The sequence below is a fragment of the Entelurus aequoreus genome, linkage group LG23, assembly GCF_033978785.1.
Source record: "Entelurus aequoreus isolate RoL-2023_Sb linkage group LG23, RoL_Eaeq_v1.1, whole genome shotgun sequence".
NCBI classification, from domain to species: domain Eukaryota; kingdom Metazoa; phylum Chordata; class Actinopteri; order Syngnathiformes; family Syngnathidae; genus Entelurus; species Entelurus aequoreus.
This window is the reverse complement of record NC_084753.1, coordinates 6405229-6549407: the sequence shown is the minus strand read 5'-3', so window position 1 is coordinate 6549407 and position 144179 is coordinate 6405229. Positions and strand designations below refer to the sequence as shown.

General features: G+C 38.3%; 4 protein-coding genes across 7 annotated transcripts in view; 1 reads left to right on the top strand and 3 right to left on the bottom strand.

Moving 5' to 3' along the window:
- LOC133640923 (NHS-like protein 1) overlaps window positions 1-18589 on the bottom strand; it is a 309204-nt gene extending 290615 nt beyond the window's left edge. For all 3 annotated transcript variants that reach the window (XM_062034628.1, XM_062034629.1, XM_062034632.1), the window contains exon 1: window positions 18048-18589. In XM_062034628.1, coding sequence (XP_061890612.1) covers window positions 18048-18369 — 322 coding nt within the window. In that variant the 5' untranslated portion in view covers window positions 18370-18589. The remainder of the gene's footprint in view (window positions 1-18047) is intronic.
- A 7231-nt stretch (window positions 18590-25820) lies between these two features.
- On the bottom strand, window positions 25821-64996 carry acbd3 (acyl-Coenzyme A binding domain containing 3). Of its 2 annotated transcripts, none has more exons than XM_062033792.1 (8): window positions 64682-64996; window positions 50930-51071; window positions 48603-48743; window positions 48348-48506; window positions 48097-48271; window positions 44441-44684; window positions 31869-32156; window positions 25821-26260 (listed from the first exon to the last, which is right to left on the bottom strand). In XM_062033792.1, exons 1-8 carry the CDS (start codon window positions 64944-64946, stop codon window positions 26046-26048), a joined length of 1629 nt encoding a protein of 542 aa, XP_061889776.1. In that variant the 5' UTR covers window positions 64947-64996; the 3' UTR covers window positions 25821-26045. The 2 variants fall into 2 exon arrangements, with proteins under 2 accessions (XP_061889776.1, XP_061889777.1); XM_062033793.1 differs by having other exon boundaries at window positions 31869-32153.
- Window positions 64997-95549: 30553 nt separating this feature from the next.
- On the top strand, window positions 95550-109822 carry mixl1 (Mix paired-like homeobox). The gene is made up of 4 exons (XM_062034066.1): window positions 95550-95920; window positions 102163-102383; window positions 104961-105081; window positions 109238-109822. Exons 1-4 carry the CDS (start codon window positions 95689-95691, stop codon window positions 109792-109794), a joined length of 1131 nt encoding a protein of 376 aa, XP_061890050.1. The 5' UTR covers window positions 95550-95688; the 3' UTR covers window positions 109795-109822.
- Window positions 109823-112037: 2215 nt separating this feature from the next.
- Window positions 112038-142059, bottom strand: lin9 (lin-9 DREAM MuvB core complex component). Its single transcript, XM_062034806.1, has 15 exons — window positions 141857-142059; window positions 137315-137347; window positions 133980-134071; window positions 133803-133907; window positions 133576-133706; window positions 129507-129632; window positions 129276-129433; window positions 122642-122775; window positions 121630-121758; window positions 121436-121537; window positions 120408-120488; window positions 120204-120329; window positions 119963-120145; window positions 117667-117764; window positions 112038-112643 (listed from the first exon to the last, which is right to left on the bottom strand). Exons 1-15 carry the CDS (start codon window positions 141885-141887, stop codon window positions 112538-112540), a joined length of 1635 nt encoding a protein of 544 aa, XP_061890790.1. The 5' UTR covers window positions 141888-142059; the 3' UTR covers window positions 112038-112537.
- Between the last annotated feature and the right edge of the window lie 2120 nt (window positions 142060-144179).

Genomic DNA, 144179 nt, shown 5'->3' with positions numbered 1-144179 from the left:
GGACAAAATGAGACAGAAAAAGAAGTGGCATAAAACACGTCCTAGAAAGTCGGAGAAAGTTATACATGTAAACAAACTATACGGTGAGTTCATGGACCGCCAAAATTAGTAGGACAAAACGGCGCTCGCCATATACTCGAATCAGTGAAGCATGTTTAATATAAACAGTGTGATTTATAACAATTAGGGAGGTTTGTGTCATGTTTGTCCTCATACAGAAACCATACTAAAACAAAAAAATTGATTTTTTTTCCCCCTCATCTTTTTCCATTCTTCATACATTTTTGAAAAATCTCCAGAGAGCCACTAGGGCGGCGCTAAGGCTCTAGAGCCGCGGGTTGCCGACCCCCGGACTACACAATGAAACTCGGGTTCTGCAAACCCCGTTTCCATATGAGTTGGGAAATGGTGTTAGATGTAAATATAAACGGAATACAATGATTTGCAAATCATTTCCAACTAGAGATGTCCGATAATATCGGTCTGCCGATATTATCGGCCGATAAATGCGTTAAAATGTAATATCGGAAATTATCGTTATCGGTTCTTTTATTATCAGTATCGGTGTTTTTTTTGTTTGTTTTTTATTAAATCCACATAAAAAACACAAGATACACTTACAATTAGTGCACCAACCCAAAAAACCTCCCTCCCCCATTTACACTCATTCACACAAAAGGGTTGTTATTAATATTGTGGTTCCTACATTATATATCAATATATATCAATACAGTCTGCAAGGGATACAGTCCGTAAGCACACATGATTGTGCGTGCTGCTGCTCCACTAATAGTACTAACCTTTAACAGTTCATTTTACTCATTTTCATTCATTACTAGTTTCTATGTAACTGTTTTTATATTGTTGTACATTCTTTTTTATTCAAGAAAATGTTTTTAATTGATTTATCTTATTTTATTTGATTAATTTTTAAAAAAAGGTACCTTATCTTCACCATACCTGGTTGTCCAAATTAGGCATAATAATGTGTTAATTCCACGACTGTATATATCGGTTGATATCGGTATGGGTTGATATCGGTATCTGTAATTAAAAAGTTGGACAATATCGGCATATCAGATATCGGCAAAATGCCATTATTGGACATCCCTAGGGGTTTTTTCCTTTCTGTTATTAATATTGTGGTTCCTACATTATATATCAATATATATCAATACAGTCTGCAAGGGATACAGTCCGTAAGCACACATGATTGTGCGTGCTGCTGCTCCACTAACCTTTAACAGTTAATTTTACTAATTTTCATTCATTACTAGTTTCTATGTAACTGTTTTTATATTGTTTTTCTTTCTTTTTTATTCAAGAAAATGTTTTTAATTTATTTATCTTATTTTATTTGATTCATTTTTTTAAAAAAAAGTACCTTATCTTCACCATACCTGGTTGTCCAAATTAGGCATAATAATGTGTTAATTCCACGACTGTATATATCGGTTGATATCGGTATCGGTTGATATCGGTATCGGTAATTAAAGAGTTGGACAATATCGGCATATCGGATATCGGCAAAATGCCATTATTGGACATCCCTAGGGGTTTTTTCTTTCTGTTATTAATATTGTGGTTCCTACATTATATATCAATATATATCAATACAGTCTGCAAGGGATACAGTCCGTAAGCACACATGATTGTGCGTGCTGCTGCTCCACTAATAGTACTAACCTTTAACAGTTAATTTTACTAATTTTCAATAATTACTAGTTTCTATGTAACTGTTTTTATATTGTTTTACTTTCTTTTTTATTCAAGAAAATGTTTTTAATTTATTTATCTTATTTTATTTGATTCATTTTTTAAAAAAGTACCTCATCTTCACCATACATGGTTGTCCAAATTAGGCATAATAATGTGTTAATTCCACAACTGTATATATCGGTTGATATTAAGCGACTTTGGGTACTTAGAAAAGTGCTATATAAATCCCAGGTATTATTATTATTATATCGGTATCGGTAATTAAAGAGTTGGACAATATCGGCATATCGGATATCGGCAAAAAGCCATTATTGGACATCTCTATTTTCAAGCCATATTCAGTTGAATATGCTACAAAGACAACATATTTGATGTTCAAACTGATAAACGTTTTTTTTTGTTGCAAATAATCATTAACTTTAGAATTTGATGGCAGCAACACGTGACAAAGAAGTTGGGAAAGGTGGCAATAAATACTGATAAAGTTGAGGAATGCTCATCAAACACTTATTTGGAACATCCCACAGGTGAACAGGCAAATTGGGAACAGGTGGGTGCCATGATTGGGTATAAAAGTAGATTCCATGAAATGCTCAGTCATTCACAAACAAGGATGGGGCGAGGGTCACCACTTTGTCAACAAATGCCTGAGCAAATTGTTGAACAGTTTAAGAAAAACCTTTCTCAAGCAGCTATTGCAAGGAATTTAGGGATTTCACCATCTACGCTCCGTAATATCATCAAAGGGTTCAGAGAATCTGGAGAAATCACTGCACGTAAGCAGCTAAGCCCGTGACCTTCCATCCCTCAGGCTGTACTGCATCAACAAGCCACATCAGTGTGTAAAGGATATCACCACATGGGCTCAGAAACACTTCAGAAACCCACTGTCAGTAACTACAGTTGGTCGCTACATCTGTAAGTGCAAGTTAAAACTCTCCTATGCAAGGCGAAAACCGTTTATCAACAACACCCAGAAACGCAGTCGGCTTCGCTGGGCCTGAGCTCATCTAAGGTGGCAATAAATACTGATAAAGTTGAGGAATGCTCATCAAACACTTATTTGGAACATCCCACAGGTGTGCAGGCTAGTTGCGAACAGGTGGGTGCCATGATTAGGTATAAAAACAGCTTCCCAAAAAATGATCAGTCTTTCACAAGAAAGGATGGGGCGAGGGTCACCACTTTGTCAACAACTGCGTAATTTTTCAGGATTTATGCAGATCCCAAATACAGGTCAGCAGGTACCAGAAGATAAGAAAAGTTGCTTTTGCATAATATTGCGAAACCTGTCCACGTAAGTTTTGCTTGTTTCTAGTCCATGCTAAGTGGTAGCCTTGTCTACGTAAGTTTTGCTTGTCTCCTAGCCAATGCTAAGTGGTAGCCTTGTCTACGTAAGTTTTGCTTGTTTCTAGTCCATGCTAAGTGGTAGCCTTGTCTACGTAAGTTTCGCTTGTCTCCTAGCCAATGCTAAGTGGTAGCCTTGTCAACGTAAGTTTTGCTTGTCTCCTAGCCAATGCTAAGTGGTAGCCTTGTCTATGTAAGTTTTGCTTGTCTCCTAGCCAATGCTAAGTGGTAGCCTTGTCAACGTAAGTTTTGCTTGTCTCCTAGCCAATGCTAAGTGGTAGCCTTGTCTATGTAAGTTTTGCTTGTCTCCTAGCCAATGCTAAGTGGTAGCCTTGTCTACGTAAGTTTTGCTTGTCTCCTAGCCAATGCTAAGTGGTAGCCTTGTCTACGTAAGTTTTGCTTGTCTCCTAGCCAATGCTAAGTGGTAGCCTTGTCTACGTAAGTTTTGCTTGTCTCCTAGCCAATGCTAAGTGGTAGCCTTGTCTACGTAAGTTTTGCTTGTTTCTAGTCCATGCTAAGTGGTAGCCTTGTCCACGTAAGTTTTGCTTGTCTCCTAGCTAATGCTAAGTGGTAGCCTTGTCAACGTAAGTTTTGCTTGTCTCCTAGCCAATGCTAAGTGGTAGCCTTGTCTACGTAAGTTTTGCTTGTCTCCTAGCCAATGCTAAGTGGTAGCCTTGTCAACGTAAGTTTTGCTTGTCTCCTAGCCAATGCCAAGTGGTAGCCTTGTCTACGTAAGTTTTGCTTGTCTCCTAGCCAATGCCAAGTGGTAGCCTTGTCTACGTAAGTTTTGCTTGTTTCTAGTCCATGCTAAGTGGTAGCCTTGTCTACGTAAGTTTTGCTTGTTTCTAGTCCATGCTAAGTGGTAGCCTTGTCAACGTACGTTTTGCTTGTCTCCTAGCCAATGCTAAGTGGTAGCCTTGTCTACGTAAGTTTTGCTTGTCTCCTAGCCAATGCTAAGTGGTAGCCTTGTCTACGTAAGTTTTGCTTGTCTCCTAGCCAATGCTAAGTGGTAGCCTTGTCAACGTAAGTTTTGCTTGTCTCCTAGCCAATGCCAAGTGGTAGCCTTGTCTACGTAAGTTTTGATTGTTTGTAGTCCATGCTAAGTGGTAGCCTTGTCTACGTAAGTTTTGCTTGTTTCTAGTCCATGCTAAGTGGTAGCCTTGTCTATGTAAGTTTTGCTTGTTTCTAGTCCATGCTAAGTGGTAGCCTTGTCTACGTAAGTTTTGCTTGTCTCCTAGCCAATGCTAAGTGGTAGCCTTGTCAACGTAAGTTTTGCTTGTCTCCTAGCCAATGCTAAGTGGTAGCCTTGTCTACGTAAGTTTTGCTTGTCTCCTAGCCAATGCTAAGTGGTAGCCTTGTCTACGTAAGTTTTGCTTGTTTCTAGTCCATGCTAAGTGGTAGCCTTGTCAACGTAAGTTTTGCTTGTCTCCTAGCCAATGCTAAGTGGTAGCCTTGTCTACGTAAGTTTTGCTTGTCTCCTAGCCAATGCCAAGTGGTAGCCTTGTCTACGTAAGTTTTGCTTGTCTCCTAGCCAATGCCAAGTGGTAGCCTTGTCTACGTAAGTTTTGATTGTTTGTAGTCCATGCTAAGTGGTAGCCTTGTCTACGTAAGTTTTGCTTGTTTCTAGTCCATGCTAAGTGGTAGCCTTGTCTATGTAAGTTTTGCTTGTTTCTAGTCCATGCTAAGTGGTAGCTTAGTTTCGAGTGCGATCAGCACATTATTCCTTTTGCTTGTTTTCTATTTTTGGTACTTCGCGCTATTTTTGAGAATAAATCATGTTCTTACCCGCACGCTTTGTCCGGAATGGTCCGTCTGCATCCCGGGAGAATGAAGCCCGCAGCAAGCTGCGAAAACCCCGTCGTGACACAAAACGCCAGATAATATGTCTTACCTTATACACACACCATAATAATACTGGTATGTTTAATGCACCGACAATCCATCAAGCGGTGTGGCTTCATAGCTTACCAAAGTCGTCCTAAAACATTTTGATAGATTTTTGAGCGCCGTGTGTAATGTTCTATATTTTCAATGGAACATATACAATGTTGGTGTTGTTCACTTGAGTCATATTGCCATCATATTGCAGTCTGCACGTATCTCTTACGTTTGACTGCCTTCTACTGGTCACACTTAATCATTACACCATGTACCAAATGAAATTGCTTCGAGGTCAGTAAGCAAAACCAGAATTATTCCGTACATTAGGCGCACTGTCGAGTTTTGAGGGGGAAAAAATGATTTTAAGTAGGGATGTCCGATAATGGCTTTTTGCCGATATCCGATATGCCGATATTGTCCAACTCTTTAATTACCCATACCGATATCAACCAATACCGATATCAACCGATATATACAGTCGTGGAATTAACACATTATGATGCCTAATTTGGACAACCAGGTATGGTGAAGATAAGGTACTTTAAAAAAAAAAAGAATCAAATAAAATAAGATAAATAAATTAAAAACATTTTCTTGAATAAAAAAGAAAGTAAAACAATATAAAAACAGTTACATAGAAACTAATAATGAATGAAAATTAGTAAAATTAACTGTTAAAGGTTAGTACTATTAGTGGAGCAGCAGCACGCACAATCATGTGTGCTTACGGACTGTATCCCTTGCAGACTGTATTGATATATATTGATATATAATGTAAGAACCAGAATATTAATAACAGAAAGAAAAAACCCCTAGGGATGTCCAATAATGGCATTTTGCCGATATCCGATATGCCGATATTGTCCAACTCTTTAATTACCGATACCGATATCAACCGATACCGATATCAACCGATATATACAGTCGTGGAATTAACACATTATTATGCCTAATTTGGACAACCAGGTATGGTGAAGATAAGGTACTTTTTTTTAAAAATGAATCAAATAAAATAAGATAAATGAATTAAAAACATTTTCTTGAATAAAAAAGAAAGTACAACAATATAAAAACAGTTACATAGAAACTAGTAATTAATGAAAATTTGTAAAATTAACTGTTAAAGGTTAGTACTATTAGTGGAGCAGCAGCACGCACAATCATGTGTGCTTACGGACTGTATCCCTTGCAGACTGTATTGATATATATTGATATATAATGTAGGAAGCAGAATATTAATAACAGAAAGAAACAACCCTTTTGTGTGAATGAGTGTAAATGGGGGAGGGAGGTTTTTTTGGGTTGGTGCACTAATTGCAAGTGTATCTTGTGTTTTTTATGTGGATTTAATTTTAAAAAAAAAAAAAAAACGATACTGATAATAAAAAAAACGATACCGATAATTTCCGATATTACATTTTAACGCATTTATCGGCCGATAATATCAGCAGACCGATATTATCGGACATCTCTAATTTTAAGTGCACCTTATAGTCCGGAAAATACGTTTTTTACAGCAAAACCAGCAGGAAAACACAATCACTAAGAATGTGTACGGAAAGCGACTTGCTGGTGTAGTTAATACTCACAATTCTATTGTTCATGAATGCACCGCCGAGACTATAATTGGTGCATAATGAGGAAGTGTTAAGTTGCTGTTGTGACAAATGCTGAGGTGTGATGTGTTGTTGTTTAGATGGGTACTAAAGTTTAGAAAGACTCTGTCAGGACACTGCATTATTTACAAGAAATGACCTGCCAAATATCACCTTTGGGCACTTGTTGAACCCAATTTTTGGTACCCATGTTGAGTCAGGAAGTGTATCGTGCTTAAGTACACGCAAGTCAAACCTGTTTTTTTCTAGGCAGGAATGCCCAAGCACAGCATTGCGTGTGGAGTAGAGCAGTGTTTTTCAACCTTTTTGGAGCCGAGGCACACCACCAGCAGACATCATTCAAAAACCAAACTCAGTTGACAGAAAAAAGTCGTTGTTGGATATGACTTTAAAGCATAACCAAGCATGCATCACTATAGCTCTTGTCTCAAAGTAGGTGTACTGTCACCACCTGTCACATCACACCCTGACTTATTTGGACTTTTTGGCTGTTCTCCTGTGTGTAGTGTTTTACTTCTTGTCTTGCGCTCCTATTTTGGTGGCTTTTTCTCCTTTGTTGGTATTTTCCTGTAGCAGTTTCATGGATGGATGGATAGATAGATAGATAGATAGATAGATAGATAGATAGATAGATAGATAGATAGATAGATGGATAGATGGATAGATGGATAGATGGATAGATGGATAGATGGATAGATGGATAGATGGATGGATGGATGGATGGATGGATGGATGGATGGATGGATGGATGGATGGATGGATGGATGGATGGATGGATGGATGGATGGATGGATGGATAGATAGATAGATAGATAGATAGATAGATAGATAGATAGATAGATAGATAGATAGATAGATAGATAGATAGATAGATAGATAGATAGATAGATAGATAGATAGATAGATAGATAGATAGATAGATAGTACTTTATTGATTCCTTCAGGAGAGTTCCCTCGGGAAAATTAAACATTCCAGCAGCAGTGTACAGAATTGAGATTGATTTTAAAAAGTAAAAAGTAAATAATGGGGGTAAAAATGGAAACAAAAATAGAAAAATATTACAATAACAATACAAATAAAAAGCAACAATGGGAATAAAAATATAACAGTAAAATAAGAATATAACAAGAGAAACTAGGCAGTAGTAGTATTGCACTGTTATTGTTTTGCATCCCCTGTCATCCTAGTACCCCCCCAGTCTAATGGCGTGTGGGACAAAGGAGTTGTTGAGTCTATTAGTCCTGCACTTCATGTCTTCCTTTGAGCGATATTTCCCGCATCTACTTTGTTTTAGCAATCAAGAATATTTCAGTAGTTTTTATCCTTCTTTGTGGGGACATTGTTGATTGTCATGTCATGTTCGGGTGTACGTTGTGGACGCCGTCTTTGCTCCACGGTAAGTCTTTGCTGTCCTCCAGCATTCTGTTTTTGTTTACTTTGTAGCCAGTTCAGTTTTAGTTTCGTTCTGCATAGCCTTCCCTAAGCTTTAAAGGCCTACTGAAATGATTTTTTTTTATTTAAACGGGAATAGCAGATCCATTCTATGTGTCATACTTGATCATTTCGCGATATTGCCATATTTTTGCTGAAAGGATTTAGTAGAGAAAATCGACGATAAAGTTCGCAACTTTTGCTCGCTGATAAAAAAAAGCCTTGCCTGTACTGGAAGTAGCGTGACGTCACAGGAGGTAGTATTCCTCACAATTTTCCTTTGTTTACAATGGAGCGAGAGAGATTCGGAGCGACAAAGCGACGATTACCCCATTAATTTGAGCGAGGATGAAAGATTCGTGGATGAGGAACGTGAGAGTGAAGAACTAGAGAGGCAGTGCAGGACGTATCTTTTTTCGCTCTGACCGTAACTTAGGTACAAGCTGGCTCATTGGATTCCACACTCTCTCCTTTTTCTATTGTGGATCACGGATTTGTATTTTAAACCACCTGGGATACTATATCCTCTTGAAAATGAGAGTCGAGCACGCGAAATGGACATTCACAGTGACTTTTATCTCCACGACAATACATCGGTGACACACTTAGCTACTGAGCTAACGTGATAGCATCGTTCTCAAATGCAGATAGAAACAAAATACATAAATCCCTGACTGGAAGGATAGACAGAAGATCAACAATACTATTAAACCATGTACATGTAACTACACGGTTAATAACTCTCAGCCTGGTAAAGCTTAACAATGCTGTTGCTAACGACGCTAAGGCTAAATTAGCAACTTAGCAACCGGACCTCACAGAGCTATGATAAAAACATTAGCGCTCCACCTACGCCAGCCAGCCCTCATCTGCTCATCAACACCCGTGCTCACCCGCGTTCCAGCAATCGATGGCGCGACGAAGGACTTCACCCGTGGGTTTGGCGGCTAGCATCGGCTAGGCGTCTGCTATCAGGGTAAGTAGTCCTTGTTGTGTTGCTACAGCCAGCCGCTAATACACCGATCCCACCTACAACGTTCTTCTTTGCAGCCTCCATTGTTCATTAAACAAATTGCGAAAGATTCACCAACACAGATGTCCAGAATACTGTGGAATTTTGTCGAAGAAAACAGAGCTCTGTGTATTGTGTCCAAACACTTCCGTGGACCTCGCGACGTCACGCGCATACGTCATCCTCCAGAGGCGTTATGAACCGGAAGTTTCCCGGGAAATTTAAAATGTCACTTTATAAGTTAACCCGGCCGTATTGGCATGTGTTGCAATGTTAAGATTTCATCATTGATGTATAAACTATCAGACTGCGTGGTCACTAGTAGTGGCTTTCAGTAGGCCTTTAATGCCTTTTCTTAGGGGCACTCGCCTTCTGTTTATTTTTGGTTTCAGCATTAGACACCTTTTTACCCAAATAGGTGAAATTAGATCATCTCCCACGGCACACCAGACTGTATCTCACGGCAGACTAGTGGTTGAAAAACACTGGAGTAGGTGATCACGGTTTAAGGTCTGCATTGACTCCGACAGGCCGGGCTTCACGGTCTTCAGCTGGCTGGCACATTCTCCATTGTGCCAGTCAAAGCGTGAGTTAATATGTAACCGTGGTGTGAGAGCGGAGGAGTATAAACAAGTAGCTGCAATCGCAAAAACTACAAATGTCACAGCGGCAGGAATGATCTCCAGTTTGCTTCTATGTGAGTCACTCTCGTGTTGTTGTTTTTTTAGAATCTTCAACAAAAAATGTGAGTTTCACAAGTGTTTTTAACCAGTTGAATAGCCCAAATGACGAAAAAGAGGGCACCTAAAACGGAAACCTTGAGGAAGGCCGCTAGTACAACTAAAGAACAAACGACTACTGACTGCATCTGAAGTAACCAAGCTACAGCAACACCTTAATTACATACATCACATTACCAAAAACAGGTATAACTGCCAAAAAAGAGAACACTTAAAGGGGTGCCTTGAGAAACGCCTCAGTGCAGGCCAAAGGTTTGGACACACCTTCTCATTCAATGTGTTTTCTTTATTTCCATGACTATTTACATGGTAGATTGTCACTGAAGGCATCAAAACTATGAATGAACACATGTGGAGTTATGTACTTAAAGGCCTACTGAAATGAATTTTTGTTATTTAAACGGGGATAGCAGATCCATTCTATGTGTCATACTTGATCATTTTGCGATATTGCCATATTTTTGCTGAAAGGATTTAGTAGAGAACATCGACGATAAAGTTCGCAACTTTTGGTCGCTGATAAAAAAAAAGCCTTGCCTGTACCGGAAGTAGCGTGACGTCACAGGTTGAAAGGCTCCTCACATTTCCCCATTGTTTACACCAGCAGTGAGAGCAATTCGGACCGAGAAAGCGACGATTACCCCATTAATTTGAGCCAGGATGAAAGATTTGTGGATGAGGAACGTGAGAGTGAAGGACTAGAGTGCAGTGCAGGACGTATCTTTTTTCGCTCTGACCGTAACTGAGGTACAAGCTGGCTCATTGGATTCCACACTCTCTCCTTTTTCTATTGTGGATCACGGATTTGTATTTGAAACCACCTGGGATACTATATCCTCTTGAAAATGAGAGTCGAGAACGCGAAATGGACATTCACAGTGACTTTTATCTCCACGACAATACATCGACGAAGCACTTTAGCTACGGAGCTAACGTGATAGCATCGTGCTTAAATGCAGATAGATACAAAATAAATAAGCCCCTGACTGGAAGGATAGACAGAAGATCAACAATACTACTATCAGGAGACACTGAACCAAACACTGGACCTGTAACCACACGGTTAATGCTGTGCCGCCTATCGAAGCCTAGCAATGTTGTTGCTAACGACGCCATTGAAGCTAACTTAGCTACGGGACCTCGTCAGAGCTATGATAAAAACATTAGCGCTCCACCTACGCCAGCCCTCATCTGCTCATCAACACCTGTGCTCACCTGCGTTCCAGCGATCGACGGCGCGACGAAGGACGAAGGATCATCGATGCGGTCGGCGGCTAGCGTCGGATAGCGCGTCTGCTATCCAAGTCAAAGTCCTCCTGGTTGTGTTGCTGCAGCCAGCCGCTAATACACCGATCCCACCTACAACTTTCTTCTTTGCAGTCTTCATTGTTCATTAAACAAATTGCAAAAGATTCACCAACACAGATGTCCAGAATACTGTGGAATTTTGCGATGAAAACAGAGCTTTTTTGTATTGGATTCAATGTGTCCGAATACTTCCGTTTCAACTATTGACGTCACGCACATACGTCATCATACATAGACGTTTCCAACCGGAAGTTTAGCGGGAAATTTAAAAAGTCACTTTATAAGTTAACCCGGCCGTATTGGCATGTGTTGCAATGTTAAGATTTCATCATTGATATATAAACTATCAGACTGCGTGGTCGCTAGTAGTGGCTTTCAGTAGGCCTTCAACAAAAAAAAAGGTGAAATAACTGAAAACATGTTTTATATTCTAATTCCTCTATTTTTTTCGCACACTCTTGGCATTCTCTCCATGAGCTCCAAGAGGTAGTCACCTGAAATAGTTTTCACTTCACAGGTGTGCTTGAAGCTCATGGAGAGAATGCCAAGATTGTGCGAAAAAAATAGAAAAATTAGAATATAAAACATGTTTTCAGTTATTTCACATTTTTGTTGTGAAGTACATAACTCCACATGTGTTCATTCATAGTTTTGATGTGACAATCTACAATGTAAATAGTCATGGAAATAAAGAAAACACACTGAATGAGGAGAAGGTGGGTCCAAACTTTTGTCCTGTACTGTACATCACAAGTTTGGACCCGAGTGTTCTGTGTTTGCTAGAAAGGTTACAATGTCAATGCCAATGTGTTTACAATAGTCCAAGTGACTCGACACAACAGGGGCACGCTACTGTCACACAAGTTTTGAACTGAACTCTGGGACCGGTATAGTCCCCGGGCCACCAGTTGAACAGCAGTGCTGTATATCAGTGTTTTTCAACCTTTTTTGAGCCGAGGCACATTTTTTGCGTTGAAAAAATCTGAAGGCACACCACCAACAGACATCATTAAAAAACAAAACTAAATTTCAATAAAAAGTGGTTGTTGCAATTGTTGGATATGACTTTAAAGCATAACCAAGCATGCATCACTATAGCTCTTGTCTCAAAGTAGGTGTACTGTCACCACCTGTCACATCACACCCTGACTTATTTGGACTGTTTTGCTGTTTTCCTGTGTGTAGTGTTTTACTTCTTGTCTTGCGCTCCTATTTTGGTGGCTTTTTCTCTTTTTTTGGTGTTTTCCTGTAGCAGTTTCATGTCTTCCTTTGAGCGATATTTCCCGCATCTACTTTGTTTTAGCAGTCAGGACTATTTCAGTTGTTTTTATCCTTCTTCGTGGGGACATTGTTGATTGTCATGTCATGTTCGGATGTACTTTGTGGACGCCGTCTTTGCTCCACAGTAAGTCTTTGCTGTCCTCCAGCATTCTGTTTTTGTTTACTTTGTAGCCAGTTCAGTTTTAGTCTCGTTCTGCATAGCCTTCCCTAAGCTTCAATGCCTTTTCTTAGGGGCACTCACCTTTTGTTTATTTTTGGTTTAAGCATTATACACCTTTTTAAGAAAATATAACATACATCCATAACCGTGGATGCATATGCAAAAGTGCAATATATTTATCCGTACAGTAATCTATTTATTTATATCTGCACCTTATTGCTCTTTTATCCTGCACTACCATGACCTAATGCAATGAAATGTCGTTCTTATCTGTACTGTAAAGTTCAAATTTGAATGACAATAAAATGGAAGTCTAAGTCTTTTTACCTGCACCCTGCCTCCCGCTGTTTCCCACATCTACAAAGCAATTAGCTACCTGCTGCCACCTACTGATATGGAAGAGTATTACACGGTTACTCTGCCGAGCTCTAGACAGCACCGACACTCAACAACAACACATACCGTATTTTTCGGACTATAAGTCGCACCGGCCGAAAATGCATAATAAAGAAGGAAAAAAACATATATAAGTCGCACTGGAGTATAAGTCGCATTTTTGGGGGAAATGTATTTGATAAAAGCCAACACCAAGAATAGACATTTGAAAGGCAATTTAAAATAAATAAAGAATAGTGAGCAACAGGCTGAATAAGTGTACGTTATATGAGGCATAAATAACCAACTGGTATGTTAACGTAAAATATTATGGTAAGAGTCATTCAAATAACTATAACATATAGAACATGCTATACGTTTACCAAACAATCTGTCACTCCTAATCACTAAATCCCATGAAATCTTATACGTCTAGTCTCTTACGTCAATGAGATAAATAATATTATTGGATATTTTACGCTAATGTGTTAATCATTTCACACATAAGTCGTTCCCGAGTATAAGTCGCACCCCCGGCCAAACTAGGAAAAAAAATGCGACTTATGGTCCGAAAAATACGGTGATTGGCAGACTATAATTACTGGTTTGCAAACAATATTTTTAACCCAAATAGGTGAAATTAGATCATTTCCAAAGGCACAACAGACTGTATTAGTGTGCCGCGGCACAGTGGTTGAAAAACACTGCCTCTATGGGACATTGTGACTTTTGGTATTGGTGTTCCTGCAAAAAAGGGAGCCAAACACACATACTGTACAGCTAAATGTGTATATATCATTTATACACACATACTGTACAGCTAAATGTGTATATATCATTTATACACACATACTGTACAGCTAAATGTGTATATATTATTTATACACACAGACTGTACAGCTAAATGTGTATATATCATTTATACACACAGACTGTACAGCTAAATGTGTATATATCATTTATACACACATACTGTACAGCTAAATGTGTATATATCATTTATACACACATACTGTACAGCTAAATGTGTATATATCATTTATACATTGGCCCCCCAGACACTTATTTTTGTCTCTCAACATTTGCCCAGCTCTGGCTTATGACGTATAGAAGTGTGCATGTATAGAAGTGTGCATGTATAGAAGTGTGCATGTATAGAAGTGTGCATGTATAGAAGTGTGCATGTATAGAAGTGTGCATGTATAGAAGTGTGCATGTATAGAAGTGTGCATGTATAGAAGTGTGTATGTATAGAAGTGTGCATGTATAGAAGTGTGAATGTATAGAAGTGTGCATGTATAGAAGTGTGCATGTATAGAAGTGTGCATGTCTAGAAGTGTGCATGTATAGAAGTGTGCATGTATAGAAGTGTGCATGTCTAGAAGTGTGCATGTATAGAAGTGTGCATGTATAGAAGTGTGCATGTCTAGAAGTGTGCATGTATAGAAGTGTGCATGTATAGAAGTGTGCATGTATAGAAGTGTGCATGTATAGAAGTGTGCATGTCTAGAAGTGTGCATGTCTAGAAGTGTGCATGTATAGAAGTGTGCATGTATAGAAGTGTGCATGTATAGAAGTGTGCATGTATAGAAGTGTGAATGTCTAGAAGTGTGCATGTATAGAAGTGTGCATGTATAGAAGTGTGTATGTATAGAAGTGTGCATGTATAGAAGTGTGCATGTATAGAAGTGTGCATGTATAGAAGTGTGCATGTATAGAAGTGTGCATGTATAGAAGTGTGCATGTATAGAAGTGTGAATGTATAGAAGTGTGCATGTATAGAAGTGTGCATGTATAGAAGTGTGCATGTATAGAAGTGTGCATGTATAGAAGTGTGAATGTATAGAAGTGTGCATGTATAGAAGTGTGCATGTATAGAAGTGTGAATGTATAGAAGTGTGCATGTATAGAAGTGTGCATGTATAGAAGTGTGCATGTATAGAAGTGTGAATGTATAGAAGTGTGCATGTATAGAAGTGTGCATGTATAGAAGTGTGCATGTATAGAAGTGTGCATGTATAGAAGTGTGCATGTATAGAAGTGTGCATGTATAGAAGTGTGCATGTATAGAAGTGTGCATGTCTAGAAGTGTGCATGTATAGAAGTGTGCATGTATAGAAGTGTGCATGTATAGAAGTGTGCATGTATAGAAGTGTGCATGTATAGAAGTGTGAATGTCTAGAAGTGTGCATGTATAGAAGTGTGCATGTATAGAAGTGTGTATGTATAGAAGTGTGCATGTATAGAAGTGTGCATGTATAGAAGTGTGCATGTATAGAAGTGTGAATGTCTAGAAGTGTGCATGTATAGAAGTGTGCATGTATAGAAGTGTGCATGTATAGAAGTGTGAATGTATAGAAGTGTGCATGTATAGAAGTGTGCATGTATAGAAGTGTGCATGTATAGAAGTGTGCATGTATAGAAGTGTGAATGTATAGAAGTGTGCATGTATAGAAGTGTGCATGTATAGAAGTGTGAATGTATAGAAGTGTGCATGTATAGAAGTGTGCATGTATAGAAGTGTGCATGTATAGAAGTGTGCATGTATAGAAGTGTGAATGTATAGAAGTGTGCATGTATAGAAGTGTGCATGTATAGAAGTGTGCATGTATAGAAGTGTGAATGTATAGAAGTGTGCATGTATAGAAGTGTGCATGTATAGAAGTGTGCATGTATAGAAGTGTGCACGTATAGAAGTGTGCACGTATAGAAGTGTGCATGTATAGAAGTGTGCATGTATAGAAGTGTGAATGTCTAGAAGTGTGAATGTATAGAAGTGTGCACGTATAGAAGTGTGCACGTATAGAAGTGTGCACGTATAGAAGTGTGCATGTATAGAAGTGTGCATGTATAGAAGTGTGAATGTATAGAAGTGTGCACGTATAGAAGTGTGCATGTATAGAAGTGTGCATGTATAGAAGTGTGCATGTATAGAAGTGTGAATGTATAGAAGTGTGAATGTCTAGAAGTGTGCACGTATAGAAGTGTGCACGTATAGAAGTGTGCACGTATAGAAGTGTGCATGTATAGAAGTGTGCATGTATAGAAGTGTGTATGTATAGAAGTGTGAATGTATAGAAGTGTGCATGTATAGAAGTGTGCATGTATAGAAGTGTGTATGTATAGAAGTGTGTATGTATAGAAGTGTGCATGTATAGAAGTGTGTATGTATAGAAGTGTGCATGTATAGAAGTGTGAATGTATAGAAGTGTGCATGTATAGAAGTGTGCATGTATAGAAGTGTGCATGTCTAGAAGTGTGCATGTATAGAAGTGTGCATGTATAGAAGTGTGCATGTATAGAAGTGTGCATGTATAGAAGTGTGCATGTATAGAAGTGTGAATGTATAGAAGTGTGCATGTATAGAAGTGTGCATGTATAGAAGTGTGCATGTATAGAAGTGTGCATGTATAGAAGTGTGAATGTATAGAAGTGTGCATGTATAGAAGTGTGCATGTATAGAAGTGTGCATGTATAGAAGTGTGCATGTCTAGAAGTGTGCATGTATAGAAGTGTGCATGTATAGAAGTGTGCATGTATAGAAGTGTGCATGTATAGAAGTGTGCATGTATAGAAGTGTGCATGTCTAGAAGTGTGCATGTATAGAAGTGTGCATGTATAGAAGTGTGCATGTATAGAAGTGTGCATGTATAGAAGTGTGCATGTATAGAAGTGTGAATGTCTAGAAGTGTGCATGTATAGAAGTGTGCATGTATAGAAGTGTGTATGTATAGAAGTGTGCATGTATAGAAGTGTGCATGTATAGAAGTGTGCATGTATAGAAGTGTGAATGTCTAGAAGTGTGCATGTATAGAAGTGTGCATGTATAGAAGTGTGCATGTATAGAAGTGTGAATGTATAGAAGTGTGCATGTATAGAAGTGTGCATGTATAGAAGTGTGCATGTATAGAAGTGTGCATGTATAGAAGTGTGAATGTATAGAAGTGTGCATGTATAGAAGTGTGCATGTATAGAAGTGTGAATGTATAGAAGTGTGCATGTATAGAAGTGTGCATGTATAGAAGTGTGCATGTATAGAAGTGTGCATGTATAGAAGTGTGCATGTATAGAAGTGTGCATGTATAGAAGTGTGCATGTATAGAAGTGTGCATGTATAGAAGTGTGCATGTATAGAAGTGTGCATGTCTAGAAGTGTGCATGTATAGAAGTGTGCATGTATAGAAGTGTGCATGTATAGAAGTGTGCATGTATAGAAGTGTGCATGTATAGAAGTGTGAATGTCTAGAAGTGTGCATGTATAGAAGTGTGCATGTATAGAAGTGTGTATGTATAGAAGTGTGCATGTATAGAAGTGTGCATGTATAGAAGTGTGCATGTATAGAAGTGTGAATGTCTAGAAGTGTGCATGTATAGAAGTGTGCATGTATAGAAGTGTGCATGTATAGAAGTGTGAATGTATAGAAGTGTGCATGTATAGAAGTGTGCATGTATAGAAGTGTGCATGTATAGAAGTGTGCATGTATAGAAGTGTGAATGTATAGAAGTGTGCATGTATAGAAGTGTGCATGTATAGAAGTGTGAATGTATAGAAGTGTGCATGTATAGAAGTGTGCATGTATAGAAGTGTGCATGTATAGAAGTGTGCATGTATAGAAGTGTGAATGTATAGAAGTGTGCATGTATAGAAGTGTGCATGTATAGAAGTGTGCATGTATAGAAGTGTGCATGTATAGAAGTGTGCATGTATAGAAGTGTGAATGTATAGAAGTGTGCATGTATAGAAGTGTGCATGTATAGAAGTGTGCATGTATAGAAGTGTGCATGTATAGAAGTGTGCATGTATAGAAGTGTGCATGTATAGAAGTGTGAATGTATAGAAGTGTGAATGTCTAGAAGTGTGCACGTATAGAAGTGTGCACGTATAGAAGTGTGCACGTATAGAAGTGTGCATGTATAGAAGTGTGCATGTATAGAAGTGTGTATGTATAGAAGTGTGAATGTATAGAAGTGTGCATGTATAGAAGTGTGCATGTATAGAAGTGTGTATGTATAGAAGTGTGTATGTATAGAAGTGTGCATGTATAGAAGTGTGTATGTATAGAAGTGTGCATGTATAGAAGTGTGAATGTATAGAAGTGTGCATGTATAGAAGTGTGCATGTATAGAAGTGTGCATGTCTAGAAGTGTGCATGTATAGAAGTGTGCATGTACTCACGGATTTGAACTTTCTTGGGGTCCAACTTGCGGACCGGACTGTGCAGCATGTGCAGCCTGCCCTGGATCCTGCAGGACCGGCGGTACACCATGCCCGCCTCCACCTCGATGCCCAGAAAGATGTCGCTGGCCAGCCGGGAGAGGTCGGACAGTTGGTGGATGATGTTGGTGAGGGTGTGACAGCCGACCTCGTCCAACGAGGAGAATAAAAGCGTCTTCTTCGGCTTGCGTCTACCGGGCGACTCGTCGACCGGCGAGCGGCTCCCTCTCGCCGGCAACCTGCTCGGGCGCCGGGGTTCGATACTCCTCTTGGGGAAGGGCATGTTTACTGGCAGGTAGCGCGACTAGTTTCCAAAACAAACACCCTACACGCTGGAAAAGTACTCAAAACTCGCGCTTGGTAGTTGAACGTAATAATCCTCCGATCCCGCCATGTTGGTACTCCCACAGCACTTGTGCGGGACAGACGTTGCTTACATCCACAGAGTCTGTTCAAATTCAAACCCGCACAGGAGAATGGAGGTTGGAGGTTGGAGGACCAGGAGGGAGGAACAAAAACACAAGGAAAAGTAAGGAGGGGTAACAACTAAAACATGGACTAAACTAAACAACCACCTGTGGACGATGGATCCGGAGCCAAACAAAGATAGCTAATGTTTACCTGCAAGCCTCACAGCAATGCGGGTGTGAAAACCCGGACTGGAGTTCCTCAAAACTGGAACGTTGAAATAAACACACGAATTTAAACAAAAATGTGTAAACATAAATGACGTTATTGTTGAATATGTAATACATATACCGTGTTATACGTTGCCATTAGTATGATAATTACTAGTTATGATTAAATTGAAGCCAAACAGCTAGCATGTTAGCACGCCATGCTAACGCGAACAAGTAAACGTTAGGAATAATAAACACTATATAGGACAAACAAGGAAAAGTAAGGAGGAGTAGAAACCAAAACAAGGACTAAACTAACCAACCACCTGTGGACGATGGATCCGGAGCCAAAAAAAATAAAATAAAAGCTAATGTTTACCTGCAAGCCTCACAGCAATGCGGATGGGAAAACCCGGACCGGAGTTCCTCAAAACTGGAATGAACACACGAATTTAAACATATGGAGGGGTAAAAACAAAAACATGGACTAGACAATTAACCATCTGTGGACCATGGATGTGGAGCCAAAAAAAATAAAAAGCTAATGTTTACCTGCAAGCCTCACAGCAATGCGGATGGGAAAACCCGGACTGGAGTTCTTGAAAACTGGAACGTTGAAATAAACAGAATTTAAACATAAAGAGGGGTAAAAAGAAAAACATGGACTAGACAATTAACCACCTGTGGACGATGGATGCGGAGCCAAAAAAATAAAATAATGTTGTTGGGTTTTTATTTACACTTACACGTTGCAGTTAATAATATTCTATCTTTATTTGTCGTTATTTATACTTTCTGAATAAATGATGTGACTGTCAGGCTGGAGCCGGAAGGGAGGAACAAAAACACAAGGAAAAGTAAGGAGGGGCGAAAACAAAAACATGGACTAAACTAACCAACCACCTGTGGACCATGGATCCGGAGCCAAAAAAAAAACCTTATATGTTTACACATTTTTGTGTAAACAAAAACGTTTTTTTTCAGTTAGCAAGTTAGCACGCCACGCTAACGCGAACAAGTAAACGTTACGAATAATAAATGGTATATTATATAGGACAAACAAGGGAAAGTAAGGAGGGGTAAAAACTAAAACATGGACTAAACTAACAAGCACCTGTGGACGATGGATCCGGAGCCAAAAGAAAGATAGCTAATGTTTACCTGCAAGCCTCACAGCAATGCGGGTGTGAAAACCCGGACTGGAGTTCCTCAAAACTGTAATGCTGAAATAAACACACACATTTAAACAAAAAAATGTAAACATATAAGACGTTATTGTTGAATATGTAATACATATACCGTGTTATACGTTGCCATTAGTATGATAATTACTAGTTATGATGAAATTGAAGCCAAACAGTTAGCAAGTTAGCACGCCACGCTAACACGAACAAGTAAACGTTACGAATAATAAACGCTATATAGGACAAACAAGGAAAAGTAAGGAGGAGTACAAACCAAAACAAGGACTAAACTAACGAGCCACCTGTGGACGATGGATCCGGAGCCAAAAAAAAATAAATAAAAGCTAATGTTTACCTGCAAGCCTCACAGCAATGCGGATGGGGAAACCCGGACTGGAGTTCCTCAAAACTGGAACGAACACACAAATTTAAACATATGGAGGGGTAAAAACAAAAACATGGACTAGACAATTAACCATCTGTGGACCATGGATGTGGAGCCAAAAAAAATAAAAAGCTAATGTTTACCTGCAAGCCTCACAGCAATGCGGATGGGAAAACCCGGACTGGAGTTCTTGAAAACTGGAACGTTGAAATAAACAGAATTTAAACATAAAGAGGGGTAAAAAGAAAAACATGGACTAGACAATTAACCACCTGTGGACGATGGATGCGGAGCCAAAAAAATAAAATAATGTTGTTGGGTTTTTATTTACACTTACACGTTGCAGTTAATAATATTCTATCTTTATTTGTCGTTATTTATACTTTCTGAATAAATGATGTGACTGTCAGGCTGGAGCCGGAAGGGAGGAACAAAAACACAAGGAAAAGTAAGGAGGGGCGAAAACAAAAACATGGACTAAATTAACCAACCACCTGTGGACCATGGATCCGGAGCCAAAAAAAAACCTTATATGTTTACACATTTTTGTGTAAACAAAAACGTTTTTTTTCAGTTAGCAAGTTAGCACGCCACGCTAACGCGAACAAGTAAACGTTACGAATAATAAATGGTATATTATATAGGACAAACAAGGGAAAGTAAGGAGGAGTAAAAACTAAAAAATGGACTAAACTAACAAGCACTTGTGGATGATGGATCCGGAGCCAAAAGAAAGATAGCTAATGTTTACCTGCAAGCCTCACAGCAATGCAGGTGTGAAAACCCGGACTGGACTTCCTCAAAACTGTAACGCTGAAATAAACACACAAATTTAAACAAAAAAATGTAAACATAAAAGACGTTATTGTTGAATATGTAATACATATACCGTGTTATACGTTGCCATTAGTATGATAATTACTAGTTACGATGAAATTGAAGCCAGTTAGCAAGTTAGCACGCCACGCTAACACGAACAAGTAAACGTTACGAAAAATAAACGCTATATAGGACAAACAAGGAAAAGTAAGGAGGAGTAAAAACCAAAACATGGACTGAACTAACGAGCCACCTGTGGACGATGGATCCGGAGCCAAAAAAAATAAAATAAAAGCTAATGTTTACCTGCAAGACTCACAGCAATGCGGTTGGGAAAACCCGGACTGGAGTTCCTCAAAACTGGAACGAACACACAAATTTAAACATATGGAGGGGTAAAAACAAAAACATGGACTAGACAGTTAACCACCTGTGGACGATGGATCCGGAGCCAAAAAAAATAAAAAGCTAATGTTTACCTGCAAGCCTCACAGCAATGCGGATGGGAAAACCAGGACTGGAGTTCCACAAAACTGGAACGTCGAAATAAACAGAATTTAAACATATGGAGGGGTAAAAACAAAAACATGGACTAAACAATTAACCACCTGTGGACGATGGATGCGGAGCCAAAAAAAAAAAATAATGTTGGGTTTTTATTTACACTTACACGTTGCAGTTAATAGTTTTCTATCTTTATTGGTCGTTATTTTTACTTTCTGAATAAATGATGTGACTGTCAGGCTGGAGCCGGAAGGGAGGAACAAAAACACAAGGAAAAGTAAGGAGGGGTGAAAACAAAAACATGGATTGAACTATCAACCACCTGTGGACGATGGATCCGGAGCCAAAATAAAATAAAAAAGCTAATGCTTACCTGCAAAACTCACAGCAATGCGAATGGAAAAACCCGGACTGGTTATCTCAAAACTGGAACGAACACATGAATTTAAACATGAGGGGTAAAAACAAAAACACGGACTAGACAATTAACCACCTGTGGACGATGGATCCGGAGCCAAAAAAAATGAAATAGCTAATGTTTACCTGCAAGCCTCACAGCAATGCGGATGGGAAAACCCGGACTGGACTTCCTGAAAACTGGAACGTTGAAATAAACACACACATTTAAACATAAAAGTGTAAACATATAAGACGTTATTGTTGAATATGTAATACATATACCGTGTTATACGTTGTCATTAGTATGATAATTACTAGTTACGATGAAATTGAAGCCAAACAGTTAGCAAGTTAGCACGCCACGCTAACAAGTAAACGTTAGGAATAATAAACGCTATATAGGACATAAAGTAAGGTATATATGTGTATATTACATTCAATAGCAGCGTCATTACAAGTCGGACAGTTAGAAATAATCAAATAGTCGCTATAAACTTGTTAGCTCAAATCTTAGCACATGTAGCATGCGCTAGGTAATGTCTTTTACCGCAGGAATAGCGCCACCCCGATTAGGGACAAGCGGTAGGGAATGGATGGATGATTAAAGTTAGTGTTGCGCGTACCTCTTTTTTTTTTAGATTTTTCTTCTGGCTTGATGTGTTTACCTCCTGCACCGCCTGGCATTCCAAGCATCGCGCAGGCAACCTCGCTCCTTTCTAAATAGCAAAGCTGCAAATTAAAGAGTGCTTATTTATTTATTCGCCTCAGTGGGTTTCATTGAGGGCCACTTGTGTCACTCAGTAATACATCCATCCATTTACTACCGCTTGTCCCTTTCGGGGTCAGCATGAATGTATAAAAGTATAAATATTCACCTCATATTATATACAACTGCTGGCTTTTACACTTTGCGCCTAGAACAATCCGGATGGTTCTTTTCCTCTTTGGTCCGGAGGACACGACGTCCACAGTTTCCAAAAACAATTTGAAATGTGGACTCGTCAGACCACAGAACACTTTTCCACTTTGTATCAGTCCATCTTAGATGAGCTCAGGCCCAGCGAAGCCGACGGCGTTTCTGGGTGTTGTTGATAAACGGTTTTCGCCTTGCATAGGAGAGATCTAACTTGCACTTACAGATGAAGCGACCAACTGTAGTTACTGACAGTGGGTTTCTGAAGTGTTCCTGAGCCCATGTGGTGATATCCTTTACACGCTGATGTGGCTTGTTGATGCAGTACAGCCTGAGGGATGGAAGGTCACGGGCTTAGCTGCTTACGTGCAGTGATTTCTCCACATTCTCTGAACCCTTTGATGATATTACGGAGCGTAGATGGTGAAATCCCTAAATTCCTTGCAATAGCTGCTTGAGAAAGGTTTTTCTTAAACTGTTCAACAATTTGCTCACGCATTTGTTGACAATGTGGTGACCCTCGCCCCATCCTTGTTTCATGGAATCTACTTGTATACCCAATCATGGCACCCACCTGTTCCCAATTAGCCTGTTCACCTGTGGGATGTTCCAAATAAGTGTTTGATGAGCATTCCTCAACTTTATCAGTATTTATTGCCACCTTTCCCAACTTCTTTGTCACGTGTTGCTGCCATCAAATTCTAAAGTTAATGATTATTTGCAACAACAAAAAATGTTTATGAGTTTGGACATCAAATATGTTGTCTTTGTAGCATATTCAACTGAATATGGCTTGAAAAGGATTTGCAAATCATTGTATTCCGTTTATATTTACATCTAACACCATTTCCCAACTCATATGGAAACGGGGTTTGTAGATGAAATAAAGCAATGAGAATAATAATAATAATAATAATAAAAGGCAAACTAGTCCAGTCCAAGAGATGACCGTAACATAATTTTAATCATGATTAAATATATGACCAAATATATCTTGGAGAACTCATGAGACCCAAACAAGTCAAAACAATACAAAAAGTGTCTCCCAACAGATTTTTTAAACCTCCTTTTTTCTTCCTAGCAGATGTTCATTTGTGGGGTAAAACGTATAAAGTCTATTTCATTCCTCGTGCACTTTTAACAGTGCGTCAACCTTTTTGTCCAAGTCTAAAACACACCCAGCCCATACTTAAAGTTATTTATATCATTATTTACATACAAAAAACCCTCCATTTAGTGAGAAACAACAAGAGAGTAAGCACACGGACCACACAGGAACATTGGAGATGGACAAAAAGGATGAAATGAACAGAAGGTGGACGCTCCAGTTTCAAATGTTTCGTAGTGTTTGAATGTTATATTTCTTGTTGCACTTCAACCATGCATTTGTCTATTTGCACGCTGACTTTTCTGCACCGACACGACTTGGACTTCCTTCATTAATTGTGCCAAAGCGCACGTCTTGACGACTTTCACAAAGAAAGTGATGGCTGTTACTCTTTACGCTGCGCCTTTCTTAGTTTTTTTTTAGCGTGTTCATCTCCCTAGAGAAAGAGCGAAGAAGAAACACTGACTGAGAGGAGCCTGGAGGGCAAGATTCCAGGCTGAAAGGAGGCCAAATAAAACATGTGTGACAAGGACAGGTAGGGAGTAGATAGACACTCTTCTTCCGTGGGTTCAGCTTGGGACACAAATAAATCCATACATTGGTCCCTTCACCAAAAAAAAAGGAAAAAAAAACAGGGCTCCAGGTGTGTCCATTTGTCGCCCTCTGGTGGTGGCTTTCAGAATTGCTCTTCCCAGCTCCTGACATCAACCCAGGCCCCTGCTGCCTTCATACAAACACACACAGACGTATATATATATTAGGGGTGTGGGGGAAAATCGATTCGAATTCGAATCGCGATTTTCACGTTGTGCGATTCAGAATCGATTCTCATTTTTTAAAAAATCTATTGTTTTTTTTGTTTTTTTTAATTCTTTTTTTTTTTTTTTGTTTTTTTTTTAAATTAATCAATCCAACAAAACAACACACAGCAATACCATAACAATGCAATCCAATCCCGAAAGCAAACCCGAGCCAGCAACACTCAGAACCGCAATAAACAGAGCCATTGAGAGGAGACACAAACACCACACAGAACAAACCAAAAGTAGTGAAACAAAAATGAATATTATCAACAACAGTATCAATATTAGTTACAATTTCAACATAGCAGTGATTAAAAATCCCTCGTTGACATTATCATTAGACATTTAGCTTATGAGATGCGATGCAAGTGTAAGCCACTGTGACACTATTGTTCATTTTTTGTAATTTTTTTTTTAAATTAATGTTTGTAATGATAATATCTAGGGCTGCAACTAACGATTAATTTGATAATCGATTAATCTGTCGATTAATCGATTAATAATCGGATAAAAGAGAGAAACTACATTTCTATCCTTTCCAGTATTTTATTGAAAAAAAACAGCATACTGGCACCATACTTGTTTTAATTATTGTTTCTCAGCTGTTTGTACATGTTGCAGTTTATAAATAAAGGTTTATTTAAAAAAAATAAAAATAAAAAAAAAATTTTTTTTTTTTTTTTTAAAAGCCTCTGCGCATGCGCATAGCATAGATCCAACGAATCGATGACTAAATTAATCGGCAACTATTTTTATAATCGATTTTAATCGATTACTTGTTGCAGCCCTAATATCAATGAGGGATTTTTAATCACTGCTATGTTGAAATTGTTACTAATATTGATACTGTTGTTGATAATATTCATTTTTGTCTCACTACTTTTGGTTTGTTCTGTGTGGTGTTTGTGTGTCCTCAATTGCTCGGTTTATTGCTATTCTGAATGTTGCTGGGTCGGGTTTTGTTTTGAAATTGTATTGCATTATTATGGTATTGTTGTGCATTGTTTTCATTTTAAAAAAAAAAAAGAAAAAAAAAAATTTAAAAAAAAAAAAATCGTTTTTGAATCGAGAATCGAAAAAAAAAATCGATTCTGAATCGAATCGTGACCCCAAGAATCGATTTTGAATCGAATCGTGGGACACCCAAAGATTCCCAGCCCTAATATATATATACACATATATGTATATATATATATATGGACATAGACACTCCTGGGTTCAGGCTTATCTGGTGTAGTAGACTCTGTAATAAACACTCTTGGCGCGCCACAGCGAGTAGGAGTTGTCGAACTTGAGCAGGTAGACGCCGCGACCGGGGTACTGGTGGCTGCCGGCGTACACCTCCTCGTGACAGTCCCGCCGGTACACCGGCACAATCTCGTCCACCTGAGGCTTCCCCGCCCCCTTCTTGGCCTTCTCCTCCTCACTCGGGGGCTCCCCTGAAGTCACATGGGCAAGTGGGGGCGTTATAAGATGGCACAGGCGGGGGACACTTGGAGCAACACTGCCACCTACTGCTCATTGTGTATATCTGCCCTTGGCCCAAAACAGTCAAGTCAGTAACTTATTGCAGTGGTGCCATGACGGATTTGCTACATTTTTCGACCTTTTTTGAGCCAAGGCACATTTTTTGCGTTGAAACGCCACCAGCAGAAATCATTAAAAAATGAAACTCAGTTGACAGTAAAAAGTCGTTGGATATGACTTTAACACTAGAAGTCCCAGCATTTTTCTGTCTACCTAGAAGACCCAGAGAGGGGTCATTTGGCCCGACGCTTTTCCCGAATACACTAATCACTCATTTTGTTATGGTAATGAGGCTGTTAGGGGCAGTTTGTCTAGGTAGACAGAAAAATTATACATGTGGGAAATGCCGAAAGGAGCAATGGCAGTGCCAGGATTGTGAGTGACTGCTCAAATGTATGTCAGTCACGTTTACATGGACATGGTTTTTCATTCTTTGTAAATATGCTTTTTTCTTTGTAAATTTTTTTTTTTAAACTATTTTTGGCACACAAAAATAACAATTGCTTCTGCAACAACCCTCCACACCAAAACTGGGAAAACAGTTGCTTTTTCATTCTTTGTAAATATGTTTTGTTTTGTATTTTTTTTAACAATAAATGTCAGAGTGTTGATCCCTTCATTCTGTTGATCCTTGCAAAAACACACACAACCTACCTCAGAACTGAAGCTTGAGCTGTAAGGTCCCCTCCCCCACACAGGCTCAAGTGGCCCCCTGCCGTGTGCCACTAACAGCCACATTTTCATAACAAAAGGAGTGTCCACAGGGGGGACTAGGGGTCAAATGACCCTCTTGTGTGTTTTCTAGGTAAAAGTGTCAATTGACCCTTCTCTGGGACTTCGCGTGTTAAAGCATAACAAGCATGCATCACTATAGCTCTTGTCTCAAAGTAGGTGTACTGTCACCACCTGTCACATCACACCCTGACTTATTTGGACTTTTTGCTGTTTTCCTGTGTCTAGTGTTTTACTTCTTGCCTTGCACTCCTATTTTCCTGTAGCAGTTTCATGTCTTCCTTTGAGCGATATTTCCCGCATCTACTTTGTTTTAGCAGTCAAGAATATTTCACTTGTTTTTATCCTTCTTTGTGGGGACATTGTTGATTGTCATGTCATGTTCGGATGTACATTGAGGACGCCTTCTCTGCTCCGCAGTAAGTCTTTGCTGTCGTCCAGCATTCTGTTTTTGTTTACTTTGTAGCCAGTTCAGTTTTAGTTTCGTTCCCTAAGCTTCAATGCCTTTTCTTAGGGGCACTCACCTTTTTGTTTATTTTTGGTTTAAACATTAAACACCTTTTTACCTGCACACTGCCTCCCGCTGTTTCCCACATCTACAAAGCAATTAGCTACCTGCTGCCACCTACTGATATGGAAGAGTATTACACGGTTACTCTGCCGAGCTCTAGACCAGTGATTTTCGACCTTTTTTGAGCTAAGGCACATTTTTTTGCGTTGAAAAAATGCGGAGGCACACCACCAGCAGAAAGTCATTAAAAAACAAAACTCAGTTGACAGTAAAAAGTCGTTGGATATGACTTTAAAGCATAACCAAGCATGCATCACTACAGCTCTTGTCTCAAAGTAGGTGTACTGTCACCACCTGTCACATCACACCCTGACTTATTTGGACTTTTTTGCTGTTTTCCTGTGTTTAGTGTTTTAGTTCTTGTCTTGTGCTCCTATTTTGGTGGCTTTTTCTTTTGTATTTTCCTTAACAGTTTCATGTCTTCCTTTGAGCGATATTTCCCGCATCTACTTTGTTTTAGCAATCAAGAATAATTTATGTTGTTTTTAAACTTCTTTGTGGGGACATTGTTGATTGTCATGTCATGTTCGGATGTACTTTGTGGACGCCGTCTTTGCTCCGCAGTAAGTCTTTGCTGTCGTCCAGCATTCTGTTTTTGTTTACTTTGTCGCCAGTTCAGTTTTAGTCTCGTTCTGCATAGCCTTCCCTAAGCTTCAATGCCTTTTCTTAGGGGCACTCACCTTTTGTGTATTTTTGGTTTCAGCATTAGACACCTTTTTACCTGCACTCTGCCTCCCGCTGTTTCCCACATCTACAAAGCAATTAGCTACCTGCTGCCACCTACTGATATGGAAGAGTATTACACGGTTACTCTGCCGAGCTCTAGACAGCACCGACACTCAACAACAACACATCATTTGCAGACTATAATTACTGCTTTGCAAAAAATATTTTTAACCCAAATAGGTGAAATTAGATCATCTCCCACGGCACACCAGACTGTATCTCACGGTACACTAGTGTGCCGCGGCAAAACACTGCATTAAATCATTTATAACCGACCGCATTTTCTCCTACTTAACTTTGGCCAGTCCCAGCAGACACACCAATAAGCTTGTTCATAGATGTATTATAAATCTCCTGATAGGAAGTCGCAATTTGTTACATCTTTGTCACATGGGACAATGCACATTAATAAACATATAAAATGTCAAGGTGCCAAATTGTAGGCAAAAGCGAGGTTCCGTCCAGCTCGGGTAATGACCTAAGATCAGGAACAAAGGGACCATAGTAGTTCAAGTGCATAGGGAAGATGGAGAAGTACTACATTTGTTGCATATAATAATTGTGCTGAAGGAAAAAAAATACACATCTCCTTTGGCCTAGTGCTGCTATTATTGCACATTGTCCTATTACCGATAATTTCCAATGTTACATTTTAAAGCATTTATCGGCCGATATTATCGGACATCCCTAGTACTTAACAATATAAACTAGGGATGTGTCCATCTTCATGGAACAGTATGAGATTGGCCTGTGCCGATTTATGTCTTTTAAGGCTGACGCTGTATTTATTTTTAGTCCCCGGTAGTGTTGTCCTGATACCATTATTTTGGTACCGGTACCAAAATGTATTTCGATACTTTTCTAAATAAAAGGGGACCACAAAAATGGCAATATTGGCTTTATATTAACACAAAATGTTAGGGTACATGAAACATATGTTTCTTATTGCAGTTAGGTCCTTAAATAAAATAGTGAACATACTAGACAACTTGTCTTTTATTAGTAAGTAAACAAACAAAGACTCCTAATTAGTCTATGCAGTAACATATTGTGTCATTTATACACCTATTATTTTGTACACATTATTAAGGACAAGTGGTAGAAAATGAATTATTAATGTACTTGTTCATTTACTGTTAATTATCTGCTTACTTTCTCTTTTAACATGTTCTATCTACACTTCTGTTAAAATGTAATAATCACTTATTCTTCTCTTCTTTGATACTTTACATTAGTTTTGGATGATACCACACATTTGGGTATCAAGCCGATACCAAGTATTTAAAGGATCATACATTGGTCATAACTTAAGTCCTCATGTGTCCAGGGACGTATTTCCTGAGTTTATAAACATAATATACATCTAAAAAAATAAAAAATAAAAGTATTTGTGATGCTAAAAAATATCGATTTGCTACGCTCATGTACTTGGTATCATTACAATGGATGTCAGGTGTAGATCCACCAATGGCGTTTGTTTACATTGTGACGGCGGTGAGCTACGGTGTGTAGTGAAGCATGTTTAGCTATTCCTCGTCCTGCAGTGATAATGCTACTTGTAAGAAACTTACTTTATTTGTCGCCATGGAGGCGAGGATTAGTGATTTAAAAGTAGCTACAACACTGCAGTCTGCGGATGGACGTTATATTATCGGACATCTCTACTCAGGACCTTCGTATTGTATGCAATAAAAGAATAGAAGCAACTGGTTTCAATATTGTTTTGATATTATTAACTGAACTGTCAATAGCAATTAGTATAAAACAGGGGTCACCAACGCGGTGCCCGTGGGCACCAGGTAGCCCGTAAGGACCAGATGAGTCGCCCGCTGGCCTGTTCTAAAAATAGCTCAAATAGCAGCACTTACCAATGAGCTGCCTCTATTTTTTTAATTTTATTTATTTACTAGCAAGCTGGTCTCGCTTTGCCTGACATTTTTAATTCTAAGAGAGACAAAACTCAAATAGAATTTGAAAATCCAAGAAAATATTTTAAAGACTTGGTCTTCACTTGTTTAAATAAATTCATTAATTTTTTTACTTTGCTTCTTATAACTTTCAGAAAGACAATTTTAGAGAAAAAATACAACCCTAAAAATGATTTTAGGATTTGTAAACACATATACCTTTTTACCTTTTAAATTCCTTCCTCTTCTTTCCTGACAATTTGAATCAATGTTCAAGTAAATGTATTTTTTTTATTGTAAATAATAATAAGGGCGGCATGGCGTAGTGGGTAGAGCGGCCTTGCCAGAAACCTGAGGGTTGCAGGTTCGCTCCCCGCCTCTTACCATCCAAAAATCGCTGCCGTTGTGTCCTTGGGCAGGACACTTCACCCTTGCCCCCGGTGCCGCTCACACCGGAGAATGAATGATGAATGAATGAGTTGTAAAAATGAATGATGGGTTCTCACTTCTCTGTGAAGCGCTTTGAGTGTCTAGAAAAGCGCTATATAAATCTAATCCATTATTATTATTATTATTATAAATACATTTTAATTTAATTCTTCATTTTAGCTTCTGTTTTTTCGACGAAGAATATTGGTGAAATATTTCTTCAAACTTATTATGATTAAAATTCAAAAAAATTATTCTGGCAAATCTACAAAATCTGTATAACCAAATTTAAATCTTATTTCAAAGTATTTTGAATTTCTTTTAAAATTTTTGTTCTGGAAAATCTAGAAGAAATAATGATTTGTCTTTGTTAGAAATATAGCTTGGTCCAATTTGTTATATATTCTAACAAAGTGCAGATTGGATTTTGACCTATTTAAAACATGTCATCAAAATTCTAAAATTAATCTTAATCAGGAAAAATGACTAATGATGTTCCATAAATTCTTTTTTTAATTTTTTCAAAAAGATTCGAATTAGCTAGTTTTTCTCTTCTTTTTTTCGGTTGAATTTTGAATTTTAAAGAGTCGAAATTGAAGATAAACTATGTTTCAAAATTGAATTGTCATTTTTTTCGTGTTTTCTCCTCTCTTAAACCGTTCAATTAAGAGTAAATATCATTCATTATTAATAATAACAGAGTTAAAGGTAAATTGAGCAAATTGGCTATTTCTGGCAATTTATTTAAGTGTGTATCAAACTGGTAGCCCTTCGCATTAATCAGTACCCAAGAAGTAGCTCTTGGTTTCAAAAAGGTTGGTGACCCCTGGTATGAAATGTAGTGGATACATGGTATCGGCATTGTATTGGTTGGATGATTGTATTTGAATGTGCAGCATACAACTCTGATTCTGAACATCCCTAATGGAAACGTGCATATGCACACTATAACACATTTTCGGGTGCAAACAATATGTGGAATGTTTGGTGGTGGTCAGCGGGCAAATTAGCAGCCACCTTTTTGTCAAGTGTGAATGTGGACTGAATGCATGACGGCTTGACACTTCTCACTGTAACGCGCTTTGGGTATCGAGTATAAATCTGATCATTGTTGTCATTATTTGGACTACACAGGGCTGTTCAAAAGTGCCTCACCTTCCTCCTCCTCGTCCTCATCGGTGGACTCCGACACGTGCACGCTGACCGAGGCCGACGCCGCATCCGTCCACTCGAAGAAGACCCCGAAGCCGATGTCGTAATAGTCTGTGGCGAACTCCCAGAACAGGTAGGAGCCTTCCTCGTGCGTGGGGACGCGCACCGTCACCACCTCGCCGCGCCCCACCGTGATCACGCTGTCGGCGTCCTGGCGGATCTTCTCTTTGAAGTCTTTGATTTGCGGGCGCGTCCACATGGAGGGAGCAGCGATGACGGGGGGAGAGTCTGCTGTTGTGCCAGAAGACGTGTTCGTTACAATCACGGAGAGAATTGTGTCATCTGGATGTGACAAAACACATTCCAAACCTTTGAACTGGTTAAAATGTGTGGTATCTACCTATAACAGGGGTCCTCAGGTCCTCAGGATAAGTTTAAAAGGTTCAGTTACAATCTGATCCTTACAATGCAAGCTCTTTGAGCTAAAACAAAAATAGTTTCAAGCACATTTCTTCTTTGCCGTTTTATTGTCCATATTTTTACAAGGATTTGTTTCCTTAAATGTTTGTCCTCGCCTTACCCATAATATCAAGCTTAGTAAGCACCGCAGTTCAAGTAGTCGTTAACCCTTGAGGAAACCTCGGGCTCTAAACTGGCTTATTAAATATGTTCCTTAGGTCAGTGTTGGATTATTTCCTCTATTTGGGTTAAAAATATGTTTTGCAAAGCAGTAATTATAGTCTGCAAATGATGTGTTGTTGTTGAGTGTCTGTGCTGTCTAGAGCTCGGCAGAGTAACCGTGTAATACTCTTCCATATCAGTAGGTGGCAGCAGGTAGCTAATTCCTTTGTAGATGTGGGAAACAGCGGGAGGCAGTGTGCAGGTAAAAAGGTGTCTAATGCTGAAACCATAAACAAAAGGTGAGTGCCCCTAAGAAAAGGCATTGAAGCTTAGGGAAGGCTATGCAGAACGAGACTAAAACTGAACTGGCTACAAAGTAAACAAAAACAGAATGCTGGAGGACAGCAAAGACTTACTGTGGAGCAAAGACAGCATCCACAATGTGCATCCACAATGTACATCCGAATGTCCCCATAAAGAAGGATAAAAACTAGAGATGTCCGATAATATCGGACTGCCGATATTATCGGCCGATAAATGGTTTAAAATGTAATATCGGGAATTATCGGTATGGGTTTCAAAATTATCGGTATCGGTTTCAAAAAGTAAAATGTATGACTTTTTAAAAGGCCGCTGTGTACACGGACGTAGGGAGAAGTACAGAGCGCCAATAAACCTTAAAGGCACTGCCTTTGCGTGCCGGCCCAGTCACATAATATCTACGACTTTTCACACACACACAAGTGAATGCAAGGCATACTTGGTCAACAGCCATACAGGTCACACTGAGGGTGTCCGTATAAACAATTTTAACACTGTTACAAATATGCGCCACACTGTGAACCCACACCAAACAAGAATGACAAACATGTCGGGAGAACATTCGCACCGTAACACAACATAAACACGACAGAACAAATACCCAGAACCCCTTGCAGCACTAACTCTTCTGGGACGCTACAATATACACCCCCCGCTACCCCCTACCCCGCCCACCTCAACCTCCTCATGCTCTCTCAGGGAGAGCATGTCCCAAATTCCAAGCTGCTGTTTTGAGGCATGTTAAAAAAAATAATGCACTTTGTGACTTCAATAATAAATATGGCAGTGCCATGTTGGCATTTTTTTCCATAACTTGAGTTGATTTATTTTGGAAAACCTTGTTACATTGTTTAATGCATCCAGCGGGGCATCACAACAAAATTAGGCATAATAATGTGTTCATTCAACGAATTGATATCGGTATCAGTAATTAAGAGTTGGACAATATCGGCAAAAAAGCCATTATCGGACATCTCTAATAAAAACAAGTGAAATATTCTTGACTGCTAAAACAAAGTAGATGCGGGAAATATCGCTCAAAGGAAGACATGACAGGAAAATACCCAAAAAATAGAAAAAGCCCCCAAAATAAGAGTGCAAGACAAGAAGTAAAACACTACACACAGGAAAACAGCAAACAAGTCCAAATAAGTCAGGGTGTGATGTGACAGGTGGTGACAGTACACCTACTTTGAGACAAGAGCTATAGTGATGCATGCTTGGTTATGCTTTAAAGTCATATCCAACAATTGCGACAACGACTTTTTATTGTGAACTGAGTTTCGTTTTCTAATGATTTCTGCTGGTGGTGTGCCTCCGCATTTTTTCAACGCAAAAAAATGTGCCTTGGCTGAAAAAAGGTTGAAAAACACTGACTTAGATTATATGATTGTTTAGTTAAAAGGTTAGTTGTGTTGAACCCTGAATACAGCTGGTATAGGCTCCAACCACCCCCGCGACCCCGAGAGGGAAAAGCAGTAGAAAATGGATGGATGGGTCTTAAATTTTTTCAGCAGGTGTTTTATTATAAGTATAAAAAAAAAATCTAAAAAATTGGATTGCGTTTTGGATTGAAACATTGTTGGACTAGAATATTTAAAAAAATATACACACTCTTTATGCCCCATCGACTCCCATTATAAGTGCTATTTTTGACAGACTGTAATCCTCGCATATCACTACACTTTTTCCGTGAAAGCCGAATTAATCTCAATGATTGAAAAACAAGGAAATATTGTTTTGGTGTAATTGCGCCCTTTAACCACCAGATGACGCCAGAAGACCATAGTGCTTGATTGTCTGAGCTGAAATGTCCACTGTAGCAAAATTCAATTAATGAATTCTTGACCTAGTCAATGCTGTAAATACCTAACCTCAACTATTCTACTTTGCAACTTATTCTTTTAGATAAATTACATGTTTTCCATGATGAAAATATATATTTGGACAAAAAGTCATAAAACTAATTTAAACAAATGAAAAACTTTCTACCAATAAATTGATTGGAAGTTGTTAAAAGATTTCAAGCGTTGAAAGTAAAACAAAAATAAATCCATCACTAACTTATTCCACTTTGATGAGAGAGTCCCTTAACATAAAATAAGTGAAGAGGTGCTAAAAATATAATTTGACTTTGGATTAAAAGAACTTGTCTGTTTTACTTGATCTCAAACAAGTGACTTATTCTGTCCTGTCAGTCATTTTAAAGTTAAAGTTAAAGTACCAATGATTGTCACACACACACTAGGTGTGGCGAAATCATTCTCTGCATTTGACCCATCCCCTTGTTCACCCCCTGGGAGGTGAGGGGAGCAGTGAGCAGCAGCGGTGGCCGCGCCCGGGAATCATTTTTGGTGATTTAACCCCCAAATTCCAACCCTTGATGCTGAGTGCCAAGCAGGAAGGTAATGGCTCCCATTTTTATAGTCTTTGGTATGACTCGGCCGGGGTTTGAACTCACAACCTCCCCATCTCAGGGCGGACACTCTAACCACTAGGCCACTGAGTAGGAAGCATTAAAGCATGTCATCCAATAATTCAGACACTTTTCTTAATCCTGAAACGTTACTTTGGACGATTTCAAGCATCCTATATACAGCAAAGTTTCATGTCTTCCATGCTATTCCCCGCACCGGCTTTGTGTTAGCAAGCAAGGCTATTTAAGTTGTTGCTATCTTTCTTTGTGGGGACATTGTTGATTGTCATGTCATGTTCGTATGTACTTTGTGGACGCCGTCTCTGCTCCACATGCTGCAAGTTTTTGCTGTCGTCCAGCATTCTGTTTACTTTGTATCCAGTTCAGTTTTACCTTTGTTTTGCATAGCCATCCCTAAGCTTCAATGCCTTTTCCTTTCCCTTTTGTTCATTTTTGGTTTAAGCGCTACATACCTTTTTACCTTTTGCATATTGGGTACACGACAAACCGTCGTCGTCTCACCCGATACATTCCGACTTTTACAAAGCCATTAACCACCTGCTGCCACCTACTGACGTGGAGTATTACATGGTTACCCTGCCGAGCTCCACACAGCACAGACACTAAAGGAACAGCACATTATTTGCAGATTATAATTATTAATTTGCAAAAAATATTTTAATATTTGACCAATTACCGTATTTTTCGGAGTATAAGTCGCACCTGCCGAAAATGCATAATAAAGAAGGAAAAAAACATATACAAGTCGCACTGGAGTATAAGTCGCATTTTTTGGGGAAATGTATTTGATAAAAGCCAACACCAAGAATAGACATTTGAAAGGCAATTTAAAATAAATAAAGAATAGTGAACAACAGGCTGAATAAGTGTACATTATATGAGGCATAAATAACCAACTGGTATGTTAACGTAACTTATTATGGTAAGAGTCATTCAAATAACTATAACATACAGAACATGCTGTACGTTTACCAAACAATCTGTCACTCCTAATCGCTAAATCCCATGAAATCTTATACGTCTAGTCTCTTACGTGAATGAGATCAATAATATTATTTGATATTTTACGCTAATGTGTTCATCATTTCACATATAAGTCGCTCCTGAGTATAAGTCGCACCCCCGGCCAAACTAGGAAAAAAAACTGTCACTTATAGTCCGAAAAATACGGTAGGTGAAGTTGCGTAATTTCCCACGGCACACCAGACAATATCTCGCCGCACACTAGTGCTATAAAGCGCTACTCAGCCATCAATCATGTGTTCATAAGCCTTGGGTGGTTCTGCATGCTACGCAAGCAAAGTTCGACTTCCAGGTGTCGTTGAGGAGGGAGGGAGGTCAAAAGAGTCCATCTTTGAAATTCCTCAGGGGATGATTACAGAACAGCCTGTTCTTGTACTCAGTACGTGTCCATGCATAAATTAGTCAGATTTCTCAAATAGTTCGGCTCTAAATAAACATCCTACGAATCAAGGAAACACCTTAATTAAATTTCAGAAAAATCCGACTAACACCTGGATCATGCGATTAGAATTCAGGGGCCGTACTTATCAAGCTTCTTAGAATTACTCCTAAGAAGTCTGCTAAGAGTTGACTTAAGAGTAAATAAATTCTTCGCTGAAAGCTGCACTTAAAAGTTAGTTATCAAGCGTCTTACTCACACTTTCAGCGAAGTGTAGGACTGAATCTTAAGTGTCACACTCAGAGCTGAATTACGACATTACTATGTGCCGTAAATGGAATTTTAGGTGACGTCATTTCTGTGTCCATACAAATGACCAATCACAGAAGGGAATCCGTTGTCTAAGAATAAAGAAATATCTTGGAAATATTTAAGTGGACAATGGGAGTGTATATTTTGACAATAAACTACAAAATAATACAAAACAAACTAGTCCCCGCCGGCACTCACGCTACCGCTCCCTCTCTTCTCTCGCCCACACACTCACTGACGTCACTCACCTCACGGCCACACACACACGCTACTGTCATAACATTTCCTTTCCAATTCATTAATTAGGCAACTAATTTGAAACTGGTGTGGGTGGCTCTATATATACTAGCCCACTGCAGCCACATGCAGAAATCAACAAGGAATCGAAAAGTATTAAATCCGTGACAAAAATAATATCCGCTCTGTCTAAACGATACCGTTTGATCAGCTGCTCGTCATCAAAAAAACAACAACATTGTTCCGTTCCCTGAACGTTCGCGCACGTCTCTCTCGCCTCAGTGCCATCCCCTGCTGGCAACTCCTAACCACTTAAGACACCTCTGAAGGTCTCTTAAATATCGTGGAGAGTAGGAGTGATTCTTAGACTTAAGAACGTTGATAAAAAGCTTTTATTCTTAAATTTGAGAGTAGGACTAAATTTCGCAAATTCTCAGGACTTAAGTGTAAAATGGCACTCTAAGAAGCTTGATAAGTACGGCCCCAGATCTCTGGGAGGGGTGTGTTCTGCCAAAGGGGACCTTTCGTATTGCGACTGCACGAGTCTCAACGCACGAGATATAACCCAAAAGAAGATACCATTCAATAAAAACGTAAGCAACAATTGTAATTAAGAGGAGACTCTTTATTTCAGGGGTGCCCACTAGGGCTGCGAATCTTTGGGTGTCCCACGATTCGATTCAATATCGATTCTTGGGGTCACGATTCGATTATAAATCAATTTTTTTTTCCGATTCAACGCGATTCTCGATTCAAAAACGACATTCATTCAATACATAGATTTCAGCAGGATCTACCCCAGTCTGCTGACATGCAAGCAGAGTAGTAGATGTTTGTAAAAAGCTTTTATAATTGTAAAGGACAATGTTTTTTTAACTGATTGCAATAATGTAAATTTGTTTTAACTATTAAATGAACCAAAAATATGACTTATTTTATCTTTGTGAAAATATTGGACACAGTGTGTTGTCGAGCTTATGAGATGCGATGCAAGTGTAAGCCACTGTGACACTATTGTTCTTTTTTATTTATTTTTATAAATGTCTAATGATAATGTCAATGAGGGATTTTTAATCACTGCTATGTTGAAATTGTAACTATTATTGATACTGTTGTTGATAATATTTAGGGTCCGCCTGTACCCTGTATAAAGGACTCCCACAGGGAGTCCTTTATACATGGACAAAGGACACTATTGTTATTGTAAGGTTTATTATTATTATTCCGCAGCTTTGCGCACTACTTTGCCCCCCTTAACATGCTTCAAAACTCACCAAATTTGACACACACATAGAAAAACGTGCCCCAACCACTTTAGTAAAAAAACCTACAAAAAAATTGCGCTCTAGCGCCCCCTAGGAAGAAAACTGCCTGTAACTCCCAGTACGAATGTCGTAGAGACATGAAACAAAAACTTCTATGTAGGTCTCACTTAGACATACATTTCATAATTTAACATCCTCGGGCAAAAACCAACAGGAAGTTGGCAATTTCCCCTTCAAGACAAAAAATGACTAAAAACACAAATTTTTGCCTCTTTGAGCTGTATTTTGACCCCTTTAAAATACTTCAAAACTCACCAAACTTCTCACACACATCAGGACTGGTGGAAATTGCGATCTAAAAAAAACCAAAAAACTCCAAAACTCAAAATTGTGCTCTAGCGCAATTTTTGAATAAAACTGAAACAAAACTGCTTCTCAGAGGAAAACAGAGACAAAACTGCTTGTAACTTCCGGTAGGAACGTCTTAGAGACATGAAACAAAAACCCCTACGTAGGTCTCACTTAGACCTACATTTCATAGATTGACATCCTTCAGCAAAAATCAACAGGAAGTTTGCTATCCTTCCTTCAAAACAATTTTTTTGTTTAATCCGGTCACCAAACATCAAACATTTTCTCCTCTGAGCGCGTTTGTCGTTTCGGCTTTAAACTACTACAGGAGAGAGATTGAACCCTTCTGATTAAAAGTTGACGACGGCGTTTTGATTCGTGCTACCGTTTTGATTTTACGAGCCTTCAAAGAAAAGAACCACTGTGCCGCAGCACCTAGGAAAAAAACACAGACAACTTCCTCTAACTCCCAGTACGAATATCGTAGAGACACGAAACAAAAACCTCTATGTAGGTCTCACTCAGGACTACCACTGGACAAAAGTATTGGGACACCTAGGACTAGCACCTGCCAAAATTTTTGTTTCACTACTTTTGGTTTGTTCTGTGTGGTGTTTGTGTCTCCTCTCAATTGCTCTGTTTATTGCAGTTCTGAGTGTTGCTGGGTCGGGTTTGCTTTTGGAATTGGATTGCATTGTTATGGTATTGCTGTGTGTTGTTTTGTTGGATCGATTAATTTCAAAAAATTAATAAAAAAATAAGAAAAAGAAAAAATGTGATTTTTGAAAAATGAGTATCGATACTGAATCGCACAACGTTAGAATCGCGATTTGAATTCGAATCGATTTTTTCCCACACCCCTAGTGCCCACACTTTTTTGCAGGCGAGCTACTTTTCAATTGACCAAGTTGAGGGCATCTACCTCATTCATATATATAATTTATATTTATTTATTTATGAAAGAGACGTTTTTGTGAACAAGTTAAAGGTGTTTAATGGTAATACAAGCATGTTTATAGATCCCTTTCTTTCATGGAGACAAGAATATAAGTTGGTGTATTACCTGATTGATGACTTGCATTGATAGGAATCAGACAGTAGTGATGATAACATCCACATTTCTGAATGGAGATGAAAAAAAGTCCTCCTTTCTGTCCAATACCACATGAAAGTGCTTGCTTTTTGCCATCTTATTTGTCCAGCTTCCATACTCGTTTTTACACACTTTACAAGAAATACATTGGTGGCAAACTCCGTAGCTTGCTAGCTTGCGCACGCTAGCTTTCTGAGACTCTTATTTTGTTAGCTCAGGCAGGATGAAGCAGGGCTTTTATTGTGAAGACAGGACCTGTGGAGTCGGTCTTTAGAGTTTTGACGGCAGGGACGACGCGAGCGTACTTGCCAACCCTCCCGATTTTCCCGGGAGACTCCTGAATTTCAGTGCCCCTCCCGAAAATCTCCCAGGGCAACCATTCTAGCGAATTTCTCCCAATTTCCGCCCGGACAACAATATTGGGGGTGTGCCTTAAAGGCACTGCCTTTAGCGTCTTCTACAACCTGTCGTCACGTCCGCACACACACACAAGTGAATGCAAGGCATACTTGGTCAACAGCCATACAGGTCACACTGAGGGTGACCATATAGACAACTTTAACACTGTTACAAATATGCGCCACACTGTGAACCCACACCAAACAATAATGACAAACACATTTTCGGGAGAACATCCGCACCGTAACACAACATAAACACAACAGAACAAATCCCCAGAACCCCTTGCAGCACTAACTCTTCCGGGACGCTACAATATACACTCCCCGCTACCACCAAAACCACCACCTACCCCATCTCCCGAATTCAGAGGTCTCAAGGTTGGCAAGTATGGGTGCGAGAGTCTGTTGAAATAAAAAGTGCTTCTCGCCTTCCTGTCGGTCATTTTTTCTTAATAACGATCTGGCAGCAGCCAGCGTCATCTCACAACACCCTCGGGTGCCATGAATGTCAATCGAGTGACGAACGTGACGCCTTAGTGAAGATTGATGAGCACTCATTTTTAGGTCTATTTTTTTGGATTGACTGACACACCCTCCACCATCGACCGGTAGCTCGTGAGCGACGTAATGTGCACCCCTACTTTATTTGCTTCATTAATTCACAAGAATAGAACATGTTGAAGCACATCAATGGTAAACAAAAAAAAGAAACAGATTTATTTCAGAAGATAGCTAAAGAAATGTAGAATGCCGTCTTAATTTGGACACCCGGACGAAATACGAATGAGATGAAATAGAATGAAGCAGGTATATTACAAGGCAAATAATAAAGCATACACACACCTCTCCACGCTCTATTTGTGCACTCCCAACTGATGAACAATAACCCTGTATTCCGCACAACTGGCAAGATAGTCCAGAACAATAGCAACCTTCATCTGGAACAGTATCAGTCGGGGCACCAACAGTCTTTTCCTTCGGATTTAAAACTCCTTCCATCAATCCACAGAGCCTGAATAAACTACGGGACATTCAAAAGTTTTGTTTTCATGATTCTCCATCTGAAAATTCCTTTGAAAAAAACTCTCTGCTTCAGAGCTGCATCCGCTCCGATGCATTCTTGGTGGTAGCGTCATCTTCGTAGCGCAATCGAAGATCATTTATTGCAGCGGTCTGCTATTTAACATCAGCGTAGCCATAAGAGACGTAATATTTTTAATCTGGGCCAATATTACAGCGGACATCACTTAAAACGGAGCTAAACTGATGTCAATGCAATCCAATCCAATTTATTTGTATAGCACATTTAAACAACAGAAATGTTTCCAAAGTGCTCCACAACAATATTAAAAACAATATTCAAATATTATCCTTAGCTCCACCAATGACTGAATAAAAACTAAATATAAATAAATATAAAACCAATATAAAAATAAATATGATTAAAAACGATTTTAAAGGGTAAAACTAGAGATGGCCGATATTATCGGCCGATAAATGCGTTAAAATGTAATATCGGAAATTATCGGTATTGGTTTTTTTATTATCGGTATCGTTTATTTGTTTTTTGTTTTTGTTTTTTGTTTTTTTACACTCATTCACACTCATTCACACAAAAGGGTTGTTTCTTTCTGTTATTAATATTCTGGTTCCTACATTATATATCAATATATATCAATACAGTCTGCAAGGGATACAGTCCGTAAGCACACATGATTGTGCGTGCTGCTGCTCCACTAATAGTACTAACCTTTAACAGTTCATTTTACTCATTTTCATTCATTACTAGTTTCTATGTAACTGTTTTTATATTGTTTTACTTTCTTTTTTATTCAAGAAAATGTTTTTAATTTATTTATCTTATTTTATTTTATTAATTTTTTTTTTTAAAGTACCTTATCTTCACCATACCTGGTTGTCCAAATTAGGCATAATTATGTGTTAATTCCACGACTGCATATATCGGTTGATATCGGTATCGGTAATTAAAGAGTTGGACAATAACGGAATATCGGATATCGGCAAAAAGTCATTATCGGACATCCCTGGGTAAAACCAATTAAAACAATAAATAGAAATCAACATTTTAAAAACACAGAGGACCACACAACTCACGTAGTGTTAAAAGCCAGAGAATAAAAGTGGGTCTTAAGACGAGACTTAAAACACTCCACTGTGGGAGCAGTTGGAACATGGAGGAGCCCCTTTCTCTCTGGCACTCATCGAGGGTGGACGCTCCCCTTTCCTCTCCTGCTTGCTTCTTTGTCTTAACTTTTTTGTTGCCTCTTTTTGCACTGCTCTCCAAATCAACATTGGAACTATTTAACTAGCCTCAACGAAATAGACAAGATCTTGGGTTTGGGGGAACCGGCTGTCGTGACGAAGCGGTTGGTACTGGACACACGACGGACTCTTGGGAGAAGAAGGAGTGCCGCATGCCTGGCGACCCTTTTCTGTGGAGGACGTGAAGATATCCACCTATTGGGAATTATGACAACAGGACATCTGCTCATTGGAGTAAGCGTTGCTCTGGTTTGTCCACAAATTGGAAGTTGCTGGCAGTCTTCAAAGTACCCCAAAGCTGCCACAAATGATTGGAGGATGCGGGAAGAACTGTGGACACTCTTGTGATTTTGGATCACATCGGACTGTCTGCCCCGCAGGATTTTGAGGACCAGTCATAGACAATTTAGAGTGAAAAGCACATTTTATTTTCACTCGTATACAAAATATTCTAAGTTGGATTGTTTCCCTGGTTTGGAGACTCTCCCGAAGGACACAACAAACTCCCTTCTTGTCTCTCATGGACACACACCTGTTGTTGTTGACTTTGGACTAGCGACCGGACGACATCAAGGCCGCGGAACAGAGACACACTGCAGGCTTACACACACACATGTATCCACAAAAATATACGTCACACACACATACCCTGCCCCCCAATCCAACGCCCTCGACGCAAATCCCATAGGGGTGATGATGGTTAGCGCCTGAGAGCTGCAGCCCACCACCATGACCCCGCACTCCCTTCCCTCTGTTAGATATCTCGAGATGTATGTTGTAATATGTATATGTGCTTTGCTATGGAGGTTTTTTCCCACTCCAGACTGGGCCCACTTAGGAGCCCATTTTACTCATCCTCACCCAGCATTTACCTTTTTCTCCAATCTTTTACGGGGCGCCTTGTGGCGACCCATCAGCGTTCCTGTTCTGTAACCCTGTACACTGTTTGTTTGTTTAATCTTCAACGGGTTTGTACTGAAAACTAAGTTTCGTTGTACTTGTGCAAGGACAATAAAGACCTATCCTATCCTATCCAGAGTGTTCCAGAGCTTAGGGCCGACCACAGAGAAGGCCCCTGTCTCCCCTAGTTTTAAGTCTGGTCTTGGGCACCACGAGCTGGAGCTGGCTCTCGGACCTCAGAGGGCGAGCAGGGGTGTAAATTTGGATGAGGTCCGAGATATACTGAGGTGCCAGTCCATGTAAAGCTTAAAAAGCAAACAGCAAGGTTTTAAAATCAATTATAATATGAACAGGGAGCCAGTGCAAACTCTGAAGAATTGGGGTTATATGCTCACGTTTCCTGGCCCCAGTTAAAAGTCCTGCTGCCGCGTTCTGGACTAACTGCAACCGGGAGAGAGCTTTTTGGCCAATGCCAGCATAAAGTGCATTGCAGTAGTCCAGGCCACTTGAAATAAAAGCATGCACGACTTGTTCAAAAAGGTTAAAAGATAAAAACGGTTTTACCTTTGCTAAAAGACGAAGATGATAAAAACACGATACCAAAACGCCATTGACTTGTTTGTCAAGTTTAAAATCGCTGTCTATAGTGACGCACATCATTTTGTAATGGTTGTGACTTGTAAGGAGCCACAGATGCCTAGTGTGACGTCATAGGTCAACCGGAAAGGCAATAAATGTATCCACGCTAAAAGGAAATAAGCGCGGAAATAAGCCCCCCCCCCCCAGTGTACGGCGTATGACCAATAGTCACATTAGAGTGTGCATGGACACTTGGACTTCACACTTTGGTGTGAGAATACAAAAAAACGAACAATTTGAAAAATCAGACTAATTTAGTGCATGGAGACGTAGTGACTTTACAGCAAAGACAACCTTAGCAAGGCTAACTTACCTAATAACGGCCCGTTCTCCGAGACCTCCTCTGCCGCCTCGGGGTCCAGCTCTCGGTCCGTGTTTTCCGTGCAGGGGTCGGAGTGGCCGCCGCCATTCACGGTCGGGGTGTCCTCGCTGGAAGGTGAAGCCGCACACATCGGCCCCGCTGCCGACGCCGCGATGGGATCGGCGCTGCAGAAGCCACCAGCCTCCTGGTGGGCGTGCGCCATCGGGTCAACCTGCTGCTGCCTCTGTAAGGCCGCCTGGGATGACAGCAGTTGGCACTCACTAATAGAAGAACGTTTTGTCACTTGACTCATTCTACATTCTGAATTAAGCAACTAGAGGTAGGGATATGCAAAAATCATGTAGTGTGTCCAAACAATCCTGCATGAGAAATGATGATGTAATAAGGGTAAGGGTGTAACGGTACGTGTATTTGTATTGAACCGTTTCGGTACGGGGGTTTCGGTTCGGTTCGGTGGTGTACCGAACGAGTTTCCACACGGGCATATTAAGTAGCGCACCGCACGTGTAAACAATGCACACTGAGGCACAACACACGGCATGCTAGCAACGACCGGGCTACTACAACATGCAAAAGCCAGAGCTGGAAGACCCTCCTGCCTCGTTAAGATCTCCCGTTTGGGAACACTTCGGCTCCGCGGTGCGATACAACAATGGATAACATCGCTTCAACGAAGAGAAGGACGAACAAACACAGCTCCCACCGCATTCAAGCAGCTTCTCCTCGGCGAGTCAGGCAGGGCTAAAGCAATAACAAATGTTTTTATAGCAGCAGATTTAAGACCATATTGCATTAAAAACTAGATTTTCAGCCACTTCTATGGTGGAACAACAATGAGCCCATATATCCTCTTACTGCCAAGTTAGCCAGGCACTACCTCGCCATACCTGCTACCTCCGTGCCCAGTCAAAGGGTATTTTCCACAGCTGGAGACATTTTAACTGCAAACAAGTCTGCTCTTTCTGCAGATAATGTGGATAAACTGATTTTTCTGGCAAAAAAACATGAAAATTGAGTGAAAGTCACCAGGGTTAAAGGCCGGGGTGGGAAGAAAAGTTAATCTGAGGCTGAGTTGACTTGAAACTGTTTAATGTTGTACTTTTTGTATGTAGAAGAAAAGTTTTGTCATTTTATTTAATCTGAGCAACAACTTGAAGCAGTTTAATGTTGCACTTTGTAAGTGGAAATGTTGCACTTTATATGTAGAAAGGTTTTGTTAAGGAACCAATTCTGAGCCTTATGTTATTTAGTTTTTATTTGATATACAGTATGTTGACTGCATTAACCCTGGCAATGGACCCTGTGTGTATATGTACAAACCCCGTTTCCATATGAGGTGGGAAATTTTGTTAGATGTAAATATAAACGGGATACAATGATTTGCAAATCCTTTTCAAGCCATATTCAATTGAATGCACTACAAAGACAACATATTTGATGTTCAAACTCATAATCTTAATTTTTTTTTTGCAAATAATAATTAACTTAGAATTTCATGGCTGCAACACGTGCCAAAGTAGTTGGGAAAGGGCATGTTCACCACTGTGTTACATGGCCTTTCCTTTTAACAACACTCAGTAAAGGTTTGGGAACTGAGGAGACACATTATTGAAGCTTCTCAGGTGGAATTCTTTCCCATTCTTGCTTGATGTACAGCTTAAGTTGTTCAACAGTCCGGGGGTCTCCCTTGTGCTATTTTAGGCTTCATAATGCGCCACACATTTTCAATGGGAGACAGGTCTGGACTACAGGCAGGCCAGTCTAGTACCCGCACTCTTTTACTATGAAGCCACGTTGATGTAACACGTGGCTTGGCATTGTCTTGCTGAAATAAGCAGGGGCGTCCATGGTAACGTTGCTTGGATGGCAACATATGTTGCTCCAAAACCTGTATGTACCTTTCAGCATTAATGGCGCATTCACAGATATGTAAGTTACCCATTTCTTGGGCACTAATACACCCCCATACCATCACAGAGGCTCAATCATTGGTATGTTTTCATCTACAAAACCATTCTGGGTATCACTCCATCTTATCTGTCTTGTCTTTTAACAAAGAAACAAGGAAGTCACAATCTTCGTTCAATGAATGTTCTGCAATTTGTCGTCCCCAAAGTAAGAACTGAACTGGGCAAGAAAGCATTTAGGTTTTCAGCAGCGAAGGCTTGGAATAACCTACAATCGAATATTAAACTTCAAACCCTTGTTACGTTGAATGAGTTTAAAGCTTCTGTGAAAGGACTGCAGTCTACCTTGTCTGTATGCACATGTGTTATGTGAGCAAGTTTTAATGTCGTAAATGTGATGTTTTATGTATTTGTTTACTGTTTTTAATGTAACCTTGCTGCTGCCCTCTTGGCCAGGTCTCCCTTGGAAAAGAGATCTTTGATCTCAATGGGATTTTACCTGGTTAAATAAAGGCTAATAATAAATAATAACAGAGGCTGGCTTTTACACTTTGACCCTATAACAATCCGGATGGTTCTTTTCCTCTTTGGTCCGGAGGACACGACGGCCACAGTTTCCAAAAACAATTTGAAATGTGGACTCGTCAGACCACAGAAAACTTTTCCACTTTGTATCAGTCCATCTTAGATGAGCTCAGGCCCAGCGAAGCCGACGGCGTTTCTGGGTGTTGTTGATAAACGGTTTTCGCCTTGCATAGAAGAGTTTTACCTTGCACTTACAGATGTAGCGACCAACTGTAGTTACTGACAGTGGGTTTCTGAAGTGTTCCTGAGCCCATGTGGTGATATCCTTTACACACTGATGTCACTTGTTGATGCAGTACAGCCTGAGGGATGGAAGGTCACGGGCTTAGCTGCTTACGTGCAGTGATTTCTCCAGATTCTCTGAACCCTTTGATGATATTACGGAGCGTAGATGGTGAAATCCCTAAATTCCTTGCAATAGCTGCTTGAGAAAGGTTTTTCTTAAACTGTTCAACAATTTGCTCAGGCATTTGTTGACAAAGTGGTGACCCTCGCCCCATCCTTGTTTGTGAATGACTGAGCATTTCATGGAATCTACTTTTATACCCAATCATGGCACCCACCTGTTCCCAATTTGCCTGTTCACCTGTGGGATGTTCCAAATAAGTGTTTGATGAGCATTCCTCAACTTTATCAGTATTTATTGCCACCTTTCCCAACTTCTTTGTCACGTGTTGCTAGCATCAAATTCTAAAGTTAATGATTATCTGCAAAAAAAAAAAAAAAATGTTTATCAGTTTGAACATCAAATATGTTGTCTTTGTAGCATATTCAACTGAATATGGCTTGAAAAGGATTTGCAAATCATTGTATTCCGTTTATATTTACATCTAACACAATTTCCCAACTCATATGGAAACGGGGTTTGTATGTTAATGTTATGCTTAGCATTCATGACTGCCTGCTGTTGCACTGATCAGCCTAGTGGTGGCTCACATGCATCACACACACAGCTATTTTAAAACAATGTTAAAAGGATAAAGCCTTTGTTTACAAATGTTGGTAAATAAATAATTTTTGTTGTTTTCTTACTGTACCGAAAATGAACCGAACCGTGACCTCTAAACCGAGGTACGTACCGAACCGACATGTTTGTGTACCGTTACACCCTTAAAAAAGGGTATACAAACATTCTAGATTGTGAGGAGAGCAGACCTGTTGCTGGGCCAGCTGGACTTGGTAGAGCTGCTGCATGTACTGCTGGTAGTGCTGCTCCTGGAGCTGGCGGATGAGGCCCATCTGCTGCTCGGGGCTGTTTGGGTACTGCTGAGCCGCGTACTGCTGGAACTGCACGGCGGTCTGGGCGTTCAAGGCCGCCATTATCTGCTGCCTGGGGGGGAAATATGTCACGGGGGAGGAGTCAGAGTGAGGAGGACAACGCAGGAAACATTGTTAGGATGACATACTTCTGCTGCTCTATGCGTAGTTTCTCTTCCTCTGCCAGCCGCCTTTCCTCCTCCTCACGCCTCAGCCTTTCCTCCTCCTCAAGCCTTCGTCTCTCGTCCTCTTGCCTTTGTCGCTCCCTCTCCTCCTCCTCCAGCCTCTGACGCTCCTCCTCCTCTTTCCTGTTGAGACAGCAAACATGTTCATACATGTCAGTACCAATACTCAGGTTCTACCTGACTTACACAGTCTTCTACATTTGCAGACTTCAAGTATACCTTTTCCTCTCCTGCTCCTCCTTTTCTATCTTGTGTGAGGTGACGTAGGGCGCAAAGAGGTTGCAGCACTTGTTAAGCAGTTGGACAAACTCCACCATGGCCTCCTCCCTCTCCATGTTACCCAATGAGGCCCACTCTTTTCTGTGCAAAAGTACAAAGCATAGTTTTGTATGAAATTTAGAACTGCAGTATATATTTTTTGTTTTTTGGGGGGGGCTGAATCATACAATATGTTGTATTAATAACACTGTACTCAAAATTTGACGGAAATACAATATATCGCTGTACGCATACACGGCTCCTGTATTGTCCACACGTTTAAGTCAGGCCTTGGGAAGGCCATTCTAAAACCTTCATTCTAGCCTGATTTAGCCATTCCTTTAACCCTTGTGTAATGTTCATATTGTTGTTACTCAGCCACAAACGCTGGCTGAGTAACAACAATATGAACGTTGCACGGAAAATTTCTCTGCCAGTTTCTGCATCCCACAGGGATTCTTCTTTTGTGTTTCTGCACCTGCGGTTCCCACACAAGGTTGCAACATTGTTCGTCAACACTGTCTGCTCTCATTTTCTCCCACATTTGACCCTCTGATGTTCAGTGTACCTACACTCTGTCCTCCTCCTGTCTGGGCCTGCTGTGTGTGTGTGTGTGTGTGTGTGTGTGTGTGTGTGTGTGTGTGTGTGTGTGTGTGTGTGTGTGTGTGTGTGTGTGTGTGTGTGTGTGTGTGTGTGGTACACAGAACATCAATTTCCACACTTCTATTAGTCCAGTGGACCCGGACATCTTATATGTAATAGAAATGTGTAGGGGGTGCGGGGGGGTGTGCTCATTAAATATATATTCTGATATATGTTCTTCACAGAAAATGAGCCAAAGTCAGTGAGTCTCAGTTTGAAAAATTAATTAATTGTATCATTTTTCTTTTAATAAAAAATGTAAACGGGACACCACATAAGGGTTAAACACCTAAAAGTCGCAAATGTACTTAGTTAAAAAAATTTAAATACCGCCTTTATTTTTGCAAAAAACTGCAATGAAAACAAAGCTTATGACAAAAAGTACAAATTGCTGGTAAAATTAACACTGATGTCAATGCTCCCTCTTAGTGGGGAAACTGTGGAATCCAAACATTTCCCTTCAACGAAAACAGGGCTGGTTGTTTTTCTTTGTCCTCACGGTGGGACATTCGCAGCATCTAATGCTCACGCTTAGGCCCCGCCCCCCTGCCGAAAATACACTATGGAGGCTATATGGATTGAAATATAAAAAAACCTCCTTCAAAATTGATTTTTTTTTAATCGATTCAGAATCTTTACAAATAAGAATCAGTAAAGTGTCAAAGAGTAAAAATGCATTTCTTTCAATATGCATAATAACAAAAAGGGTAATATTAAATAAAAAAGATATATGTAGATAGTCCAACACATACTGCCTGATATACACAAGCTATGGAGATATCAGTAGAAAAAACTGCATTTAGTTTAGATAATAATGAGTCATATATTGGAATATGGGATCCATTATTTACATTTGTTTTAACTATTAAATGAACCTAAAATATGACTTATTTTATCTTTGTGGAAAATATTGGACACAGTGTGTTGTCAAGCTTATGAGATGCGATGCAAGTGTAAGCCACTGTGACACTATTGTTCATTTTTATTTATCTTTTTTTTTTTTTTTAAATACATGTCTGTAATGATAATGTCGATGAGGGATTTTTAATCACTGCTATGTTGAAATTGTTACTAATATTGATACTGTTGTTGATAATCATTTTTGTTTCACTACTTATAGATTGTTCTGTGTAGTGTTCGTGTGTCCTCTCAATTGCTCTGTTTATTGCTATTCTGAGTGTTGCTGGGTCGGGTTTGGTTTTGGAATCGGATTGCATTATTATGGTATTGTTGTGTATTGTTTTGTTGGGTTGATTAATTTAAAAAAATAAAAAATAAAAAATAAAAAATTTAAATAAAAATAAGAATCAGGATTTAAATGACAATCCATTTTCTTTGACACACCTACATGGTACTCGGGTGAGGAAATAACCAGCCACAGTCACTGTATGAGGAAATAATAAACCTGCGAGCACATTCGTAACTTGAAACACTCGCATTTTTAAAGCTTAACAAAAAAGCTGACAGATTGCCCATATCTTAAAATACTTGGAAATTAAAGTACCACTGTACGGTACTTTGAATCGAAACATTATTGCTCACTATATCGCCACATAAGACATTGAAAACGGACAGCGTGTTTTCAAACAAATAAAAAAAAGGGCTCAAAGGTCACATTCCCATGCAAGCTATTCTGTGGGTTTTACCTGCGGTCGTTGCCCAGGACGTCAAAGAAGCCGACCTCGGGGGAGGCATCGAGATTATAAGGGCCCAGCAGCACCTGTTTGTGGAGGGCCACCAGGCGAAGCTTCTCCTCGTAGGTGGGGTGGAAGGCCTTTCCATCCTTATCTGGGGGGGGGGGGGGTGAGGCAATGGCATACATTTGCATTAGAGAGCAGCTGCGGGGCACTTTATGATGCCTTCAAGGTGTTGGCTAAGTAAACAGTAACACACAACTATTGACATTATAGATGTTGAATGGCCAGTAATTACTTGACTCAGTACCCATTTCCTGTCATGTTGTTTTTCACACTAACGAGACACTGCATTAGACACACCTGCACAATCTAATTAGAAGTATTTAGTTCAAAAGCTATAGCAATGATTCTGGAAAATCCCCCCCAGACTCGTCTACTTTAATGGACGCCATGTCTCAGTGTGTTAAATAAAAACACCCTCCCAGCCAGTACTGTATTTGCAGAAAATAACGTTATTCCTGAAAATTGTGGCCTCCACTTAAAGGCCTACTGAAATGACATTTTTTTATTTAAACGGGGATAGCAGATCCATTCTATGTGTCATACTTGATCATTTCGCGATATTGCCATATTTTTGCTGAAAGGATTTAGTAGAGAACATCGACGATAAAGTTCGCAACTTTTGGTCGCTGATAAAAAAAGCCTTGCCTGTACCGGAAGTAGCGTGACGTCACAGGTTGAAAGGCTCCTCACATTTCCCCATTGTTTACACCAGCAGCGAGAGCGATTCGGACAGAGAAAGCGACGATTACCCCATTAATTTGAGCAAGGATGAAAGATTTGTGGATGAGGAACGTGAGAGTGAAGGAATAGAGTGCAGTGCAGGACGTATCTTTTTTCGCTATGACCGTAACTTAGGTACAAGGGTTCATTGGATTCCACACTTTGTCCTTTTTCTATTGTGGATCACGGATTTGTATTTTAAACCACCTGGGATACTATATCCTCTTGAAAATGACAGTCCAGAACGCGAAATGGAAATTCACAGTGACTTTTATCTCCACGACAATACATCGGCAAAGTTCTTTAGCTACGGAGCTAACGGGATAGCATCGTGCTTGAATGCAGATAGAAACAAAAGAAATAAACCCCTGACTGGAAGGATAGACAGAAGATCAACAATACTATTAAACCATGGACCTGTAAATACACGGTTAATGCTTTCCAGCCCGGCGAAGCTTAACAATGCTGTTGCTAACGACGCCATTGAAGCTAACTTAGCAACGGGACCTCACAGAGCTATGCTAAAAACATTAGCTATCCACCTACGCCAGCCAGCCCTCATCTGCTCCTCAACACCCGTGCTCACCTGCGTTCCAGCGATCGACGGAGCGACGAAGGACTTCACCCGATCATAGATGCGGTCGGCGGCCCGGAGACGGAGGAAGTCAAGGTGAGGTCGGCGGCTAGCGCGTCTGCTATCCATCTCAAAGTCCTCCTGGTTGTGTTGCTGTAGTCCCCCGCTAATACACCGATCCCACATACAGCTTTCTTCTTTGCAGTCTTCATTGTTCATTAAACAAATTGCAAAAGATTCACCAACACAGATGTCCAGAATACTGTGGAATTTTTCGATGAAAACAGAGCTGTTTGTATTGGGACACAATGGTGTGCCAATACTTCCGTTCACTCCGTGACGTCACGCGCAAACGTCATCATACCGAGACATTTTCAACCGGATATTTCCCGGGAAATTTAAAATGTCACTTTATAAGTTAACCCGGCCGTATTGGCATGTGTTGCAATGTTAAGATTTCATCATTGATATATAAACTATCAGACTGCGTGGTCGGTAGTAGTGGCTTTCAGTAGGCCTTTAAATACTGTATTTTTCGGACTATAAGGCGCACTTAAAATTATTTAATTTTCTCAAAAATCTACAATAAGCCTTATAAACCGAGTCGCCTAATGTACGGAATAATTCCGGTTGTGCTTACCGACCTCAAAGCTCTTTTATTTTGTAGATGGTGTAATGATAAGTGTGACTAGTCTTCACATAAGAGATACGTGTAGACTGCAAGATGAGGCCAGTAAACACCAAACCTTTAAATGTTCCATTGAGAATATACAACATTACACACGGTGCTCAAAAACCTGTCAAAATGTTTTAGTACTACTTTGGTAAGCTATGAAGCCACACCACTTCATGGATTGTGGGAGCATTGCGGCTACCGTAAACAGACAAACTGTAATTCAACATCAAGTGTTATTATGGTGTGTGTAATAAGGACCGCAAAATGGCACCCATTAGCAGACATTATCTGGCGTTTTGTCTTGCAATATTATGCAAAAGCAACTTTTCTTACCTTCTGGTGCCTGCCGATCTATATTTGGGATCTGTATAAGTCCTGAAAATTTGCACGCGTCCACCAATGTAGTCCGTGCCAACAACATAGTCGATAAGCGTCTTCTTTTTCTCTATCTTCTTGTTATGTAACATTCATCCTCCGCTGTTGCCATTTCTAATATAAAGTAGAGTAAAGTTCTTACTTATATCTGTCAGTAGACTCACTATGAAAGCGCTAAAAACTACCGGTGTAGTGAGTTTACATTATTCACACAAGGAACTTTAGTTATTAGAGAGTTCCGGTCGGACGGTTTTTCATCCATGCATTTTGTGGGGCACTCTTCATTCTCTAGCGGGTGACTTTTCAAATGATGCTACACATTAGCAGTGGAGCTACTTGACATAGTATGGTTGTCTGTTCGACATCTTCCCGCTTGAAGCCAAACCACCGCCAGACGACGGACCCCCTGCTGTTTTTCTTGGAATTAATTATTCCTTCATTTGTTACCAGATTCGCACCTTCTCCCTCTCGTATTACCACTCGCATCACTCCGCTAGCATCACAGCTAACTTTACCCATGCTGCTACCTTTCTGCTCGGCGAGGGCGTATGACGTTGCACGCGTGACAGTATGTGTGACGTATGTAAGAAGGTGCGCTTGTTTTATGTCTCTGTGAGAAGGAGAGACAAGAAAGAGAGAGAAGAGCCTGTAGTGTAATGCCCGCAGCTAAAAGCAACTGCTTGAGAACGTATACTCCAATATCACCATATAGTCATTTTCTATATCGCACAGAGACAAACCTGCGATATATCGAGTCTATTCCATATATCGCCCAGCCCTAACCTGCACTATTCCATTGCATTTTTTGGGAAGAACTTCTGCAAACTCCGGTATCTCAAAAAAGGCCCGCAAGATTCTGGGGGGTCTTGGTAAATTACGGTCAGTGTTCAAAAATATTTAACTTCAAAGGGGAACTGCACTTTTTTGGAATTGTGTCTATCATTCACAATCCTCATATAAGACAAGAAGACATTTTTCTTGTTTTATGCATTCCAACTCATACATTAACACTATTAATAGTAAGCTAACAATGGAGCGAATGAGAGTCGCTCTATTATGCCTATAAAGCTCTCTAAAAAAACATGCAAAAGCCTCCATCGATATTTTATATATTGTACATGCTGTAAGTATACATGTAATGGTATGTAGTAACCTGCACATTCATTATAACATGTACCGTAATATTTATGTAATTTGGTCATTTTAAAGGAGCAAATGTAATAATTGCTTGTCAAGTCATCATTAAATGGTCCTGATATGTCAAAAGGCATTATTAAATCATGTTCTGTTCCAATACCTCTATAACTGATAACAGTAGCTCAGCCGGGATATGCTCATTTTAAAATTACATTTACAGCCCCGAAATCTTGTTATTGTTTTCATTTTGATGCCCCGCCCTCCACCGTTTGACCAAATAGAAAGTCTGTGAGTGTGTTAACTCCAGGTTGCCAGTTGTGCACCGCCACCTTTGTCCAGCTACTGCCACTGGTAAAGTTACTAAACATGTCGGACTTTGGTAAATCTAAAAGGCCTCGTTACGATTCATGAAAAAGTCAGGAACAAAACAAGGATTTGTAGACGATTGAAGGCGGAGAAGATTTTTTCATCTGATGCCAAACTTGCTAACTTTCTCCTTGATAGGTAAGTCAGGCATTTATGTTTTCTTATTACCTGTAATAAATGGAAATGGACATTTCATATGTAAACTATATTGTCCAATATAGTCTATGATCTTGTCTAACAAAGCTAGTATGTTCGTGCAACAAATGCTTATCATGGTAGCCCGGGCAATGGCAGCATACACATCGACATATAGGCTAATGGGGGAAATATATGCCTGCTAGCCTGTATGTCAATGTGTATTCCAACTGACAGGGCAAAATATATTTTCGATACGGGTAGTGTCAGTGCCCATTTCGTTCTCAATATGCTGATACGCTGAGGAAATGGGTTCCAACATTAGCACGGCTGTCATGGCAATGTAAAACGTATGGGGACTGCCAAATCAAAATGATAAAATAATTCCTCATTCGTGTTTGCATATTGTGGACTACATGTACCAAGTTATATGGCAATCTGAAACGTTTGAAAAGGTAGCCTACCTTGGTAAAATGTCTCTTTAGTTTTGGGCATACATTAGGCTGCTAAGCATGCTCTACTTGATTTCACCAATATAACCATTGCAAGCGTTGGTTGTAGTTTGTTTTAGTCTTTGTTTTCTGATAGTACTGACAATAACTAATGATTGCCATTTGGTGTGATATTGACGTACTTCTTCCTGAAAATAGCCTAATTTCTGTGTAGGAGGAGGAGGAGACTACAGAATTTTAAACCTTGATTGCAGCACTATTTCTGGTCAGATTCTTACCTACGCCTCCTTTAAGTATGCGGCAGCGTACTAATTTCACAAACACGTTACAGTACATGATTACAAGTTCGCTTTTGGTTTGGTTTAGTCTTTATTTGAAGGGACAATGCACAGAAACATTAAGTTCAAAGACAGATATGTTCTGTACCAGATTATAGCTAAATAGCTAATTTCCATCTGCAGTCCCTGGCTACCTAAATTAAAGGGATACAAAAATCATGCAATAAAATTATGACAATAAAAACATACTATAGCATGTTTTTAAATTAAGAAAAGTCATAAAATGCCCTTTAATGTACACATACTTAATATACAATACAACCACACCTCATTTACATAATCACACAAAGACAATACATGCTTTTGTTCACATCTGTCATCATTTCTAAAAACAACCATGATTTTAACACACACACCTCACAATTTACAATAAAAATGCTCTCATGGATAAATATAATACACATTAGGTTGATGTGTCAAACATAGTGGTCACCTTAGTGACCGTGTGAGCAGCTTTTTAACTTTAATTGTGAATGAAGAGTAATCTGTTAGACTTTTCAAGTTTGTTGTGAGGTTTCTCTTCAACAACACTACTAATCATGACAGGCTTCACGAGAGACCACAACGACTACTTTGGGACAAATGATGATCCAGAACATTACATTTTGTAGCCTGAAAACAGAGGATGAGCTACAAGTTTTAGAAGCTGTGTGCTAAACAGATCCAGCGATAGTGAAACACTAAGCATCACAGCAGTATCGGGCTAAAAAATAAATACAAACTATGAACATCATAAAATCACCTTTCATTAAGCACATCTAGCCTTATAACTGTGGCTATGATAACATATACATTTTTAGTTGAGGGAAGTCCTTAACATTAAAATTTATCATTGACAAACACTCGCTTTTTTCCTTTCATAGCTCGTAATAACTGTCCGTAATTAACATGTAATCTAGCGCTGATCTCACAGTTTAGGTCTAGCATGATTCAAAAGGTTAGACAACAAAACTTTAGCTAACGTCAGTTAATTTGTAGGGCAAGTAATCTCTGTGGATGACTCAAGAGAGCAGACTCTCCCATTGCCAAAAGCTGGATTTCCTTTTTTGCATACTTTGCAGCAGGCTAAGTCCAGGTTTTATCCGAAGTTTGTGTTTGTCATTTTCCTTCCAATGTTCATTAAAACGACAACCTCCCGGCATGATGGACCGATGCACCACTGTCCTCTTGGGGCGTATATACAGCTCTGGCATGACAACAACCTAATGTAAGGGCTTGTGCAAAGCCAACAGATCAAGCGTGTAGCTTTTATTTTTAAGGAAACGTATTTTTTTTCCATTTTATAATGAGCCTATTAAGTCAGACTGCCGAGAAATATGATGAACGTTTCCAAGCATTTACAAGCACTTCACTCAAAATTCAAGCATTTTTCAAGCCTTGAAAACACAACCTTAAAATCCAAGCATTTTCAAGGTTTTTAAGCACCCCTACACACCCTGTTACAAATACATACAAAAAGAAGATAGTAAATGAATGTAACAACTACATCAGTGAATGATTAATACAGCAGTTCTTGTAATATGTAATTAAGTCAGTCATTATACACATACGGAGATTAAGAATATCCCATTTTCAATAAAGTTGAAGGTGTTTCTCATAATTCTTTGTAAGCACTATTCATTTGAACAACCTCTTAAACCTGATCATATCTGTACATTGTTTAACTTCTTTACATAATCCATTCCATAATTGAATTCCACATACTGATATGCTAAAGGTTTTTAGTGTTGTACGAGCATACAAATGTTGTAAAATAGTTGTTCCCCTAAGGTTATATTTCTCCTCTTTCGTTGAGAAGAATCGTTGTACATTTTTAGGCGTTATGCAACAAATCACAAAAAAACATGCAAAATCCTGGGAAAATACACTGTATTGCCAATTTGGCCACCCATCCAAATGATGAGAATCAGGTGTCCTAATCACTTGGCCCGGTGTATCAAATCAAGCACTTAGGCATGGAGACTGTTTCTACACACATTTGTGAAAGAATGGGCCGCTCTCAGAGATTTCCAGCGTGGAACTGTCATAGGATGCCACCTGTGCGACAAATCCAGTCGTGAAATTTCCTCGCTCCTAAATATTCCAAAGTAATTTTTATTATAAGAAAAGTGAAGAGTTTGGGAACAACAGCAACTCAGCAACCAAGTGGTAGGCCAGGTAAACTGACAGAGAGGTCAGCATAGTGCAAAGACTTTCTGCTCAGTCAGTTGCTACAGAGCTCCAAACTTCATGTGACCTTCCAATTAGCCCACGTACAGTACGCAGAGAGCTTCATGGACTGGGTTTCCATGGCCGAGCAGCTGCATCTAAGCCATACATCACCAAATCCAGTGCAAAGTGTGGGATGCAGTGGTGTAAAGAACATCACCACTGGACTCTAGAGCAGTGGAGACGCCTTCTCTGGAGTGATGAATCACACTTTTCCATCTGGCAATCTGATGGTCCAGTCTGGGTTTGGAGGTTGCCAGGAGAACGCTACATTTCGGACCGCATTGTGCCGAGTGTGAAATTTGGTGGAGGAGGAATTATGGTGTGGGGTAGTTTTTCAGAAGTCGGGCTTGGCCCCTTAGTTCCAGTGAAAGGAACTTTGAATGCTCCAGGATACCAAAACATTTTGGACAATTCCATGGGATGGCACTTCAAGTTCATATGTGAGTAAAGGTAGGTGGCCAAATACTTTTGCCAATATAGTGTACTATCCCATATAAACAACCAGGTTAGACGAATAAAGTGAATGGCTAACTGTCCTCTGAATGTTTAGAGACTTGCTCAAAACTGTCAATATGGTCTCATTCATTTTGTGCTGAGAGTAGTCTTTGTCCTGAAGTGCCTCAAATTCCATTTTGATTACAGACAGGAAACAATGGTATGGGTTGAGAATGCTGAATTAGCTGTCATTTCCCATTAGTTCAGTGTTTTTCAACCACTGTGCCGCGGTGCCGTGAGATACAGTCTGGTGTGCTGTGGGAGATTATCTAATTTCACCTATTTGGGTTAAAAATATTTTTTGCAAAGCAGTAATTATAGTCTGCAAATGATGTGTTGTTGTTGAGTGTCTGTGTTGTCTAGAGCTCGGCAGAGAAACCACAGGACACAGTGTGCAGGTAAAAAGGTGTCTAATGCTAAAAACAAAAATAAACAAAAGGTGAGTGCCCCTGAGAAAAGGCATTGAAGCTTAGGGAAGGCTATGCAGAACGAGACTAAAACTGAACTGGCTACAAAGTAAACAAAAACAGAATGCTGGACAACAACAAAGACTTACTGTGGAGCAAAGACGGCGTCCACAATGTACATCCGAACATGACATGACAATCAACAATGTCCCCACAAAGAAGGATAAAAACAACTGAAATATTATTGACTGCTAAAACAAAGTAGATGCGGGAAATATTGCTCAAAGGAAGACATGAAACTGCTACAGGAAAATACCAAAAAAAGAGAAAAAGCCACCAAAATGGGAGCGCAAGACAAGAAGTAAAACACTACACACAGGAAAACAGCAAAAAAGTCCAAATAAATCAGGGTGTGATGTGACAGGTGGTGACAGTACACCTACTTTGAGACAAGAGCTATAGTGATGCATGTCTGGTTATGCTTTAAAGTCATATCCAACAATTGCGACAACGACTTTTTACTGTCAACTGAGTTTCGTTTTTTAATGATTTCTGCTGGTGGTGTGCCTCCGCATTTTTTCAATGCCTTGGCTCAAAAAAGGTAGCACTAGTTTACTTCACGTTGCTATGTTAACAAAGTTAACCTGACACGGAATGCCCAGTATTCGAATAGCTGCATTGTGACTTGGTCTTCACTTGTTGAAATAAATTCATTTATTTTTTTACTTTGCTTCTTATAACTTTCAGAAAGACAATTTTAGAGAAAAAAATACAAACCTTAAAAACGATTTTAGGATTTTTAAACACATATACCTTTTTACCTTTTAAATTCCTTCCTCTTCTTTCCTGACAATTTAAATCAATGTTCAAGTAAATTCATTTTTTTTATTGTAAAGAATAATAAATACATTTTAATTTAATTCTTTATTTTAGCTTCTGTTTTTTCGACGAAGAATATTGGTGAAATATTTCTTCAAACTTATTATGATTAAAATTCAAAAAAATTATTCGGCAAATCTAGAAAATCTGTAGAATCCAATTTAAATCTTATTTCAAAGTCTTTTGAATTTCTTTTAAAATTTTTGTTCTAGAAAATCTAGAAGAAATAATGATTTGTCTTTGTTAGAAATATAGCTTAGTCCAATTTGTTATATATTCTAACAAAGTTCAGATTGGATTTTAACCTATTTAAAACATGTCATCAAAATTCTAAAATTAATCTTAATCAGGAAAAATGACTAATGATGTTCCATAAATTATTTGTTTAATTTTTTCAAAAAGGTTCGAATTAGCTAGTTTTTCTCTTCTTTTTTTCGGTTGAATTTTGAAATTTAAAGAGTCGAAATGGAAGATAAACTATGTTTCAAAATTTAATTTTCATTTTTTTCTTGTTTTCTCCTCTTCTAAACCGTTCAATTAAGTATTTTTTTCCTCACTTATTCTCTACAAAAAACCTTCCGTAAAAGGAAAAAAAATGTACGACGGAATGACAGACAGAAATACCCTTTTTTTTTATATATATAGATTTATTTATTTCGCTATTCTTGTTTAAATCACACTTACATGTAACTTACAAATGACAATATATATATATATATATATATATATATATATATATATATATATATATATATATATATATATATATATATATATATATATATATATATATATATACACACTTAAAATGTAAAGTATTTTTTGTGTTTAATATAAAATTTATATTAGGTAAAAAGGTAAAACTGTTGCCGATATGATAAGTGCTTTAAATGCATTTAAAGCTAAGATGAACCTTTTCTCTGTGCATTTACAGAGAAAAAAAAGTGCTGCACATTCCCTCTGTGCAGATGGTGCTGAAAGACAATGCTTCTGCATCTGAGGCTTTGGACAAAGTTGCAGAAAAGTACTCTCAGGTCATAAACAGAGTTGGGCAAGAGTTTGAGAACAGGTTTTGTGACCTGGATCAGCTTGAGCCATGTCTGTCGTTCATTTCTAACCCTTTCATGAACGTGGACATATCATGCATTGCTGAGCAGTGAAGTGCAACATTCAGCCTGGATGCTGAACAGGTGGAGATTGAAATTGTAACACTGCAAAATGACCTCCAGCCAGCTAGTTAAAATGGGATATTGTGATTTCACAAGACTGTCTTAGAAATGATCATTTGAAAATGTTCAATTTGAAAAATGTGCACTTAGAGAAAATATAAAAATATAGTGTTGCATATTGATATTTATCTGTTTCTATATATCAGGCATGTGATTTGACCACAATGAAAAAGACTGAAAAAATTTCCGGGGGTCTGGGGGACGAAGGCCCCCAGCCAGGTCCAGGAGGACAAGGGGGGGGCAAAGCTCCTGGTTTTTCACCAATTTAACATGCTAAAATTAACAAAGACAGCACCATTTGAAGAAAATATTTGAGTGTTTAAAGACATGAAAACATCATTAATAGAACATACATAACCCAATGATCCTAATGAATTACTGTATATGGTTCAGTCCCAACAGTATTTAGTCACTAATATTTACATCTTGTGTTCATTTCACATCCACAGGTGTCACATTGATCAGTGTTATTATCTACAGTTTATTTACAGTATTACCACATTACTTCAGTTCACTTCACACATTAGCTTTCTCGGAGAGCCCGAACATGAGCTTTCCTTGCAAATTTATTTAACAAAATACCAAATGTAAACATTTAATTCTTTTCGCCAAAATAGGATATAAATTTATGAAAATAATTAAACATGTTTAGTATTGTTTACTCATATTTGAAAATAGGAGATAATAATAATGTGAGGACACTGACATATTGCATGAAACAAGATTGTTACACCACTGACAATAGTTTCAAGAGACTACATAAGAACTTAATATTACAAAATAGTATTATATGCAAATTTATTTCAAATAAATTGTTAACTGGAATCAATAATGCGACTCTTTGAATTTCTGTAATTTCATAATATATTTTCCCGTGGCTTTTCATTTTTAGAAAAACCCATTTATATTTCGCAAAGAAATAATTGGTTAATATTTAAAACAAACATGCGTATTTCGCAAGCAAATATTTTTTAGCTTACCTCATTATTAACAACCCTGTCTGCAACTGAAGTGGGTGGATCTTTCCTCTCGATGTCTACGGCAGTTGTCGATGTAAACGAAAGATGAAGTCCGTAAGGTTTGCTCACTTTCGGTTGACATCCAAAAGTACCAGCTAGTGAAAAGTTTGTTTTCCTTGCTTCAAGTTGTTTCATATGTTTTTGGCATTTCGCATGTACTTCCAAAGCCTTGAAACCTCGTGATCCATAGTCATGACACCACGTGCACAAAACCTTTCCGGGACGATCGATTTTCCGAATAAAATCACCGAACAAAGTCGTAACTTCCTTCTTCCCAACAGTATCAGTGATTTCCCTTTCCATCCAGTCCCATCGAAACTTATTTTTGACATGTTTATCAATTTCTTTTACTCGTAAAGCGTCCTTTTTCTCGAGAACCAACATCGTTTACATATGGAAAATGGCGGTAATAACCATTATGAATGATGACGTTATTAACGTCATCATTCATAACAGATGTCCTGATTGGTCACAAGGAACATATCGACCAATCAACTACGGCGTAATATAAACTACGTCTCGAATCTTGATTTAGGGTTGGAAAAAAAAACGGAAAAACGTGAGATTTTTTTTTTTTTCCCCCCGAGATTAAAAAAGACGGAATTCCGACTTTAGACGGAAAAATCACATGCCTGATATATATTTATAGTGAGAAATCATTAATATGATCAGTATTTCCACAAAGATAAATATAATTAATTATTAATAATAACAGAGTTAAATATAAATTGAGCAAATTGGCTATTTCTGGCAATTTATTTAAGTGTGTATCAAACTGGCAGCCCTTCGCATTAATCAGTACCCAAGAAGTAGCTCTTGGTTTTAAATACAGATAAAAGCAAGGTAATGGTTTTCTCTCATTCAAGGGTGCTACTGGAAAATATTCCAAATATTGTAACATCAAATGGAAACCCTATAGAGCAGGTCTTAAATTACAAGTACTTGGGTTTTACTCTTGATCAGGAGCTTTCATTTAAAGCCCATATTAACAACTTGGTCTCTAAGCTTAGGGTAAAGCTTGGTTTCTTTTTTAGAAATAAAAACTGCTTCTCTCTTAAAGTCAGAAAGAAATTGGTGACAGCAACTATCTTGCCTGTAATTGATTATGGAGACGTGCTTTATTTTAGTGCTTCATCTAAATGCCTCCAGTCCTTGGACACTGTTTTTCATTCAGCACTAAGATTTGTTACTGGCTGTCGTAGTCTCACCCACCATTGTCAACTGTATATGAAGTCAGACTTATCTTCATTGAGTGCACGCAGATACACACATTGGCTGACTTTAATTTATAAGGCTCTTTTAGGTTTAATACCTCCATACTTGTGTACTCTGTTACAAAGAAAAAGCAGCTCTTACGCATTACGTTCTAACAATTTGTATGTTTTAACTGTTCCTCATGTACGGACTGAATTTGGCAAAAGAGCTTTTGGCATTGCTGCCCCTATGGCATGGAATGAATTGCAGACGAAACTGAAACTTACAGAACTACTTCCATTTGGAGCCTTCCGTTCTGTCCTGAGGGACAAACAGCGAGAGACGTTTGCACAGTGCCTGTGTTTTTAAAGATGTAAATCTCTGTTGTTTTACACTTCTCTTATGTATTTTAAAATGTATGTCTTAATGTATTTATTTTGAAACTGCTCTGTGACATGTGCTGTTGACCTCTTGGCCAGGTCACCCTTGTGAAAGAGATCTTGATCTCAATGGGTTTTCTTATCTGGTTAAATAAAGTTTCTAAAAAAGGTTGGTGAGCCCTGCTTTAAAGCATAACCAAGCATGCATCACTATAGCTCTTGTCTCAAAGTAGGTGTACTGTCACCACCTGTCACATCACACCCTGACTTATTTGGACTTTTCTGCTGTTTTCCTGTGTGTAGTGTTGTACTTCTCGTCTTGCGCTCCTGTTTTGGTGGCTTTTTCTCTTTTTTTGGTGTTTTCCTGTAGCAGTTTCATGTCTTCCTTTGAGCGATATTTCCCCCATCTACTTTGTTTTTATCCTTCTTCGTGGGGACATTGTCGATTGTCATGTCATATTCGGATGTACATTGTGGACGCCATCTTTGCTCCACAGTAAGTCTTTGCTGTCGTCCAGCATTCTGTTTTTGTTTACTTTGTAACCAGTTCAGTTTTAGTTTTGTTCCCTAAGCTTCAATGCCTTTTCTTAGGGGCACTCACCTTTTGTTTATTTTTGGTTGTAGCATTAGATACCTTTTTTACCTGCACACTCGCTGTTTCCCACATCTACAAAGCAATTAGCTACCGGCTGCCACCTACTGATGTGGAAGAGTATTACACGGTTACTCTGCCGAGCTCTAGACAGCACCGACACTCAACAACAACACATCATTTGCAGACTATAATTACTGCTTTGCAAAAAATACTTTTAACCCAAATAGGTGAAATTAGTTAATCTCCCACGGCACACCAGACTGTATCTCACCGCACATTAATGTGCCGCGGCACAGTGGTTGAAAAACACTGGTTCACGTTTCGCGAACTGTCAAAACCGGAAGTTGTGTCGCGCAGTGTTGCCTTTTACGTTTCGCGAACCCGGAAGTTGTGCCTTCTTCGCGGCTAGCTAAACTCCGTGAGGTGACAGTTAGCTAGTAGCATGTTAGCCGCAGCTATCTTCGCCCAGCTCATGTTTTAAAGCTCAATGTTTACTTTTTAAGGACATAAACGTACCTTTAAAGAATTTAAGCGCCATTCCGTACAGCTCCTGCAGAGGAAACCCCCATTTCCCCTCTACGGCACATTTGTCAGTCCCTCCATCTCCAGCCTCGGCGCCGCCCGCTGTCACACTGCCGGGCTCCGGCTGAGGCTCCTCGGACCGGCCGGGCTCGTCCTCCGGGTCGGGAGTGAGGGTGAGGCCGTCGATGGAGACTTCCAGGCGGCTGGCGGCAGCACTGTCGAGGTCGCCGCTTCGAAGCTGAACCTCTGTCGCCATCATGGAGAGACTGTCGGCAGGAGCGGCCACGTACCTACTTCCGTTTTCACCGGCCGGAACTTCCGGAATACGTATATGTTCATATATATATATATATATATTTCATTCCATTTTTATTTATCTCCTTCATTGATGTGCATCTTTGATCGATAAGACAATTATACCTCATATATTCAATTATACATTTACACACCAATGCCTGAGAAGGAGCAGGATGAAGAAAAATCTTATATTTTTCTGCCCCCTTCAACATAATACGTAGTCTTACTTAATGATATCATATAAACCAACAATTACATCCAAATATAATGAAAACAACAACAAAAAACACAAGAAGTGCAAAACTTCATGAACTACAAACCGAACAAAAAAAACAAAAAATGTGTCCCATAACTCAAAAAATGAAAATGTAATATATAAATATATCATTTTGAATCTTTACAACAGCTCCAAACCTAACCATAGATATATAGTTTTTATCATCTAAAAAATTGTATTTAATCCCGTGGTTTAATAAACAACCACTGATATGTTCTGATGAAACAGCACAAAATATGCAAATTTAGCTGCAAAATGTAATATTTGCAATGAGGTTAGTATATTGTTGACTGGGTCAATAATTGATTTTGATCCATTTTTTGGAGCAAATTTGTTAAAAATAATAAAAAATAAATAAACACTTATGACCCTCTCATAAATGACTGTGTAAAATAAAAATACAAAAAAAAATATTGGCCAAAACTAACTGATTATATCAATAAAGTTGTTATAATTCATCCAAACATTTTCAAAGAAGAAGAAAAATTTGTTTTTATTTCATTTTAGATATTTTTTTGCGAATTACAACCACGCATTTGCATCAAAGTTAGTATTTTGTTAATTTTGGGGTATATTTTGTATTAAAAAGATATTATTTTAAATAGGCTACTACATGAAACATGTAGTTTCTAGCATTAGTTTGGGACTTATTACAAAAGATCCACTGATATGTTCTGATGAAACAGCACAAAATATGCAAATTTAGCTGCAAAATGTAATATTTGCAATGAGGTTAGTATATTGTTGACTGGCTCAATAATTGATTTTGATCCATTTTTTTGGAGCAAATTTGTTTAAAAAAAATAAATAAATAAAAAACCACTTATGTACCAAAATTACCCTCTCATAAATGACATAAAATGAAAAAAATATTGGCCAAAACTAACTGATTATATCAATAAATTTGTTATAATTCATACAAACATTTTCGAAGAAGAAAAAATATTTTTTTTTAAATTTCATTTTAGATATTTGTTTGATGAAACAGCACAAAATATGCAAATTTATCTGCAAAATATTATATTTGCAATGAGGTTAGTATATCGTTGACTGGCTCAATAATTGATTTTAAACCATTTTTTGGAGCAAATTTGTAAAAAATTAAAAACATTTTTTTTAAAAACCCACTTATGTACCAAAATGACCCTCTCATAAATGACTGTGTAAAATAAAAACACAAAAAAAAATATTGGCCAAAACTAACTGATTATATTAATAAAGTTATTATAATTCATACAAACATTTTCGAAGAAGAAAAAATATATTTTTTAAATTTCATTTTAGATTTTTTTTTTGCGAATTACAACTACACATTTGCATCAAAGTTAGTATTTTGTTACAATTTTGGGGTATATTTTGTATTAAAAAGATATTATTTTAAATAGGCTACTACATGAAACATGTAGTTTCTAGCATTAGCTTGGGACTTATTACAAAAGATCCACTGATATGTTCTGATGAAACAGCACAAAATATGCAAATTTAGCTGCAAAATGTAATATTTGCAATGAGGTTAGTATATCGTTGACTGGCTCAATAATTGATTTGGATCCATTTTTTGGAGCAAATTTGTTAAAAAAATAAAATAAATAAATAAATAAAAAACCACTTATGTACCAAAATGACCCTCTCATAAATGACATAAAATGAAAAAAATATTGTCCAAAACTAACTGATTATATCAATAAAGTTGTTGTAATTCATACAAACATTTTCAAAGAAGAAAAAATATTTTTTTTTAAATTTCATTTTAGATATTTGTTTGATGAAACAGCACAAAATATGCAAATTTAGCTGCAAAATGTTATATTTGCAATGAGGTTAGTATATCGTTGACTGGCTCAATAATTGATTTTGATACATTTTTTGGAGCAAATTTGTAAAAAAAAAAAAAATTAAAAAAAAAAAACACTCACGTACCAAAATGACCCTCTCATAAATGACTGTGTAAAATAAAAACACGGAAAAAAATATTGGCCAAAACTAACTGATTATATTAATAAAGTTGTTATAATTCATAGTAACATTTTCAAAGAATACATTTTTTTTACAATTTAATTTTAGATATTTTTTTGCGAATTACAACTACACATTTGCATCAAAGTTAGTATTCTGTTGCAATTTTGGGATATATTTTGTATTAAAAATATATTTTAAATAGGCTACTACATGAAACATGTAGTTTCTAGCATTAGCTTGGGACTTATTACAAAAGATCCACTGATATGTTCTGATGAAACAGCACAAAATATGCAAATTTAGCTGCAAACTGTAATATTTGCAATGAGGTTAGTATATCGTTGACTGGCTCAATAATTGATTTGGATCCATTTTTTGGAGCAAATTTGTTTAAAAAAAATAAATAAATAAAAAACCACTTATGTACCAAAATGACCCTCTCATAAATGACATAAAATGAAACAAATATTGGCCAAAACTAACTGATTATATCAATAAAGTTGTTATAATTCATACAAACATTTTCGAAGAAGAAAAAATATTTTTTTTAAATTTCATTTTAGATATTTGTTTGATGAAACAGCACAAAATATGCAAATTTAGCTGCAAAATGTAATATTTGCAATGAGGTTAGTATATCGTTGACTGGCTCAATAATTGATTTTAAACCATTTTTTGGAGCAAATTTGTAAAAAATAAAAAATAAAAAAATAAAAAAACACTTATGTACCAAAATGACCCTCTCATAAATGAATGTGTAAAATAAAAACACAAAAAAAAATATTGGCCAAAACTAACTGATTATATCAATAAAGTTGTTATAATTCATACAAACATTTTCGAAGAAGAAAAAATATTTTTTTTGAATTTCATTTTAGATATTTTTTTGCGAATTACAACCACGCATTTGCATCAAAGTTAGTATTCTGTTGCAACTTTTGGGGTATATTTTGTATTAAAAAGATATTATTATAAATAGGCTACTACATGAAACATCTAGTTTCTAGCATTAGCTTGGGACTTTTTACAAAAGATCCACACTACCATGACTGACTAACTAGATAGATAGATGGATGGATGGATGGATAGATAGATAGATAGATAGATAGATAGATAGATAGATAGATAGATAGATAGATAGATAGATAGATAGATAGATAGATAGATAGATAGATAGATAGATAGATAGATAGATAGATAGATAGATAGATAGATAGATAGATAGATAGATAGATAGATAGATAGATAGATAGATAGATAGATAGATAGATAGATAGATAGATAGATAGATAGATAGATAGATAGATAGATAGATAGATAGATAGATCTTTATTGATTCCTTCAGGAGAGTTCCCTCAGGAAAATTACAATTCCAGCAGCAGTGTACAGAATTGAGATCGAATTTAAAAGTAAATAATGGGGTAATAAATGGAAACAAAATAGAAAAATATTACAATAAGAATAAAAATAAGAAGCAACAATGAGAATAAAAATATAACAGTAAAATAAGAGTACAACAAGAAAAACTAGGCAGTAGTGACCATATTATGAAAAAGTTAAAGAAAAATTCAGATTAAATCATGTGGTCTTCTTACTATTTTAATATGCAGATTATACGAATGACTTTAAAGTTATACGAGACATTAAAAGCAATATAAATTGAAACATCCCCCCCCCCCCCCCCCCCCCAGAAAACATAACGTGACGATTCACAGTCTGGTGAAATACACAAAGACAGCTAACATATCCCTGCAAATGTAGCTGTCTGGTAAATGTATAGTGGTCCAGTAAGAAAGTGGTGCATCCTTAAAAAGGTGTCAAGGTGTCTTTGGGCTTGTGTCTACCGAGGCTTCTTCCATTCATTAGTCAGCGTTTGATGTTTGACAGCACAACCTCAGACCTAAACATCGGCTTGCAACCCTCTTCTCGTCCAGTCCTGCAACCTGCTGACCATTGTCTAAACATACTTCATCAGCTTGCAACCCTCTTCTTGTCCAGTCCTGGAACCTGCTGACCATTGTCTAAACATACTTCATCACCTTGCAACCCTCTTCTCGTCCAGTCCTGCAACCTGCTGACCATTGTCTAAACATACTTCATCAGCTTGCAACCCTCTTCTTGTCCAGTCCTGCAACCTGCTGACCATTGTCTAAACATACTTCATCACCTTGCAACCCTCTTCTCGTCCAGTCCTGCAACCTGCTGACCATTGTCTAAACATACTTCATCGCCTTGCAACCCTCTTCTCGTCCAGTCCTGGAACCTGCTGACCATTGTCTAAACATACTTCATCAGCTTGCAACCCTCTTCTCGTCCAGTCCTGCAACCTGCTGACCATTGTCTAAACATACTTCATCAGCTTGCAACCCTCTTCTTGTCCAGTCCTGCAACCTGCTGACCATTGTCTAAACATACTTCATCGCCTTGCAACCCTCTTCTCGTCCAGTCCTGCAGCCTGCTGACCATTGTCTAAACATACTTCATCGGCTTGCAACCCTCTTCTCGTCCAGTCCTGGAACCTGCTGACCATTGTCTAAACATACTTCATCAGCTTGCAACCCTCTTCTCGTCCAGTCCTGCAACCTGCTGACCATTGTCTAAACATACTTCATCAGCTTGCAACCCTCTTCTCGTCCAGTCCTGGAACCTGCTGACCATTGTCTAAAAGGCCAGGAACTTCAACAGCCTGCTTTTAGTTAGCATAGCAATGTGCACACACACACACACACACACACACACACACACACACACACACACACACACACACACACACACACACACACACACACACACACACACACACACACACACACACACACACACACACACACTTCAGACAATACCCAATTAGAGACATGAGACAAAAGCAACCTGTGAACGGTGTTGAAGGGACCAACAAAAGGTGCAGGGATCAGTGGAGTGTTGTCAAATCCTACAATGCCACTTGAAAACAAACACAACTCCAAGCGCAGGAAAATAATCATTTGGTTCACAGTGAGTATCATTTAGGAAAAGCAGTAGGAAGAAGACAATTACTGTTTTGCACACGCTTGGCATTCTCTCCATGAGCTTCAAGAGGTAGTCGCCTGGAATGGTGTTCACTTCACAGGTGTGCTTGAGGCTCACGGGGAGAATGCCAAGAGTGTGCGAAGCAGTAATCAGAGCAAAGGGTATAAAAAAGGTGAAATAACTAAAAACATGTTTTATATTGTAGTTTCTTCAAAATAGCCACCTCTTTGCACACTCTTGGCATTCTCTCCATGAGCTTCAAGCACACCTGTGAAGGGAACACCATTTCAGGTGACTACCTCTTGAAGCTCATGGAGAGAATGCCAAGAGTGTGCAAAGGGTGGCTATTTTGAAGAAACTAGAATATAAAACACTTTTTCAGTTATAACATGTTTTATATTGTAGTTTCTTCAAAATAGCCACCCTTTGCTCTTGATTACTGCTTCGCACACTCTTGGCATTCTCTCCATGAGCTTCAAGCACACCTGTGAGGTGAACACCATTTCAGGTGACTACCTCTTGAAGCTCATGGAGAGAATGCCAAGAGTGTGCGAAGCAGTAATCGGAGCAAAGGGTGGCTATTTTGAAGAAACTAGAATATAAAACATGTTTTTAGTTATAACATGTTTTGTATTCTAGTTTCTTCAAAATAAAACATATTTTCAGTTATAACATGTTTTATATTCTAGTTTCTTCAAAATAGCCACCCTTTGCTCTTGATTACTGCTTCGCACACTCGTGGCATTCTCTCCATGAGCTTCAAGCACACCTGTGAGGTGAACACCATTTCAGGTGACTACCTCTTGAAGCTCATGGAGAGAATGCCAAGAGTGTGCGAAGCAGTAATCGGAGCAAAGGGTGGCTATTTTGAAGAAACTAGAATATAAAACATGTTTTTAGTTATAACATGTTTTGTATTCTAGTTTCTTCAAAATAAAACATGTTTTCAGTTATAACATGTTTTATATTCTAGTTTCTTCAAAATAGCCACCTCTTTGCACACTCTTGGCATTCTCTCCATGAGCTTCAAGCACACCTGTGAAGTGAACACCATTTCAGGTGACTACCTCTTGAAGCTCATGGAGAGAATGCCAAGAGTGTGCGAAGCAGTAATCGGAGCAAAGGGTGGCTATTTTGAAGAAACTAGAATATAAAACATGTTTTTAGTTATAACATGTTTTGTATTCTAGTTTCTTCAAAATAAAACATGTTTTCAGTTATAACATGTTTTATATTCTAGTTTCTTCAAAATAGCCACCTCTTTGCACACTCTTGGCATTCTCTCCATGAGCTTCAAGCACACCTGTGAAGTGAACACCATTTCAGGTGACTACCTCTTGAAGCTCATGGAGAGAATGCCAAGAGTGTGCGAAGCAGTAATCGGAGCAAAGGGTGGCTATTTTGAAGAAACTAGAATATAAAACATGTTTTTAGTTATAACATGTTTTGTATTCTAGTTTCTTCAAAATAAAACATGTTTTCAGTTATAACATGTTTTATATTCTAGTTTCTTCAAAATAGCCACCTCTTTGCACACTCTTGGCATTCTCTCCATGAGCTTCAAGCACACCTGTGAAGTGAACACCATTTCAGGTGACTACCTCTTGAAGCTCATGGAGAGAATGCCAAGAGTGTGCGAAGCAGTAATCGGAGCAAAGGGTGGCTATTTTGAAGAAACTAGAATATAAAACATGTTTTCAGTTATAACATGTTTTATATTCTAGTTTCTTCAAAATAAAACGTGTTTTCAGTTATAACATGTTTTATATTCTAGTTTCTTCAAAATAAAACATGTTTTCAGTTATAACATGTTTTATATTCTAGTTTCTTCAAAATAAAACACATTTTCAGTTATAACATGTTTTATATTGTAGTTTCTTCAAAATAGCCACCTCTTTGCACACTCTTGGCATTCTCTCCATGAGCTTCAAGCACACCTGTGAGGTGAACACCATTTCAGGTGACTACCTCTTGAAGCTCATGGAGAGAATGCCAAGAGTGTGCGAAGCAGTAATCGGAGCAAAGGGTGGCTATTTTGAAGAAACTAGAATATAAAACATGTTTTCAGTTATAACATGTTTTATATTGTAGTTTCTTCAAAATAAAACATGTTTTCAGTTATAACATGTTTTATATTCTAGTTTCTTCAAAATAAAACATGTTTTCAGTTATAACATGTTTTATATTCTAGTTTCTTCAAAATAAAACACATTTTCAGTTATAACATGTTTTATATTCTAGTTTCTTCAAAATAAAACATGTTTTCAGTTATAACATGTTTTATATTCTAGTTTCTTCAAAATAAAACATGTTTTCAGTTATAACATGTTTTATATTTTAGTTTCTTCAAAATAGCCACCTCTTTGCACACTCTTGGCATTCTCTCCATGAGCTTCAAGCACACCTGTGAAGTGAACACCATTTCAGGTGACTACCTCTTGAAGCTCATGGAGAGAATGCCAAGAGTGTGCAAAGTGAAGTGAAGTGAAGTGAATTATATTTATATAGCGCTTTTCTCTAGTGACTCAAAGCGCTTTACATAGTGAAACCCAATATCTAAGTTACATTTAAACCAGAGTGGGTGGCACTGGGAGCAGGTGGGTAAAGTGTCTTGCCCAAGGACACAACAGCAGTGACTAGGATGGCGGAAGCGGGGATCGAACCTGCAACCCTCAAGTTGCTGGCACGGCCGCTCTACCAACCGAGCTATACTGCCCCCACAAAGAAACTAGAATATAAAACACTTTTTCAGTTATAACATGTTTTATATTGTAGTTTCTTCAAAATAGCCACCCTTTGCTCTTGATTACTGCTTCGCACACTCTTGGCATTCTCTCCATGAGCTTCAAGCACACCTGTGAGGTGAACACCATTTCAGGTGACTACCTCTTGAAGCTCATGGAGAGAATGCCAAGAGTGTGCGAAGCAGTAATCGGAGCAAAGGGTGGCTATTTTGAAGAAACTAGAATATAAAACGTGTTTTTAGTTATAACATGTTTTATATTCTAGTTTCTTCAAAATAAAACGTGTTTTCAGTTATAACATGTTTTATATTCTAGTTTCTTCAAAATAAAACATGTTTTCAGTTATAACATGTTTTATATTCTAGTTTCTTCAAAATAAAACACATTTTCAGTTATAACATGTTTTATATTCTAGTTTCTTCAAAATAAAACATGTTTTCAGTTATAACATGTTTTATATTCTAGTTTCTTCAAAATAAAACATGTTTTCAGTTATAAAATGTTTTATATTTTAGTTTCTTCAAAATAACCACCTCTTTGCACACTCTTGGCATTCTCTCCATGAGCTTCAAGCACACCTGTGAAGTGAACACCATTTCAGGTGACTACCTCTTGAAGCTCATGGAGAGAATGCCAAGAGTGTGCAAAGGGTGGCTATTTTGAAGAAACTAGAATATAAAACATGTTTTCAGTTATAACATGTTTTATATTCTAGTTTCTTCAAAATAAAACATGTTTTCAGTTATAACATGTTTTATATTCTAGTTTCTTCAAAATAGCCACCCTTTGCTCTTGATTACTGCTTCGCACACTCGTGGCATTCTCTCCATGAGCTTCAAGCACACCTGTGAGGTGAACACCATTTCAGGTGACTACCTCTTGAAGCTCATGGAGAGAATGCCAAGAGTGTGCGAAGCAGTAATCGGAGAAAAGGGTGGCTATTTTGAAGAAACTAGAATATAAAACATGTTTTTAGTTATAACATGTTTTGTATTCTAGTTTCTTCAAATAAAACATGTTTTCAGTTATAACATGTTTTATATTCTAGTTTCTTCAAAATAGCCACCCTTTGCTGTGATTACTGCTTCGCACACTCTTGGCATTCTCTCCATGAGCTTCAAGCACACCTGTGAAGTGAAAACCATTTCAGGTGACTACCTCTTGAAGCTCATGGAGAGAATGCCACGAGTGTGCGAAGCAGTAATCGGAGCAAATGGTGGCTATTTTGAAGAAACTAGAATATAAAACATGTTTTCAGTTATAACATGTTTTATATTCTAGTTTCTTCAAAATAAATCATGTTTTCAGTTATAACATGTTTTATATTCTAGTTTCTTCAAAATAGCCACCCTTTGCACACTCTTGGCATTCTCTTCATTGAGCTTCAAGCACACCTGTGAAGTCAACACCATTTCAGGTGACTACCTCTTGAAGCTCATGGAGAGAATGCCAAGAGTGTGCGAACCAGTAATCAGAGCAAAGGGTGGCTATTTTGAAGAAACTAGAATATAAAGCATGTTTTCAGTTATTTCACCTTTTTTTTGTGAAGTACATAACTCCACATGTGTTCACTCATAGTTTTGATGTGACAATCTTCAATGTAAATAGTCATGAAAATAAAAGAACAAGCATTGAATGAGAATGTGTGTCCTGGACTGTGTGTTTGACCCTGATTTCAGGTATGTCGTCATATTCAGCCTTCGGTTTTTGCTGTGTATATCTAAACCAAAATTTCCTGGTATTTTTCCACTGTAATTCGAAATTTACCGTAACTTTACAACAAAATGGAAAACGAAAAAAAACGAAACTCAGTTGACAGTAAAAAGTCGTTGGATATGACTTTAAAGCATAACCAAGCATGCATCACTATAGCTCTTGTCTCAAAGTAGGTGTACTGTCACCACCTGTCACATCACACCCTGACTTATTTGGAATTTTTTTGCTGTTTTCCTGTGTGTAGTGTTTTACTTCTTGTCTTGCGCTCTTATTTTGGTGGCTTTTTCTCTTTTGTTGGTATTTTCCTGTAGCAGTTTCATGTCTTCCTTTGAGCGATATTTCCCGCATCTACTTTGTTTTAGCAGTCAAGAATATTTCAGTTGTTTTTATCCTTCTTTGTGGGGACATTGTTGATTGTCATGTCATGTTCAAATGTACATTGTCTTTGCTCCACAGTAAGTCTTTGCTGTCCTCCAGCATTCTGTTTTTGTTTACTTTGCAGCCAGTTCAGTTTTAGTTTTGTTCTGCATAGCCTTCCCTAAGCTTCAATGCCTTTTCTTAGGGGCACTCACCTTTTGTTTATTTTTTAGTTCAGCATTGGACACCTTTTTACCTGCACCCTGCCTCCCGCTGTTTCCCACATCTACAGAGCAATTAGCTACCTGCTGCCACCTACTGATATGGAAGAGTATTACACGGTTACTCTGCCCAGCTCTAGACAGCACCGACACTCAACAACAACACATCATTTGCAGACTATAATTACTGGTGTGCAAAATATATTCTTAACCCAAATAGGTGAAATTACATAATCTCCCAGTGGTTGAAAAAACACTGGTGTAGACTACGTTGCACACTCGTACAGTAGGTGGCGCTATGCTGTTAAGAGAAGTATTGAAGAATTTAACTGCAACCGTGAAGCTACAGTGTATAATTGTATTGTCATCGATTATAACAGGGTTGTCAAACTGTAATATGCAGGGTTGTCCAACTCATTTTCATTGAGGGCCGCTTGTAACAACAAATTAATTTATATGAATTTGCCTATGCATTTGATTATTATATTTTATTTTTTACGTAAACTGTAAAAAAAAAAATCTGTATTTTTTTACAGTAAAAAACTAGCAACTCAATCACCAGAATTTTACTATAAAATATATAATAATAAATTATTATTATATAAATGTTTTTTTTTTACAACGTGGAAAAACTTTACCATGTTTTTATTTTATTCTGGCAACTGAGCTGCCTATTTTTTACCGTTTTTGTTTTCTTTTACTGTTTTACCATTAACAGATAACAACATATAATAACAATACATTTTTTAAGACCCTTCTTAAAACCCATTTTTATTCACTGGCTTTTAACCCAGCATGAGACTTTAAACTGTTTTTAACTTTTAACTTTTCTAACTGTTTTTAACTTTTAACTGCTTTTTATCTAACAAATTGTTCTTAGGGTAATTTTGTATTTGCTTTTTTAATGTGTATTTTTACTTCTGTTTTAAATTTTATTTTTTAGTCTGTTCTTTGCCTTTATTTCTTTGTGGTGTACAGCCCTTTGTTTTTTAACTGTGGTTGTTTTTAAAGAGCTTTATAAATAAAGTTGGTATGGTATGGTATGGTATAAATAACAACCATAGATCTTACAGTAATTACACGGGCAGCTCAGTTGACAGAATTTCCCGTACAAAAACAGTGGTAGAGATTTTTCAATTGACTTTATTTTATTTATAAAATTTATCTTATAAAATGTATTTATTTATTTTACAATTATTATTTACTACTTTATTTAATATGCTGTAAAAAAAAAAAAAAAAAAAAACGTCGCAGATTTTACAGTAAAATGTATTGTCATTTTTACAGTGTACAATTTGATGGATAAATAGCTCTAAAACCATAAATCAAGCAGAAATATTGAAAAAAAATAAAATGTTTGGAAAGTATGATAATATATTTTTTGCTATATTGGATAATATTAAAGTTAAAAAAGGTATGCAATGTCATGCGGTACTTGAAATTTATTAATTTTTTTGTTCAAATGGAAAAAACCAAATACATTTAGTAAGAAAAGATAAAGTACTTTATTAACACATATATTTCCAGGCCAGATCGAGCCTTGAGTTCGAAATCTGTGATCTAGTGCTATGTCTGTCATGATCTGTGGTCTGGATCATGTTTTTTGTTATTTTCTGTTAGTTTAAAACTCCAATTAGTTCCTGTTTTTGTGCATTCTTGTTTGTTTTAGTTTCCATGGCGACTGATTAGTTTCGGGACACGCACTTGCTGTAATCAGAGACTATTATTTAAGTCTGTCTATGCCAGTTAGTCGTCCTGGCGTCATTGCCGGTGTCATGCTTAGTTCATGCTGCTCCTTTCTTGCCACAGCAAGTTTTGTTTGTTTCATGTCCATAGTTCAGGCTAAGTGTTTCCTGCTTTAAGTTTCATGTCCCTTAGCCTTTCGTGCAATCGGCACGCTTTCCTTTTGTTTTAGTTCCTGACTTTTGTCCTGTGTAGGATTTATTAATTAATAAACATGTTCCTACCTTCAAGTCCTGTCTGGAATAGTCTGTTTGCATCCTGGGAGAACAATCCTCGCAGTAAGTTGCCAAACCCCCAACCCCCCCCCCCCCCCCCCCGTTATGACAATGCCAAAGAATCACGTAAAGAAATATTCAAACACAGTGTTACTGTTCAAACGGTGTGTAACGTTACAGTTCGCTAAACAATATTAAATAAACTTGTTAAATAAAACCTCTGCATTGTTTTATTTAACCTTAAAAAATCTTATTAAGATTAAAAACCTATTTTTCAAGGGAGTCCTGGCTAAAAGGCAGCAGAGTTACAGTATACATAAAATCTCGTTCACATTACACATTAAAATGACATCAAGTAAAACAGTTGCATAACTGAGGCTCCTTCAAATGCTCTCAGTTTAGATTTAAAAGCATTTAAGGACAATAATTCAGTCAGCTTTCAGTCTCTTTCTAGCATGTTCCAAGCACCAGGAGCTGCAGAGACAAAATATTTTTGATTTTAATGAATACGTAGGCCTACTACGCTACGGTATTTTAATGTTAGTAGGGGTGTAACGGTACATGTATTTGTATTGAACCGTTTCGGTGCGGGGGGTTCGGTTCGGTTCGGAGGTGTACCGAACGAGTTTCCACACGAACATATGAAGTAAGCTAAAGTCTTAACAAGCTGCTCCGCTTTCTTCTGCCTGTCTCTGTCAGGACTCTACACAGCACCCAGCATTGTCCCACCCACACAACCATCTGATTGGCTACATACAGAGCGGTAACAGCCAATCAGCAGTGCGTATTCAGAGCGCATGTAGTCAGTGCTTAGAGTTTAGCAGGTAATCATCAGGCCGCGGACTCTCCCCAAATGATAATAAACACCTCCCAGTCAACTACTAGTAACATCACTATGAGCCCGTTGACCTTCTAGAAATATAAAAGGCAGCTTCAGCTCGCTCGCAGTCCTGGCTTGAGGTGAAGGCTAATTCGCTTTTAGCGTAACGTTAGCTCATTTTGCGGTGTGTGTGTGTGTTACGGACAACAAAGCCCTGTCTGTCTGTTATTTCACTTGACCTTCTTCTGTGTTGATTGAGCTGTGTTGAAGCAGCAAAAAAGGACATTATGTTAAATGAAGAGTTTCTGTCTCTGATAGTTGATATAATAATGTAAGTGCATCATTAAGCCTACATCAGGGATGTCCAAAGTGCGGCCCGAGGGCCATTTGCGGCCCGCAGGTCATTTTTTAACGGCCCGCGGCACATTCTAAAAATACGATTAAAAAAAAACAAAACATAAAAAGTGGTATAAAAGAGAAAACAGGTGACAATAAAATGTTGCTATGTTGACTCTAATAACACAAAGCTGTCATGCAGGCTGTTTCTTTCTTGAAAACATAATAATGAATCAAAAACAATGTTGTTATGAATTATTGACCTATTCAAGGCTCCAATTAGGTCACATTAAATATTCCACTTTCAGATATTTTTTGGGGAAAATGTTGCATATTTAAAAAACTATGTTTTTTTTTGTAAAGAAGGGCCTAAAATGAACAAACAAGGAACATAATAAACAACAAAACAAGATATAATTGACGGATAGATCTGAAGTTGATCTCGATTACGATTTATTTTTAACACTTTACTGAGCAGGACACTTTTGGATCCCCAATAATTTTAGTGGGACTTTTTTTTTTTTTTTTTTTAAGTGTCATTGCTCAAAAAATAATAATAAATTAAAATCGATGTTGTTATGAGTTATGTTATGAGCTCCAATTATTATATCATCTGAAATGTTCCACTTTAAAATTTTATTGGGGGAAAATATTTCATATTTTGTGTTTTTTTCCATCAAAAACTGGGTTTTCTTTGACAAAAAGGGCATACAACTTAAATCTAAAAAAACAACAACGTTATATTGACAGATATACGTAATGTTGATCTAGATATTTAAACTTTGAATAATAATAATAATAATAATAATACTAAATAATGATTTTTTAAATAAATAATAAACATAATATAACGAAAAAAAAGAGAAATTGAAAAAATAAATGAATATAAAACATAATAAATAATACACATAATAACGAAAAAAGAAGAGAAATTGAAAAAATAAATGAATATAAAACATAATAAATAAGAAATAAGAAACATAATATAAGGGGAAAAAAAGAGAAATTGAAAAAATAAATGAATATAAAACATAATAAATAATAAATAATAAACATAATATAACGAGAAAAGAAGAGGAATTGAAAAAATAAATGAATATAAAACATAATAAATAATAAACATAATAACGGAAAAAAAAGAGAAATTGAAAAAATAAATGAATACAAAACATAATAAATAATAAACATAATATAACGAAAAAAGAAGAGGAATTGAAAAAATAAATGAATATAAAACCTAATAAATAATAAACATAATATAACAAAAAAAAAGAGAAATTGAAAAAACTAATGAATATAAAACATAATAAATAATAAGCATAATATAACAAATAAAGAAGAGAAATTTAAAAAATAAATGAATATAAAACATAATAAATAATAAATAATAAACATAATATAATGGAAAAAAAGGAGAAATTGAAAAAATAAATGAATATAAAAAATGTGTGGAAAACAGTATACTGAGTTTTTCACACTTTTTTTTACTTATTTGTTTATCATATTTCTCTTTTTTATTACATTATGTGTTTTATCCTGTACATAATAAAACAAAAAGAGAAATCAAATAAATAGATAGATCTAAAAAAATGTGGGGAAAACTTAGTATACTGAGTTTTTCACATTTTTTTTTACTTATTTGTTTATCATATTTCTCTTTTTTATTATATTATGTGTGCGCACGCAATTTATTCATCAAATTCACAAAATAATAATCACAGCATCTTCCAAATTGCACATAATTACATGACAACATCACATTCCAAAGTCATTATTACAAATTAACGATCATAATGTTCATGACACATTAATTCCAATGCACAACAGAGCTTGATAATCGTGTCAGAGTCTGATTTAAAGCGTCAGGATCGCATCAAAGCATAATAAAGTTCAATAAAGCGTAATAAAACGTATCAAAGCGTGATTTAAAGCGTATCAAAGCGGGATCAAATCGTGAGGAACGGTAATTGGTCCCCCCAAAGCGGCAACTAATTTGTATCAGAGCGTACTGATTAATGTGAAGGGCTACCAGTTTGATACACACTTCAATAAATTGCCAGAAATAGCCAATTTGCTCAATTTACCTTTAACTCTGTTATTATTAATACTTAATGATATTTACACTTAATTGAACGGTTTAAAAGAGGACAAAACACGAAAAAAATGACAATTACATTTTGAAACATAGTTTATCTTTAATTGCGGCTCTTTAAAATTCAAAATTCAACCGAAAAAAATAAGAGAAAAACTAGCTAATTCGAATCTTTTTGAAAAAATTAAAAAAAGTACTTACTTATTATTTATTACTTATTTATGGAACATCATTAGTAATTTTTCCTGATTAAGATTAATTTTAGAATGTTGATGACATATTTTAAATAGGTTAAAATCCAATCTACACTTTGTTAGAATATATAACAAATTGGACCAAGCTATATTTCTAACAAAGACAAATCATTATTTCTTCTAGATTTTCCAGAACAAAAATGTTAAAAGAAATTCAAAAGACTTTGAAATAAGATTTAAATTTGATTCTACAGATTTTCTAGATTTGCCAGAATAATTTTTTTGAAATTTAATCATAATAAATTTGAAGAAATATTTCACAATATTCGTCAAAAAAACAGAAGCTAAAATGAAGAATTAAATCAAAATGTATTTATTATTCTTTACAATAAAAAAAAAAAAAGTACTTGAACATTGATTTAAATTGTCAGGAAAGAAGAGGAAGGAATTTAAAAGGTAAAAAGGTATATGTGTTTAAAAATCCTAAAATCATTTTTAAGGTTGTATTTTTTCTCTAAAATTGTCTTTCTGAAAGTTATAAGAAGCAAAGTAAAAAAAAATGTATGAATTTATTTAAACAAGTGAAGACCAAGTCTTTAAAATATTTTCTTGGATTTTCAAATTCTATTTGAGTTTTGTCTCTCTTAGAATTAAAAATGTCGAGCACAGCGAGACCAGCTTGCTAGTAAATAAATACAATTTAAAAAATAGAGGCAGCTCACTGGTAAGTGCTGCTATTTGAGCTATTTTTAGAACAGGCCAGCGGCCGACTCATCTGGTCCTTACGGGCGACCTGGTGCCCGCGGGCACCGCGTTGGTGACCCCCGCTCTAAACCGAGGTACGTACCGAACCGAAATGTTTGTGTACCGTTTCACCCCTAAATGTTGGTCATTATGGTGCTACTTGGAAGTGTTTTCTGAGGTGGTGCTTGGTGGAAAAAGTTTGGCAACACCACTATACTATAAAACAGGGGTCACCAACGCGGTGCCCGCGGGCACCAGGTAGCCCGTAAGGACCAGATGAGTAGCCCGCTGGCCTGTTCTAAAAATAGCTCAAATAGCAGCACTTACCAGTGAGCTGCCTCTATTTTTTAAATGTTATTAATTTACTAGCAAGCTGGTCTCGCTTTGCCCGACATTTTTAATTCTAAGAGAGACAAAACTCAAATAGAATTTGAAAATTCAAGAAAATATTTTAAAGACTTGGTCTTCACTTGTTTAAAGAAATTCATTCATTTTTTTACTTTGTTTCTTATAACTTTCAGAAAGACAATTTTAGAGAAAAAATACAACCTTAAAAATGATTTCAGGATTTTTAAACACATATACCTTTTTACCTTTTAAATTCCTTCCTTTTCTTTCCTGACAATTTAAATACATTTTCAAGTATTTTTTTTATTTTTATTGTAAAGAATAATAACAAAAAATTAATTTAATTCTTCATTTTAGCTTCTGTTTTTTCGACGAAGAATATTTGTGAAATATTTCATCAAACTTATTATGATTAAAATTCAAAAAAATTATTCTGGCAAATCTAGAAAATCTGTAGAATCAAATTTAAATCTTATTTCAAAGTCTTTTGAATTTCTTTTAAAATGTTGTTCTGGAAAATCTAGAAGAAATAATGATTTGTCTTTGTTAGAAATATAGCTTGGTCCAATTTGTTATATATTCTAACAAAGTGCAGATTGGATTTTAACCTATTTAAAACATGTCATCAAAATTCTAAAATGAATCTTAATCAGGAAAAATGACTATTGATGTTCCATAAATTCTTTTTAAAAAATTTTCAAAAAGATTCGAATTAGCTAGTTTTTCTCTTCTTTTTTTCGGTTGAATTTTGAATTTTAAAGAGTCGAAATTGAAGATAAACTATATTCTCAAAATGTAATTGTCATTTTTTTCGTGTTTTCTCCTCTTTTAAACCGTTCAATTAAGTGTAAATATCATTAATTATTAATAATAACATAGAGTTAAAGGTAAATTGAGCAAATTGGCTATTTCTGTGGGGCAGTATAGCTCGGTTGGTAGAGTGGCCGTGCCAGCAACTTGAGGGTTGCAGGTTCGATCCCCGCTTCCGCCATCCTAGTCACTGCTGTTGTGTCCTTGGGCAAGACACTTTACCCACCTGCTCCCAGTGCCACCCACACTGGTTTAAATGTAACTTAGATATTGGGTTTCACTATGTAAAGCGCTTTGAGTCACTAGAGAAAAGCGCTATATAAATATAAGGGGTAAGGGGAAGGGGAATTTATTTAAGTGTGTATCAAACTGGTAGCCCTTCGCATTAATCACTACCCAAGAAGTAGCTCTTGGTTTCAAAAAGGTTGGTGAGCCCTGCTCTAAAATGACAACTGTGAAGTAACAGCATGTTGTAACTTTACTGTAATTCATGTCAAATCTTACTTTAAATTAGGGCTGCAACTAACGATTAATTTGATAATCGATTAATCTGTCGATTATTACTTCGATTAATCGATTAATAATCGGATAAAAGAGACAAACTACATTTCTATCCTTTCCAGTATTTTATTGAAAAAAAACAGCATACTGGCACCAAACTTATTTTGATTATTGTTTCTCAGCTGTTTGTAAATGTTGCAGTTTATAAATAAAGGTTTATTTACAACAACAACAACAAAAAATTAAAAAAAAAAAAAAAAAAAAGCCTCTGTGCATGCGCATAGCATAGATCCAACGAATCGATGACTAAATTAATCGGCAACTATTTTTATAATCGATTTTAATCGATTTAATCGATTAGTTGTTGCAGCCCTACTTTAAATGTGTAAATAATGCAATGATAATGTGCTGAAAGCATGTGCATACAATGTTTATACTACAATACATATTTCTTACTAAGTTGTTTTTTGGATGATTATACGTGCATGCGAGAAGATGTTAGGTTTATTTATTTATTTAGCTTTTCATTACTCGGGTTAAACTCATTCAAAGTGAGGCCTTGACTTGCTGCTTGCCTGTGAGCACGTCCAACCTTCACTAGCATGCAGACATCCGTCCAAATAGTCTCCTTGACAAATATACAGGAAGAAAAAGAAAAAAAAAGAGGCGCCTTAGCGCTTGACCTGATCCCCCCCCCTCACCCCCCCAGCAGAATTTAATGAGGCCCATTCGGCGACAAGCACCCCCTGAGTACTTTTGAACCGCCGCTTTGTGTATTGCGACACACTTTGTTGTCAAGCAAGGGCAGAGAGGGGTGAATGACTTCCTACGTGCGGCCGCCGGCTTCAAAGCAGACGGAGGAAGGAGATCCCCTCACCTTTTCCGACGTTAAACTCAATAATAAAGAGCAGAGTCGGTGTCGTATCATCACGTGGGTGTGAATTCTATACCTTGTTTATGCCTCCGACGGGAAGATGACTCCATTTGTAGGACATTTTAATGTATGTTGTATTGACATTTATCTAACGGACGTTCGACATCATTTTTTTTTAGAACTTTAACATCCAAACTGTCGCCACCATTATGACGAGCAGTGCTGTTTTTAAAGGCCTACTGAAATGAATTTTTGTTATTTAAACGGGAATAAAAAGATCCATTCTATGTGTCATACTTGATCATTTCGCGACATTGCCATATTTTTGCTGAAAGGATTTAGTAGAGAACATTGACGATAAAGTTCACAACTTTTGCTCGCTGATAAAAAAAAAGCCTTGCCTGTACCGGAAGTAGCGTGACGTCACAGGAGCTAGTATTCCTCACAATTTTCCTTTGTTTACAATGGAGCGAGAGAGATTCGGACTGAGAAAGTGATGATTACCCCATTAATTTGAGCGAGGATGAAAGATTCATAGATGAGGAACGCTACAGTGAAGGACTAGAGAGGCAGTGCAGGACGTATCTTTTTTTCGCTCTGACCGTAACTTAGGTACAAGCTGGCTCATTGGATTCCACACTCTCTCCTTTTTCTATTGTGGATCACGGATTTGTATTTTAAACCACCTGGGATACTATATCCTCTTGAAAATGAGAGTCGAGAACGCGAAATGGACATTTAAAGTGACTTTTATCTCCACGACAATACATCGGCAAAGCTCTTTAGCTACTGAGCTAACGTGATAGCATCGTGCTTAACTGCATATAGAAACAAAATAAATAAATCCCTGACTGGAAGGATAGACAGAAAATCAACAATACTATTAAACCATGGACATGTAACTACACGGTTACATTAACAGCCGTGCTCACCTGCGTTCCAGCGATCGACGGCACGACGAAGGACACCCATCATCGACGAACCTCTGTAGCATGAGCTAACGTGATAGCATCGTGCTTAAATGCATATAGAAACAAAATAAATAAACCCCTGACTGGAAGGATAGACAGAAGATCAACAATACTATTAAACCATGTACATGTAAATACACGGTTAAAAATTCTCAGCCTGGTAAGACTTAACAATGCTGTTGCTAACGACGCTAAGGCTAATTTAGCAACTTAGAAACCGGACCTCACAGAACTATGATAAAAACATTAGCGCTCCACCTACACCAGCCAGCCCTCATCTGCTCATCAACAGCCGTGCTCACCCGCGTTCCAGCGATCGACGGCGCGACGAAGGACTTCATCCGTGGGTTTGGCGGCTAGCATCGGCTAGGCGTATTCTATTAGGGTAAGTAGTCCTTGTTGTGTTGCTGTAAGTATTGTACTTAGCCGCTAATACACCGATCGATCCCACCTACAACGTTCTTCTTTGCAGCCTCCATTGTTCATTAAACAAATTGCAAAAGATTCACCAACACAGATGTCCAGAATACTGTGGAATTTTGTCGAAGAAAACAAGAGGTTTCTGTATCGGGTCGATGGGGTCCAACCACTTCCGTGGATTTTGTGACGTCACGCGCATAAATCATATCCAAAGGAGTTTTTCAACCGGAAGTGTGGCGGGAATTTTAAAATGTCACTTTATAAGTTAACCCGGCCGTATTGGCATGTGTTGCAATGTTAAGATTTCATCATTGATATATAAACTATCAGACTGTGTGGTTGGTAGTAGTGGCTTTCAGTAGGCCTTTAAGTGACCCTAAGTCTTGAACTATAGAAAGTATTCCAATGGTTGAAATCTGCACTTTTGGGTGTTGTAGGAGTTATTACGGTATATACACTACCGTTCAAAAGTTTGGGGTCACATTGAAATGTCCTTATTTTTGAAGGAAAAGCACTGTACTTTTCAATGAAGATAACTTTAAACTAGTCTTAACTTGAAAGAAATACACTCTATACATTGCTAATGTGGTAAATGACTATTCTAGCTGCAAATGTCTGCTTTTTGGTGCAATATCTACATAGGTCCATTTCCAGCAACTATCACTCCAGTGTTCTAATGGTACAATGTGTTTGCTCATTGGCTCAGAAGGCTAATTGATGATTAGAAAACCCTTGTGCAATCATGTTCACACATCTGAAAACACTTTAGCTCGTTACAGAAGCTACAAAACTGACCTTCCTTTGAGCAGATTGACTTTCTGGAGCATCACATTTTTGGGGTCAATTAAACGCTCAAAAATGGCCAGAAAAAGAGAACTTTCATCTGAAACTCGACAGTCTATTCTTGTTCTTAGAAATGAAGGCTATTCCACTAAATTGTTTGGGTGACCCCAAACTTTTGAACGGTAGTGTACGTCAGTGTTTTTCAACCTTTTTTCAGCCAAGGCACATTTTTTTGCGTTGAAAAAATGCGGAGGCACACCACCAGCAGACATCATTAAAAAATGGCACTCAGTTGACAGTAAAAAGTCGTCGTCGCAATTGTTGGATATGACTTTAAAGCATAACCAAGCATGCATCACTATAGCTCTTGTCTCAAAGTAGGTGTACTGTCACCACCTGTCACATCACACCCTGACTTATTTGGACTTGTTTGCTGTTTTCCTGTGTGTAGTGTTTTACTTCTTGTCTTGCGCTCCTATTTTGGTGGCTTTTTCTATTTTTTGGGTATTTTCCTGTAGCAGTTTCATGTCTTCCTTTGAGCGATATTTCCCGCATCTACTTTGTTTTAGCAGTCAAGAATCATTTCAGTTGTTTTTATCCTTCTTTGTGGGGACATTGTTGATTGTCATGTCATGTTCGGATGTACATTGTGGACGCCGTCTTTGCTCCACAGTAAGTTTTTGCTGTCGTCCAGCATTCTGTTTTTGTTTATTTTGCAGCCAGTTCAGTTTTAGTTTGGTTCTGCATAGCCTTCCCTAAGCTTCAATGCCTTTTCTTAGGGGCACTCACCTTTTGTTTATTTTTGGTTTAAGCATTAGACACCTTTTTACCTGCACACTGCCTCCCGCTGTTTCCCACATCTACAAAGCAATTAGCTACCTGCTGCCACCTACTGATGTGGAAGAGTATTACACGGTTACTCTGCCGAGCTCTAGACAGCACCGACACTCAACAACAACACATCATTTGCAGACTATAATTACTGCTTTGCAAAAAATACTTTTAACCCAAATAGGTGAAATTAGATCATCTCCCACGGCACACCAGACTGTATCTCTGGTATGGCACAGTGGTTGAAAAACACTAATCTACGTCACAGCAGCTCAGACCAGGGACAAAGCAGAGTGGGCGGGGTTTTTTTTCAAAGCATGTGTCAGGAACAGATGCGGAGGCAAATTTTTACGACAAATTTCTGCGTAAAAGTGATAATATATCATATTGTTGGTGTTTATTACCCTTTGCATTCATATTTTGCTCTTTGTTACATTTTCGTTGTGTTTTGTTTGTTTGTAAAAGAGGAGCGATGTTCATATGTTGTTAATATTCAGTGTTTTATCGTTCATAGTTAATATTGTCAATCCCACTGTCTTTATTTTCATGTACATTTTGGGTCTGATATTCAGTAAAAAACTGGAAAATTCCAATCCTTTTTTTGAGGTGGTCTGTCATAACGTTTTTAGAACTCTATCGGACATTGTTATTTTTGGTATTAGTGTTCCTGGAAATAAGGGAGTCAAACACACATACTGTACAACACATTTTTGCAGCTAAATGTGTATATATCATGTATACACATATATACACGTTGGCCCCCCCAGACACATTTTTTGTCTCAATGTGGCCCCCCCCCGAGTCAAAATATTTGCGCAGCTCTGCTTTATGATGAATCCGACTACACAAGAGCAACAACAAGTATAATACCAACATGTGCATTCACCGTATAAGTCAAATTGCCTGAGAATTGTTGAATATGGAAGCCATTCAAACGAAAGGCCTACTGAAAGCCACTACTAGCGACCACGCAGTCTGATAGTTTATATATCAATGATGAAATCTTAACATTGCAACACATGCCAATACGGCCGGGTTAACTTATAAAGTGACATTTTAAATTTCCCGCTAAACTTCCGCTTGAAAACGTCTATGTATGATGACGTATGCGCGTGACGTCAATGGTTGGTACGGAAGTATGCGGACACATTGAATCCTATACAAAAAACTCTGTTTTCATCTCAAAATTCCACAGTATTCTGGACATCTGTGTTGGTGAATCTTTTGCAATTTGTTTAATGAACAATGGAGACTGCAAAGAAGAATGCTGTAGGTGGGATCGGTGTATTAGCGGCTGGCTGCAGCAACACAACTAGGAGGACTGAGAGATGGATAGCAGACGCGCTAGCCGCCAAACTCACCTCGACTTCCTCCGTCTCCGGGCCGCCGACCGCACGGATGATCGGGTGAAGTCCTTCGTTGCGCCGTCGATCGCTGGAACGCAGGTGAGCACGGGTGTTGATGAGCAGATGAGGGCTGGCTGGCGTGGGTGGATAGCTAATGTTTTTAGCATAGCTCTGTGAGGTCCGGTTGCTAAGTTAGCTTCAATGGCGTCGTTAGCAACAGCATTGTTAAGCTTCGCCAAGCTGGAAAGCATTAACTGTGTAGTTACATGTCCATGGTTTAATAGTATTGTTGATTTTCTATCTATACTTCCAGTCAGGGGTTTATGTATTTTGTTTCTATCTGCAGTTAAGCACGATGCTATCACGTTAGCTCCGTAGCTAAAGTGTTACGCCGATGTATTGTCGTGGAGATAAAAGTCACTGTGAATGTCCATTTCGCGTTCTCGACTCTCATTTTCAAGAGGATATAGTATCCCAGGTGGTTTAAAATACAAATCCGTGATCCACAATAGAAAAAGGAGAGAGTGTGGAATCCAATGAGCCAGCTTGTACCTAAGTTACGGTCAGAGCGAAAAAAGATATGTCCTGCACTGCACTCTAGTCCTTCACTCTCACGTTCCTCATCCACAAATCTTTCATCCTGGCTCAAATTAATGGGGTAATCGTCGCTTTCTCGGTCCGAATCGCTCTCGCTGCTGGTGTAAACAATGAGGAAATGTGAGGAGCCTTTCAACCTGCGACGTCACGCTACTTCCGGTACAGGCAAGGCTTTTTTTTATCAGCGAGCAAAAGTTGCGAACTTTATCATCGATGTTCTCTACTAAATCCTTTCAGCAAAAATATGGCAATATCGCGAAATGATCAAGTATGACACATAGAATGGATCTGCTATCCCCGTTTAAATAACAACAATTCATTTCAGTAGGCATTTAAGGTTATTCATTGAGGTAAAACAGTCCCATTTTGTTTGTTCAAGTCCACTATTATCACCATCCCCTTGTTGTAATGATGTAAATAATACTGTCTTATACAGTCCAGGCCAGAAGGTTGGACACACCTTCTCCTCATTTAATGCGGTTTCTTTATTTCCATGACTATTTACATGGTAGATTGTCACTGAAGGCATCAAAACTATGAATGAACACATGTGGAGTTATGTACTTAACAACAAAAGTAATTAAAAACATGTTTTATATTGTAGTTTCTTCAAAATAGCCACCCTTCGCACACTCTCGGCATTCTCTCCATGACCTTCAAGCACACCTGTGAAGTGAACACCATTTCAGGTGACTACCTCTTGAAGCTCATGGAGAGAATGCCAAGAGTGTGCGAAGCAGTAATCGGAGCAAAGGGTGGCTATTTTGAAGAAACTAGAATATAAAACGTGTTTTCAGTTATTTCACCTTTTTTTGTTAAGTACAAATCCATACAAATTAGATAATTGAGTAAGCCAATTTAATATTGGTCTTCTTGAAACGATCTTTAGTTTAAGTCGACTATTAATACCATCACATTTTTTGTCATGTACTTATGCAAATACGTAATTAGGTGGAGCTGGGTTATAAAAATAGATACATCTATACCCACTTTATTTTTGTATTTATTCGACTTAACTCTGGTAAAATTGCAATGTTTGCGTAAACATGCGGTGGGATTATGACCTATTACTGTAATATTTTCAGTTCATCATCATAGGACTATGTGTGTGTGTGTATAGTTTTTAAAGGCCTACTGAAATGAAATGTTTTTATTTAAGCGGGGATAGCAGATCCATTCTATGTGTCATACTTGATCATTTCGCGATATTGCCATATTTTTGCTGAAAGGATTTAGTAGAGAACATCGACGATAAAGTTCGCAACTTTTGGTCGCTGATAAAAAAAAAGCCTTGCCTGTACCGGAAGTAGCGTGACGTCACAGGTTGAAAGGCTCCTCACATTCCTCCATTGTTTACAATGCAGCGAGAAAGCGACGATTACCCCATTAATTTGAGCCAGGATGAAAGATTCGTGGATGAGGAACGTGAGAGTGAAGGACTAGAGTGCAGTGCAGGACGTATCTTTTTTCGCTCTGACCATAACTTAGGTACAAGCTGGCTCATTGGATTCCACACTTTCTCCTTTTTCTATTGTGGATCACGGTTTTGTATTTTAAACCACCTGGGATACTATATCCTCTTGAAAATGAGAATCGAGAACGCGAAATGGACATTCACAGTGACTTTTATCTCCACGACAATACATCGGCGAAGCTCTTTAGCTACGGAGCTAACGTGATAGCATCGTGCTTAACTGCAGATAGAAACAAAAGAAATAAACCCCTGACTGGAAGGATAGACAGAAGATCAACAATACTATTAAACCATGGACATGTAACTACACGGTTAATGCTTTCCAGCTTGGCGAAGCTTAACAATGCTGTTGCTAACGACGCCATTGAAGCTAACTTAGCAACGGGACCTCTACAGAGCTATGCTAAATACATTAGCTATCCACCTACGCCAGCCCTCATCTGCTCATCAACACCCGTGCTCACCTGCGTTCCAGCGATCGACGGAGCGACGATCATAGATGCGGTCGGCGGCCCGGAGACGGAGGATGTCAAGGTGAGGTCGGCGTATAGCGCGTCTGCTATCCATCTCAAAGTCCTCCTGGTTGTGTTGCTGCAGCCAGCCGCTAATACACCGATCCCACCTACAACTTTCTTCTTTGCAGTCCCCATTGTTCATTAAACAAATTGCAAAAGATTCACCAACACAGATGTCCAGAATACTGTGGAATTATGAGATGAAAACAGAGCTTTTTGTATTGGATTCAATGGTGTACCAATACTTCCGGTTCAACCATTGACATCACGCGCATACGTCATCATACATAGACGTTTTCAACCGGAAGTTTGGCGGGAAATTTAAAATGTCACTTTATAAGTTAACCCGGCCGTATTGGCATGTGTTGCAATGTTAAGATTTCATCATTGATATATAAACTATCAGACTGCGTGGTCGCTAGTAGTGGCTTTCAGTAGGCCTTTAATTTAAAAAAAAAAGGTGAAATAACTAAAAACATGTTTTATATTCTAGTTTCTTCAAAATAGCCACCCTTTGCTCTGATTACTTTTTCGCACACGCTCGGCATTCTCTCCATGAGCTTCAAGAGGTAGTCACCTGAAATGGTTTTCACTGCACAGGTGTCATAGTTTTGGTGCCTTCAGTGACAATCTGCAATGTAAATAGTCATGAAAATAAAGAAAATGCATTGAAATGGGAAGGTGTGCCTAAACTTTTGGCCTGTACTGTATAAACAAATATTCAATAGTTATTAGTGTGAACCTTTGGGCACTCCGCCATTCGAGTCCGATTCTTGGGGTGAGGATTTGATTGATAATCGATACTCGATTCAACACGATTCTTCAATCAAACTGATTTTTGCAATGTATTATTTGGTATTAAAATAAGAGCTTAACAAAACCTCATTTTGGTTGCAGACTTATGACACATACGTGCACCAAGTAAGCATCGAGATGGCCTAAAACAGGGGTGTCCAAAGTGCGGCCCGCAGCTAATTGTTTAGCGGCCCGCCACACATTCTGGAAATACTATTGTAAAAATAAAAAAGAACATTAAAAAAAGGTGTAATGAGGTGAAATCTATCAAGAAAAAGTTGCAATGTTGACACAAAAGCTGCCATGCAGGCTGTTCTTTTTTTTTTTGTTTGTCTTTCTTCATTTTTCTTTTTTTGCCATTGCTCAAAAACAAAAAAATAATGACAAAAAAATCCATGTTATAATGAATTATTTTCAGGGCTCCAATGACTTCAAATATTTCACTTGAAAATGTTTTATGTGGTAAATACTGCATATATTGTGTAGTAGCCATATAAAAATATCAAAGTTTTCTTTGACAAAAGCGCATAAAACAAACAAAATAATAGTTCCAGCATAAAATGGACAGATATATCTGAAGTTGATCTCCTAACTTAAGTGTTGAAAGTAAAAGAAAAACCTAATAAAAATGAATAACTTTATGAGTGGGGCACCTTTTGGATCCCAAATATATTTAGTGATTTTTTTATTTATCTTTTCACTGTGATTACTCAAAAATATGAAAGAATTAAAGTCAATGTGTCCTGCATTATTGATCTTTTAGGGCTCTAATGACTAAATACTGCATATTTCAGTTTTACTATAAAAAAAACTAAGTTGTTTTTGACAGAAAAGCCATAAAGCATATTTTTAAATTTGTTTTACTTTATATCAACTTGAAGTTGATATAGAGATTTACTGTAAGCGTTAAATAAAAAAATAAAACCTGACTTATTTTTAACATTTTAATGACTGAGACCCTTTATGGTCCCCGGGACCCCTAAAGGTAAAATAAAATAAAAAATGCATATATTTTGTTATGGTTTGAAAATGAAAAATATCAAAATGGCCCCCACATGCTGTAATTTTTCCGTGTGTGGCCCTCAGTGGAAAAAGTTTGGACACCCCTGGACTAAAAGCACACTTGCCAACCCTCCCGAATTTCAGTGCCTCTCCCGAAAATCTCCCGGGACAACCATTCTCCCGAATTTCTCCCGATTTCCAGCCGGACTTAAGGCACGCCCCCTGTGGTTTACCTTCTATTGCGCACCCTGACGGCAAGTGTGGGAGTGGGTTCTGAAGTACGAAGTAAAGAGACGTAACTTGGTCACCTGGCCTGGTTATTGACTCCAACCCAGAATATTCCACCGCCCATACCTATGCTCCTTCAAAGGCTGTGCTACTGGCTGCAAAGCATTGCACTTACAAATACAACAATGAGTAGAGAGGAGTGTTATGTGTGTATACGTGTACATCTGGGATGTCCAAAGTGCGGCCCGTGGGGCCATTTGCGGCCCGCGGGTCATTTTTTAACGGCCCCACGGCCCATTTTAAAATACGATTAAAAAAATTACAAACATAAAAAGTGGTATGAAAGAGCAAACAGGTGAAATGTAGCAAGAAAATGTTGCAATGTTTACTCTAATAACACAAAGCTGCCATGCAGGCTGTTTCTTTCTTTAAAAAAAAATAATGAATGAAAATCAATGTTATTATGAATTATTGACCTATCCAAGGTTACAATTACGTCACATTAAATATTGCACTTTGAGATATTTTTTAGGGAAAATGTTGCATATTTTGTGTTTGCCATATAAAAAATTGAGCTGTCTTTTTTTTTTTTTTTTTTTTAAAGAAGGGCCTAAAATGAACAAACAAAAAACATAAACAAAAATACAACTTATAATTGACGGTTAGATCTGAAGTTGATCTCGAGATTATTGTGTTAAAAGTGAACAGTAAAAAAAAAAAAAGTATAATTTATTTTTTAACACTTTAATGAGTAGGACCCTTTTGGTTCCCAAATCATTTGTGTGATTTGTTTTTAAGTGTCATCGCTCAAAAAATAATAATTAATTAAAATCAATGGTGTTATTGACCTTTTTAAGGCTCCAATTATTATATAATCTCAAATATTCCACTTAAAAATGTTATTGGGTGAAAATATTGCATATTTTGTGTTTTTTTCCATAAAAAAACGGGGTTTTCTTTGACAAAAAGAGCATACGACTTACATCTTTAAAAACGTTATATTGATAGACTTAATGTTGATCTATGGATTTAAAACTTGAATAATAATACAAATAATAATACTGAATAATGACACATTTTTTATATTTTATTTAACAAAACCCTTTGGGGTCCCCGGGATCAAGCCTGAGTGGAGGCCTAAATGTATATTTTTTATACGTATATTGTATTGTTTTTTAAAATAAAAAAATATCAAAATGGCCCCCGCTTGCTTTGATTTTTCAGTGTGCGCCCCTCAGTGGAAAAAGTTTGGACACCCCTGGTGTAAATAAATGAACACTGAAATTCAAGTATTTCTTTTATATATATATATATATATATATATATATATATATATATATATATATATATATATATATATATATATATATATATACATATATATATATATATATATATATATATATATATATATATATAATACATATATAGCTAGAATTCACTGAAAGTAAAGTATTTTATATATATATATATATATATATATATATATATATATATATATATATATATATATATATATATACACTACCGTTCAAAAGTTTGGGGTCACCCAAACAATTTTGCGGAATATCCTTCATTTCTAAGAACAAGAATAGACTGTGGAGTTTCAGATGAAAGTTCTCTTTTTCTGGCCATTTTGAGCGTTTAATTGACCCCACAAATGTGATGCTCCAGAAACTCAATCCGCTCAAAGGAAGGTCAGTTTTGTAGCTTCTGTAACGAGCTAAAGTGTTTTCAGATGTGTGAACATGATTGCACAAGGGTTTTCTAATCATCAATTAGCCTTCTGAGCCAATGAGCAAACACATTGTACCATTAGAACACTGGAGTGACATTTGCTGGAAATGGGCCTCTATACACCTATGTAGATATTGCACCAAAAACCAGACATTTGCAGCTAGAATAGTCATTTACCACATTAGCAATGTATAGAGTGTATTTCTTTCAAGTTAAGACTAGTTTAAAGTTATCTTCATTGAAAAGTACAGTGCTTTTCCTTCAAAAATAAGGACATTTCCATGTGACCCCAAACTTTTGAACGGTAGTGTATATATATATATATATATATATATATATATATATATATATATATATATATATATATATATATATATATATATATACATACAAGAAATACTTGAATTTCAGTGAATTCTAGCCAAATCTCCCGAATTTGGAGGTCTCAAGGTTGGCACGTATGCCTAAAAGTGTTTAGTTTTTTTAATTAATTTGTCAAAAAAATTCAAATTAATTCGATTTTTTTAATTTTCTAAAACAATCGGGATTTGAATGTGATAAAAACAACATTTTTAGCACCCCTAATTATGTTAGTTTGTAAAAAAATAATAAACACTTAAACATCTGTTTGTCACCTTCACTTACGATTTCAAAGCAAGTTACCCATCAATTTGTACGTACAAAAATCAAACAACCAATAATATAACGAGGCGGTTATACTCTTCCATTCTTCCACTCACTGTTACAAGCGGCCCCCACGACTGGCGATGTGGCCCTCGGCGAGAAACAAGTTCGACACCCCTGTTTTTCGAGCATACGTGCAGAGGAAAGTGGTAGTTTCCGACGGTCTTTGAAGGTAACAAGTCCATTACGACTTCGCCCATGCCGAAGCGGATAAATGTTTTCTCTACAAATGTGTATTGGAAGTGCAGATTCCATTAAAAGCTCCTGTTTTTTAAAAAGAGACCTGCGGCCAGCGTCCGAGGTGAGACGCCTTCACACCTCCGGAGACGTCTGAAGTTAGCAGCAGTGCCAGCCGGCGTTGATGGCCGCGTCGCCTTCACACTTTGCCGGGCCGCGTCAGTCACCTTTGATCGGGGGGCCCCATTTAAGTGCCGGGATGGCCCGGTCCCCGGTAGGTAGGCAGGCTCAGTTCGCGGGGACAACACGGCGAGGGAACATGTCTGCGGTCCACGGAAACACACCCGTCGGGGATCTCAATCACTTCCAAATGTTCCACGATGGGAGCTTCCAGATGAGCAACATGGTCAACCCAGGTAGGTGTCACTCTTAATACTTACTAAATACTTACACTCTTAATACTTACTAAATACTTACACTCTTAATACTTACTAAATACTTACACTCTTAATACTTACTAAATACTTACACTCTTAATACTTACTAAATACTTACACTCTTAATACTTACTAAATACTTACACTCTTAATACTTACTAAATACTTACACTCTTAATACTTACTAAATACTTACACTCTTAATACTTACTAAATACTTACACTCTTAATACTTACTAAATACTTACACTCTTAATACTTACTAAATACTTACACTCTTAATACTTACTAAATACTTACACTCTTAATACTTACTAAATACTTACACTCTTAATACTTACTAAATACTTACACTCTTAATACTTACTAAATACTTACACTCTTAATACTTACTAAATACTTACACTCTTAATACTTACTAAATACTTACACTCTTAATACTTACTAAATACTTACACTCTTAATACTTACTAAATACTTACACTCTTAATACTTACTAAATACTTACACTCTTAATACTTACTAAATACTTACACTCTTAATACTCACTAAATACTTACACTCTTAATACTTACTAAATACTTACACTCTTAATACTTACTAAATACTTACACTCTTAATACTTACTAAATACGTACACTCTTAATACTTACTAAATACTTACACTCTTAATATTTACTAAATACTTACACTCTTAATACTTACTAAATACTTACACTCTTAATACTTACTAAATACTTACACTCTTAATACTTACTAAATACTTACACTCTTAATACTTACTAAATACTTACACTCTTAATACTTACTAAATACTTACACTCTTAATACTTACTAAATACTTACACTCTTAATACTTACTAAATACTTACACTCTTAATACTTACTAAATACGTACACTCTTAATACTTACTAAATACTTACACTCTTAATACTTACTAAATACTTACACTCTTAATACTTACTAAATACTTACACTCTTAATACTTACTAAATACTTACACTCTTAATACTTACTAAATACTTACACTCTTAATACTTACTAAATACTTACACTCTTAATACTTACTAAATACGTACACTCTTAATACTTACTAAATACTTACACTCTTAATATTTACTAAATACTTACACTCTTAATACTTACTAAATACTTACACTCTTAATACTTACTAAATACTTACACTCTTAATACTTACTAAATACTTACACTCTTAATACTTACTAAATACTTACACTCTTAATACTTACTAAATACTTACACTCTTAATACTTACTAAATACTTACACTCTTAATACTTACTAAATACGTACACTCTTAATACTTACTAAATACTTACACTCTTAATACTTACTAAATACTTACACTCTTAATACTTACTAAATACTTACACTCTTAATACTTACTAAATACTTACACTCTTAATACTTACTAAATACTTACACTCTTAATACTTACTAAATACTTACACTCTTAATACTTACTAAATACGTACACTCTTAATACTTACTAAATACTTACACTCTTAATATTTACTAAATACTTACACTCTTAATACTTACTAAATACTTACACTCTTAATACTTACTAAATACTTACACTCTTAATACTTACTAAATACTTACACTCTTAATACTTACTAAATACTTACACTCTTAATACTTACTAAATACTTACACTCTTAATACTTACTAAATACTTACACTCTTAATACTTACTAAATACTTACACTCTTAATACTTACTAAATACTTACACTCTTAATACTTACTAAATACTTACACTCTTAATACTTACTAAATACTTACAGTGGTGGTCAAAAGTGTACATACACTTGTAAAGAACATCATGTCATGGCTGTCTGGAGTTTCCAATCATTTCTACAACTCTTATTTGTTGTGATGTAGTGATTGGAGCACATACTTGTTGCTCACAAAAAACATTCATGAAGTTTGCTTCTTTTATGAATTTATTATGGCTCTACTGAAAATGTGAGGGTCAAAAGTATACATACAGCAATGTTAATATTTGCTTACATGTCCCTTGGCAAGTTGACCTGCAATAAGGCGCTTTTGGTAGCCATCCACAAGCTTCTGCTGGACCACTAAATTGGTGCAGTTCAGCTAAATGTGTTGCTTTTCTGACATGGACTTGTTTCTTCAGCATTGTCCACACCTTTCAGTCAGGACTTTGGGAAGGCCATTCTAAAACCTTCATTCTAGCCTGATTCAGCCATTCCTTTACCACTTTTGACGTGTGTTTGGGGTCATTGTCCTGTTGGAACACCCAACTTTGGGAAAAATTATGATCCAGAACCTTATATTTTTGAGCCTGAACACAAAGAGGATGAGCAATACGTTTTAGAAGCCGAGTGCTAAACTGATGCAGCTTAATTATGACGCTATAGCATTCACAGCATTGCTAGGTGCTAAACATACACTACCGTTCAAATGTTTGGGGTCACATTGAAATGTCGTTATTTTTGAAGGAAAAGCACTGTACTTTTCAATGAAGATAACTTTCAACTAGTCTTAACTTTAAAGAAATACACTCTATACATTGCTAATGTGGTAAATGACTATTCTAGCTGCAAATGTCTGGTTTTTGGTGCAATATCTACATAGGTGTATCGAGGCCCATTTCCAGCAACTATCACTCCAGTGTTCTAATGGTACAATGTGTTTGCTCATTGGCTCAGAAGGCTAATTGATGGTTAGAAAACCCTTGTGCAATCATGTTCACACATCTGAAAACAGTTGAGCTCGTTACAAAAGCTACAAAACTGACCTTCCTTTGAGCAGATTGAGTTTCTGGAGCATCACATTTGTGGGGTCAATTAAACGCTCAAAATAGCCAGAAAAAGAGAACTTTCATCTGAAACTCGACAGTCTATTCTTGTTCTTAGAAATGAAGGCTCAAACACAAAATTGTTTGGGTGACCCCAAACTTTTGAACGGTAGTGTACAAGCTAACCATAATAAAACAAACATTTACTGTACAGTTTCCACTCTCGCTGGGATGCCGACCGACGGCACGCTCACATAGTGGGGCTTGGATGAAGATTCAACCGCAATCTTCACAAAGGGGTTTAAAAAAAAAAAAAGTAGCCGCCGCTCGCCGTATTTTTGTGTTCTTTTTCACCATCTCGGGTGATGCCAAAGTAAACCTGTCTCTCGGTCCATGGCGACATGTGTCTACTAGCAGGTGAGATGCATGAATTATCATCTAGAATTGACTCTGAGCAAGTTTCAACAATAGCAGCGTAAGCTAGCATTAGCTCACTGCTATCAATGTGCCGCTAAAATGGGCCGTCTGCGTTAGCGCTTATAATAACAATATCACTCAGATTTGGAGGATTTGGAGGACCCTCAATCTTTTGACTCAATTGTTAGCTATTTATTTACCATTTCAGATTTGTTTCTGGCAAGCTTCTGCTTGAATTTTTGACCAGCCCTCTTGACAAAATTGGTGCAGTTCAGCTAAATGTGTTGCTTTTCTGACATGGACTTGTTTCTTCAGCATTGTCCACACCTTTAAGTCAGGACTTTGGGAAGGCCGTTCTAAAACCTTCATTATAGCCTGATTTAGCCATTCCCTTACCACTTTTGAGGTGTGTTTGGGGTCATTGTCCTGTTGGAACACCCAACTGCGCCCAAGACTCAACCTCCAGGCTGATGATTTTAGCTTGTCCTGAAGAATTTGGAGGTAATCCTCCTTTTTTATTGTCCCATTTAAAGCACCAGTTCCATTGGCAGCAAAACAGGCCCAGAGCATAATACTACCGGATTTTTCTGAGTATAAGTCGCTCCGGAGTATAAATCGCACCGGCCGAAAATGCATAATAAAGAAGGAAAAAAACATATATAAGTCGCACTGGAGTATAAGTCGCATTTTTTGGGAAATGTATTTGATAAAAGCCAACACCAAGAATAGACATTTGAAAGGCAATTTCAAATAAATAAAGAATAGTGAACAACAGGCTGAATAAGTGTACGTTATATGAGGCATAAATAACCAACTGGTATGTTAACGTAACATATTATGGTAAGAGTCATTCAAATAACTATAACATATAGAACATGCTATACGTTTACCAAACAATCTGTCACTCCTAATCGCTAAATCCCATGAAATCTTATACGTCTAGTCCAGGGGTGTCCAAACTTTTTCCACTGAGGGCCGCACACGGAAAAACTAAAGCATGTGGGGGCCATTTTGATATTTTTCATTTTCAAACCATAACAAAATATATGCATTTTTTATTTATTTTACCTTTAGGGGTCCCGGGGACCATAAAGGGTCTCAGTCATTAAAATGTTAAAAATAAGTCAGATTATTATTTTTTTTAAATTATTTAACGCTTACAGTAAATCTCTATATCAACTTCAAGTTGATATAAAGTAAAACAAATTAAAAAAAATGTTTTGTTTTTTCTGTTAAAAACAACTTAGTTTTTTTTATAGTAAAACTGAAATATGCAGTATTTAGTAATGAGAGCCCTAAAAGATCAATAATGCAGGACACCATTGATTTTAATTCTTTCATATTTTTGAGTAATCACAGTGAAAAGATAAATAAAAAATCACTAAATATATTTGGGATCCAAAAGGTGCCCCACTCATAAAGTTATTCATTTTTATTAGGTTTTTCTTTTGCTTTCAACACTTAAGTAACGAGATCAACTTCAGATATATCTGTCCATTTTATGCTGGAACTATTATTTTGTTTGTTTTATGCGCTTTTGTCAAAGAAAACTTTGATATTTTTATATGGCTACTACACAATATATGCAATATTTACCACATAAAACATTTTTCAAGTGAAATATTTGAAGTCATTGGAGCCCTGAAAATAATTCATTATAACATGGATTTTTTGTCATTATTTTTTTTTTTTGAGCAATGGCAAAAAAAGAAAAATAAAGAAAGACAAAAAAAAAAAAAAACAGCCTGCATGGCAGCTTTTGTGTCAACATTGCAACTTTTTCTCATTAGATTTCACCTCATTCCACTTTTTTTAATGTTCTTTTTTATTTTTACAATAGTATTTCCAGAATGTGTGGCGGGCCGCTAAACAATTAGCTGCGGGCCGCAAATGGCCCCCGGGCCGCACTTTGGACACCCCTGGTCTAGTCTCTTACGTGAATGAGCTAAATAATATTATTTGATATTTTACGCTAATGTGTTAATAATTTCACACATAAGTCGCTCCTGAATATAAGTCCCGGCAAAACTATGAAAAAAACTGACTTATAGTCCGAAAAATACGGTACCACAACTATGCCTGACGGTAGGAATGGTGTTCCTGGGATTGAAGGCCTCACCTTTTCTCCTCCAAACATATTGCTGGGTATTGTGGCCAAACAGCTCCATTTTTGTTTCATCTGACCACAGAACTTCCCTCCAGAAGGTCTTATCTTTGTCCATGTGGTGTCAGATGAAACAAAAATGGAGCTGTTTGGCCACAATACCCAGCAATATGTTTGGAGGAGAAAAGGTGAGGCCTTTAATCCCAGGAACACCATGCCCACCGTCAAGCATGGTGGTGGTAGTATTATGCTCTGGGCCTGTTTTGCTGCCAATGGAACTGGTGCTTTACAGAGAGTAAATGGGACAATGAAAAAGGAGGATTAGCTCCAAATTCTTCAGGACAAGCTAAAATCATCAGCCCGGAGGTTGGGTCTTGGGCGCAGTTGGGTGTTCCAACAGGACAATGACCCCAAACACACCTCAAAAGTGGTAAAGGAATCAGGCTAGAATGAAGGTTTTAGAATGGCCTTCCCAAAGGTGTGGACAATGCTGAAGAAACAAGTCCATGTCAGAAAACCAACACATTTAGCTGAACTGCACCAATTTTGTCAAGAGGAGTGGTCAAAAATTCCAGCAGAAGCTTGTGGATGGCTACCAAAAGTGCCTTATTGCAGGTCAACTTGCCAAGGGACATGTAAGCAAATATTAACATTGCTGTATGTATACTTTTGACCCTCACATTTTCAGTAGAGCCATAATAAATTCATAAAAGAAGCAAACTTCATGAATGTTTGTTGTGAGCAACAAGTATGTGCTCCAATCACTACTTCACAAACAAATAAGAGTTGTAGAAATGATTGGAGACTCAAGACAGCCATGACATGATGTTCTTTACAAGTGGATGTACACTTTTGATCGCCACTGTATATTACTGGAAAAAAACCTGACATTTTTGACTTGTCCCCCGCCTAGATTTTAGAGCCACAGACGTAACCAACTACCTGGCCTCTGCAGCTTCCATGCCAAGGGTGGATAAATGCGTGGCCATACTGACCCACAGGAGGAAGAGGACCAACTTCACTCAGCAGCAAATTGAAGTGCTGGAGAAAGTTTACTCTGACACTAAATATCCTGACATCTACTTGAGAGAGAGGCTGGAGGCTCTCACCGGACTACCCGAGTCTAGAATTCAGGTAAATTCTACATACATAAAACCACAGCGATACTCTGTACCGGGAGATATTGTTTAGTGTGCTGTGGGAGATTATGTAATCTTACCTAACTTGGTTAAAAATATTTTTTGCAAAGCAGTAATTATAATCTGCAAATGTGCCGTTGTTGAGTGTCGGTGCTGTCTAGAGCTCGGCGGAGTAACCGTGTAATACTCTTCCATATCAATAGGTGGCAGCAGGTAAAAAGGTGTCTAATGCTTAAACCAAAAATAAACAAAAGGCGAGTGCCGCTAAGAAAAGGCATTGAAGCTTAGGGAAGGCTATGCAAAACGAGACTAAAACTGAACTGGCTGCAAAGTAAACAAAAACAGAATGCTGGAGGACAGCAAAGACTTACAGCGTGTGGAGCAGACGGCGTCCACAAAGTACATCTGTAAATAACATGACAATCAACACCAAAATAGGAGCGCAAGACAAGAAATAAAACACTACACACAGGAAAACAGCAAAAAAGTCCAAATAAGTCAGGGTGTGATGTGACAGGTGGTGACAGTACACCTACTTTGAGACAAGAGCTATAGTGATGCAGGCTGGGTTATGCTTTAAAGTCATATCCAACAATTGCGATATCGGCTGCAGAGTTTAATTTTTTAATGATTTCTGCTGGTGGTGTGCCTCGGGATTTTTTCAATGGAAAAAAATGTGCCGTTGTTGAGTGTCGGTGCTGTTTAGAGCTCGGCGGAGTAACCGTGTAATACTCTTCCATATCAATAGGTGGCAGCAGGTAAAAAGGTGTCTAATGCTTAAACCAAAAATAAACAAAAGGCGAGTGCCGCTAAGAAAAGGCATTGAAGCTTAAGGAAGGCTATGCAAAACAAAACTACAACTGAACTTGCCTTGGCTCTGAAAAGTTTGAAAAACTCTGGACTAGGGTTATTAAATAGATCTTTTTGGGGGGCTAGGGTGGCAAATTTAGAGAAAGGCTTTCTCTAAATTTGCCAACCCTCCCGTTTTTAGCGGGAGACTCCCGGTATTCAGCGCCTCTCCCGATAACCTCCCGGCAGAAATTTTCTCCCAACAAACTCCCGGTATCAACACGCCCCCTCCAGCTCAATGCGGACCTGAGTGGAGACAGCCTGTTCTCACGTCCGCTTTCCCACAATATAAACAGCGTGCCTGCCCAATCACGTCATAACTGTAGAATGATCGAGGGCGAGTTCTTGGTTTCTTATGTGGGTTTATTGTTAGGCAGTTTCATTAACGTCCTCCCAGCGCGGTAACAACACACAACAAATGCAGTCACGTTTAGTCTACCGTAAAGCAGTTCGTCTGCCGTAAACAGCAATGTTGTGACACTCTTAAACAGGGCAATACTGCCATCTACTGGATAGCCTCCAGAACACTGAAATTCAAGTATTTATTTTACTTATATGTATAATAAAATAAATATATATAGCTAGAATTCCCTGAAAGTCAAGTATTTCATACATACATATGTACGTATATATATATATATATATATATATATATATGAAATACTTGAGTTGGTGAATTCTAGCTTAAATATATTCCCCTCTTAACCACGCCCCCACCTTGAGGAACACCACTAGTGTAAATAAAGAAGTCCAACAAATGACTACTGAAGTGAACACGCTACACTTTAGTTACAAAAATCACATTATGGAAATACATATATATTTTCCAAACAGGAGAGGACATAAAGGGGTGCTTTGAGGAACGCCCCAGTTGTAAACCACAAGTTTGGACCCTAGTGTGTTTGCTAGTTCTGCCAAAGTGTTTACAATGGTCCATGTTCCTCTATAAATCAGGAGCACTCTAGTGTTTTTAGGAATTTGCTGTACAATAGTTGTTCCTAAAGTTTTTAACTGGTGTCGATCACGGGCAGGATTTTGTCCCCCACACTGCAAAAAGTCAGTGTTCAAAAACAAGAAAAAAACAAAACAAAAATGAGGGGTATTTTATTTGAACTAAGCAAAATTATCTGCCAATAGAACAAGAAAATTCGGCTTGTCAAAACTTTCCAAAACAAGTCAAATTAGCTAACCTCAATGAACCCAAAAATACCTTAAAATAAGAATATTCTCACTAATAAGTGCACTTTTCTTGGTAGAAAAAAAAAAGACATTTTTGCTCAATATGTTGAGCAAAAAGTAAGAAATGATGACTTTAAAAAAGTAGTTTTATACTTGTGAGTGTTGATGACACAGCTTTGCAACAGTTGATATTCTAGTTTCAAACATGTTTTACTCAATATAGGTCAACAAATCTCAGCAACAAGCTGTAATATCTTACTGAGATCATTTAAAACACTTAAAACAAGTAAAACACTCTAACATAAAATCTGCTTAGTGAGAAGAATGATCTTATCAGACAGAAAATAAGCAAATATCAGCCTTATTTGAGATATTTCATCTTACTTAGATTGCAGTGCAGTGTAGATTTATACCATTGAGACCATGTAAAACAGGCTCTCACTAAAACACAACATATTGTACATATACACTAACGATAAGCAACACACTCGTTTGTGCTTTTTTTTTTTTCACCTCAGTGCACTTTTTTCCCCCCCAATTTCAGGTGTGGTTCCAGAACAGGAGAGCCAAATCCCGTCGCCAGGTAGGGTCCTCGGCGGCTGCCAAGGCCCCCAACCCGGCTGTATCTTTCAGCCAGTTCCAAAACATGATGGCCGCAGAAAAAGGTGATTGACAGCCGTGGTTTTGATTCAGTTATAGCAGGCCTGGGCAATTATTTTGAGAAAAAAAGTTTGTCTTTTTAGGAACACTAATACAAAACCTCACAATAATGTCTGATTGAATGCTAAAAACGTTGACAGACCGCCTTAAAAATGGAATTACATTTTTTTTTACTGAATGAGACATCCAGAATGTACATGAAAATAAAGAATGTGGGATTTACAATATTAACTATGAAGGATAAAACACTGAATATTGACAACATATGAATGTCACACCCCCTCTCCATACACATATTTTACACTCAAACGAAAAATGCAACAAACCGTGAAATAACGCTCCACACCCACACTGCTTGGTGCTTCATCTGCGCTGCTGTGACTTTTTAGATGACCATAGTACCGTATTTTTCGAAGTATAAGTCGCTCCGGAATATAAATCGCACTGGCCGAAAATGCATAATAAAGAAGTAAAAAACACATATAAGTCGCACTTTTGGGGGAAATTTATTTGATAAAAGCCAACACCAAGAATAGACATTTGAAAGGCAATTTAAAATAAATAAAGAATAGTGAACAACAGGCTGAATAAGTGTACGTTATATGAGGCATAAATAACCAACTGAGAACGTGCCTGGTATGTTAACGTAACATATTATGGTAAGAGTCATTCACTTTTTCTGCAGGCGAGCTACTTTTCAATTGATCAAGTCGCGGGATCTACCTCATTCATATATATAATTTATATTTACTTATTTATGAAATATATGTTTTTGTTAACAAGTTAAAGGTGTTTAATGATAATACAAGCATGTTTAACACATATAGTTAATATTGTTAATAAATTAAAGGTGTTTAATGATAATACAAGAACGTTTAATACATATAGTTAATATTGTTAATAAATTAAAGGTGTTTAAAGATAATACAAGCATGTTTAACACATATAGTTAATATTGTTAACAAGTTAAATGTGTTTAAAGATAATGCAAGCATGTTTAACACATATAGTTAATATTGTTAATAAGTTAAAGGTGTTTAAAGATAATACAAGCATGTTTAACACATATAGTTAATATTGTTAACAAGTTAAAGGTGTTTAAAGATAATGCAAGCATGTTTAACACATATAGTTAATATTGTTAACAAGTTAAAGGTGTTTAAAGATAATGCAAGCATGTTTAACACATATAGTTAATATTGTTAACAAGTTAAATGTGTTTAAAGATAATGCAAGCATGTTTAACACATATAGTTAATATTGTTAAGTTAAAGGTGTTTAAAGATAATACAAGCATGTTTAACACATATAGTTAATATTGTTAACAAGTTAAAAGGTGTTTAAAGATAATACAAGCATGTTTAACACATATAGTTAATATTGTTAACAAGTTAAAGGTGTTTAAAGATAATACAAGCATGTTTAACACATATAGTTAATATTGTTAACAAGTTAAAGGTGTTTAAAGATAATACAAGCATGTTTAACACATATAGTTAATAATGTTAACAAGTTAAAGGTGTTTAAAGATAATACAAGCATGTTTAACACATATAGTTAATATTGTTAACAAGTTAAAGGTGTTTAATGATAATACAAGCATATTTAACACATAGTTAATATTGTTAACAAGTTAAAGGTGTTTAAAGATAATACAAGCATGTTTAACACATATATATTCCTTTCTTTCATGAAGACAAGAATATAAGTTGGTGTATTACCTGATTGTGATGACTTGCATTGATAGGAATCAGACAATGATGCTGATAACGTCCGCATTTTCAAATGGAGGAGAAAAAAGTCCTCCTTTCTGTCCAATACCACATGAAAGTGGTTGGTTTTTGGCATCTTATTTGTCCAGCTTCCGTACTCCTTTGTATACACTTTACAAGAAATACATTGGCGGCAAACTCCGTAGCTTGCTAGCTTGTGCACGGCAGCTTTCTGAGACTCTTATTTTGTTAGCGCAGGCAGGATGAAGCAGCGCTTTTATTGTGCAACTGTGCAGTCGGTCTTTGGAGTTTTGACGACAGGTACTGGGCCAGAGTCTGTTGAAATAAAAAGTGTTTCTCGCCTTCCTGTCGGTCATTGTTTCTTAATAATGAGCTGGCAGCAGCCAGCGTCATCTCAGAAGACCCTCGGGTGCCGTGAATGTCAATCAAGTGATGTCATAGTGAAGATTTATGATCGCTCATTTTTAGGGCTATTTTTTTAATGCCTGGCTGGCGATCGACTGACACACCCTCCGCCATCGACCGGTAGCTCGCGATCCACGTAATGAGCACCCCTGTGCTATACGTTTACCAAACAATCTGTCACTCCTAATCGCTAAATCCCATGAAATCTTTTACGTCTAGTCTCTTACGTGAATGAGCTAAATAATATTATTTGATATTTTACGCTAATGTGTTAATCATTTCACACATAAGTCGCTCCTGAGTATAAGTCGCACCCCCGGCCAAACTAGGAAAAAAACTACGACTTATAGTCCGAAAAATACGGTAACTAACTAGATGACCATAGTAACTAGTATATCATGCAAAAGCGCAGATTCCAACCATTGAAATACTTTGTATAGTTCAAGACTTCACTGCACATCATAATGGCAGCTACATGTTCATCTTTAAGATCTAAAAACAATAATTTGGGAATGTCCGGCGGGCCAGATTGAAAAGCTTAACGGGCCTTGATTTGCCCAGGTCTGAGTTATAGGAACAAACTTTGTACAGGGGCCGTATTTATCAAGCTTCTTAGAATTACTCCTAAGTCTGCTAAGAGTTGACTTAAGAGTAAAGAAATTCTTCGCTGAAAGCTGCACTTAAAAGTTAGTTATCAAGTGTCTTACTCACACTTTCAGCGAAGTGTAGGACTGAATCTTAAGTGTCACACTCAGAGCTGAATTACGACATTACTATGTGCCGTAAACGCAATTTTAGGTGACGGCATTTCTGTGTCCATAGAAATGACCAATCACGGAAGGGAATCCCTTGTCTAAGAATAAAGAAATATCTTGGAAATATTTAAGTGGACAGTGGGAGTGTATATTTTGACAATAAACTACAAAATAATACAAAACAAATATTGGCAATGAATCAAAAATAAATGTTTCCTTTTCTTTCCAATTAATTAATTAGGCAACTAAATTGAAACTGGTGTGGGTGCAGTTTCCCATAAACTGCCAAGATACCTGTGGCGGTGGGGGCGTGGCTGTGGGCGTGGTCACCATGACATCATCGAGTAATTTGCATAATTTACTACAATATGATTTTCTCTAAAAAGGCTAAAAAAATGTATACTTACTAACTAATAACAGTTTTGTTTTAAACGTCCATCCATCCAGCCATTTTACAATATAATTACAACACTTTATGTACATATTTATATACAGATTTGAACAATAAGTTATTTACTGAAATATATTAATTGTGGTTCTTACAAAAAATATATCTTATAAAATATAAAAGCTAAAATGTCTCATAAAGCTCTGCCCCTTTAATTAGTGCATACTAAATAATTTAACTTTAGCCTACTACTACAACCATATTATTTACCAGCAACATAAAGTGAAACAGAGGCAGAGGTGTCCTGCCACCGTCAGTAACAAATAAACAGAAAACAGTAGTGGTCAAATACAAATAAGGCAACAAGAGAAGTATCCTACACTTCTCTTTTGTAAAGTAAATCTGAACAGCCGATACGGGCATCTACATCAACTATATGATTTGCCTGAGAAGCTGGACAGGACAAAAAAAAAAAATTTTTTAAATTTGTGGCGGACGTAATTCTTTCGTGGCGGGCCGCCACAAATAAATGAATGTGTGGGAAACACTGCGCTCTGTCTAAACGATACCGTTTGATCAGCTGCTCGTCACCAAACAAAGCCAGGACATCCTTCCGCTCCCTGAACGTTCGCGCACGTCTCTCTCGCCTCAGTGCCATCCCCCGCCGGCAACTCCTAACCACTTAGGACACCTCTGAAGGTCTCTTAAATATCGTGGAGAGTAGGAGTGATTCTTAGACTTAAGAAAGTTGATATATAGCTTTTATTCTTAAGTTTGAGAGTAGGACTAAATTTGGCAAATTCTCAGGACTTAAGTGTAAAATGGCACTCTAAGACACTTGATAAATATGGCCGCTGATTTCCTCCTCTTTTCACAGCAGTGTATGAGAGCCACAGCGCAGAGGTTCACGGACAAGGTACATCCGCTTTTGGACCGGAGGACAGTTACAGACCCCCGGTGCACTCACATGTAGAAGACTCGCACAGGGCCGGTGTGTCAGGCAGACTGAGCGGCCATTTGTCCTGCATCTACGACAAAAATGCCAGTCGGGTGAAGCTGGAACAGATGCAGTGCCACGAACTGAGCGTCAACGTCCCCTCCAGCAACCTCCTCCTGTACTCCAAGTCCGAGCAACAGCATAAAGTCCAAACGGGCAACCCTGCTCCCAAGGCTCTGGTGGAATATGACAACTTTCCACCCAACAAGACCATCGGACCCGAGATGAAAGTAGTGATCCCGCCCATCCCCACGCAGAATACCTTCAGCAGGTCGTCGCCCAAAGACGCCGGGGGCCAAATGCAGTACCCTCAAGTGACCGCCGCAGGGGACGCTTTTAGAAACTTCTCCCCGATCCCTGGAGCGGAGACGCCGGAATTTTCCGATTCGGACTCTGATTGGGAGAGTGAGGCCATGGTTGGGTTTGGTGGTTTTATGTAGTGTTCGGAGGAGATGATATACGGTTTTATTTATTGTAACATAGTAATAATTTGTTTTGGATTTCATCTTAAATGTAATGTTTTTATTGTTTATTGGCTGTCTAAATTAAAAATTAATCTAAATATGTGGTGGATATTTTGATATTTCGCTAATCCAATGTCTCCGCCCGAGATGGTCTCCTGCTGGCCCCACTATGGACTGGACTCTCACACTATTATGTTACATCCATTATGTGCTGGACTCTCACACTATTATGTTAGATCCACTATGGACTGTACTCACACTATTATGTTAGATCCACTATGGACTGGACTCTCACTATTATGTTAGATCCACTATGGACTGGACTCTCACTATTATGTTAGATCCACTATGGACTGGACTCTCACACTATTATGTTAGATCCACTATGGACTGGACTCTCACACTATTATGTTACATCCATTATGTGCTGGACTCTCACACTATTATGTTAGATCCACTATGGACTGTACTCACACTATTATGTTAGATCCACTATGGACTGGACTCTCACTATTATGTTAGATCCACTATGGACTGGACTCTCACTATTATGTTAGATCCACTATGGACTGGACTCTCACACTATTATGTTAGATCCACTATGGACTGGACTCTCACTATTATGTTAGATCCACTATGGACTGGACTCTCACACTATTATGTTAGATCCACTATGGACTGGACTCTCACTATTATGTTAGATCCACTATGGACTGGACTCTCACACTATTATGTTAGATCCACTATGGACTGGACTCTCACTATTATGTTAGATCCACTATGGACTGTACTCTCACACTAGTATGTTAGATCCACTATGGACTGTACTCTCACACTATTATGTTAGACCCACTATGGACTGGACTCTCAGTATTATGTTAGATCCACTATGGACTGGACTCTCACTATTATGTTAGAGCCAATACGGAATGGACTCTCACTATTATGTTAGATCCACTATGGACTGGACTCTCACAATATTATGTTAGATCCACTATGGACTGGACTCTCACTATTATATTAGATCCACTATGGACTGGACTCTCACTATTATGTTAGATGCACTATGGACTGGACTCTCACACTATTATGTTAGATCCACTATGGACTGGACTCTCACACTATTATGTTAGATTCACTATGGACTGGACTCTCACTATTATGTTAGATCCACTATGGACTGGACTCTCACTATTATGTTAGATCCACTATGGACTGGACTCTCACTATTATGTTAGATCCACTATGGACTGGACTCTCACTATTATGTTAGATCCACTATGGACTGGACTCTCACTATTATGTTAGATCCACTATGGACAGGACTCTCACTATTATGTTAGATCCACTATGGACTGGACTCTCACTATTATGTTATATCCACTATGGACTAGACATTCACAATATTATGTCAGACCCACTTGACGTCCATTGCATCCGGTCTCCCCTAGAGTGGGGGGGTCACCCACATATGTGGTCCTCTCCAAGGTTTCTCATAGTCATTCACATCGACGTCCCATTGGGGTTGTGAGTTTTTCCTTGCCCTTATGTGGGCTCTGTACCGCTGATGTCATTGTGACTTGTGCAGCCCTTTGAGACACTTGTGATTTAGGGCTATATAAATAAACATTGATTGATTGATTGATTGATTGAGATATGCTAATAAGTTGTATAAAAAATCAACTTTTGATTATAGCTGACAAAACGTATTTTCCCAATACAACAAGTGCAATAGTGACGTATGCCAGCTGGTGTGGCTGAACCATGAGTTCATTGGCTCATTGGCTAGTGCTGCACAATCACTGGGGATTTGTGGTCACGGATATCACACTAAAAGTGTAAGGAGTACAATAGTTTAACTTTTCACTGTTCCGGTACAGTTGCAAGGGTTAAATCTTTGTTACGATTTTCAACAGAACCTGTCGCTATTTCAACTTATTTTTTTCCCATTTTTGCTGCTGCTGTTGTACTTTTCTTGTTTAATATATTTCGATTGTGCCACAGGCTAACAAAAAAAAAAACCCTGGTTCATAGAGCGTCGGTGACTCGCATCTTTGCAATATTAGGTTTAATAGAAAAAGACAAACATGTATGTACAATTGCCTCTTAATATATAACTTTACAAAAAAAATATTTTTAAGTGGCTAAGTGTGGTGGTCGCAGAAACCGCCAAATGTGAAATGCTAAGATCATGTTGAAGAGAAAAAGAGATTAAAAAAGCCAGGAATTGTCCTTTATAAAAATACCAACGTCTCTTTTTTTGAGTGCACACAAAAATTTACAAAATCCATTTCTGAATATACACCAAAAATGTTGACCACAACACCATTGAATGACAGATATTGTACAATTATCTACAATAAACACTTTTATAAAATATTCTTTAGCTTGTACTGTGCTTTCCTGTCAGTGGAACACCCAAAGAAAAGCAAATAACCTACCGTACTTGCATAACCATTACACACAAAGTATTGAAATAAATAAATAGCAACTATAAAACTCAATGTTTGGCACGTGGAAGCAACAAATTATTGGAGATGTGAGTTTGGTGGCAAAAGCATTTTCAAACAATTTCAAAGGCTAAAACCGGAAGGTGAAACGTTTCAGGAAGTCCTTCCACTGAGCTATTTCATTGGATGGAAGCGTCCAAACAAGGATGGTGTACACATGCACTCAGACTTGTGTGTTTGCGTGCACCTGGGGCGTGGAGACGACACACTCACACCGCGTTGGTGTTGTTGGCTGCAAACGCATGCAGATTGCCTAGCTGACTCAAGCCGCTCTGGATGTGGGCCACGTGGATCTCCACGTTGTTCTGGAAGCAGCTAGAAGCACCGTATCAGACAGAGGGAGTGAGCAGGGCGGAGTCACTTTTTAAAAAAAGGCATGAAATAAACATGGAGAGCATCAATCACTACGTTTACAGGCACTAAATTAGTCTGATTTCTCAAGTAGCGTATTTTCCTGTGTGATATTAAGGTGCACTGCCAATGAATGGTCTATTTTTTTATATTTTATTTCATATAAAAGGTGCACCGGATTATAGGGCGCATTAAAGGAGTCATATTATTTATATATTTTTCTAAATATAAAACACTTCCTTGTGGTCTACATAACATGTAATGGTGGTTCTTTGGTCAAAATGTTGCATAGATGATGTTTTACACATCATCTTCAAGCCACTTTCTGACAGTCTCTTCAGGATGCGCCGTTTTGTGGGCGGTCTTATTTACGTGGCTCACCTTCGACAGCGTCTTCTCCCCGCCATCTTTGTTGTAGCGGTGTAGCGTGCAAGGACGGGAGTGGAAGAAGTGTCAAAAGATGGAGCTAACTGTTTTAACGACATTCACACTTTACTTCAATCAATAACGGAGCAGCATCTCCTCATCCGGAAACAACGCCGAAATGTGTGCTGTGAAAAAGCGTCCGACCGGAACTCTCTAATAACTACAGTTCATTGTGCGAATAATGTAAACTCACTACACCGGTATGTTTTAGTGCTTTCATGGCGAGTTTACTGACAGATATAAGTAAGAACTTTACACTAATCTACATTAGAAATGGCAACAGCGGCGGGTGAATGTCCCATAACAAGAAGATAGAGAAAAAGATAACGCTTATCGACTAGAGATATATATGCGTTAAAATGTAATATCGGAAATTATCGGTATCGTTTTTTTTTTATTATCGGCATCGTTTTTTTTTTGTTTTTTTTATTAAATCCACATAAAAAACACAAGATACACTTACAATTAGTGCACCAACCCAAAAAACCTCCCTCCCTCATTTACACTCATTCACACAAAAGGGTTGTTTCTTTCTGTTATTAATATTGTGGTTCCTACATTATATATCAATATATATCAATACAGTCTGCAAGGGATACAGTCCGTAAGCACACATGATTGTGCGTGCTGCTGGTCCACTAATAGTACTAACCTTTAACAGTTAATTTTACTAATTTTCATTCATTACTAGTTTCTATGTAACTGTTTTTATATTGTTGTACTTTCTTTTTTATTCAAGAAAATGTTTTTAATTTATTTATCTTATTTTACAAATTTTAAAAAAAAGTACCTTATCTTCACCATACCTGGTTGTCCAAATTAGGCATAATAATGTGTTAATTCCACGACTGCATATATCGGTTGATATCGGTATCGGTAATTAAAGAGTTGGACAATATCGGAATATCGGATATCGGCAAAAAGCCATTATCGGACATCCCTATTATCGACTATGTTGTTGGCACGGACTACAATGGCGGACTCGCACAAATTTTCAGGACTTATACAGATCCCAAATATAGATCGGCAGGCACCAGAAGGTAAGAAAAGTTGCTTTTGCATAATATTGCAAGACAAAACGCCAGATAATGTCTGCTAATGGGTGCCATTTTGCGGTCCTTATACACACACACCTTAATAATATAAGATATAAGTAAGAACTTTACACTATTTTATATTTGAAATGGCGCGGACTACAAATACAGATCCCAAATATAGATCAGCAGGTACCAGAAGGTAATAAAAGTTGATTTTGCATAATATTGCGATACAAAACACCAGATAATATGTCTTACCTTATACACACACCATAATAATACTGGTATGTTGAAGCACAGTACAATCCATCAAGCGGTGCAGCTTCATAGCTTACCAAAGTCCTACTAAAACATTTTGATAGATTTTTGAGCGCCGTGTGTAATGTTCTATATTTTCAATGGAACATATTAAATGTTGGTGTTGTTTACTTAAGTCATATTGCAGTCTACACTTTATCGCTTATGTGTGACTGCCATCTACTGGTCACACTTATCATTACACCATGTACCAATATAAAATAGCTTCGAGGTGGGTAAGCTCAACCAAACTTATTCCTCACATTAGGCGCACCGGGTTTTAAGGAGCACTGTCGAGTTTTGAAGAAAAAAAAAGATTTTAAGTGTGTCTTATAGTCCGGAGAATACGGTAGTAAATTTCTTTGAATTTTCAAACCTACGTGTGAAGTCCAAGTGTCCATGCACACACTCTAAATGAGACTATTGGTCATGTGCCTCCCGTACATTAGGGGGCGCTTATTTCCTTTTAGCGCGGATAAACATTGCTTTTCCAGTTGACCTTTGACGTCACACTAGCCTCCTTACAAGTTACCAGCCTAGCTCTGTTGTATGCGAGGTCAGCTGTAATATTGGCACAAATTACAAATATTACGTCTCTAATGTTTGAGTTTATTTGGAACATGCAACCATACAACATGATACATCACAATTTCCAGTTTCTCTTTTCAACATGTTGGAAAAGGAGTAGGAAGAAGCCTAGCTTATTTAATCCTACCCCTTTTCTTTTACATGACAGTTGCTAAAACTTTTGTTCACTTCCTGTTCTCAATTTATTCACAATATACTGCATAAGTAATGACAATGAAAATAAATAAATAATACTCGGTGAAGTAAGTTATATTTCATATGGTGAGATGAGTAAGATTATTTGGAAAAAATGAATGGATGGATGAAATAAATTCAGAATGTTTATCATGGTTCTTCTTCTTTGTACTTTGTAAACACTTTAAGTTTGAAGAGTTTCTTGAAGTGGATTATATTAGTACATTGTTTGATTGTTTTGCTTCATCCATTCCATCATTTAATACCACATACAGATATAATGAAGGTCTTAAGTAAAAAGATGTCCAATAATATCGGACTGCCGATATTATTGGGCGATAAATGCTTTAAAATGTAATATCGGAAATTATCGGTATCGGTTTTTTATTATCGGTATTGTTTTTTTTTTTATTAAATCAACATAAAAAACACAAGATACACTGACAATTAGTGCACCAACCCAAAAAACCTCCCTCCCCCATTTACACTCATTCACACAAAAGGGTTGTTTCTTTCTGTTATTAATATTCTGGTTCCTACATTATATATCAATATATATCAATACAGTCTGCAAGGGATACAGTCCGTAAGCACACATGATTGTGCGTGCTGCTGGTCCACTAATAGTACTAACCTTTAACAGTTAATTTTACTCATTTTCATTAATTACTAGTTTCTATGTAACTGTTTTTATATTGTTTTACTTTTTTATTCAAGAATTTTTTTTAAATTTATTTATCTTATTTTATTTTTTACATTTTTTTTAAAAAGGACCTTATCTTCACCGTACCTGGTTGTCCAAATTAGGCATAATAATGTGTTAATTCCACGACTGTATATATCGGTATCGGTTGATATCGGTATCGGTAATTAAGAGTTGGACAATATCGGAATATCGGATATCGGCAAAAAGCCATTATCGGACATCCCTAGTCTTAAGTGTTGTACGTGCATACAAATGTTTTAAATTACATTTTTCTCTAAGATTATATTTCTCCTCTCTTTTTTTTTTAGAATAATTGTTGTATATTCTTGGGTAGCAGGTTAGTTTGCTTTGGGTATAATTTTAGCTGTTTGCAAATTCACTATGTCGTGGAATTTCAGTATTTTTGATTCAATAAATAAAGTGTTTGTATGTTCTCTATATCCAACATTATATATTATTATAACTGATCTTTTTTGTAACACCGTTAATGAATGAAGTGTACTTTTGTAATTATTTCCCCATATTTCTACACAATAACTCAGATATGGTAACACTAGCGAGCAGTAGAGAATATGAAGTGATTTTTGGTCTAGAACATGTTTTGCTTTATTCATTATTGACGTGTTTCTTGCTACTTTATGTTGTGTATTTTTTACATGAGATTTCCAGTTCAATTTATCATCAATCATTATACCTAGAATTTTGGTTTCATTTACTCTTTCAATTTCTATTCCATCTATTTGTATTTGTGTTTGACTTTCTCTTCTACTGTTACCAAATAGCATTATTTTACTTTTACTGAGATTCAAAGATGGTCTGTTTTTGTCAAACCATCTATTTAATTTGTTCATTTCTTCTGTTATTATTTGTATTATCTTCTGTGTGTTGTCTCCTGAACAAAACGCAGTTGTATCATCCGCAAATAATACTTACTTTAAATCTTTTGTATGTCAAATAGCAGACAGCACCAAGAAAATATCTTTAATTGCGCTACAAACATGACGCTACCAAAAATGTATCGGAGCGGATGCAGGTCCGAAGCAAAGAAAGACCGACGAGAGAATTGTTTCGAAGGAATTTTCGGAGGGAGAATCCTGAAAACAAAACATTTGAATGTCTCTGGAGTTTATTCATAATGCTCTGTAGATTGATGAAAGGAGCTTTAAATCCAAAGGAAAAGATTGTTGGTGCCCCGGCCGATACTGTTCAAAATGAAGGTTGCTATTGTTCTGGACTATCTTGACAGTAGTGTGGAATGCTGAGTTATTGTTAACCAGTTGGGAGTGTACAAATGCAGCGTGAAGAGGTTTGTATACACTTTATTATTTGCCTTGTAATATATATACCTGCTTTATTCTCTTCTATCTCACTCGTATTTTGTCTGGAAATCTGAATCTACATTTCCTTAGCTACCTTTTTCAATAGATCTCCATTTTTGTTTCTACCATCGATGCACTTGAAAATGTTTATTCTTTTAATTTGTGAAGCAAATAAACAGTCTACTCCATTACAATTCTTGCCTACCTTTTTAATAAATGGTATCTGCTTCCGGGTTAATTCCCGCGCGTTGAGACGTGGGCATGCGCGATACAAAGAATCTCCTCTCGCATAATCCAGGTGTGTTAGTCCGACTTCTTAAAAAAACGAACATGATCGGATTAAGGTATTTACATGGGTTGTAGGATGTTTATTTAGAGCCGAACTATTTGAGAAATCGGACTAGTTTAATGCATGGACACGTATTGATTGTAAGAGCTACCTGAGGTTGGATGGATCAATGGACGCTTTGATGTCATTGAGGGAGTCCGTGAGAGATTTGAACTCAAATGAATTCAGGTCTCCTCCGTCTGCCAGACACTGGAAATCAAGACAAGGAAAGGTATTGGATGGAGTGCTGGGAGTGTGTACAGGTACATTAGATTGAAAGTATAACTAATATGGCGAGTTCAGTTCTTTTTGTAGAGTAGGATAGGGTGACAGTGCACCACTAAATCCAGCAGAGGGCATTGTTTCCACTTCTAAAAAAAAAAAAAGTATGTTATCTAATTACAAAGTTGTGATTTAATGACAAAATTGAAGTGTACGCCATTGTGAGGCAGAAATAGGCCTGGCCCAATAACACATTTTGCTGGACAATATATTGTCACATGTGATATTGCCGATAAACAATATTATTGTCAGCATTATTCTGAGACCAAATTAAGCACATATGTAATTATCTGACATCATATTGATTGATTGATTGAAACTTTTATTAGTAGATTGCACAGTACAGTACATATTCCGTACAATTGACCACTAAATGGTAACACCCGAATAAGTTTTTCAACTTGTTTAAGTCGGGGTCCACGTAATCAATTCATGGTATATAACAATAATAATGCAAGTAACCCTTTCAAAAGCATTGTAATTGAAATGTCAAGACTTTTATTTATCCTAAACAAGTGACATAAAAATACTCTCAATCTGTTAGCAAATCTTGTACTTCAATAGACTATTAAACATCTTGAAGTAGTTTTGTCCCCTCAGTTTGACCAACTAGGTCAGGGTGTTTGTTTTGGCTTCTTTGTTTGTATAACTTTCCAACAAACTCGGCATTCTTGGGAGTTAGTCCAGGTTGATGGGCTTGTGTTGCTCAAATATTCCCACACAGGTACATTTGGCTTTGCACTCATTTTTTCCCTCCTAAATTCTGTTACTTAGCAGTGCTCTCACTAGCGAGTCAGGACTAGCAAGGCTATGTTCATGCATATTTATAAATGGTTGATATATATAGGCTAGTAAGGTAAAGTTTTGTACCTGACCATCACGTGACACCTCTGATGAAGGCTGCAGAAGCAAGGTAGCCGAAACTTGTCAGGTACAAAACGTTACCTTACCAGCCTATATGAATCAACCATTTATAAATACACATCAGTAGGATAAATGAACCTCTTCAAAATATGTTCATGCATACTGTGTGTGTAAGCTAGTGTTCCCGTCTCCGCCCACCGAGGCAAATATTGTGAAGGACAGGGAATACGTTCATTTAATTCTACTACTGAATAAACGTGCTCAGGTGCTAAGAGGTAATGATCTCGAGACGTTTGTTAGTGGATACTTTCTAATACTCTTTTGCCTCGCAGAATATAGCCTACTATGTTTACCTTTTGTACAAAACCCAAAACCACAGTTTCCAAAAACAATTTTAAATGTGGACTCGTCAGACCACAGAACACTTTTCCACTTTGCATCAGTCCATCTTAGATGAGATCGGGCCCAGCGAAGCCGGGCTGCGTTTCTGGGTGTTGTTGATAAATGGCTTTCGCTTTGCATAGTAGAGTTTTAACTCGCACTTACAGATGTAGCGACCAACTGTAGTTACTGACAGTGGTTTTCTGAAGTGTTCCTGAGCCCATGTGGTGATATCCTTTACACACTGATGTTGCTTTTTGATGGAGTACCGTCTGAGGGATCCAAGGTCACGGGCATTCAATGTTGGTTTTCAGCCTTGCTGCTTACGTGCAGTGATTTCTCCAGATTCTCCGAACCATTTGATGATATTACGGAGCGTAAAGGGTGAAATCCCTAAATTCCTTGCAATAGCTGGTTGAGAAATGTTGTTCTTAAACAATATGCTCAGGCATTTGTTGACAAAGTAGTGACCCTCGCAGCATCCTTGTTTGTGAATGACTGAGCATTTCATGGAAGCTGCTTTTATACCCAATCATGGCACCCACCTGTTCCCAATTAGCCTGTTCACCTGTGGGATGTTCCAAATAAGTCTTTGATGAGCATTCCTTAACTTTCTCAGTCTTTTTTGAAACATGTTGCAGGCATCAAATTCCAAATGAGCTAATATTTGCAAAAAATAAAGTTTTCCAGTTGGAACGTTAAATATCTTGTCTTTGCAGTCTATTTAATTGAGTATAGGTTGAAAAGGATTTGCAAATCATTGTATTCGGTTTTTATTTACCATTTACACAACGTGACAAATTCACTGGTTTTGGGTTTTGTATAAGATATTGGATATTGGATCGGGACACCCCTAGTTTGCGGGCCATGGTGGCACTGACCTTGATTTGTAGCAGCAGCGCTGTGAGACGGGAAACAAGGTGTGTGAGACCGGAATTGGGCACGCTCTGCGGCGCATCCTTGAAGGAGTCGCTAAGCTGCAGCATCTGCTGGGCTTCATCCTCACAGTGCCGCCGCAGGTCAGGCGGATGGTCAGCAGGAAGCACGCCCTGATCTGGAGAGAGCTGAAAAGACCAAATGATGGTTTATTAACAGCGCGTGCGTGTTCAAGCAGTTACTTACCTCACAACAGAACTTCTGTACTTCGTGGAGGACTTTATTAAGATCCTTATTGAGCTGCTCCAGTTCAAGAACTGTGGTGGCGTAGCGCTTCTGGAAGTCACGGTCAATAGGCATAGAGTACGACTTCTAAAACAAACACACACACACACAGTCAGAGATAGGCTCGATTGTCAAGGTATAATACTTTCAAGATCTGCACTGTACCAGCTTCTCTGCTTCGGAGTTCATTTCTTTTAAGTGCTTTATATGCTCTTTCTTGACCATCAAGATTTTGGACAACCTTGTCTAGTAACAGTACAAAAAGATAGTATGTAAGGGTTAGGATTAGAGATGTTCGATAATATCGGACTGCCGATATTATCGGCCGATAAATGCTTTAAAATGTAATATCGGAAATTATCGGTAGCGGTTTCAAAATTATCGGTATCGGCTTCAAAAAGTAAAATGTATGACTTTTTAAAAGGCCGCTGTGTACACGGACGTAGGGAGAAGTACAGAGCGCCAATAAACCTTAAAGGCACTGCCTTTACGTGCCGGCCCAGTCACATAATATCTAAAGCTTTTCACACACACAAGTGAATGCAAAGCATACTTGGTCAACAGCCATACAGGTCACACGGAGGGTGACCGTATAAACAACTTTAACACTGTTACACATATGCGCCACACTGTGAAACCACACCAAACAAGAATGACAAACACATTTTGGGAGAACATCCGCACCGTAACACAACATAAACACACCAGAACACATACCCAGAACCCCTTGCAGCACTAACTATTCCGGGACGCTAGAATATAAACCCCCCACTGCCCCCTACCCCCAAAACCCCGCCCCCCTCAACCTCTTCATGCTCTCTCAGGGAGAGCATGTCCCAAATTCCAAGCTGCTGTTTTGAGGCATGTTAAAAAAAATAATGCACTTTGTGACTTCAATAATAAATATGGCAGTGCCATGTTGGCATTTTTTTCCATAACTTGAGGTGATTTATTTTGGAAAACCTTGTTACATTGTTTAATGCATCCAGCGGGGCATCACAACAAAACTAGGCATAATAATGTGTTCATTCCACCACTATATATATCGGTATCGGTTGATATCGGAATCGGTAATTAAGAGTTGGACAATATCGGAATATCGGCAAAAAAGCCATTATCGGACATCTCAAGTTAGGATGCTGGTGCTGAGACAGAAGCTATATCAGAATGCCATTTGCAAAATAACCATCTACCACTTGGACCAAGAACTTGACAGGAAATCCACCCAGGGTGTCTCCGTCTGCACCCGGCAGCTTGCTCCTACACGTAGATTGGTTGATAAGAGGGTCGTGGTCCTGTTAAAGAAAAGGTGTGGTTATAAATCATCCTCATGTGCAGCCCTAAGGATGTGACTTACAGTTGTAGCACTGTTCTAAAAGTACTGTACCATAAGGACAGGGGTGGTAGCGGACGGGTAGGGCCCTCTGGGTGGAGTCATGAGATTCTGTATGTAACGTGTTGCCCGGTGCTTCTGGGCAAAGGCGGAAATAGGCATCGTCTCATTAGGCTCATTACTCTGGAAGGGAAAAAAAAATTGCACAATTGGATTCATGTCTAATAATGTGTTATATATACTGTATGCACAGCACTAAACTAGTGTTCCCTCGCCACTTCATGGTTCACTTGTTACAGTCTCAGGCCATCACAAGTTTTACCATTCTACCAAGTACCATTGCTTACACTGAGATTTGAGTGCCAATTTCAGTTAATATGTTGAAATTAAGCTCCTCTTGGCTGCCTACGTATGACATACAGTACAAGCCAATTTATTTTCATGACTATTTTCATTGTAGATTGTCACTGAAGGCATCAAAACTATGAATGAACACATGTGTAGTTATGTACTTCACAAAAAAAAGGTGAAATAACTGAAAACATGTTTTATATTTTAATTTCTTCAAAATAGCCACCCTTTGCTCCGATTAGTTTCGCACACTCTTGGCATTCTCTTGATGAGCTTCAAGAGGTAGTCACCTGAAATGGTTTTCACTTCACAGGTGTGCTTGAAGCTCATGGAGAGAATGCCAAGAGTGTGCAAAGCAGTTACCAGAGCAAAGGGTGGCTATTTTGAAGAAACTAGAATATAAAACATGTTTTCAGTTATTTCACCTTTTTTTGTTAAGTACATAACTCCACATGTGTTCATTCATAGTTTTGATGCCTTCAGTAACAATCTACAATGTAAAATAGTCATGAAAATAAAGAAAACACATTGAATGTGTCCAAACCTTTGGCCTGCACTGCATATAAAATTCATAAAAATCTAAGTAAGTTATGCCTCTACTTAGCGGGAATTCACCTAACACGAGGGTGTCCGGAACATAACCCCTGTGATAATTGAGGTAACACTGTAGAGTAAAAATGGAAATGATAACAGTTGAGTTGTTTGAAAGACAGACCAGAACTTCATAGTCAGGCACAGTATGTGTTCCTAGGCCACTGCGGTCAAAGGTCACGCGGTAGGTGGCGGCACTCGTGTCGACTGCATCGATCTGGCCAGTGAACAACCCGTCATGGACCCCTCGAAGTCGAGCTGTAGAGACAGAGCCATTAGAAATCAAAGAAAAGCAAACAAGTCGGACAGTGGTTCCCAAACTTTTCACAGTCCCTTGCCTAGTATTTATATCAGTGTTTCCCACACATTCATTTATTTGTGGCGGCCCGCCACGAAAGAATTACGTCCGCCACAAATACATTTTTTTTCTTTGTCCTTTCCAGCTTCTCAGGCAAATTATATAGTTGATGTAGATGCCCATATAAGCTGTTCAGATTTACTTTACAAAAGAGAAGTGTAGGATACTTCTCTTGTTGCCTTATTTGTATTTGACCACTACTGTTTTCTGTTTATTTGTTACTGACTGTGGCAGGACACCTTTGCCTCTGTTTCACTTTATGTTGCTGGTAAATAATATGGTTGTAGCAGTAGGCTAAAGTTAAATTATTTAGTATGCACTTATTAAAGGGGCAGAGCTTTAAGAGACATTTTAGCTTTTATATTTTATAAGATATATTTTTTGTAAGAACCACAATTAATAAATATATTTCAGTGAATAACTTATTGTTCAAATCTGTACATAAATATGTACATAAAGTGTTCTAATTATATTGTAAAATGGATGGATGGATGGATGGATGGACGTTTAAAACAAAACGTATTATTAATTAGTAAGTATACATTTTTTGAGCCTTTTTGGAGAAAATCATATTGTAGTAAATTATGCAAATTACTCGATGATGTCATGGTGACCACGCCCATAGCCACACCCCCAACGCCACAGGTAAAAATAATTTGACTTGTCCAGCTGGACTGCGTTAAAATCACTGGCTCATACGTTGGAATAGCCTATTCAAAACATCCTCTGCCGCACAGAAAAACTGTTTGATAAAGGCATGGGTTAGAGATGTCTGATAATATCGGCCGATAAATGCTTTAAAATGTAATATCGGAACTTATCGGTATCGGTTTCAACCTCCCGATTTTCCCAGGACACTCCCGAATTTCAGTGTCCCTCCCGAAAATCTCCCGGGGCAACCATTCTCCAGATTCCCACCCGGACAACATTATTGGGGGCGTGTCTTAAAGGCACTGCCTTTAGCGTCCTCTACAACCTGGCGTCACGCGCGCTTTCCCTCCATACAAACAGCGTGCCGGCCCAGTCACATAATATATGCGGCTTTTACACACACATAAGTGAATGCAAAGCATACTGGGTCAACAGCCATACAGGTCACACTGAGGGTAGCCGTGTAAACAAGTTTAACACTGTTACAAATATGCGCCACAATGTGAACCCACACCAAACAAGAATGACAAACACATTTCGGGAGAACATCTGCACCGTAACACAACATAAACACAACAGAACAAATACCCAGAACCCCTTGCAGCACTAACTCTTCCGGGACGCTACAATATACACCCCCCCTATGTCCCCTCCAACCCCGCCCACCTCAACCTCCTCATGCTCTCTCAGGGAGAGCATGTCCCAAATTCCAAGCTGCTGTTTTGAGGCATGTTAAAAAAAAATAATGCACTTTGTGACTTCAATAATAAATATGGCAGTGCCATGTTGGCACTTTTTCCCATGACTGGAGTTGAAGTGGTTCTCTTATTTTGGAAAACCGTGTTTTTGATTGATTGATTAAAACTTGTATTAGCAGATTGCACAGTACAGTACATATTCCGTACAATTGACCACTAAATGGTAACACCCCAATAAGTTTTTCAACTTGTTTAAGTCGGGGTCCATGTTAATCAATTCATGGTAAAGTTACATTGTTTAATGCATACAGCGGGGCATCACAACAAAATTAGGCATAATAATGTGTTAATTCCACGACTGTATATATCCGTATCGGTTGATATTGAAACAGTAATTAAGTTAAGTTAAGTTTTTTCTGGCCTTAATCATTGCAGAAGTTATTTTCCAAATGAGTGTGCTTGGTTTCTAAATATTTTGCGCAACAGTGATGGTTTTAATGGAGTTGTGCGACAGAAAGTTTGCACATTTAACACAGTGTGGCCGTAAAAACTTTTTAATTTTCAACAATTAGCTGCACGACGGAAGAAGTGACAGACAGCCACTGCATACACTGTACTGGTCTGTGCATCAAGTCAAAGAAAATTACTGGCTCAGAGCTCAAACATTGCACTAATTAGTCACAGCACCAGATAAGCAGCACAGCTCTCAATTAGCAAGCAATATAAATGACATTTCTGAGCTTAAACACTCTAAATGCACAAACTTACATACAGTAGTACCTCAACTTAAGAGTGTTTTGAGATAAGAACTGTCTCTCGGGCAATTGTTATGCCTTAAGCGGCAAACAAATGTAGTTACAAGCATCCCCTCCTTTTGTTGGCGTAGCAAATATCCCAGTGAATCCCGTAAGATCCGACCAAAACATCTGCTCTTACTCGCTAGCACGAGCTTATAGCTAGAGATGGATATAACTTGTTTTTCGAACTAAGGGAAGGAAGGAAGTGAGCGTGAAGGACAAAGAAATGGACAATGATGATTCATTGAATTACAAAAATAAATACTCAAAAACATGACAGAGCATGTCGTTAGCTAACTTGGTGAAGCAGTTAGAGCTTAGCAGCTATTCTGAAGCAATATGAGTAACACTAGCCAAGAATGTTAAAATAACAGCTGCTCCTGGTGTGCTTAACGGAGAAACAGCCGGAAGAAGATACCATAGAAAAACCGTCTCCAAGCTGTACATTATTATTACATTACTTCATAAAACTACAGTAATTGTACTACATTCTGTCATATTGTTTTTCACACAATATTTGTTAATTTAAAGATTGCTCTTCTTTATCAAAAGCATGTTACATGTTAAAGGGGAACAGCACTTTTTGCGGGGAATTTTGCCTATTAGTCACAATTATTATGAAGGACATGACCACGGATGTATTTTTTAAAATGCATTCTAAATAGTAAATAAATGCGATCAAAAGTCAGCTTACAATTAAAAACATCCAAACAATTCCATTATGTTTTTTTTATACAGGATATAAGTTTATGTAATGTAGTAACAGGTACATTTATCATAACATTTAATATTTACGTATTTTGATCATTTTCAGCATATGCGGCGCATTAATTTCCAAAACTCATCACAATTAGAGATGTCAGATAATGGCTTTTTTGCCGATATCCGATATTCCGATATTGTCCAACTCTTAATTACAGATACCGATATCAACCAATACCGATATATACAGTCGTGGAATTAACACATTATTATGCCTAATTTTGTTGTGATGCCTCGCTGGATGCATTAAACAATGTAACAAGGTTTTCCAAAATAAATCACCTCAAATTATGGAAAAAAGTGCCAACATGGCACTGCCATATTTATTATTGAAGTCACAAAGTGCATTATTTTTTTTAACATGCCTCAAAACAGCAGCTTGGAATTTGGGACATGCTCTCCCTGAGAGAGCATGAGGAGGTTGAGGTGGGCGGGGTTGGGGTTGGGGGCGGGGCGGGGTTGAGGTAGGGGGTAGCGGGAGGTGTATATTGTAGCGTCCCGGAAGAGTTAGTGCTGCAAGGGGTTCTGGGTATTTGTTCTGTTGTGTTTATGTTGAGTTACGGTGCGGATGTTCTCCCGAAATGCGTTTGTCATTCTTGTTTGGTGTGGGTTCACAGTGTGGCGCATATTTGTAACAGTGTTAAACTTGTTTATACGGCCACCCTCAGTGTGACCTGTATGGCTGTTGACCAAGTATGCGTTGCATTCACTTGTGTGTGTGAAAAGCCGTAGATATTATGTGACTGGGCCGGCACGCAAAGGCAGTGCCTTTAAGGTTTATTGGCGCTCTGTACTTCTCCATACGGCCGTGTACACAGCGGCGTTTTAAAAAGTCATACATTTTACTGTTTGAAACCCATACCGATAATTTCCGATATTACATTTTAAAGCATTTATCGGCCGATAATATCGGCAGTCCGATATTATCGGACATCCCTAATCACAATGTTCTCTTTTTTTTTTAACATCACTGATTATTACTTACTGCTGACTTCATGAGAGCCAACAAACATTATAAAGCATCACTTACTGTACAATTTCTGCTGTCATTAGGACGCCGACTGCTAGGATGTTCATATATTCCCATTTTTGTGTCGTTCTCGCCATTCTCGGGTCTAAATTGGCTATCAAAGTGTACCAACTTGTCAGAATGCGGCATTATTCATGATCTAGAATGAAATTTGACGGGCAAGGAAACGAGGAGGCAGCAGCTCAGTCGATCATGTCAACATTGGCACACAAGCTTGTGATCACGGCGCCGCTATAGTTGGTCTGCTTTCGAGTAGACTTAATACTTGGTTATTATTCAAATCACAAAATGTCAATGACGTACTATTGCTGTTTTTGGATGGTTATTTATTGGGGTTTATAGGCGGAATAGAGGACCTCAGCTGTAAGCAGGCTTTTATTTACGTTTATTTAGTTAAAATGCGGTTCGCAGCCGAGTGTGAAGCGACTGGGATGAGAATCAGCACCGCCAAGGCCGAGTCCATGGTTCTCGCCCGGAAAAGGGTGGAGTGCCATCTCCGGGTTGGGGAGGAGACCCTGCCCCAAGTGGAGGAGTTCAAGTACCTGGGAGTCTTGTTCACGAGTGAGGGAAGAGTGGATCGTGAGATCGACAGGCGGATCGTTGCGGCGTCTTCAGTAATGCGGACGCTGTATCGATCCGTTGTGGTGAAGAAGCTCTCAATTTACCGGTCGATGTACGTTCCCATCCTCACCTATGGTCATGAGCTTTGGGTTATGACCGAAAGGGCAAGATCACGGGTACAAGCGGCCCAAATGAATTTTCTCCGCCGAGTGGCGGAGCTCTCCCTTAGAGATAGGTTGAGAAACTCTGTCATCCGGGAGGAGCTCAAAGTAAAGCCGCTGCTCCTCCACATGGAGAGGAGCCAGATGAGGTGGTTCGGCATCTGGTCAGGACGTCTGCCTAGGGAGGTGTTTAGCGTACGTCTGACCAGTAGGAGGCCACGGGGAAGACCCAGGACACGTTGGGAAGACTATGTCTCCCAACTGGCCTGGGAACGCCTCGGGATCCCCCGGGAGGAGCTGGACGAAGTGGCTGGGGAGAGGGAAGTCTGGGCTTCCCTGCTTAGGCTGCTGCCCCCGCGACCCGACCTCGGATAAGCGGAAGAAGATGGATGGTCAGTTAAAATATATATATTTTTAAATACATCTATCGTCATGTCTTTCATAATGATTGTGAACGATAGGGAAAATTCCCAAAAAAGTGCGGTTCCTCTTTAAAATTGTGCAAAACACCAATTAAATTGATGTCCATTCATTTCAATGGGAAACATTTACTTTAGATACAAAAGATTTGAGTTCTGGGGCCGTACTTATCAAGCTTCTTAGAGTGCCATTTTACACTTAAGTCCTGAGAATTTGCGAAATTTAGTCCTACTCTCAAACTTAAGAATAAAAGCTTTTTATCAACGTTCTTAAGTCTAAGAATCACTCCTACTCTCCACGATATTTAAGAGACCTTCAGAGGTGTCTTAAGTGGTTAGGAGTTGCCAGCAGGGGATGGCACTGAGGCGAGAGAGACGTGCGCGAACGTTCAGGGAACGGAACAATGTTTTTTTTTTTGATGACGAGCAGCTGATCAAACGGTATCGTTTAGACAGAGCGGATATTATTTTTGTCACAGATTTAATACTTTTCGATTCCTTGTTGATTTCTGCATGTGTCTGCAGTGGGCTAGTATATATAGAGCCACCCACACCAGTTTCAAATTAGCTGCCTAATTAATGAATTGGAAAGAAAATGTTATGACAGTAGCGTATGTGTGTGGCCGTGAGGTGAGTGACGTCAGTGAGTGTGTGGGCGATAGAAGAGAGGGAGCGGTAGCGTGAGTGCCGGCGGGGACTAGTTTGTTTTGTATTATTTTGTAGTTTATTGTCAAAATATACACTCCCATTGTCCACTTAAATATTTCCAAGATATTTCTTTATTCTTAGACAACGGATTCCCTTCCGTGATTGGTCATTTCTATGGACACAGAAATGACGTCACCTAAAATTGCGTTTACGGCACATAGTAATGTCGTAATTCAGCTCTGAGTGTGACACTTAAGATTCAGTCCTACACTTCGCTGAAAGTGTGAGTAAGACGCTTGATAACTAACTTTTAAGTGCAGCTTTCAGCGAAGAATTTAGTTACTCTTAAGTCAACTCTTAGCAGACTTCTTAGGAGTAATTCTAAGAAGCTTGATAAGTACGGCCCCAGAACTCCTTCACATAATCAATTAAGCTCGTAGGTTGAAGTACTACTGTATGTATCGATATGTTGCACACAGAACTATGATTAATGAACAACTTTGTGTCTGCACTGTTTAGGCGCGACAGTATTTATACTATGAAATGTTCAGGCACACTGCGTAACTCAGGCTTTCAGACACCAATGTAAACATGCTGTTTTTCATTTCTGTTCTCATTCCCCAGGTGTGGCAAGCAGACGTAGGACGTATGCACCGAGAAAAGTTTGCATTACCAGTGACTTTGGTGCCTATGATGAGTGGAAGTGGGATCTCATCAGGAAGGTCTTTGCAGGTGGATACGTCAGACAATTTCCTTTGCTGCAGCAGGCGCATCTTCTGTCGCTTTTGTCTTAGTGCCGTCCGCTCCTCGGAAAAGAATGCCGATGAACACCTAGATGAAAAAAAAACAACAACATGGTCGGCAACAATAACCTACACGTGTGACTGCTCGGTGTTGTATGTACCGTCTGGGTTTCCCCATCAGTCTCCGGATTGTGCCCCACTCGACTCGAGTCAACTTCCTTGTTTTTAAAGTGGGAAAAGTCTCCTTCAGACACAGACAGAATTCATTGTCGCCCTCAAAAAGAGGCCTGGAAAATAAAGGGAAGTCCATCTTAAAGCGAGAACTACAATAAAAGGAAAATGCCGTTTCTTACAACTTTGAAGAACCTTTCCTGGAGACAACATAACTAATCTGCTGTAGCATTCATAAAAAAGTAACATTCTGCCATGTTTTACTGTCATATAAGTGCAAAAAGGAGTTCACTGCTGCGAGAATAAAAACGTATTTGCGCATTGCGGACATTTTTTTTGCCACATTTTACGACTGCTAACCCTCATGCCCAGGCTGGATATGTTGCATAATCAATACGGTTGTACCTACGGACAGTTATTCACGACTACAGCCACCTTGCATATTAGAAACAACCACAGCAACTACAAATAATCCACACAGTCAAAGCCTTCTCATGTACAACTTGGATGCCTTATATCAGAGGTGTCAAAGTCGTTTTCACTGAGGGCCACGTCGCAGTTATGTTTGGCCCCAGAGAGCCGCTTCCAATAGTGAATACTACTATTACACAAGTTTTTTTATGCATTTTATTCATAGATTTTTTTAAACTAAAATGTAAAACAAATATGGTAAAATTGCAATAATTTCACCTCAAAATGTAATGTATATTACTGTAAATGGAAAAACCGTACTGCTGTGGTATGGTAAAAAAGGCAGCTCATTTGCCAGAATTGTATTGTAAAATTTGCATTTGTTTTTTTTCTGTAAATAAAAACTGCAATTTTACAGTACAATTTCGACACCTGAGCTGCCAGTTTTTTTGTTTTGTTTTTACAAATCAACAGCTGCAGATTTTTTAGTGTATTATTTTATTTTATTATTTTTGGTGTAAATGCCAAAACGGCATCAGTTTATTACTGTAAAAAAAGTTCTGTTTTTTTCATTTAGAGAAAATGCTGTAAAAACCACAGTAAATTTCACAATTTTACCATGAATTCTATTGCTGCTTTTACATTGCACAATTTGATGGATAACTTGCTTTGAAATCATTATTATTAGTATTTATTTATATTTAAAAAATGGTTTGATTGTTTGATAATATATTTTTGCATAATTAGACAATATTTAAGTTAGCATAATTTGCGATTACATGGAGTACATTTTTTTTTTCTCTCCCAAAATAGAAAAAGAATACATTTAGTAAGAAAAGTTACAGTACTTTATAGATAAATATTATTTCCAGGCTTTCGAGGGCCAAATAAAATGAAGTGCGAGCCACTTCTGGCCCTCAGGCCTTGAGTTTGACACCTGTGCCTTATATAATCAACGTTATCCTTCCTTCCAATAGGTTGAGTGGCAACACTAAATTGGCCATAGTGTGTGAATGTGAGTGTGAATGTTGTCTGTCTATCTATCTGTGTTGGCCTGTGATGAGGTGACGACTTGTCCAGGGTGTACCCCGCCTTCCGCCCGATTGTAGCTGAGATAGGCTCCAGCGCCCCCGAAGGGAATAAGCGGTAGAAAATGGATGGATGGATATCCTTCCTCCCACCAGCTATAAATCAAAACAGACCTTCCACGATAGAAATAAACACAATGACTGAAAACACAATGCAGATAATACTGTGATGCTTTTAAAATACAACTCCTCATCACCATGGCGGAAAATAAACTAAGTTTCCTCCATGTATCATTATCACTGGAGGACTAAAGGACAAATAATGGCTTAGCATGCTACACACACAGGAAAACACAAGGAGCATAGCTTCAATTTAAAGTAGGGGTGATCGATTTAGATGCCGATACCATTGATATCTAGTATGGTATCACATCGAAACAAAAATTAGATTGATATTTTCTGGGGGGAGGTTTTGTTCTTTGCTATTGTTTACAAACTGAGGGAATAAGTCTCTGTATACAGGAATGCTTTGAAGGCAAAACCCAAATGATACCAATAGTATTTCATTTAGTTATTGTGCACTAGCCACTTTATTTTGTTAAAAAATTTAAACATTTAAAAAAAGAAGTATGTAGTAGAGTTCCCGATACCATTATTATGGTATACTTTTCCAAATAAAGGGGACCACACAAAAAAAACTCATTGTTTGCTTTATTTTAACAGAAAATCTAATGATATATTAAACATATGTTTGTTACTGCAATCAAAGAACAATTTTGGCACTAAATAACAGTGAACATACTTGAAAACTTCTCTTTTAATAATAAGTAAGCAAACTGGCTCCAAAGGCCCCTAATTTGGCAGTAACACATTTTGTCATTTTTGTTTGTATTATTTTGTCAAAATTATGAGGGACAAGCGGTAGAAAATGGATGGATTATTAATCTATTTGTTCATTTACCATTAATATCTGGTTACTTTCCGTTTTAACATGTTCTATCTACACAGGTCCGGTGGCCATGGATGAAGTGCTGGCTGTCCAGAGTCAGGACCCGGGGTGGACAGCTCGCCTGTGCATCGGTTGGGGACATCTCTGCGCTGCTGACCCGTCTACGCTCGGGATGGTCTCCTGCTGGCCCCACTATGGACTGGACTCTCACTATTATGTTAGATCCACTACAGACTGGACTCTCACTATTATGTTAGATCCACTATGGACTGGACTCTCACAATATTATGTTAGATCCACTATGGACTGGACTCTCACTATTATATTAGATCCACTATGGACTGGACTCTCACACTATTATGTTAGATCCACTATGGACTGGACTCTCACACTATTATGTTAGATCCACTATGGACTGGACTCTCACACTTATGTTAGATCCACTACGGACTGGACTCTCACTATTATGTTAGATCCACTACGGACTGGACTCTCACACTATTATGTTAGATCCACTATGGACTGGACTCTCACACTACTATGTTAGATCCACTATGGACTGGACTCTCACTACTATGTTAGATCCACTATGGACTGGACTCTCACACTATTATGTTAGATCCACCATGGACTGGACTCTCACACTTATGTTAGATCCACTATGGACTGGACTCTCACACTTATGTTAGATCCACTATGGACTGGACTCTCACACTTATGTTAGATCCACTATGGACTGGACTCTCACACTTATGTTAGATCCACTATGGACTGGACTCTCACAATAATATGCTAGATCCACTCGATGTCCATTGCATTGGTCGCCCGGGGGGGGGGGGGGTCCCTACATCTGCAGTCCCCTCCAAGGTTTCTCATTGTCCCATTGGGTTGAGTTTTTCCTTGCCCTGATGTGCGATCTGAGCCGAGGATGTCGTTGTGGCTTGTGCAGCCCTTTGAGACACTCGTAATTTAGGGCTATATAACTAAACATTGATTGATTGAGATACTGCAATATGATTGTTCATGTTTTTCAGTCAATACAGGTTATTGTCCGATTGCAATGTGTTGTGCATTACAAACTCAAACGTGTGTCGTGTTGATGTAGAAGTTAGCTTATCTCTCGCCGTAGTTAGCTTTTACGGCTAATACTGTAGCACGCCAATGTGTTAGTACGCGAGAAAAAGAGTTACTCAGTGTTCGCTCTTACAATAACAATGTCGCTACGGTTTACAGAACGTATTGTTAACGGGTTTTGAATGCATTTTAAAGTGATTTAGTGGTAGAATTGATTGCTCCCATTAGCTGCATTGCTAGCCACCAAGAACGAGACGATTTGTATATGTTAGAAAGCAAAAACAAAAACAAAAACGTTTGTCTTCTTGTCTCTCATAATGATTGTGAATAATAGGCAAAATACCAAAAAAAAGTGCAGTTCCCCTTTATTAAGATAAGAAAACATTTTTTATTGCTATAAAACATTTTCAGTTCTATAATCTATTGTCAAAGTATCTGATCAGAACTCGAAATCGGATCGAATCTGACGCCAAGAAAATGGGATCGGAGGCCAAAAATGTTAATTGAGACGTCCCTAGCTTTTAATGAATTGTATGTAGGTTTATGAACAGCAATTTAAAAACAAGATATGCAGTGAAAGTGAAAAGGCCAGTTTACCTGTCAATGTTGGAATAGAACCATTCGTAGATGCACCATTTGTGAGCTTTGGGCAGCTTTAGAAGGTTCCTTAACCTCAGCCCTATTCTCTGGGATGACTTTTTATCTGGAGTCACCAAATTAGTGAATTTCTGCAAAGAAAACAACACAACATTGACACATTCAATAATCACACAATGTATTTTAAGTCATGTACTACAGAATTCATAGTGCCAAGTTCTTTTCACCTGTGGTGTGGTGTTGACCCTCTGACTCCTTCTGGGGGATCTGGAAGGAAGACGCTGCTGTGGCTGATCCTCCTCATACCGACTTCTCTTCGAGCCTCGGGTGGGCTGTCAGGTCCAGTATGGAGTTGACCCAAATTAAATTGTGCAGGGGGGCTATGGATGTTTTGTGTCTCTTACCGTGTCCATTGTGAAGGAGGACTGACGTCCCCTGGTGTTGTGAGCTCTTGGGAAGATGTTCTTTTCATTCAGAGAGTTGGCCAAACTACCCTCTGTGGAAAGTCAAGAGTTAGAACATGGACAAGCAATTTTAAATTATAATGGAGCACCATTGCGCTCTATTCTGAGTATCACCAAGATTTTTATTAAAGGGTTGGTCAGCGCTCGGAAATGGATTGTTTTGGACCACATTGTTGAATATTTTTGTCAGCGTAATCATTGAAGTGAGTTTTTAACTAGCTACCTAATAACATAACATAGTCAAAGAAAAACCGTCCTTAGTACAGACCACATTATCAGTAACATAGAAAATAGGTGTGAACACAGACAAGTGATGTTGGAAGCCAAAATTAATTAACAGATCATTGCCAATAGTGGCAATTCCTGCTTGTCACACCCTCTCAAGCAGGGGTGCCCAAACTTGAAATGATAATGTGAAAATGTGCCAATTAGCAACGGGCCAAACAGTGATTTTAAGCGTGAAATACAAATAGCCTAAACATACAGTACAGGCTTTGCACACTCTTAGGATTCTCTTGTTGAGCTTCAAAGAGGTAGTCACCTGAAATGGTGACTACCTCATCGAGAATGCCAAGAGTGCGCAAGGCAGTAATCAGAGCAAAGGGTGGCTATTTTGAAGAAACTAGAATATAAAACATGCTTTCAGTTATTTCACAGAACATCAATTTCCACACTTCTATTAGCCCCGGGTCCAGTGGACCCGGACATCTTATATGTAATAGAAATGTGTAGGGGGGGGTGTATGGTGTGTGGTCATTAAATATGTATTCTGATATATGTTCTTCACAGAAAATGGGCCAAAATCCGTGAGTCTCAGTTTGAAAAATTAATTAATTGTATCATTTTTCTTTTAATAAAAAATTAAAACGGGTCCCACAGACCCAAACACCACACAAGGGTTAAAAGAAGGTCATCATTAATATGTATTACAAAACCCAACACCAGTGAAGTTGTCACGTTGTCTAAATGGTAAATAAAAACAGAATACAATGATTTGCAAATCCTTTTCAACTTATATTCAATTGAATAAACTGCAAAGACAAGATACTTAACGTTCGAACTGGAAAACGTTGTTATTTTTTGCAAATATTAGCTTATTTGGAATTTGATGCCTGCAACATGTTTCAAAAAAGCTGGCACAAGTTGCAAAAAAAGACTGATAAAGTTGAGGAATACTCATCAAACACTTATTTGGAACATCCCACAGGTGAACAGACTAATTGGGAACAGGTGGGTGCCATGATTGGGTATAAAAGCAGCTTCCATGAAATGCTCAGTCATTCACAAACAAGGATGGGGCGAGGGTCACCACTTTGTCAACAAATGCCTGAGCAAATTGTTTAAGAACAACATTTCTCAACCAGCTAATGCAAGGAATTTAGGGATTTCACCATCTACGCTCCGTAATATCATCAAAAGGTTTAGAGAATCTGGAGAAATCACTGCATGTAAGCGATCTCTCAGGCGGTACTGCATCAAAAAGCGACAACAGTGTGTAAAGGATATCACCACATGGGCTCAGGAACACTTCAGAAAACCACTGTCAGTAACTACAGTTTGTCGCTACATTTGTAAGTGCAAGTTAAAACTCTACTATGCAAAGCGAAAGCCATTTATCAACAACACCCAGAAACACCGCCCGGCTTCACTGGACCTGAGCTCTGCATCAGTCCATCTAAGATGGACTGATGCAAAGTGGAAAAGTGTTCTGTGGTCTGACGAGTCCACATTTCCCGTTGTTTTTGGAAACTGTGGACGTCGTGTCCTATGGACCAAAGATTAAAAGAACCAACCAGACTGTTATAGGCGCAAAGTGTAAAAGCCAGCATGTGTGATGGTATGGGGGTGTATTAGTGCCCAAGGCATGGGTAACTTACACATCTGTGAAGGCACCATTAATGCTGAAATGTACATACATGTTTTGGAGCAACATATGTTACCATCCAAGCAACATTCTTTTTCATGGACACCCCTGCTTATTTCAGCAAGACAACAGCATGGCTTCGTAGTAAAAGAGTGCGGGTACTAGACTGGCCTGCTGTAGTCCAGACGTGGCCAAACGTGTGGCGCATTATGAAGCCTAAAATACCACAACCGAGACTCAGGACTGTTGAACAACTGTACATCAAGCAAGAATGGGAAAGAATTCCACCTGAGAAGCTTCAAAAATGTGTCTCCTCAGTTCCCAAACCTTTACTGAGTGTTGTTAAAAGGAAAGGCCATGTAACACAGTGGTAAAATGCCCCTGTGACAACTTTATTGCAATGTGTTGCTGCCATTAAATTCTAAGTTCATGATTATTTGCCAAAAAAAATAATGTTTCTCAGTTCGAACTTTAAGTATCTTGTCTTTGCAGTCTATTCAGTTGAATATAAGCTGAAAAGGATTCGCAAATCCCGGCGGAGGAAACTAATTTCGGCCCCTTGTACTCGTGATCTTGTCCTTTCGGTCATACCCCAAAGCTCATGACCATAGGTGAGGATGGGAACGTAGATCAGCTCTGTCATCCGGGAGGAGTTCAAAGTAAAGCCACTGCTCCTCCACATGGAGAGGAGCCAGATGAGGTGGTTCGGGCATCTGCTCAGGATGCCACCCGAACGCCTCCCTAGGGAGGTGTTTAGGGCACGTCCGACCGGTGGGAGACCACGGGGAAGACCCAGGACACGTTGGGAAGACTATCTCTCCCAGCTGGCCTGGGAGAGATGGCCTGGGAGAGATAGCTCCTCCCGGGGTCCCCCAGGAGGAGCTGGACGAAGTGGCTGGGGAGAGGGAAGTCTGGGCTTCTCTGCTTAGGCTGCTGCCCCCGCGACCCGACCTCGGATAAGCGGAGGAAAATGGATGGCTGGATGGAGGATTTGCAAATCATTATATTGTGTTTTTATTTACCATTTACACAACGTAACAACTTCACTGGTTTTGGGTTTTGTACATCTAGGGAGCTCCCTAGATGCCCTTAGGCGGGCGCAACCAAAGGTCTCAACATGCCAAACTTAACCCCTGGGCCACACTTTTGGTACCCCTGCTCTCAGGCAGTGGGCAGTTGAGAGAATTACATAAAAACAATGTCATTAGTTTCTTATTCATGCCTCTCACCGAAGCAGTGGCATCACAGCCAAAGTTGTGGAATGACTTAATCTTACATACAACCAAGAAACAGAGGAACATTTTGACACGTGGTTAAAAAGACTGGAAGAATAATAACATGAAACAACTGATGCAGCCATCTTCAGAATGAGAATAATTCTAATGTGAAAAATACTTTCTGACCAACATACCTTTTAGACTGACGAGTGCCTCTGCCGAAGAGCCTGTGGGAAGACGATATGAAATGATTTGTTTACAGAAGAACTCGAAATGTGAAAAATGTGGAAGTTGTGGAACTTTGAAGAATGTCCCATTGATTTCAAAGGCAATTTCAGAATAAATTGGGAATTTCGGGAAAAGTGAGATTTTTTGGGGAAAATGGTAAAAAAAAAACCTAAAAACTTGAATGGTCTGAAAGAGTTGAAAGGGTTGGTGTTGAAATTGTTCAAATCGGTGGAGAAATGAAGTAATATGTTGAAATGAGAAATGGTATTAAGGAATTCCTTCGTGTTTTGTCCGGATTAAGAGGAACGTTTTGACGGTGGAACGGTTGAAAAATGTGGACGGAGTAGTCTGGTGTTTTTCAACCTTTTTTGAGAATAGGCACATTTGTTTTATGAAAAAAATACAAAGGCACACCACCAGCAGAAAATGTTAAAAAATGAAACTCCACCAGGTTGTCGTGCCTTATTTTGAGTTTGTTGTCGTTTCCTGTGTGTAATGCTTTAGTTCCTGTCTTGCGCTGTTATTTTGGTGACCTTTCCTGCTTTGTTGGCGTTCTCCTGTAGCAGCTTCACGCCTTCCTTTGAGCGCTATTGCCCGCACCTGCTTCGTTTTCGCAATCAAGACTATTTCAGTTGTGCGTATGCTATCCTTCTTTGTGGGGACATTGTTGATTGTCATGTCATGTACGGATGTACTTTGTGGACGCTGTCTCTGCTCCACACACTGTAGGTTTTTGCTGTCGTCCAGCATTCTGTTTTTGTTGACTTTGTAGCCAGTTCAGTTTTACTTTTGTTTCGCATAGCCATCCCTATGCTTCAGTGCCTTTTCCTAGCGGGACTTGCCTTTTGTTCATTTTTGGTTTAAAGGCCTACTGAAAGCCACTACTACCGACCACGCAGTCTGATAGTTTATATATCAATGATGAAATCTTAACATTGCAACACATGCCAATACAGCCGGGTTAACTTATAAAGTGCAATTTTAAATTTCCCGCTAAACTTCCGGTTGAAAACTCCTTTGGAGGATGACGTATGCGCGTGACGTAGCCAGTGAAACAGAGGTATGGCTCCCCCATTGAAGCCAATACGAAATAGCTCTGTTTTCATCTCATTATTCCACAGTATTCTGGACATCTGTGTTGGTGAATCTGTTGCAATTTGTTCATGGCATTATGGAGAAAGAAGCTGAGCAAGCAAAGAAGAAAGTTGTCGGTGCGAAGCGGAGTATTTTGCGAGGGAAGTCAGCAACACAACACAGCCGGCGTTTCATTGTTTACATTCCCGAAAGATGCAGTCAAGATCGATGAACTTGGACAACAGAGACTCTTACCAGGAGGACTTTGACTTCGATACACAGACGCCTGTAGAGAACTGGGACAACACAGACTCTTACCAGGATTACTTTGATTTGGATACACAGACGCAGACGCGGTACCGTGAGTACGCAGCTGCGCTTCCAAACATTTGATCGCTTGCCCGTACGTGCGTGTCACGTACGTAACTTTGGTTAAATATATAAGCTTTATGAACCTTGGGTTAGGTGAACGGTCTTTTGGGCTGAGTGAGTGTGTGTTGTGCAGGTGTTTGAATTGTATTGGCGGGTTATAATAGCGAAAGTGAAACCGCTTCTATCAGGACATGATCTCGAGAAATTAATCCACGCCTTTATCTCGACTCGTTTAGACTACTGCAATGCCCTGTATGCAGGCATTAGCCAGGCCTCCCTCGCCCGCCTGCAGCTCGTGCACAACTCTGCTGCTCGTCTGCTAACACAGACCCGCAGACGTGAGCACATCACCCCTATATTAGCGTCCCTTCACTGGCTCCCTGTGCGTTACAGAATCCATTTTAAACTCCTTTTATTTGTTTTTAAATGTCTAAACAACCTCGCGCCAACATATCTCTCTGACCTCCTTCAGCCTTACTGCCCCACCCGATCCCTAAGATCAGCTGCTACTGACGGTCCCGGACACAAGGCTGAAGCTTAGAGGTGACAGAGCTTTCGGCGCTGCTGCTCCCAAGCTCTGGAACGACCTACCTCTTAGTGTTAGACAAGCCTCCTCTCTTCCTGTTTTTAAATCTCTCTTAAAAACATACTTTTATTCCATGGCTTTTAACACTGAGTGATACCCATCCTGCAATGGCGCCCCATAATACACCTGCTGTGAACCTGTTTTTATATTTTATTTATTTTTTATCGTGTTCTGTTTGTGTTGTGTTGTGTTTGCTCGGTTCTCGTATTATTTTTAACCTGCCCATTGTACAGCACTTTGGCTACCCCTGTGGTAAATTTTAAATGTGCTTTATAAATAAAGTTGATTTGATTTATATGGACGGGAGCTAGTAGCTAGCATAACAAACACCTAGGTGTTTCTATGCGGGATTAATTTGTGGCATATTAAATATAAGCCTGGTTGTGTTGTGGCTAATAGAGTATATATATGTCTTGTGTTTATTTACTGTTGTAGTCATTCCCAGCTGAATATCAGGTCACCCCCGGCTCTCACAGCACCTTCCCTATCTGAATCGCTTCCACTCCCCACTAGTCCTTCACTTGCACTTTCCTCATCCACAAATCTTTCACCCTCGCTCAAATTAATGGGGAAATAGTCGCTTTCTCTGTCCGAATCGCTCTCACTTCTGGCCGCCATCACTGTAAACAATAGGGAACTTTGCGGAAATGTACAACTGACTACGTCACGCTACTTCCGGTAGGGGCAAGGCTTTTTTTTGTCAGATACCAAAAGTTGCGATCTTTATTGTCGTTGTTCTCTACTAAATCCTTTCAGCAAAAATATGGCAATATCGCGAAATGATCAAGTATGACACATAGAATAGATCTGCTATCCCCGTTTAAATTAAAAAAAATAATTTCAGTAGGCCTTTAAGCATTACATACCTTTTTACCTGCACGCTGTGCTTTGCATATTGGGATCACAACAAACCGTCCTCGATGCATTCCGACTTCTACAAAGCAACGAACTACCTGCTGCCACCTACTGATATGGAGTTTAACATGGGTACCCTGCCAAGCTCTACACAGCACAGACACTAGACAACGGCCCAGTATTAGCAGATTATAATTATTGATTTGCAAAATCTATATTTTGGACCAATTAGGTGAAGTTGCGGCAGCACGGTGGAACAGGGGTTAGTGCATGTGCTTCACAATACGAAGGTCCTGAGTAGTCCTGAGTTCAATCCCGGGCTCGGGATCTTTCTGTGTGGAGTTTGCATGTTCTCCCCGTGACTGCGTGGGTTCCCTCCGAGTACTCCGGCTTCCTCCCACCTCCAAAGACATGCACCTGGGGATAGGCCCCTCCCACTTCCAAAGACATGCACTTGGTATTAGGCCCCTCCCACCTCCAAAGACATGCACCTGGGGAAAGGTTGATTGGCAACACTAAACGGTCCCTAGTGTGTGAATGTGAGTGTGAATGTTGTCTGTCTATCTGTGTTGGCCCTGTGATGAGGTGGCGACTTGTCCAGGGTGTACCCCGCCTTCCGCCCGAATGCAGCTGAGATAGGCTCCAGCACCCACCCGAAAGAGTCAAGCGGTAGAAAATGGATGGACGGATAGGTGAAGTTGCATCATTTCCCACGGCACACCAGACAATATCTCATGTCGCGGCACAGTAGTTGAAAAACACTGGCGAAGTCGACAGAAAAAAGGGTGGAAATAAGGCTTTGGAAAAGCAGGGATTCTGGAAAAAAATCCTGGAATTTTTTTTGGAACTTGGAAAAGGGGGTAGTTTGAATTTCTAGAATGCTGGAATATGTTGGAGGTGGGAATGGTTTGAATAGGTTGGAACATTTTATAAATGGCCAATTCATTTTTGAATGGTAAATATGAATTGGAGCCTTCACACATTGTTTGTTTACAGAAGGACTGGAGGCTAGGTGACCGAAGACGAGGCCTACGCCCCGGCGAGAGCTGTCAAGCGCGGGGAACATTATGACGACAGCTCGGTGAATTGTGGTAAATGAAACCCCAAAAAGGGACAAGCGGTAGGAAATGGATGGAAACATTAGCACAATAACACACACACGGGAGACAACGTTCGGTGACGTTTTGCAGCAATACACCGACTAAACCTGCTTTGTAATACACCAATAATAATACACACACACACGATAAAATAATAGTCATTTCCAATCAAAAACAACACTAGTACGACACGTCGTCGGCGCGGTGGGTTTAAGCAAGTAAAATGAAGATATGGAGATTGTTTTGTTAGCGGGCGGCTAAGCTAACAGTGTTTGTTTAAAGAAACTTGCTGAACTCTGTTAGCTTTCGTTAGCTCTTGCAGCTAACTAGTTAGCATCCACGGCCAGACCGGTGTTTACTACGTGCACAAAATAATAAAAAATACTTTACAAACTTAGTGAAAAACGGCGGGGGGCATGACAGGGAGCGGTGTATCCACCACCGCGTGTGAACAACACCAGATAGGACGTTATAGTGGCGATAAGAGGAGAAAAAGCGTGTTAAAGTGCGATGTTACTCACTCTCGTCTAACAGCTGCTCCATCTCCGCCATCTTGAATCAGCCGCGCCGCTTTTTCAAAGAGATCGTCAAAATGCATTCTGGGTCGGGACGAGTCGGCGGAACCAGACCGCCTAAACGAGACCCAAATAACACCCGCGACGCCGGCATTGTTCAAATAACATTATGTACGTTTATATTATTTCAATGAGTCAGTCCAATGTGGACTACGGAGCCCCGGGTGTGCACCCCGGAACCACAAATGGCATGTGTTTACATTTTGCCCTCGTCCATCCATCCATCCATTTTTTACCGCTTGTCCCTTCTCAGGAAACACTTGGCTTGTCCAAGTACCGCCATAATGACCAACGTTGAAACGCAGTAGCGTAATAGACCTAAGTATTCATAATTTTAAGAAGTATATGTAATATATTACACACAGTTTGAACAGTAACACAGTGTTTAAGTGATTCTTACCATGAGTTGTTATCACAGTTTCTCAAACTTTTTTCCACCAAGTATCAACATAATGACCAACATTGAAACACAGCAGCGTAATAGGCCTAAGTATTTATCAAAAACAAATCAGAGGTTTTATTTTAAGAAGTATATTTAATATATTACACACAGTTTAACAGTAACACTGTGTTTAAATGTTTAATTATTTGGCGTACCACAAACGAGTTCAATCAATCAATCAATGTTTATTTATATAGCCCTAAATCACAAGTGTCTCAAAGGGCTGCACAAGCCACAACATCCGCGGTTCAGAGCCCACATAAGGGCAAGGAAAAACTCACAACCCAGTGGGACGTCAATGTGAATGACTATGAGAAACCTTGGAGAGGACCGCATATGTGGGTGACCGCATATGTGGGTGACCCCCCCCCCCCCCCCCCCCCTAGGGGAGACCGAATGCAATGGACGTCGAGTGGGTCTAGCATAATATTGTGAAAGTCCAGTCCATAGTGGATCTAACATAATAGTGAGAGTCCAGTTCATAGTGAAACTAACATAATAGTGAGAGTCCAGTCCATAGTGGATCTAACATACAGGTAATAGTGAGAGTCCAGTCCATAGTGGATCTAACATAATAGTGAGAGTCCAGTCCATAGTGGATCTAACATAATAGTGAGAGTCCAGTCCATAGTGGATCTAATATAATAGTGTGAGAGTCCAGTCCATAGTGGATCTAACATAATAGTGTGAGAGTCCAGTCCATAGTGAATCTAACATAATAGTGTGAGAGTCCAGTCCATAGTGGATCTAACATAATAGTGAGAGAGTCCAATCCATAGTGGATCTAACATAATAGTGAGAGTCCAGTCCACAGAGGATCTAACATAATAGTGAGAGTCCAGTCCACAGTGGATCTAACATAATAGTGTGAGAGTCCAGTCCATAGTGAATCTAACATAATAGTGTGAGAGTCCAGTCCATAGTGGATCTAACATAATAGTGAGAGTCCAGTTCATAGTGGATCTAACATAATATTGAGAGTCCAATCCATAGTGGATCTAACATAATAGTGTGAAAGTCCAGTCCATAGTGGATCTAACATAATAGTGTGAGACTCCAGTCCATAGTGGATCTAACATAATAGTGTGAGAGTCCAGTCCATAGTGGATCTAACATAATAGTGTGAGAGTCCAGTCCATAGTGGATCTAACATAATAGTGTGAGAGTCCAGTCCATAGTGGATCTAACATAATAGTGAGAGTCCAGTCCACAGTGGATCTAACATAATAGTGAGAGTCCTGTCCATAGTGGATCTAATATAATAGTGTAAGAGTCCAGTCCATAGTGGATCTAACATAATAGTGTGAGAGTCCAGTCCATAGTGGATCTAACATAATAGTGAGAGTCCAGTCCATAGTGGATCTAACATAATAGTGTGAGAGTCCAGTCCATAGTGGATCTAACATAATAGTGAGTCCAGTCCATAATGCATCTAACATAATAGTGAGTCCAGTCCATAGTGGATCTAACATAATAGTGAGAGTCCAGTCCATAGTGGATCTAACATAATAGTGAGAGTCCAGTCCATAGTGGATCTAACATAATAGTGAGAGTCCAGTCCATAGTGGATCTAACATAATAGTGAGAGTCCAGTCCATAGTGGATCTAACATAATAGTGAGAGTCCAGTCCATAGTGGATCTAACATAATAGTGAGAGTCCAGTCCATAGTGGATCTAACATAATAGTGAGAGTCCAGTCCATAGTGGATCTAACATAATAGTGAGAGTCCAGTGAACCACTGCTGTAATGCAGAGTTTCTCTAACTTTTTTCCACCAAGTACCAACATTGAAACACAGTAGCGTAATAGGCCTAAGTATTCATCAA

What these genes read in the sequence shown, in the direction of transcription:
- acbd3 (XM_062033792.1), bottom strand. Translation starts at nt 64,946, where the DNA reads ATGATGGCGACAGAGGTTCAGCTTCGAAGCGGCGACCTCGACAGTGCT. An exon ending in TCCAGCTGGCCCAGCAACAG is followed by an intron (nt 44,685 to 48,096) that starts GTCTGCTCTCCT and finishes CTGTCATCCCAG; the next exon opens with GCGGCCTTACAGAGGCAGCA. An exon ending in GGAGAACGGGCCGTTATTAG is followed by an intron (nt 32,157 to 44,440) that starts GTAAGTTAGCCT and finishes CTGGCACAACAG; the next exon opens with CAGACTCTCCCCCCGTCATC.
- mixl1 (XM_062034066.1), top strand. Translation starts at nt 95,689, where the DNA reads ATGGCCGCGTCGCCTTCACACTTTGCCGGGCCGCGTCAGTCACCTTTG. An exon ending in GAGCAACATGGTCAACCCAG is followed by an intron (nt 95,921 to 102,162) that starts GTAGGTGTCACT and finishes TCCCCCGCCTAG; the next exon opens with ATTTTAGAGCCACAGACGTA. An exon ending in CATGATGGCCGCAGAAAAAG is followed by an intron (nt 105,082 to 109,237) that starts GTGATTGACAGC and finishes TTTTCACAGCAG; the next exon opens with TGTATGAGAGCCACAGCGCA.
- lin9 (XM_062034806.1), bottom strand. Translation starts at nt 141,887, where the DNA reads ATGGCGGAGATGGAGCAGCTGTTAGACGAGA. An exon ending in TCAAGTTCTTGGTCCAAGTG is followed by an intron (nt 120,489 to 121,435) that starts GTAGATGGTTAT and finishes TACTGTTACTAG; the next exon opens with ACAAGGTTGTCCAAAATCTT. An exon ending in ACTCCGAAGCAGAGAAGCTG is followed by an intron (nt 120,330 to 120,407) that starts GTACAGTGCAGA and finishes TGTTTGTTTTAG; the next exon opens with AAGTCGTACTCTATGCCTAT.